The 142,961-nt window shown below is 44.3% G+C and overlaps 3 protein-coding genes across 6 annotated transcripts; 1 reads left to right on the top strand and 2 right to left on the bottom strand.

Moving 5' to 3' along the window:
* The first annotated feature begins 35,161 nt into the window (after nucleotides 1-35,161).
* Nucleotides 35,162-57,900, top strand: MRPS5 (mitochondrial ribosomal protein S5). Its single transcript, XM_063391656.1, has 11 exons — nucleotides 35,162-35,396; nucleotides 36,617-36,754; nucleotides 43,915-44,040; nucleotides 44,349-44,582; nucleotides 46,920-46,954; nucleotides 52,748-52,838; nucleotides 53,524-53,570; nucleotides 53,910-53,967; nucleotides 54,745-54,807; nucleotides 55,917-56,053; nucleotides 57,347-57,900. Exons 1-11 carry the CDS (start codon nucleotides 35,336-35,338, stop codon nucleotides 57,569-57,571), a joined length of 1,215 nt encoding a protein of 404 aa, XP_063247726.1. The 5' UTR covers nucleotides 35,162-35,335; the 3' UTR covers nucleotides 57,572-57,900.
* A 2,918-nt stretch (nucleotides 57,901-60,818) lies between these two features.
* MAL (mal, T cell differentiation protein) lies at nucleotides 60,819-68,769 on the bottom strand. The gene is made up of 4 exons (XM_063391657.1): nucleotides 66,069-68,769; nucleotides 62,520-62,687; nucleotides 61,831-61,956; nucleotides 60,819-61,620 (listed from the first exon to the last, which is right to left on the bottom strand). The coding sequence occupies exons 1-4, from the start codon at nucleotides 66,153-66,155 to the stop codon at nucleotides 61,546-61,548; spliced, it is 456 nt and encodes a 151-aa protein (XP_063247727.1). The 5' UTR covers nucleotides 66,156-68,769; the 3' UTR covers nucleotides 60,819-61,545.
* A 1,723-nt stretch (nucleotides 68,770-70,492) lies between these two features.
* Nucleotides 70,493-111,269, bottom strand: GPCPD1 (glycerophosphocholine phosphodiesterase 1). 4 transcript variants are annotated; one of them, XM_063391651.1, is made up of 21 exons: nucleotides 111,021-111,269; nucleotides 103,155-103,240; nucleotides 99,654-99,738; nucleotides 98,653-98,746; nucleotides 97,989-98,051; nucleotides 92,327-92,402; nucleotides 90,534-90,575; nucleotides 89,266-89,389; nucleotides 87,347-87,590; nucleotides 86,162-86,324; nucleotides 85,938-86,070; nucleotides 85,663-85,717; nucleotides 83,998-84,090; nucleotides 82,858-82,935; nucleotides 81,981-82,020; nucleotides 81,191-81,252; nucleotides 80,796-80,861; nucleotides 79,802-79,938; nucleotides 78,918-79,053; nucleotides 78,435-78,595; nucleotides 70,493-72,269 (listed from the first exon to the last, which is right to left on the bottom strand). In XM_063391651.1, the coding sequence occupies exons 2-21, from the start codon at nucleotides 103,201-103,203 to the stop codon at nucleotides 72,143-72,145; spliced, it is 2,028 nt and encodes a 675-aa protein (XP_063247721.1). In that variant the 5' UTR covers nucleotides 103,204-103,240; nucleotides 111,021-111,269; the 3' UTR covers nucleotides 70,493-72,142. The 4 variants fall into 4 exon arrangements, with proteins under 4 accessions (XP_063247721.1, XP_063247723.1, XP_063247724.1 ...); XM_063391653.1 differs by lacking the exon at nucleotides 111,021-111,269 and adding an exon at nucleotides 110,368-110,511; XM_063391654.1 differs by lacking the exon at nucleotides 111,021-111,269 and adding an exon at nucleotides 109,721-110,244.
* Between the last annotated feature and the right edge of the window lie 31,692 nt (nucleotides 111,270-142,961).

Raw genomic sequence — 142,961 nt, 5'->3', positions numbered from 1 at the left:
CCTGAGAGCAGAGCGGTTCTGAATGGCCAATCGATGGCAGTGAGTCTGCACTGAGGTGGGTGAGAGCACTGCTGTGCTGCCCCTCAGCAGAGACACAGGATTTCAGGCAGTGAGAAGAGAGGGGATTCAATCTTACAGAGCCCAGCCTCTAATGAACCCCATGAGCATGTGTCAGGTCCTGAGGGCTGGCCTGCAACTTCCCAGAAAAGGCTCAATAATATTTGCCAGGTGGCTCTTTAGGTGTGCTTTGTAAAGCAAAGGCTTTAATGAAAGAGAAAATAACAAACAATACAGAAACAAAACAAAAGATGTGCACAGGTGTCAGAGAAGCCCCTGATGCCTGGCTAAGGCACCCCAAAGAGCCCTGAGCACCTCTGAGCTCCTTCTAAAGTAATGTTTTAAGAGGGCTTTTGGCTTGCTGCCCAATAGAAACTAGCTGTACCTCAGAGGAGCAGCCAGAAGGTCCAGCAGGTGCTCCTGTCCTGGCACTGAGCCAATCACCCTGTGAATATCACAGAAGACATTTCCCTATTTCCTATTTATTTCCTATTTCCTTTTTCCTTTTAAGTTCAGAAGTAAAGTGAAACTCCTTAGACAGAATCATTTGCCTGGGTGTGGGAAATGCACTCCAACAGAGAGGCTCTGCAACAGTCAGGAGAGAGAGGCAGCATCTCCTCCCTCAGCAGCTCCAGATTGTCAGGACAGAGACCTGTCCCCATCTTCCACTCTGACTTTATCCCTGCCTATCCAATTGGCAGGTTTCTCTCTGACTGCAAGGCAGAACAACTCATCTAGCCAAACCCAGCATCTCTAAATTGTCCCCATGATTCATTTGCTGTCTCTGTGCTTCAATCCAAAAAGGATTTGCATGAAATCCCAGAGCGTGCGATGATGTATGGGCGTGCTATTATGGGAACAGTCTTCAGAGGACACCTAAACCTTTTAAACAATGTTTACCAGGACAGAATGGGCTCTGATGAAAAAGGGATCCACACCCAGAGGGTGGATTTGCCCTTGGCCTTGAAACAGAGATGGGATCAAACTCCACGACTGGAAAACCCCACCCCACTTGTCCCAGGAGTCCTGGGCAGGGGGACTGTGTGACAAGGGGTATTACAAGCATTATCTCCTGCTTTCCCTCTGGTTCCCAAGGCCATCATCCCCTGGAGTGTGTGGCTGGCCCGGAGCTCTCTCATGCCTTGCTCAGCCTCCATTCCCATGGGGCTCACACAGGCTGATGCTGCCCCAGCCCAGGTTACTCTGCTCCTTGCAGGAGATATTCCCTCCTGCAGCTCAGGGCTTGGCTCTCTGACCTTGGGCAGGGCTCAGTGGCTGGACCAAAGGGCAGCTTGGCTCAAGCCAAGGCTGTGCACATCAGTCATTGTGGTGAAGACAAAGGAGGCAGACACATGTCACTGCAGCTCTGGTGGAGAGCTGGGCATGCAGGAAGACAGCAGGGCTCAGGTCCAGCCATTGAAGAGTGGGGGGGAAAATAAATATGTTCCTGGGAGCTTTATGACAACCAGAAGATCTCCAAGAGCTGCTGAGATCAATCTTCCTGGTAAGTTTTGAATTTAAATGTTGAAAAACCTCTCATTTGTGTGCTTTATCTTTGTTTATTAAGAGAGCCAAGGTCATGCAGGGGAAGGTTTGCACAGAGCAACAGCCCACCCAATAAAAACCAAACCAAAAACACCCAAAAAACCCCAGCATAAAAGACATGCAGGGTGACTAGATGACTCTATCTTGAGCTTTTATTAACATTTCCAGTGACAGACCTTCAAGCACTCTCTATAAATAGCAATTAGTTAAACTTTATCGTTAACTGACATAACTCCAAACTGCATCAGACAATTAAGCCTTCAGGTAAGAGAGCAGCAGCCACAAGCATGCCATGGGTGCTTTTGAACAGAAATACTCAGCTTTCTGTAAATTATTGCCCCATTTCCTCCCAGCTGGCTGAGAGCGTTGCTGCAGTGATATCAGCTAAGCCTGGGCACATACATTTCACAAACACTGCACAGCAGAACAGGTAGAGTTCTCAAATGACACCATGGCTGGGTTTTGGCTCTGTGGCAAGGCTGTATAGTTCTGTGTCTCCTCAAATACCTGCTGAATAAACCAGGAAAAGAGCTGAAGCCATTCTGTTCCCTCTCCTTGCTTTTCCCTGTCAACCAGAGATCAGTGAACCACTGCTGTGTGGTGGTGGCTATGGGTGATACTTGTGAGCAGCCCTTGATGGCAGGCTGCACAGTGAGACCATGCACAAGGGCTGTGTGAGCTGTGCTGCCACAAAGCTGAGAGAGGAAAAGACCTGTGGGATTGGCATTCACAAGCTGGGAGAAGCTGAGCCTCAGAAGAGCCTGGGAAATGCTGCTCCACATGGCCATGAGCAGGGACCCTTGGTACCAGCACTGGTGGGATCTGCTCTGCTTTTTCCATCAGTGCTCGAGGTAAAACCTGCAGGCTGGAGCAGAGAAGTGGCTGCACAGGAGATCTCCTCAGTGGAACCTTTGATTGGAGGGCCTGTGCCTAGAGGAGCAGTCTGGGGCATCTGAAGACAATTAAGGCTCATTAATTGTGTCCCCAGAAGAGCTATTCAGGGCAAAGAGGACTACACCACACTAGACTGCTAACCAGTGGCTGGAAGTGTGCCTCAGTGGGGCAGTGAATCACCCTGAGTCACTCATGTCTGCTCAAAGCTGACCAAAACCACGGATTTATTTTTTACAGATGATTCTGAAAGCCCTAAACTGAGGTGGTTCTAAGTGAATGTCACCGACTTGGTGACAACAATGGCACTGGGGTGGGAAGGGAGGTGGGAAAGAAGGAAAGATTGTGGGTTCAGCAAGATAACGTAAACGCTTTTAATTTCTATCTGCAATACAGAGAAATTTTGAAGGAAAGCTCTGGCAGCACAGAAAATCTAGTGTTGAAAACATAAACATTTTTATTCTAGAGTTTGTACAGGACAGGATTTGTGAGGGTCTGTGGTCCAAACCCTCTCTCAAAGCAGAGTCAGCTTCAAAAGTAACTCAGGAAAGAAAGGCATCTTGTATCCCAGCACAACCAGGTTAAGAATATGCTGCTTTGAGTGGAGACAGCCTTCTCGATGAAACCAGTTCATATTCCCATGAAACACATTCCCACAAATTTCAGGAGATTGGCTAGCTGCTGTCAGGACAGAGCTGCCTGGCTGCTCTCTGGGTCTTTGCAGTGCAAATGACAGGGAACACGCTGGCTATAGAAGAATGTGGATTCTCACATCCAGGAGAGAGAAAAGTGATACTCTCCTCTCTCTTTTTTTCTTCTCCCCATCTGCTGAGCAGTTCTTGGTCAAGAATTGAACATATTTTGTCTGTTGAAAGCCTTGGTGTGTCCCACACATGATGGGAGGGAGGAGGGGGAGAGCTGTGCCTTTTCATTCAGTTGATTTTTTACCTCTGTAAAAAGGCCACTGGAAAACCAGGTGCCATTGGTTTGATCTGCAGTTGTTTTCCTTCAAGTTATCATCAGTGACAGAAAATGCACAGACCCTTTTTGGTGCTCAGAACAAGGTTGAGGGCAGACCTAAATTTAACCCGGCCCTTTGGCTTTTCTCTTTTGGGAGAGAAGCACTCCTGATCTCAAAGGCCAGGGTTTTAATCAATGCTATGCTGAGAAAAGCAGGAAAAGACCCTTCAGGCGGAGTTGTCACCCTTGTGGGAGGGATGACAGATTGTGTGCTGCATGCAGTGGGTGATGTGTCCCAACCCCGTGCTCAGTGGACAGCACAGGCCAGCCTGAGCTCCAGGTCCTACTCATTATCATTATTATTATTTATTTTTACTTTTTACAGGCAGGAGAGGGAAACAAATCCCACACTGCCCTCCCTGCCATCATGCAGCTCTGACCTGTCATGCTCTCAGCAAGGATGCCGAGGCTGAAGGAGCCCTCCTGCTCATTTCCTCTCCCCTGTGCCCGTGCTCCCGAGGCAGCAGCTGCTCAGAGTCACCAGTGCTGTGCTGGCAAACTCAGCATTGCAGCTGGCCATCAGAGCCTGCTCTGGAGGGCTGCACATTCAGCACCTGCAGGAATCCCACGCAGTTTGAAACAGCTTTGTGCAGCCTGCTTTGATTTGTTGTGCCCACAGAGGTGACCACAGGAGCCCCTGACCAAGGAGTGCTGCTGGTGGGCAGGTGGTTCTTACCAGATGTTGGAGGCAGCCTAGGAGACATTCAGATTTTTTTGTTCTGGAAGCATCTTACAGCTCAGAGCAGCCTCCTCTGCCACCCTTTTTTCACACTGCACAAGAGCAGTGAGGTTGGCAGGGCTGAAGGGGCTGTAGAAGAGCTCTGCTCTGCTCCTGCCTGCTCAGCAGTGGGGGGAGGAAGGAGTCATGGAGATTGCAGCATCCCTGGCCTGGATTAGGTGCTGCAAACTTCCCAGCCAGGCATTCCCAGCTGGGTATTCCCAGCTAGGGATAAGGGTCCCTCCACTCACCTGCTGCAACACACCAGCAGGCAGCTTCTTTCTGAAGAAAGGCAACCACCTGAGAGCAGCGTGGCTACAAACCAAGGTGTCACTGCTGGCTTATGAAAGCCTTCTGGGCTGGAGTGGGCAGCAGAACCAGGAGCAGACACAGAACCCCAAATGAAGAAAAGACAGAAAAAGTAACATACAATTGTTTTGTGTTATGCTAAAACTTTCCCTCTTCCCCCTCCATTTTTGTATTAAGGAGATTTTTTTTTTCCCCACAACATCCAAAACACCCTTTGGAAACCACATTTTCAGACAGAGCCCCACTGCTCTGGACCAGGCTGTCTCTTCCCCCTGAGATGTCACAAGGACAGCAGAGATGCTCCTGCCTCGCTGGTGTTGGGTGAACCTCTGCCCTTGGATACCTCTCACCACACGGGTGGCACGCAGGCCCTTTTTGGGTGTACAAACAGCCACATTTACTTGTCCATGCTTGTCCTTGTGCCCACAGTGACACACGGACAGGACGTTCTCCAGGCTCCCTGCCACACCTTCCCCTCCTGGGTGGAGCTGACCACCTCTAACCAAGCCACACATTTATAGCTGTGCTGTGGAACAGGGAACTCTGCTCCACTGACCCCAAGATCTGCACCTGAATGAGCTGCATGAAGGGGGCTGTCAGACACATCTGCTGGGGGGAGATCAAAATACATCAAATAAGCTGTTAAAGCAAAAACATCTTGTTCAACTCTAATATGACTCCTAAAATGCTGGTGTTTCTCCTGTCTTTCAAAGAGTTCATACCCTCTGGTTTTGCACAAAAGAAATCTGCAAGTGATTTCTACCACAGGCTACAGCCAGCTCTAGACTAACCTTAGTTTCTTTTCAAGCTTTAATTGGTGAAGAGTGGAACCAATCCATCTAATGCAGGCTTCTGGTAACATAATTGTTTAACTTTGTCTCCTTAAACTCAAAAATGTTGTATTTCCCAAACCTTTAAATGGATAAAAAATTAGGTTATCTTCTGGGCTTGTTCTGGTTTTGGCATGTCAGATTTTTCAGAGAGCCTATCTTCAGCACCAGCTCAACCTGCCACTTAAAATGAAACAGCAGGGATATTTTATTTTCTCGTGCTTGGTCTGAAAATCAGAGGTGTTCTTAATTAATTTTTTCAAATGCTCTTTTAAGAGGCTATAAAGTAATTAAAAGAATGACAGGAGATGTGTTATATTACCAGTGCCAAGTATGATTCAGACAAACTGTCACTAGAAAATGGCTCTGACAATTCAAAGTCCCCCAAAACCTATTATTAAAGCTGTTTGGGTTTTTCTTCCTTTTTTTCTTTTTTTTTTCCTTTTTCCCATCAGCCATAATTAAAAAAAAAAAAAAAAAAAAAAAAAAAAAAAAAAAAAAAAAAAAGGCAGAAACTGCATTTCTATTTTTTTATTGTTTAACAGTTTCTCATCAGCCAGATCTGGACTTGGTGCAACTCTTGCTCTGCTTGTGTGAGACTTTCCCACTCTACAGTAATTTCTTACCTTGATTATTTAATGTACCTGCTGCCACTCATTGCTTTGCTCCAGGGGTTTGCAGGTGGAGGGGCTGCTGGATGTGGGGAATGTGCAGGGACCACTGGAGGGGCTGGTGCCTCCACCAGGAGAGATCTCCCACTGGAACTACCTCTGCCCCTTCTTTGATGCCCTAACACAGAGAAGCAGCACTCATGGTAGTTCCTGTCAAAATGAACAAGATACTGGAACAAGCCACGGAAAAGGTTGAAAGCAGTTTGCCTTGGAAAACGATCTCACTGGAATTGTGAAATCTGAGCCTCTGTCAGGGCACAGTGACCTCTGTGACAGCTCCACAGGCTGGTACAGACAGACTTGTGTGTCACAAGAGCAGCTTGAACTGTGGCCACATCTAAACTGTGTTTACACCACCTCTGGTATAATCCCCAGCCTCTAAAATGAAACTTGATTGTTTGTTTTGCTTTTCTTTTTTCCAGTGTGCCACTGACAGGTCAGCTAACACAACCCACGAGAGACAGAGTCCTTTAATACACTCAAGCCATTCTGATTGCTGCCACGTCTCATTAATAACTCGTTGCCCTGCTATTGTGACTCCAATTTCACAGCTCCCATTTGCACTCCCTCTGGTTAATCACATCCATTTTTAGCTGGCTGATCTTAATTGGTCATTCATTATGGCTCTGTCTCTTTGATGGACACTGATTTTTGTCTCACCACCAATGCTTCCATCCCGCTGCCTCTCTGCCATCAACTGCCAAAACTAAAATCAATGAGAATTAGGTCTGAAGCTGGTTTGAAAGCACGGGCATTGCTCTAATTGATTCACTTTAATTGCTAATTGTCTCAGCCTCCTCAAGCCAGTGCTTCCACGCACTGGGAGCACCTTGAGGGATGCACAAGGCTGTGCTGCCCCAGCAGCTGCACCTGAGAGGTCAGAGTGGCCCAGAACTGCAGCCCCACGAATTCCAGCCCAGCAGCAGCAGAGCAGCTGCCTGGCACCCTTGCAGCAGAGCCTGCAGGAGGATGCCTGGAGAGGCTCAGAAAGCAGGGAGCTGTGCTGCTCCCCGTGACCAGAATCCAGGATTGTCCCTGACCACACAAATGCACCTACTGCCAGGAAATCTGCCATGGCCAGAGCCCAGAGGGCAGCAGGCTGTGCTGCACCTGTCAGCATGGAAAGAATTGTCGTGGCAGTGTGGGTACAGCTGCTGTGGTTTGATCCTGTGAGCAGGACGAGGCTTTGGGGGGCAGCCAGGAGTGACATTCTTCTCCTGGCCTGAGTGACATTGCTGGGGACAAGAGCACTGCTGAGCTCCTGGTGTGCTCCTGCAGCTGGCCCTGGAGGCCACTTGCTTGTCCCCAGCCAAGCTGCAGCAGAGAGCAGCAGGCCATGCGTTAGCAGAGGAGGTCACTGCCCCTGGGTGCAGTGACACTGGAGGGACAGGGCCAAGGCTGGCTGTCCCTGTGCCACACACAGGCAGCTGGGATGTGGCTTGTGCCACTGTGGATGTGCTGCTCCAACAGCCCCTCTGGGTTCAGAGGGGTGGTGGCACAGAGCTGGTGTATGTGGGGGCTGTACATCTCCTACAGGGCACCAGGAAATGAGGGGGAAAGCAAGATCCTGCTCTGGAAGAATGATAAACAAATTTTGAGTTCCATACCACTTCATAGGAGCTTTGCCCTCTGTCAAATATGTGATTGGTAAATTACTATAAAATGCAGGTGTGATTTACAAGGCTATTAGGTTTTGCTTGGTCTTCAATGCTGCAAGAGCCCAAATTAGTAATTAGTACCAGAATTATATCCATATATCAAAATAGCAAGGTCTAGGTGATGACATGAACTTGTTACTGGCAGATGACTGCTTGTGCCAAAAACAAAGGAACTGGGACCCACATTGACCATTGCAAAATCCAGGCTTGAATCATAAAGGAGAATGGATGTAGCAATAAAGGCTGTTGGATTGTCCAAATCAGAGATGGAGTTCAGTTAAATTACAGTTTCAGCTCCTTGCCCTTCCTGCACATGGTCCACTGGGAAAACAACAAATCACTACCTTCATCCCCATGCAGAGAAAAATAGTTCCAACTGCTGGTGAGCCTACAAGACAGAGTGAAAGTGTTGGGGAGCCAGGAGGAGGGGAACAAAGCAGACCCACAATGAGATGAGCTCCTAATATTTCTCTCACAATAACATTTCCAGGACAGAGAGTCTGAGCAGGCTGAGAATCTGACTTTTCTGATTCCCTGACCTCTGTCAGGGCATCAGAAATTCAATATCTTCCCCTCAGTACATCTTAAATTTTCATCTGAGCATTTCGCTGTTAGCATTTTTCCATGTTGACAGCTATATTTCTGGAACACTTCTAGCAGATACCTGAGCACTTTGGAAAAAACCCCCTGGCCACACAGCTCTTAAAATATGTCCACCTTTTCTAACCAGTGGAACGGTTTGCTAACGTGGACGGAGAATTTCTTTAAAGAGCAAAGAAGGCAGTAACAATAACAGGGGGAAAAAAATCTTGGAATGTGCCAAGGTCAGACCATAATGATCTGATGAAATCTGACCCTGGATAAGACATGGAAACATCAGGTATTCTACCTGGGGCTAATCACTCTTATTATACCTTTCCTGTAGTTCTTCCTAAGGATGGAAAAAATGGGTGAACCTAGGTTACCTGACACTTCATTTCAAAGCATGCAGGGGAAACTGTAACAGCCTTCTTAAATGGCCTGATATATTACTCCTGTCAAAGGAAAAATTACAATGCACAGGGGGCATCCATGCATGGGGAAGGCCGGGCTCAGGGCTCAGGGGCCTTCAGAGCAGATATTTTTCAAAAGCTCCTGGGAATGCACATTCTGTGGGAATGTATATTCTATGGAAAGTCAATTACATTTGCTTCCCACATCTTTAGGTCCCCCAGGAGCTGCCCTCAACTTCAGCAGTGTGGAACTTGATAGACCACAGCAGATTATCCCTTTTTCTGACTTAGAGGTGGGGCAACTGAGAGGCCTTTTAAAAACTTTTATTCCATTTTCAGTCTCGTGTGAAGGGTGAGACAGTACAGATGCTATAATTCACACCATCACAATCAGAAGGTAACTTTTAAATACAGTACATTATAAGCGTTTTTTGGCCCATCAGCTTTTGCCACACAATATTGTAAATGGCTTAAATCCAGTAATCTAAAATTACCCCTCGTGGATCCTCCTGCAATGCATCTTTCACAGTTCTATGTCTCCAAAGTATCTAGTCGTGTCAGGTCATGTTCTGACTCTGACAGGGTTTTTATTTTTGTTCGTTTGCTTTTATGTACTACTGCATTTTTAAATATTCCTAGTAAGGAACTGTTATTCCTATATCTTTGCCTGAAAGCCCCTTAATTTCAAAATGATAATAATTCAGAGGGAGGGGGTTTACATTCTCCATTCCAAGGGAAGCTCCAGCCTTCCCTGGCAGCCCCCTGTGTTTCCAAACCAGGACAGGTGTCCACAGCCTCGCTGCTGGAGCTGAGGAGGCAGGAACTGAGCTTCTCCCTTTGGGTGGGAGAAAGTGTTACAGATGACACGAAAAGAACTGTACGAGGACACACTGGTGAGCAAAGCAGGAAAAAGGGACGAGTTTATTTGCAAAACTCAATTTTATACATTTCCATGGATTGGAGGATGGAATTCCGCCTCTCAAACCACATTGGTCAAGCCAACTGTCAATCAACTTTCTCGTCGCACCTAAAATATGTAAACAGTGAAAGTTAGCAAAACGTGGCTATTCTTTATAGTACAAAGTTTGATAAAGTAAAATTTCTGACTCCAATATGAAGAACAATCCAGAAGGCTTTGAAAAGTCTTCAAAACCAGGGTGACAAGAAAGTGCTGCTCCCTTTGGCTGTGAGGAAGTGCTGGGCCCTCCGCAGCAGCCGGAGGAGCTGGGTGACCTATGGCTGCCTCGTAAACATCCCTGCACATCATAGCCTGTTTGCACACATTGGGCATGACTGTTTCCAATGAGATGCCATCTGGAATAAAGGCAGCTTCAAGCGTGTATCTGAGCATTCAGACACGTTTAGGAAGCAGACAGGAGAGTGGAAGTTAGCATTCAGATATCTCCCGAGCTCATATACCTAGGAGCCAAATGCTCCAGCTAAACAGATTGTGCCCTATTAAATCAAAAGAGTGCATTGACAAAAGCTTAGCCCACAAGTTGTCATCTAGGTCATGGTTACACAACCATGCGTGTACAGTGGCTATGGATATTCTCCCTGCATTCCCAATAAAAACATTGATGCCTTCCTACCTTCCTCACCTAACCCCAGCCACATTTCAAGGAAAGAGGGATTAGCCTGATAGGAGAACAAGCAGTGAAAGAACATGGCAGGCTCTCTGTCTGGAGAGGTCTTTTGCCCTGGGGTGCTTCTGTGCTCACACCAAATGCAGATGAGGTCCTTATCAACCTTTGAATAACCAATAAAACCCCAAAACCTATGATAATCTATCAGCTCCTTGAAAGTTGATCATGTGGATGTGCTGGTTTTGGCTGGGGTGGATTTGACCTTCTCCTCGGTGGCTGGTGTGGGGCTGTGCTTTGGATTTGTGCTGAACACAGGGCTGATGGCACAGAGATGTTTTTGTTACTGCTGAGCAGGGCTTGCACAGAGCCAAGGCCTTTTCTGCTTTTCATGCTGGCCTTGCTGGTATGGAGGGGCTGGATGTGCAGGGCAGGTTGAGAGAAAACACAGCCAGGACAGGTGAGCCCAACTGACCAAAAGGGAAATTCCAGGCCAAGGGACATCATGCCCAGTGTGCAAAGAGGGGGGAAGAAGGAGGAAGGGCAGCACATTTGGAGTGATGGTGCTTGTCATCCCAAGTTCCACTATGTGTGATGGAGCCTTGCTGAATTTCTGCCTGCCCTTTCCTTGTTTTGCCTGCCTTGTGTGCACAGCTTTCCCTATTAAACTGTCTTTATCTCACCCTAGGAGCTTTCCAGCTCTTCCTCTCCTCATTCTCCCCCAGTCCTGCTGGAGGAGTGAGAGAGAGGCTGAGTGGGGCTTGGCTGTTGGCTGGGGTTAAAGCACTACAGTGGATTAAAGTCAAAATCTATTCACCAAATTCTCAGGTAGGCTAAAGCCATTTAAAGTCACTATGGCAACACAAAGGGCTTCATAATTACAGCAAATTATATTTATAGTCGCTTCAGGGAAATGTCCTTAGAACTCTCTTCTCCAGTTAATTGATGGACATTTAACTTTAAATATTGAACATCATTGCAAAGACTGCAATTGATCTTCCTTCTTTGTATACTCATAGCTGCCAACTAAGCTGACATCTAGTTTTCTTATTTTCTGGACCCTTAGATATTTTCCTGTGCAGGTACATTTAATCTTCCTGGGAACAGATTTGTTCTTTTCAGCAGATCCTTCGGAGCTGCCTGCTGTTTACAGGCAGCAGAACATTATTGTGGTGCAAAAAAGGAAAAGGTGGCAGCCTTCAGAGAGAAAGGCTAAAGAACACAAGCTCTTCCAGGATACCTTGCTTAGCAGAGGAATGTGCTGTCAGTGTATTTATCCAAAGTTGTAATGTGCTTTCTGTCAAGGTATCTAAGCATTACATAATGGGTTTAAAAGAACAACAGAGCCTGGGACTGTCATTTAAAGCTACTTGGGCTTTGAAGGCTCAGCCTTACCCCATCCCACTTTGGGGGAGACAAGGCAGTGCAGTACACAGGGATGTGAGATCTAAAGTCAGCAGTGCATTTCAGCCCTGTTCTCCTCTGCCTGTGCAGCCCTGCTGCTGGCACAGTGTCCTGTCCTGGCATGAGCTGTGTGACCTGGGCCAGCCCAGGGCACCCTGGGGACAGAGTTTGCCACCCCCTCCCACTGCCTGTCCCCAGAGCCTTGTGCTGCTGGGACAGTTCCATGGGCCCTCTCTCTAGAGAAGGAAAAAGGTTTGGGGTGGCAATCATAAAATGCAGAACTAGCACAGAGGGAGGAATCAGAGCTCCACATCTGTTCTGCTGTGAACACTGATCGGTTTTAATACAAAGCATCAGCCACAGGCAAGCCCTGATATGTAAAACATCTCTGCACACAGCAACAATTCTTCAATGTGAATGAAGTCTTGCACAGGAAAGCTGTTCCCCTGCTGCCCAGCCAAGAGCAGGGAGCTGGAGATGAGCTTCAGATGGCAAGCCCCAATAAACTGGGCTATTTGTGTTGTCATCCTGCATCAGGCAGGTACGTGGCTGTAGCTAAGGGGCTTTCAGCAATCCCCACAGATTTAGAAAGCCTGGAGAAAATTCTATGGGTCCCAACAGATACCACTTCTCCCCCTGAATATCAATTCCCCTTTACCCTTCCAGGTCCTGTGTCCCTCACTAACACATGGACCTGGAAAAAAGGCAGTTTTTCTTCCCCTTCTGAAAATTCTTACTAATCAAAACCACATAGACCAAGACTGGAACCAGAGAAAACAGAACATTCCTGTGCAACTGAGAATTTAGGCAAGAAGCAGCTGCCTCTCACCCCAATTCCTCCACCTTTCTCCTTTCACCTAAATGAAGTTTATTTATTCTTATCTATTATCTATTCTTATCTATTCTTTCTTGAATGTTCCCACAGTTGTGCCAAAGATGCATAGTTGGGGGCTAAAATCCACTTTATGCTTGGTGCTACCCAGATACAGCAGAGATGGACCTTGCCTCAAAGAGACTGGGTCACGTTAGGTATTTGTAGCAGGATGCTGCCCAAGTAGAACAAGTTCAGAAGGGCTGTAATTAATGTTAAAAGAAAATGTTTGGGGGTTTCTAGAGGGCATTCATATTCTGGAGGACTCAGGCACGGAATCCATAAAAAGGAAGCCAATGTTTTCCTATTTCTCCACTGCTCTTGCTTGTGACAACTGCTGCAGCTCTGTCCCTGTGTCAGGGATCTTCCAGGAGCAGTGCTGGGGAGGGGCCCTGAAATTAGTGCAGTAGGGGGGAAACAAAAAGCTTTTTCCCAACACGATGAAAGAGGCTGATGGGTCTTTATCACAACAAAATGGTGTTTTCAGCCTTCTTTATCACAGATAGTGATTGCACAGGAAGGTTCTGTGAGAGGAAAGAACCTCTTTTGATCAGCCACCTGAACTTCTTGGAAGTGGCACACAGATAGAAGGACTTCTCTACAGAGCTGTGGGGTTTCTTTGAAAGGGCATCTCAGAATGGCACTGCTTTTATGGGGAACATTTTTTTCTCATTTCCAGTTGTAACTTCTCTTTTCATCAGCCCTGACGTACTGAAGCAGCTGGACAAAATGATCACTGAAGGTCCCTTCCAACTGAAATCTCTTTTCTTTTCTTTTCTTTTCTTTTCTTTTCTTTTCTTTTCTTTTCTTTTCTTTTCTTTTCTTTTCTTTTCTTTTCTTTTCTTTTCTTTTCTTTTCTTTTCTTTTCTTTTCTTTTCTTTTCTTTTCTTTTCTTTTCTTTTCTTTTCTTTTCTTTTCTTTTCTTTTCTTTTCTTTTCTTTTCTTTTCTTTTCTTTTCTTTTCTCTCTTTTCTTTTCTCTCTTCTCTTTTCTCTCTTCTCTTTTCTCTCTTCTCTTCTCTCTCTTCTCTTCTCTTTTCTCTTCTCTTCTCTTCTCTTTTCTCTTCTCTTCTCTTCTCTTCTCTTCTCTTCTCTTCTCTTCTCTTCTCTTCTCTTCTCTTCTCTTCTCTTCTCTTCTCTTCTCTTCTCTTCTCTTCTCTTCTCTTCTCTTCTCTTCTCTTCTCTTCTCTTCTCTTCTCTTCTCTTCTCTTCTCTTCTCTTCTCTTCTCTTCTCTTCTCTTCTCTTCTCTTCTCTTCTCTTCTCTTCTCTTCTCTTCTCGACAGAAGACATATCTCTGCTGCAAACACCCAGCCATGGCTCCTAGTTAGCACTTCACAGGCATCTGCAAGAATGGTTATTTTTCTTTTGTGGAGAAATTGGGCTAATATGACCGTTTATGAGGAAAAGGTGAGCATTAAATAATTGTGATGAGAAATGTTGGCAGCGTGGCCAGGCCTGAAATGAGCAGAGCAGTATGGGAGTCATGGCAAGTGGGTCTCTTCCATCAGCTTGAAACAGAGAAGAGAAGGAAGAGGGAACAGGCAGCCCTGGATTATCTCTGAGCTAAAGGAGTTATTGGTTCAGGTAGGATGATGGCCTAAATTAAAGAGATGATTCACCCCTCTTAGTTGTTTTAAGGTACCACTGGGCACTTTGATGCGTTTTTAGAAACCAGATTACCAGCATCACAGGGAGCTGGGTGAGCTGGAAGATGAATGCTGCTGAGAGATTCACTCACCAGCTGGAATGAACTCGGTGCAGAAAGGAGAAATAAAATCACCACTCATGAATACTGCACAGCAAAAAGCATCACATCCCCTCAGGCACTCTCACACCTTCAATGGGCACATTTTGTAAAGCTCACTCAGGTGGAAAAAAAATTTTTTTGTTGTTGTTGTTCTCCCCCCAAAGTCACAGTGACAAACTGAATTATCACTCCTGGGGGCAGCAGGTGAAAAATCACCTGGATTCCTTTTCTGTCTTTGCTTTTGAAACCACCTGTTTCAAAACAATTGAAATTCTGTTTGCACTGGCCTGTGAAGAGCTTTAATGCTCCATTTGCCCTGAAAGAATGTGGCCTCTCTTCCTGCCAGAAGGAGCTGAGTGCATCTTCCCAAACTTAGCCCTTAACCACCCTGCCATGCGGTAAAACAGGACTAAGAAATCTCTAGGGAAAAAAAAAATAAAAAAAGATTGCAGTTTGGATACTGGTGGGTCACTAAGGTTAATGATAATGCCTTTATAATGCAGTGTTTTGGAAGGTACCAGAAGAGGACAAGCTGTGGCACTGAGCTGTTTGCACAGCAACACCATGTAATTGTTCAAAAAAGACAGTGCCAGGCTGTTCCACGAGGAGCTGCTCATTTATTTAGCAATTGCTTTCAATAGCAGTATTTTCTCCACTACTAAGATCAACAGCTAACTTCTCCTGGCCCTCTTTGTCAGGACTGATGGGGTCAGGAGATATTTCTGCCCCTCTTCTTTCACCAAGTGTTTCAAAAAGTCACATCTCTCCAGTAGTGTTTTATTTGGAGGGTGATCAGTTACAACAAAACAAAAAATAGTAAAAACCAGCCACAACTTCACACATCACCACCTCCCCTCAAAAAAAAAAAAAAAAAAAAAAAAAAAAAATCAGGGAAATTGAAAGGTCACTGAAGTAGCCAGGAACTGGCAGTGCTGCATTGGAATTGCTCTAGCCTAAAGTTAAAGTGCTTAAAGCAAGTAAAAGCGGTGCCTTAGATAAGCAAAAATAAACACATTTTAAAAAAGATGCACTGTAGTAGAGCTCAGCAATGCACGATGGTTAAGAAGTGACAAAGTTTTTAAGAGGGTTTCTTTGTGGTTGTACCTCCAATTCCAGAGGGGGAATTGTGGGAAATAGAAAAAGCAGAAAACTCTCAGAGCAGTGCAAATGTAGGCCTAGAGTTGAATAGATACCAGAATGAGGGCACAGAACAATAAGACTGTGGTTTTGTGCTGTGCTTAGCAAGGAAAAATATATTAAGCAAGATAATAGATAAGTTTAATAACGAGTGCTTTGTTTATAGAAGAGTACAAAAAATTCCTGAAGAGCAAAAAAAAATGTAACAAGCACCTGTTGTTGTATACAAGGTATATATGTGGTTTTAGTGATTGGTTTATACAGATACCTGTAAGCTCTTAACAATTTGCTATGGACACCCTTATAACACAGAGAATTCTGGCTGCTGTGGCAAGATGGGAGCTGTTGCTATCTTTCAATTGTCTCACCCTGCAACGAGGCTGATGTTGCAATGAAAGTTCCAGGAACATCTCCCAGCAGTCCCATCCCATTATTTGGGAATTAGATCCAACAATACCTCACCCCCCAGCGAAGAAGAACAAGTTGGGAACAACATATTTCAATTAATTCGGGCAGCACTGAAGTTATTGAAGAAATTTCACAGCACTTGTGGCTTGTGTCAGCTGGGAAAGGGATTGGATTCATGCAACAAATTATTCAGAAGAAATTGTTTGCCAGAGTCTCCTTACGAGCTCTACAGAACAGAGGAGTTGATACATCAGATACAATTAACTTCACATTATAAAACCCTTTTGGGATGTAAACACTAGACCCTGCCAGCCCTACTGTACTGTAAGGGCCTGGTTGCTCATGATTTTACAGGAACCTGTAGAAAAGGAATTTTTTAAGATCTTTAATTTTTTTAAAATCTATTCCTCCTGTGTGCGTCTGTGGGGAGCAAAGCCCTTTAAAAGCTGGGAGATGTTGTCCCCTCTGAGGAACAGAGCAGCACCCCAGAGCAGTGTAGCAGAATCCAAGTGTTTGGGTATGACTAAGCACTCCTCCAAGCAGCCAGATATCAAGCTCACGAGCAGTAACACTGAAAAGCATTTTCGCTTGTGTCACAGCCAGCAGGATTTTGCTGAAGGCAAGGCTAGACCAACACCTGTCTGCTCTTTTGAATCAGATCCCCACTTACAGGGCCTTTGCTCAGTGCAGGGGATAAATCTCTTCAGGACAAGACACCTGCATCCTGCTCAAGGCACCACGGGCTCTGTGGCCAGAGCTGCAGCCCACAGCCTGTGGGGTGGAGACAAAAATGGGAAAGCAGCAAAGCAGATTCAGCTGGCACCAAAATGTCCCAGGGAGTCTATGCTGTTCCACCAGATTGCTCGCAGTAGCTCAGAAAAGTCTTACTCTTGCCTTTTTTAATGCACTCTGTTGGACTTTTTAATGCAAATTTATATTCTTGTCAGCTTCTATTTTTTTAGTCGTTTTCCAGCTAAACTTCATTGGCCAATGTGAAATGTATTTTTAACTTGTAGGGACCCCAGTTGAAAACAAAAACAGCAATGGAAATTGTTTCATTTTCTTAACAGCCAGGGAAATAAACATCAATTAGTTGCACCACTCTGCACAGAAGCAATGGGAGAATAAAGAGAGATGAGTCCTGCAGCTGAGTGGAAAGCATTTCTTGAAGCAATTTGGAAGGTGAAGTTCATCATAAGTGCTCAGAGGCCAACACTCTGTGTTCCTAACAAAAATATATGTTGGGCTTTTCCAGTACCTATTGCTATCATTTATTCAGAAGGAAGTTTTTAGTGCTTTTAAGGCAAATACTGGTTTTAGAGTAATTCCATTTAATTAACAGAACCTGAAATGATGTTTGCATTAGCAACTAGCAAAAGACAGACTCAAATCATTGCCATCATTCCCTGAACTCTCACAGAAAGGACACTTAAAAATATATCACTTCCTGAGGCAGGAAAGAAAAAGAGCATTAGAGGGAAGAAAACCGAGAGGCATCCTGCTGAGATAAGCATCATTCCTCTCAGACTTGCTTTCTTCTTTGTAGAGCAGCAGCTCTGATGGTGACCATTAGAATAACCCAGAGTGGTGGTTTGGTTGCCCAGCCTGCTAACAGCAGGGATCAGATTTGTTTCACATCTACACACATTGCAAAGAGGGGAAAATGCTCTTTAAAATACTACTTATAGCTACTGGTAATACACAGCCATCATTTTGTGCTGCCAGTGCAGGGCTGGTTCGAGGAAGAGCTGAGATTTTGGCTGAGATGTTCCTGCTCCAAACAGCCTTGGGAAAAGGAAGGTTCCAAAAGGTGTCACTGGGGTTCTCTCAGATGTCAGAAGCGCCCAACTTAAGCAAATTCATATTGAAACAAGTAGTAGAGGGCCAAGCTAACATAAGGAGGAGGTCAGGGTGCATCCCCAAGCTCTAATGTGACTTAGAAATACTCTCAGTGGTTAGGAAGCACCCATCTCAAGCAGCTTTTACAAATGCAAACTTGTAAATGATCACAGAAGCAAAAAGACCAAGCAGTTGTCGAACTTGAATGACTCACACCAAGTAAAAGCAAGGCAGGGAACAGTCTCCCTAATATTGGGCAGGCTGAATAAGCAACTGGGGTTTTAATTTTCCTTGGGTGTTAGAACCCCGGGCACTGAGAATTTCAGACTTTCTGTGCTCACAGGCACTGACCCCCAAGCAAACACTGCATTGGACCTGAGGCCGTGGAGAGGGCTCCCAAAATAGAGTGACAGCACTGGGATTGTGGGTGTGGAGTTTGAATAGAAGTGTGTGATATCACAGGGTGGAAAAAATGGGTCTGGGTGGTATTTTGTAACTGGATAGAAAAGCCCTCATTGCAGACCATGGGGGGTTGGTTATTGGGTTAAAAATAAAAATAATTCAGGTGTCATTTCTTAATTGGACAGTTTATTCTTAAAAGACCTTGTATAGAGACAGACACAACTCCATTTTTGCTTTGTTAGCTAGAAGTGCTGTAGCACTCACAGTTTGTTAAACTGTAATATAGATAAGAATTAATGAACATCTGAGTCCGAACAAGAAATACCATCTTGAGCATTTAATCCTGACTCTGGCAGAAAAAGAAGATAAAAAAGCAACACTTGGGGATCAAAGTTCTCTTGCAAAGCAGCTCCTGTGGTTGTGCACATGGGCTGGTGCGTGTTTGGGCAGACAGGGAAAAGAAAGCAGAAGTGGAAGCGCTGAAATCCCCACCAAGAGGTGGGAGTCATTTTGGAGCAGGGTTAACGTGAATGAAAAGGGAAAAGAGAAAGGATCTGTGATTGCTGGAGAAGTTGAGACTGGGGAACGTCAAGAATTAAGCTCTCCTCCTAAATTTCACTTTTCTCCCATGAAAAGTCACAGTGATACTTTTAAACAGAGATAAGAGGGCAGGGCCATGGAAACACACCAGGAGATGCCTGGTGGTGGCAGCTGCTTCCTGGCCTCCTCCTCTCAAGATGGCTCAGCTAAATTTAAATTGAGCACAAGGCTGTGCCAGGGTCGGGCAAATGAGCAAGGGAAGAGAACCCACCATCCTCTCAGAGGCACCTCGTGTGAGGCATACGTTAAAATGAGGAGGAGGGTTGCTTTAACATCTGCAGAAGTTTTAACTGGCACTGCTAATTCAATCTGAAGGTTTTATTAAAAAAAAAAATCAACTAAGTAGATTAGCACTGAGATTTGCAGAAGAAAGCTGTTGCTTGTCCTGAACAAGTGGGAGGTGCTGTAAGAACTGGAGTGCAGGTGAGACAGTGACTGGTGAGTTACTGGGTGTCCCAGGAACCTCACAGGGTCCCTTGCAGGATTTGAGGTCCAGCTTTGGCTCCTCAGAATTTGCAATTCACTGTGTGGAGCCTCTATCCACATCTGCTTCAATCTGCCCATCAGGTTTGTGCCCTGCTACGATTGAAGTGGAAGTTTTAAACCTTAGTTCAAGCAGGCTTTCCAGACATTCCTGACCTGTCCTAGGGGAAATAACCACGGGAGATGGGATCTGTAGGGATTTTTGCCCAGGATAAATTGTGGCTCAATAAAATACATAACAGAAAAAAGCATTAAAGGAAAATGTTTGCCAATGTAAAAATCAAGTACCCATGATTTAGCAGGTAACAGATTTAATGCTGCTTGTGTGAACTTTATTGTACTCTCCCCCACCCCACAAGAGTGGTTGATTGCAATGTCATAAACTGCTTTTTTTCCTACAGTGCTTATGTCTCTCTTATGGGAGAAATTCGATTTTCTAACTGCATAATATTTAACTATAATATACTGTTAATGTGAATTCCTTCTAAGCAGCCTGGATGGCAAATGCTGAGAATTTGAAAGTGGCTGTGTAATGTTATTTGGGATGCTTGAACTGCAGAGGTTTGTGTGCTGTTTAATTTTCACTGCATGTAGCAGAACGCAGTAAGAAGTATTTGCAGTATAGGGTACAGAGTGTTATTAAGAGAGAAAGAGAACTAATTCTAGACTGGGGTCTGTTTAAATCAGTGCCTTCAGGAAGGGAATCTGCAAGGTGTCTTGGTTTGGAAAGACAGGTGTCTGCCAGGGAAAAGCTGGAGCTTCCCTTGGAATGGAGACTGTAAACTCCCTCCCTCCAAATTATTATCATTTTGAAATTAAGGGGCTTTCAGGCAAAGATACGCGAATAGGAATAACAGTACTTTGCTAGGAATATTTTAAAATACAAATGCAGTAGTACAAAAACAAACAAATATCCTGGAAACCCTGCCAGAGTCAGAGCACAGCCTGACACCCTGTTGGTCAGGGTGTTGGGAACAGTCCAGTGCAGCCCTCCTGCAGTGACAGATGTGGCTCTGTTGGAGCAGAGATGATCCTGTAGCAGGGTCCAGTGGTGTGAGATGGGTCTGGTGTTCCTCTGGGAATGCAGTGCACACAGGCTGTGCTGGGCTCTGAATCCCAGGGTTTATCCATTGGGAATGCAGTGCACACAGGCTGTGCTGGGCTCTGAATGCCAGGGTTTATCCAGGTGGGAATGCAGAGCACACAGGCTGTGCTGGGCTCTGAATGCCAGGGTTTATCCAGGTGGGAATGCAGAGCACACAGGCTGTGCTGGGCTCTGAATGCCAGGGTTTATCCAGGTGGGAATGCAGAGCACACAGGCTGTGCTGGGCTCTGAATGCCAGGGTTTATCCAGGTGGGAATGCAGAGCACACAGGCTGTGCTGGGCTCTGAATGCCAGGGTTTATCCATTGGGAATGCAGTGCACACAGGCTGTGCTGGGCTCTGAATGCCAGGGTTTATCCATTGGGAATGCAGTGCACACAGGCTGTGCTGGGCTCTGAATGCCAGGGTTTATCCAGGTGGGAATGCAGTGCACACAGGCTGTGCTGGGCTCTGAATGCCAGGGTTTATCCAGGTGGGAATGCAGAGCACACAGGCTGTGCTGGGCTCTGAATGCCAGGGTTTATCCATTGGGAATGCAGAGCACACAGGCTGTGCTGGGCTCTGAATGCCAGGGTTTATCCAGGTGGGAATGCAGTGCACACAGGCTGTGCTGGGCTCTGAATGCCAGGGTTTATCCAGGTGGGAATGCCGGGCTCCTCCCCTGGGTGCAGCATCTCCCATGGATGATGGAATTGTATCAGCCCTGCAGTGAACCTGGATGGCCCATGGACAGCAGAGATCCCCTGGAGGGAGGCTGGGTCCTGGAAGGGATAAAGAGCCCTGCCCCAGCTGGTTTGAACAGCTGCCCAGTAACAGAAAGACAAAGCCCCCTCCTCTCTGGAGTTATGAGATAAAGGAAAACACCTCTTCAACCTGTTTCAACAGCGGGGAATGGAATACATCCTGCATTGCACCCCAAGACACAAGGGGTAGCCAAACCATGGCCCTGCATCAGGATATTCCGTGCTCATTTCATCCAGGGCCCACTGCAGGATGGGTGCCCAGCAGAGAGGAGGGTCTGGCAGCTGCCAGAGGGGCTGTGCCAGTGCAGGCAGCTGCTCCACCTCCTGCTCCAAGCCCTGGGAGCAGCTGTGCTCCCAAGGCACCAGCACCGGGGCCTTGAAGAGGTGGGGATGTCAAGGTCGATGTAGTGAAGCAATGAGGAAAGCGGAAAGGGAAATTTAAGGTAAAGAGGAAATAGAAACTGTTTTGAGGGTTACTAAATCTGAAGTTAAAGAATGGCAGCAGAGGCAGCCACAGTCACGAGTCTCTCTTTGGACTGGGCCAAAGCACTTAAATCCAAAGTAGTCCCTCCACATGGAGTGCACTATAAATATCCACTAATTGCCTTTAACCTGAAAGAACGGGAACTGGTGGTGATCCACTTGCAAAAGCAAAGAATCCTGTTTGGCTCTGTGGCAAAAAGCAGCTGGGAAACACAGAGGAAGGAAGCTGGTGCTGTTGTCAGTCCCTGCTGTGTGCCTTCCAGCCAGCGCTGTGAAGTTGCAGGCTGGATTGCCTCGTCACACCGCTGCAAGAGTAGGCCAGGTCCAAGGAGGGCAAATCCTTCAGGTCCCACTTCCAGCTGGAGCTGTTTGATGTTAAACTGAAAAGGAAAAGAAAAAATCGTGTTAAAAGGAAGATCAAATGACCCCACCACCCTTCTGCCAGAGGAGGCAGCGCTACGGAATATTTTTAGGTTTTTGAAATTTAATGGTTTGCACTTCATGATTTTCTGTGGAGAAGAGAGTCTGATGGGGAAAAAAAATCTTCCTTAGGCTTTAATTCCCCTGTGTCATAGCAAGCCTTTTCCCATCCTTTGCATCACAGAGTACAGAATAATGTAGGTTGGCTGGGAGAAGTTCCAGTCTGACTCCCTGCTCCGAGCAGGGCCAATTACACGGGTTTGCTCAGGGCCATGTTCAGCTGAGGTCTGAGTATCTGCAGGGATGGCAATCCCACAGTCACTCTGGTCCCTGTTCCAGCATTGTGAAGAATCCCTTGCCCTATTAAATGGAGAGTCACAGAAATAAAAATTTTTGACTGTGGCATTTTCCCATAAAAATATTGAATCCATATTTTCTCCCATGATGTCAGAATATTTTTTTTTAAAATCAAGGAATAATAGCAGACGCCATAAAATATTCCAAAATGAAGTGCAAAGATTTTCACTGTGTGTTTTTTGTCAGAACCACAGAGTTCTCACAAGGTTTTTTCCCAGCTTTGACAGAAAAGCATGTTCTTAGGGTTTGTTGCCTGGCCTCAGTCTTTCCAGTCAGCTCTGCCTAGAACTTTGGATAATATCACTTTGTGATGGGGTCCTGGCATGCAGCCCAGAGCCATCCTCCTCACTTGGGCTCTGCAGTGAGAGCTGGTGATGACATGTCTGATTCTTTAACCCCTGCACTGGCTCCTCTGCCATTGGAAAGTCTCTAACCCAAACACACTGCTCTGGGAATCCCAGAACTGGGGGATTGCTCAGTGCACTGTGGTTTTATTTGTGTTGGCACTTTTCTGTGCAGTGCTGCTGTTTGCAGCTCAGTATGTAGGCCTGGCATTGCTCTCTTCTTTCATTGTTACACACTTTGATTTTAGGGACTGGATGAAGTTTCCTGGTTTGCTTTCATTGTTCCCAGGTCTTTCAAAGGGTCTTGGTATTGAGTAAAAGATGGGTAAACTACTTGAAAGGCTTCTTCAAGACCTAAGTACAGTTTTTAAGCACTCATCTGGCATCAGCACTGGTGGAGTTCTGTGGGGAAACCACTGTGGCACGTCAGAGCCAATTTTGTGCAGAGAGCTCCTCAGAGGCTGAGGGGAAGGAAGGCAGATGCCTCACCTGGGGACTTTGCAGGCTGTCCCTGCATGGAAATGGGTTTTTTTTATCACAGGATGAGCAAATCACCCTGTCAAGGACTCTGACCTTCCTTTGGTCAAGGATGTAAGCCTGCCCAAAGGTTCTCTTCTGCAGGGCAGAAGTATCAATACCATATAAACACCACCACAAAAGCACCACCATATAAACTGGATATCTCATAATTTATCTCCCCCTAATTTGGCAAGATTTAACACAGCAAGATGTCAGCTGGGGGACCCCACAGGAAGGGCAGGCTGAGAACTACTTTCAGAGGCAGGGCCATCTACCAGCCCTCTGCATTCAGAACTTCTGAGCCTTGCCCCTGAAAGCTGGGTTATTTAAATCCTTCCACGGATAGAGAGTCCTTCTGTTCTGCCTCCTGGCACTCATTTCACAGTTTCAAGCCTTTTCACTCCATTTCATTAAAGAAGGAGGAGAAGGAGGGGAAGGAGAAAGTGAAGGAGAAGGAGAAGTGAGGAAAGCAGCACAAGCTGAGGTTCTGGTGCTGCACAGAATGGATTTATTTCTGCACGTGAATATGTGTACATGTATGTAAAGGTGCACATAGATAAACACAGACATATAATATCTCTACATAAATATAGGTACATAAATACATATTTATATCAGCAAATAAATATAGATAGGTATAAACAAAAATACATACCATACATACATACATATATATACATATTACTTATTTCTAAGAACAACAGCCTTTTTTTAAAGTTCCCCTGTTTCCACAGAGCAGCTCCTGTACAATCCTAGCACCTGACTTTCTGAGCACAGATGTCTGCTTTATAGATGAAGGAGCTGGCTCGGCCACAAGTTTTGTCCTGGAGCTGAGAATAAACCTACTTTTCCCAAGCTGCCTCCCAGGGCATTTTTTCTGCTACTCAGCTCTGCCTCCTGGTGTGCTCTTGCTCTGACTTGAATACCACCCAGACCCATGGAGAAGAAGGTGAAAAAGAAAGAATTAGTCTATGTCCTAAACCTTCCATCTTGCTTTATATCTATTACTATATTCTAAAACATTAAGCTCTAAGTTTTCCACCCTGTGATATCACACACTTCTATCCAAATTCCACACCCACAGTCCCAGTGCTGTCACTCAATTTTGGGAGCCTTCTCCACAGCCTCAGGTCAATGCAGTGTTTGCTTGGGGCTCAGTGTCTGTGAGCACAGAAAGCCTGAAATTCTCAGTGTTCCCTTTCCAACCCAACCCCGACCTCAGTTGGCTTCAGCAGCCGAGGGAGCAGTCACAGCCCTGGTGTTCCAGCACAGAGTGCACCCAGCAGTCCTCACATTCTACCTGCTGCCAGTTCCCAGGGATGCTCTGTGCTCCATCCTGGGTGGCACAGCTGCTCTCTTGGCTTGCTGCACGTCTGCCATTCCTTGACTTGTGCCCTGCTGCTTCTTCTGGCACTTCCACAGATGAGCTGGTAGCTGGAACTGCCAAGTTCCCTTTGCAAACCCCTTCAGGCCTGGAATGTTTTACTTACTCAGACAAGACAGCTCTCCTCTTATTAAAAATTAAAAAAAAACAAAGCCAGGAGAGTCAGAGACAGTTAAATTAATGCATGAACCCAGCTGGCCTGCAGAAACTTGCATGATGGTTCCACAGACTGTCACTGGCCAGCTCCTCTCTGCTTGTTGGTGTCTGTTGCATACCTGGAGGAAAATTTCTGTGAGCCACAGGCAGAGCAAAGGAAACAAGATTTCTGCAGTGGGCATGAGGGGTGAGAACAGCTTGTCCTTCCTTCGTGGAGCTGACGTGCTCTTGGTCACTTCAGGAGCGCCATGGAGATCCAGGTCCTGGGCTAGTACAGGTTGGTGTCTCAGGGGACAATCCAGACTTCTGGTTTTTCTCTGTGCTCTGGCCTGCTGGGTGAAAGAGGAAGATGAGGAGCTCCCAGATGAGACAAAGAGCTCCCAGCATCACTCCCAAGGTGTCTGGTGTGAGCTTTGGAGCCCTGCACTGTGCAGGTAGCTGCTGCTTGCATTGCAGCCCCTCTGCCTGACCTTGGCTCTTCTTCTCTCCACAGCACTGATTAGGGACACATTCTCTTGCTCAATCTCCTTTCAGGTCTTCACATTAGACCTGCCCTGACAAAGATTTGGGTGGCCTCAGGGGTTTTTTGCTGGTTTGGTTTTTTTTTCCAATCGATCTCTCTCTCTCTTTTTTTTTTTTTTTTTTTTTTTTTTTTTAGTAAGCAGAATCAGGTTATTATGAAGGAAAACTGTGCCCAGAAGGCAAAATGCTCCAATAAGAGAAAAAAGGAAAAAAGGGAGAGAAAAATACTGTTCTCTTTAGCCTGGCAGTAGCCAGGAAGAGCTGCAAGTCTACTGGGAGGTCTTGCTGCTAAAGATCAAAGGGGCTCTGAGAAGAATTGCCTGGTTTGGAAAAAATCTCCAGAAAGCTCTTAGCTCCATCCACAAACCACTTCCCATCCAGCAACTCAGCCAGTTAAACATCTCGTGAGCCTCCTTGAAAGCAGTAATCTAAAACCTGCAGAGTGTGAAGTGGGATTTCATGGCCCCATGGATATTCACAAATACATTTATGCCCTGAGCGGGTTGGAATTCCGAGGGCTCTTGCAAGGCAGGGACAAAAGCACCCAGGGAAACAGGGGAGCAGGCTGGGAGCATCCACAGCATTTCCTCACACGTGAGCTACAGCATGCTGAGCACGGAGCCATCAAGCAGAACCACCCCATAACAAGAATGTTCATCAAGGGAAGGAGGGAATAGACCTGGCCACTGCTGCTGAGTGAGTTAAGGCAAGGTTTTCCCCAGGACATAGGTGCTTATTTCTTTTGTAGCATAATTCTGCCTTAAAAGCTCTCTTTCCCCTAGGCATTAGTGGCAGATGACAAGCCATAATATCATAGCACAGCTAAGATATTTCTCTTGCTGCAGCTAATGGTTCCTTTCCTCAGTAAATGATACAGGCAAGAAGGTTTGCACTTGGTCCTTCAAGTACTCTGAAAATTGGAAAAGACTGAAGCATTTCCTGAGCTCAGGGCAGAGTACTGTATTCACAAATTATAATCAGAACGTTGGCATTTTATTCTGAATGAGGCAACAAATAGAAGGCAGACCAAGTACCCACCAGCCTGATCAAGTGCTCAGCAGAAAGTGCTTCTGCCTGTACTTGTAATGCACAGCAGCCACTACGTCGCTGCAGTCAAAATATTTGACTTTGTTTATAGATGTCAAAAGCATCCCTGAAATTTGTCTTTCCCAAGTGGCTGTGCTTCTGGCAAGCACAGTTGACAAATGCCTCTCGCAGTGCTCTCAGATCTCTGAGGGCTTCAGGTTGTCTCAGCTCACCACCTACCCGAAGTCACTGCCAGGCAGCAGGAGACTCCTGGGGCAGGTCCTCAGGAAAGCCCTGACAGGAGAACTGGGCTTGCAGCCCGCCCAGGTGGCTGCACACTGGTGATAAGCACAAAGATTTAACATTTCACGTTCATGAAACAGGCTCCCACGTGCCCTAAAGGTAAGAGTTGGCGAGCTGTCACTGGGAAGGTTTGAGGTGTGAAGAGCTACATTTTCCCTGCAGCAATCTTCCTCAGTGAGGACAGTGAGAGCATTGAAGCCCACCCAGAAACCCTTCCAGCAGCTCATAGACACCGCTGTGTGTTCTGTGTAGCAATCAAGCAATTCACTCAGTAATTAACTAAATGTATGATCAGACATTTGAACTAATACTGCATTCCTTGTGAGAGTGGTTTTCATCCAGCTCCATCCCAGCTGACAGCATGGCAGGGGGACATCCACTTCCAGACAGGATAGGGGCATGGTGCCTGTGAAGCCCCTGCATGGCCCTGGCAGGCTTTTCCAAAACTCTGAGCAGCTCAGGTCTCCCTGACCTGAGCAAATCAAGCATCTGCTCTGGACTTGCCACCCTTCTCTTTCCTGTCTTCTCCCAAACAGCAACCTTGGGATTTCTCCACATTTTGCTCTCCGCTTCTGGACTTCTGTGTTTCTCCTCCTGTGTCCAAGTGATTTCTCATTTTGTGCTGCTCCTTCTCTCTTCATCAAGGGCCCTTTGCAGCACTGTGGGTCGGCCCTCATCCCACAGTGGCTCTTCCAGGTGCCTTCATCTGCAGAGCATCAAAGCCATAATTCCTCTTCTCTTGTTCGTAAATGGTGGCATGATTTTGTTTTTCCTAGCAATTAATGTAACATATGGCAGACACTGAAAAAACAAAGTGCTTTATTACACCAAAATGTCCAACATTCCTAAGGACATATGGGACACTCCCTAAATTTAAAATGGACACACACACCCCAGCCTCAAGACAGAGCTGAGTGCAATAACATGAATATAGTTTCTAGCAGCTTCCCTCTATGTGGCTTTGTAACCAGAGAATGGAAGTTAATTGGCATAAATCCTTTTTTTTTTTTTTTTAATACTTTGGAATACTTGTCCTAGAGTAATTCAGAAAGTTTTGCTTTGTTAACTTCCACCAGTGTCTGATGTTTGAAAGGGAGATGGAAAACTCCTGAACCAATCCACCTTCCCTTACAGATAGTTTGCCACAGACTGGAGCCTCTTTGCCTTGTTAGAGCAATGCAGCCTGCAAAGCTCCGTGTAAGACAGAAAGCAGGGCAGGACGAGAAACCTGCCTGGAATGCCTCTGAGCATTTACTGGAAAGGAAAAGGGAAAGGGAAAGGGAAAGGGAAAGGGAAAGGGAAAGGGAAAGGGAAAGGGAAAGGGAAAGGGAAAGGGAAAGGGAAAGGGAAAGGGAAAGGGAAAGGGAAAGGGAAAGGGAAAGGGAAAGGGAAAGGGAAAGGGAAAGGGAAAGGGAAAGGGAAAGGATTGTTCTTAGCTTCCCAAAAGCAAAAGACCCTCAGTTCATTTCCCTTGAGAGGGCATTGTTATTTTCTGAAGTCAGGTGTTCAGCTTCACACTCTTGCAAGGATATATAAAAACAACATTTGCTGCCAGGCTTCCCTCGCTGGACTGGGGAACGGTGCTGGTGATGGGATCCCACAGGAGGTCCCCAGTGTCCCTCCTGAATGTGCTGCTGAGCAGTACCTGGACAGTGCTGGCCATGACCTGCTCAGGCCCTGGCAGCCCCAGGCTGGCAGAGACACCACACTGAGCCAAAGTCTGACACCACAAACAAACGGGGCACTCACAGGACTCTAACCAGCAGCCTTCTGCTGCTACACACTTTATTTAATTGTGAAGTTGTCAGCAGGGAGCAGTTAAAGTGGATGTATTAATAAACATATTTTTCTTTTTTTTTCATGATTCCCAAGGTATTCTTTTTCCCTCTTGCTTAATGGTACTGTGTAACTATGGAAACCTCCAAACCCTCTTCACTCAAGTTTGCAGGGGGCAGGGGGAAGCAGGGGCAGAGAAAATAGAGATGTTATTTCTTTGGCAGATTTCTTACAGCTCCTAGGCCCCACAAAAACAAGACACTCATTCTCTTGGGGGAAGGTATTTCTCTTGTTCTGTGAAATCTAATGACAATTTGAACAGAGACAAATTTTCCATCTCGGTCTTTATGTCCTGGATTTTTCCACTCATCTGGCTGAGCTCGGGGTTCAATTGCCTGGATGCTGCCCAAGTCATCATCCACACAGGAAGGAAACAGAGGGAAGAGAATCAGGAAAGTCATGGAGAAATGTAGAGGGTCTTACAGCTTTACTGGTCGGCTCAAAGCAGAGAAACAGGAATCAGAGGAAAGGAAAGGGAAAGGGAAAGGGAAAGGGAAAGGGAAAGGGAAAGGGAAAGGGAAAGGGAAAGGGAAAGGGAAAGGGAAAGGGAAAGGGAAAGGGAAAGGGAAAGGGAAAGGGAAAGGGAAAGGGAAAGGGAAAGCTATAAACACTGGCAAAACCCAGTAACTGAAGTTGGAGTTCCATGAAATTCCTCAGTATGGAAATTAAACTTCCTTCTTAGGGGACCTTTTTTCTTTGGGCTTCCAGAAATTCTTGGTTTGTTTTTTTCCCCAAAGCCCAGTACAAATAAAAGGTTTCTGCCTTGTTCTTTGCCCCTTTTATGGGCAAGAGAACCTTGGCCTCAGCCATGAAGTGCTGCTGTGGGGATCCCTCCAGGCGTGTGCCCTGGGGAGCTGCTGCTGTTGCTCGTGCAGCTGCCTGGACATTCATTGCCCACTGCAGGGTCAGAGACCAGCCTGACCCTCGGGCTCTCCTCACTGGGGTGGGCTGCTCATGGCTCAGGATCTGCCACAGGAATGCTGAGGAACAGCACAGCACCTGACTCCAGGAAATTCTAGTGTCTCGTGTTGCTTTGGATCCCTTTCCTCCAGCATGTTTTCTCAGGCTTCTGCTGAGATCTTCATTTGTTGATGAAATATTTCAACAGCTTCTTTTAGAAGGATGCCAAGCAAGCAGGAAATCAAAGCATGCATTATGCATGGGAAGATACTAGTTCTCGATTTTTGTACAATTGCTTAGATCAAATCTTGACAGGATGTGGCTGTGAAGTTGTTCCACTGATTTCCAGTCAGTCTGTAATTGCCTGGAGATCTCAGCCTGTGAAAACACATCTCAGCACCAGCCAGGGCCTCTCCAGGGGTAGCCCCGTGCTGTGGGTAAACCAGCATTGGAGATAAAAAGTGGAAAACACAGATAAGTAGGGAGCAATAAGAAGGAGGAGGAACATCTCAACGGGCTGGGTTAGAAATGATGCAGCTTTCTGTTCCTGCTGGGAATCTTCCCCAGCCTGTTCCATGTGCCTGGTGGAAGCCTGTTCTCACCAGGCTCCCCTCCCAGAGCCACCTGCCAGGCTTTTTGACAGCCCTCACAGAATCACTGGAGTTGATAAGCACCTTTTAAAGGTCATCTACTCCAATGTTCCTGCAAGTAGCTGAGACATCTTCAACTAGACCAGTTTGCTGAGAGCTCCATCCAACCTTGAATGCTTTCAGGGCTGGGGCACCTCTCTGAGCAACCTGTTCCAGCATTTTATCATTCTCATTATAAAAAACTATAAATTATACTCGGCCTAAAACTACCCTCTTTTGGCTTTAAACCATTATCCCCCATTCTATTGCAAGAAGCTCTACTAAAAAGTTGAAAGGTTTGTCCCTGTCTTTCTTCTAAGTATTGAAAGGCCACAATAAGGTCTCCCTGGAGCCCCTTCCCTGCTCCAGGCTGAACAACCCCAGCTCTCCCAGCCTTTCCTCATAGGCAGAGGAGCTTTTCACACCCTCTTTGACAGTGTGCTCATGCTTATCCAGCACAGCCAAGAGACCAGGGGCTGAGATTCCCCCTCAGTATGCTGGGATGGCTGAGGCAGACACTTCAGACCTGTCTGAGAGCTCTTTTGCCTTTGTTTCTTCTGTGTTTCTGACCCTGACATAACCCAGCTCAGCTGTCCTGGCCCAGGTCACCTCCACCAGCTCGTAGGATTGGAAGACAGGGAGTTTCTTTCCATTTTTTAATTTTTTTTTTTTGAGTGTTGCATTAATTTTAAATTTCTTTAATCTCTGATTTGTCAGGAAGGGAGAAAAGAAAAATCTCCTCACCTCTTTTCTAGAGATGTAGTTTAAAGAGGAGATGACAGTATGCTTTAATTTTTTTAAAGTCCTCTCAAGCAAAATGAAAATTCATTTTGTGCCTGAAAGCATCTATTTTCTGAGCCATAATTTCTCATCCCTGTTATTCACAATGTACCCTTTGGCTTCCTGACATTCTCTAGAGATGTCCCAGTCCCTGACAAAATGTCACTCTCATCAGGACTCATTCCTACGGACCTTGAGTGACTTCTGGGAGGACACTGGGCTCCTCCTCAGGAAGGCAAGGTTCTCATTGCTGCTGGGAGAGAAGCAGTCCCCCAGTACCAGCTCTGAGCACTCCAGCCCCTTAATTTTGTGCTGCTACTGTGGGCAACCAGCATGAGGCTTGACTTTTTGCTTGGTGTTTCGCTGTATTTGCCACCTCATGGAAAAGCCTTTGGTGCAAAGCCTTTGATGAGCAAAGGTTTGTGTTGTCTGTGCCACTCTCCTTGGCACCTGAGATCCCTCTGTAGCAGCAGGACACAGGCAGGGAGTGCAGGGATAGCATCTGCAAAGGGAATTTGGATTTTGCTGCCACAAAACAAAGGAGTGACCACCTGGGAGGTGGTGTGGCAGTCACTGCTGCCTGGCTGAGGAGAAACAGGCTTTGGGCAGAAACCTTAAAAGCACTTTGGTACTAAAGTCATCTGCACTCTGGCAAGTGGATCCTTGGTCTGGCATCTTTCATGACACCTCGTTGGAGCAGGATTCATCCACCAGCCCCCAAGATGTACAAAAGCAAAGTCCAGGTTTCCATGGAGAATCTATTCTGCTTTCTCTCTGCATCTCTGGAGTTCCTGCCAAGGAGGAGCCAAAGCAGTGTGATGCATTTGTTTGATATTGCTTCTACAAGGGGAAAATGTGCACTGGGGAGTGACTTTAAAACCTCAGAGATTTACAAGCAATGAGCCAGGCAGAAAATCCCCCAGTGTTTTATGTTATCAGTTGTTTAAAATTATCAGTCTTGTAGATACAAATTAACTAGATTGAGACTTGGCTATTATTCAAGGACGGGAAAACCCTAATCAAAATCGCATCTCCTCTGGAATTTTTCTCTGCTGGCATTAGAGTGTACAATTGTTCCTTTATTGGAGCAGGAAGCCTGCCCTTGTATGGCCCATTACCAGCCCCTCCCAGTGGCAGCAGCACCCTTCACAAATCCGTGGCTAATCCTGATACAAATCAGTCACCAGATATGATGGCATTTTTTTCTGTGCTCTGAAACAGCAAAGAAATAGCTGTTAACATCACTTTGCTGAAAATATTCCAGTGCAGGACACTGAAACAGCAAAGAAATAGCTGTTAACATCACTTTGCTGAAAGTATTCCACTGCAGGACAGACCTGCTGTGTGTCTCACCGGAGTGCAGTGGGATACTAAATGCAGGTTTTGCTCCAAATCAGTTTAGACCCTTTTAGAAAGACTTTCCTTAAAATGTAGCTCCATTTTTTAGAGGGGGTGGAAAGAAAATAAGTGCAGTAACTCTCAAGAAGGAGGAAATTCACCCTCTTTGAGTTTAATCTTTAAAATGAGCTTCAGGAACCAGTTTTCAGGACTGTAAGTTACTTTTTCTCCATCCTTATTAATCTGTGCAGCATTCTGAGAGGCTGGTTAGTGCATAGAGCAGTTCCCAGTGGCACAAGACAAGGAAACTCGGCCCTGCTCACTCTGCTGGCGCTGAGCTGCTGTCCCAGCGTAACAAGGTGCAGCCATTTCACTGCCTGGCTAACAAATTGGTACAAGGCAAATTCCCTCTCTTTGCTAAACGATGCGCAGAAAGTGGCATTTCCATTACATCACCCAGTGCATAAACATAAAAGAGGGCTTAATTCTCTACATGACACAATTACTTCCAAAAGGAAGAGCTGGAAATAAATACCTCAGTGAACACATCTACAGGAATTTATGAGGGGCTAATTGGTTTTCCCTCGGTGACACCATCAGGGTCATGTCCTGACAGATGTGATATCTCAGCACTGTGAAAATGGGCACACTTAAAGTGCCAGGAGATAAGATAAAAATCCCGTTGAAAAGATTATGTCTTGCATCAATTTTCTGCCAGCAGCTAGGCTGCCAGAGCACTACAGGAAATTCTTCTTTACAGCTTCTGGGTGTGTTTCTGCCCCGTAAGGCACCAAGCAGTCACTGTGCTGCACGCTGAAGGCACCGTGCTTGTGCTCACTGATGCCAACAACGTCATTTGTTATTAGTGATAATACTTCAATACTTCAATACTGAGACCTGTGCAAGAGGAAGGTAATGCAGCACACAAACACGCCCGGATTGTGTTCACACCAACAACCCCACTGCCTGTGCTGCACACACAGGAGAAAGCGTGGGAGGACAGATGGGGATGATGCTGAGGACAATCCTGCCCTTGATACATTGGAGTTGTGTTAATTATCCAAGAGTGGGAACAGCCCTGCCCTCCCAGCTCTGGGTGTGATAAAGATGAGTTTGCTGGGAGAGAATCTGCTGGCCGTGCTGTGAGGAGGAAGGGACAGGAGGGTCTCAGTGTGAGAGAGAGACAGGGTTAGGTGTTCATCAGGGAGGGTGAAAACATCAGGATGGAACCACGAGGAGAAATAAAACATATTGACTTAACCTGCAGGATATGGCATGAAGATAAGTCAAAGGTTAAAACCAAGCAAAAGAACATCTAAACTCAAAGGAATGTTTAAATTTTGGATGATAGTCTATGAATATGCAACGGGCTAATGCAATAGAAAAACATTTAAAGAGTATTTCCAAGATTGTAAGGGTGCTCTTGGCTGAATGCAAAGCACCCGGCTGTCATTACTCTTCGCTTTATTTCTATCTCCTATTGTCTTTTTATTAAACTCTTCAAATTTTACCAAAAAACAACAAGGCTTGTTTTTCACAGGTGGAAGGGCCTTGCTCAGGTTTAGGGCTGGACATATTTCAAAGATCTCAGACCCAGGGGAGGTTAACTCGGCTTGGGAAGGAGGGTGCACCACTGATATCGGACACAAAGAAAACAGAATTTATGGGCCCCTAGGACATTCAGCAGAAGTCCCAAGGTAAGGAAGAAACCAATAAAGACAGCTCAGCGACTGTGCTGGATCAGCTGTGCCCGGGTGAGATGCAATTCCAGCAGGGACGATCACAGCCGCCAGCTGAGAGCACACCTCAGACCGAGAGGAAGCCGCAGGCTGATCAGCATGAGAGGCGAGAGAGTCATTAAACATCAGCGGAACGCCAATTAACGAGAGAACCGCGGGCCAGCGAGCATCGACGCCTCGACTTCGGGGTATCACCGAGCAGCTGGGTTTGCGCAGCTCTGAAATAAATATAAAGGAATAAATAATCGACGTGTGCGCCTCTCGGCTGGAGCACCGGTTTGTGCGGACAGCAGGAGCGCTGTAACGAGAGCAGAACCCTAAATAAAGACCGCCCTAATGCCAGTGTTCATTCCAAGTATCGCTGTGAAAAACCCTAAAAAACAAACAAACAAACAAAGACCACCGTGAAAAATGTAAACTTTTTCGGTAAAATTTAAAAAGTTTACTAAAAAGACAATAGGAGATAAAGGGTTAAAACACCTGGGTGTTTGGCATTTAGCTAAGACTACTCTTACTATCTTTGGCCACATTCTTTAAGTACTTTTCCTATTCCACCAGCTTATTGTATATTTATTATGACTATTATGTATATTCATATTTTTGTGCAAACTAATTTTTATATTCTAGGACTTGTTTGGCGTGGTTACTCTTCGGGTTTGCTTTTTCAGAGCACCTGTGTTTCTTAGCTATGGTTTTAGTCTGTTTTTTATTTTTATTTTTTATTTTATATATATCTATATATAATTCTATAGTATATATGTTTATATTTATAATAAAATATTTTATTTAATAGAAATTTAATTTATAATAAATAAAATGAAACTATTTTAACATAAATTTTGTATTTATATAGATATTATATAAATATATTATATAGATCATATAAATATGGATTTTATATTTACAATATAAAATATTTTATTATTACTTCTAGTTTGGGCTTTGGTTTATACTTTCTTTAGACGGCAGGTGCTGATACTTGGCATATTAGCAGCAGGGTCTTTATCTTCTGTTTATTGAATGTTATTTTGATTAAATAGACAGTTTATGCATAACTATATTAGCTACTACTATGTTTAAGTTTTGTTAATAGTAGAAATAGAAGCAAGGCCATTTTTACGTTATATATATAGCATTTATTTTGATATTTGCGAAAAGCCAACTTTACAGTGGGTATTTTTAACACCGGGAAATGGAGCGTTGACACCTTTAAAGGCGTAGTTCGAGCTATGAGGCACCAGCGGTGCTGGAGAAGAAGAGGAACGTAAAAAGAGTTTATTGTGAGACTCCAGCTCCCAGAAGGCGGGCTCGGCCCGGGCCCCGCCCACACGGCCGGGCCCGCCATGGCGGCCGCTGGGGCCTGAGGGGCCTTTCCCGTTGCGGCTGCTCCGCGCCTGCCCGCGGGGCTGGGCGGGGGCAGAGCGCCGGCGAGGCTGCGCTGGGGCGGCAGCACAGCTGCAGCCGAGCGGCGGCCGCTGCCCTTCGCCTCCCGCCTCGCTGCGGCCGCCGCCGCTGCCCCGTTCCCGCCTTCGCCGTCAGGCAGCGCGCGCGGCGCCTCACGGCGGCGGCCGGGCGGGGCGGGCCCGGCATGGCGGCGGCGGCGGCGGCGGCTGCGGGCCGGGCGTGGGCGCTGCGAGCGGCCTGGCGAGGTGACGGGACAGTCCGGGGAGCCGGGGCGGCCTCCGCGGGGAGGGCAGCGCCCGCCGGACCGGGCAGGGGCCGAGGGAGGTGGGGGGATCCCCTCAGGGCGAGGGGAGCGCGCTGAGGGGGCGCAGCCGGACATGCACCCGTGTGGGCGTCCATGTACACAGCCGTGTGGGCATCCGTGTGGGCATCCATTTACACACCCCTGTGCACATCCAGACATCCCTGTGCACATCCGGACATCCCCATGTGTGTGCACAGTGGGTTTGCAGTGTCCCCGCTGCCTTCCCGTGGATGTGAGCTGTGAGCTGGGCAGAGCAGCCCCCGGTGCCTCCCCCGCTCCGGGGTTTCACCGAGGGATCGCTGCGGGGTCAGGGAAGTTGAGGTGGTGCAGCTCTTTCATCCTCATCCTCGCAGGGTGGCCGTGCCTCTGGAAAACTGGATCAGGCACCCAGCAGAGCAGCTCGGGCAGTGACATCTGCCTTGAGGTGATGGAGTGACGTGGTTTGCTTTGTAATTAAATTACTATGTTCTTCCCATTCTTTCTATCTTTTGCCTCATCGTGAACATTTTTAGTCAATAGGAATCCATCTTTTTTTCTCTCATTTTTCTCTAATTTTCCTTTCTGGTTTTTAATCCTTTTCAGTCACTTTTCAAAACTCAAAAGTTGGGGTTTCTTTCCCAGTAAGAATCAAAATACACTTAGAAGGAAGGGAAAACATCTTTACAGTCCTCTAAAAACATTCTTGCCTTTCTTTTCTTAAACAAAATCTAAGTAGTTAATGAATTTCAGGTCACTTTTCATGCTCAGGGCAGTCCATAATGAAGCGGTGCCAAACTGTGATTAAAGCCTGAACATTAAGAGGGGCTTGAAAACAGGAGCTTCTGTAGTGGAGGGAAGCATTTCCACAGTCTAGTCACAAGAATATCCTTAAAAAACCCAAACCATTTCTTGCAGGTAAACCAGGAAAATCAAAAGGCTGCAGCTACTTCGTAATAATTTATTAAAATCACTCCATCAGCAATGTGCTCACGGCCTTCTTGCCTCCTTCTCTTTGTGAGTTTTTCTGCTGCAACGTTTTCCCTCCCACATCCTGCTTTTTTCTTCAAGACAGAGGGCTGGGGTGTGGCCCCCTTTGGAAAGCACTGTTTTTTCTCCCCAGGAAACACAGTTCTGGGGAAGGACATGTGCTGTCTCTAAACTCCTGTGTGTCTTTGCTCCCAGGGTTTGCTCCTGTGGCAGTGAGAGGGAGCTGCAGCTCCTACTCCAGCCTGGCATGGGCTTTCCAGACACGGTGCTCCCTCAATGCCCCCTGGACTGGCACAGTCGAGCAGTGCAGGAAGAGCAGTTTCTTCAATACCTGTAAGTCTCGAGCTGGGTAGAAATTATTAACTGTGACAAACTATAGCTGTGTGTGCTGACTTTTTTGTGTCTCCTGAGAGTCCAGTGGCAACTGCAGGCGTTGACAGAAGCTGGTGCACAGCATCAGTTTGTCATCTTTTAGTGGCAAACAAGGGTTTGCTTTATGTCACAGTGAATCTGTGTCATTGGCTGGGAGGAGGAGGCAGCTTCCCCTCTGTTTCCCAGGCTTTCATTGAGAGTATAAATTGTGTGTTTATCCTCTAAATTATTTTTGAGCCCCAGGCAGGACGTGCTGTTCAGGCTGGTGCTGCCTCAGAAGTGAAATCACTGAAATGCCAGCGTGGTGCACAAAAGCTGCTGTAACAATCCTGCAGGTTGTCTGGTCTGGTGCGGTGCTTTCCTCCAGTCCTGGAAGGAGTCTCAGCCCTGCCTGCCATAACTGAGGAGGGAGGGCTGTTCAAACTCACACTCAGGACTGTGAACTGAGGTAACTGAGGGCCTTTTTCACCTGCTTTGTGGTTCCTTATCCTGCCCTGTAGGGGAAGGGGGGAATGGTAAGGACACAATCTCTGGCAGAGATACCTGCAGCAATCAGAGAGTCAAATTTTGATTGTTTGTAATCCGTAGAATTTCAGAGCTCTGCAGAATCAGGCTTTCAGAACTTCTTATGGTCACTTCTTATTCTCAGTATCTATATGGGTGACAGAATTCTGCATTTGTTTCCTTTACACGTGCTAAAGAAAAGGGCTTGAACAGTCAGGCTGGGCTTGCTGCTCCTCTTACCCAGTACATTTTGACCACTGGCTCATTCCAAGTGAGGGTAGAGAGGTCTCCAAAGCCTTGGGAGAGGCTGCAGTGTGACCTGCAGGCTCTGCGTGGAAAAGGCTTTCTAAGGATGCCACCTGCAGGAAAAACTCCTTCAGACAAGCAGCAGCAAGAGAAAAATATGTAAGGAGCCACCCTCTGTTGTTATTTTGTTTATCCTAAATTAAACGTGTAGCACCACAAGTGATTGCAGTGTGATTAGAATTTGTAGGTTGGATTATTTCCTTAATTAGGCTTGTATTCATACTCACAAGCTCTGGATGAGCTGTTTTACCAGGAGCTTTTCCAGATGCCTGCAAATGTTAAATGACTGGATTGAAAATATTTGCTGGGATGGCATCCATGTTGTTTAATAAAATTTTGTATGTTTAGGTAAACTATCTAAAACTGTTTGCTTTATTTAATGAGATGTAACAACCTGGAGAAATGAAAGTGTAACTCCTTTACATATTCACCAGAGACAGTAGGGTTTTGTATTTCAAAGTACAATTATTCTGAGAGCAATTTCTCTTACAGAAGTAAAAAGCAAAACCTTCAGAATTCAAATGAAGTGGATACAAACAGTATAAATCACTCGACTCCTTAGCAGAGCAGTTGCTTCAGAGGTGGCAACATTTGAAATGCAGATATGACCATTTTATGTGAGATAATTGTCAAGTGAAATGTCAGCCGAATGACAAGGCTTTGTGACTGAGAAAGGTGACTGGGCTTTTCTCTCCTCTTAGTGAATGCCTAATTATCTTCCATCATTCCTTGGGCAGTATTACTGTGCTCTTGTTAGCAGGGTCACCTGTACCTTCAACATAACTGTTATTTTTAATAGTTTGACTGGTTTGAATAGAAGGAATTCATTTAAATAGGAGTAATTGCAATTATCTCTGATCTTTACCCAGATAATTCTCTCCTGCACCTCTGACACAAAAACATACACAGGGGTTTGTTCTTGTCCTGTAACATAGTTCTGTGAGTTTTTAATGAAATTAGTTATTTTCTTATTCCAGGCTTATTCTGTCCCCTTTCCACCCTCCTGACCATGGGGTTTGTGTGAGTTTTGTTTGGGCTAAATTGTTCATTTTGACAGCCATGTCTATCTCAATGATCAGAATTTAAAAATACTTACTTTTTCAATTTACAAAGAATTTTTCTTGAAGTATGAACATTGTAGATAAATAATTACAGAGCTGTCTCTTGTCGTTATCAGTAGAACCATAAGAAGAGTTTTGATGTTTCAGCATTAAGGATGTAAAGAGTTGCTTCTGTACAGCTGCTTTTTAAGTTTATTTTTCTTTTCCTTTTACAAGGGAGTTACCTGTATGTTGAAAAATATTTGGTTAATTGTTTTTAGTCAAAAGAAAGGGAGCTGAATGCCTTACAGTTAATTGTACCTGGAGAGGCATTCTGGTGGGTTTTAATTTGATTGGGGTATTTTTACAATATTTATTTTGATGGTTTTACTGCATTACTTTTCAGAGGCACTTAGCCTCTGTTTTTCATTTTGTTCTGAGGAACTGAACCAAGCCAGAGGTGTTTGGTTTGCAGTTCTCCATGTCCATCTGGTGACACTGAGGCATGATAGTTACTAAAAATAAAAAATGAAAGCTTTAATAATCAAAGCAACCTTCAAAAGATAGTAGCATTTACAACAACATATGCTAGCTACATTTAAGGTCCTTGGTTTTTCATGAAATGCTATAAAGAAAAAAAAACCCATTTCTCAGATGCTGGGATTGTATCAGGGTTTATTCAGGGTTTGAATTGAGACTGACAATCAACTCGACAATGCCACGTGTGCAGCTTCTGCTGACATGGTGACAAATTGCCAGTTCTAGAACATGTGAAATTCTGCTCTGGGTGCACTGTGCAAGGCTGCTCAGGGTGTGCAGTTAAGTGCAGTTATTCCCTGTAGCAGTGTGGATGCATCTTCTGCAATATTTTCCAGGTCTGGGGTTTTGTTGTACTACCAGGATGCAAGTTTTGTTTCTGGATTGTGAGGAAAATGCCCCAAACTTTCCCATTCAGTCTTGGAGGAAAAAATAATTAGACTACAGGTGTCTTTTTCTGCCAACAAATTCTGCAGACCCACCTAGACAAAATTTTTATGCAATTCATAATTGGAGCTTTTGCATTTTTTAAGCATGTTAATAATATTGAAATGAACACACTGGTTTCAATGAGTGTGCTGAGGAATCTCACATGTTAAAAGTAATCCCTGTGGTGTTAGTATGCCATTGTTCCATTTTTCTCTCATTACCAAATCTCTTTGTATTATCATCTGCAAAATATTCCCTTTTGAATCGTGAAGGAGAGGATTCAACCTAGAGGAGTTAAACATTTTCCATAAGTAACTTTACAAAGCCTGAGTAGGTCTTGGAATTCAAGACTTCCACTTTCAAAAGTAAGAGGAAAATTTGTTAGAAACAACTTCTCCGGGGTAACAGATGGCATGAGCTGAGCTGACAGGTTTTGAGCAGTGTGTGAGTTCAGCTGAAGATGATTAAGGTGTATAAAAGTCAAACTCCATCTTTGTTTTGGATGGTTCACTGCTGTTGTTTTGGAAGCAGGTTTTTAATGTCATTGTGACAATGACTGCAGCCACTCATACGAGCTGAGCTTGGAGTTGAATGTTAATCCATGCAGTTGGAAATGACATCTGAGTGATCCACATCGTGTTCAGCCACTGCAGGGAGTTGTAGGTTTTGCTCTTAAGGCAGCTGCTCTGTGTTTGTGTTTTCCTGGCACCTTTACCCTAAGTGCTCTGCAGTTAAGGATGCTGTTGTGAGGCACATTTTGTAAAACGGTGGAGAGAGAATATGGCATCATAAGGCCTAGATTTAAAAATTTAAAAGGAATGGAGCACTCCTTTTCCTAACCTAAGCTACCTAAATTGCAGTTCTTTGCCAGGTCCTGGTTGGAGTAGTTCATGTAGCCTGCTTTGTGCCAGCGTCTGGCCTAGGAATCTTTGAAGGACACGTGGAAGGGAGCTGGAAGCAGAAAGTTATTTTTTGGAATGGTGTCTGTGAGATGACAGAGAAGTGTGCATTCCTGCAGAAAACAGGAGACCAGGGTTGAAGTCCTTCAAATCAGGAAGTGTGTGTGTCTCCAGGTTCCAGATAAGTGTGTTAAACTTCTGGATTAAGTAAAAGGGGTGAGTTAATGAAGTTAAAGGCCACAGTGTCTCATTGTGGTCATTAAGCAGCTGTGTGCAGACTGTAATTTATCATTAAATTTGCAGTAGAATACGTAGGAGCACATTCTCTGCTCGTTCTTATTTCAGATGCATGAAGCTTTTTTTTTTTTTAATCCTGGTTTTGTCTGGGGAAGGTGGCAGGTCCAGTGGTGTCTGGAGAAGGAGTGGGGTTGAGATATCATACCTTGTCAGGTGTCATCTGTTAATAAGAGAGTGTATTCCAGGCTGAAACTTGGAGGAGAATGTAAGGGATGGAAAAGACCTCACTGAGTTCCTTAAAGTAATCCAGCTGCACAGATGTAACAAAAACTAACACCACTGTTAGTGGACAGCAGTGCATTGAAAGAGGCATGTTTATTGTAACAAGTTCTTTCGTCCTTTTATTATGTCAATATTAATGTCTGTATCTCTGCTGCTGTGCTGCCACAGGCTGAGTTTCACCAAAAACCATAGGAAAAGATTACTTGTATTTGAAAGAAGTGAGCCTACTTAGCTTTTACAAAATTGATTCATTTTTCTCCTTTTACTCCTTTCAGTTTTCCAACTTAGTGCTCTTTGTCTTTCTTTGTATGCTCAGCAAGCTGTGAGACAAAGAAATCTGATTTTAATCTCAGTTAATGAGTATCTAGGGTACTGGTTCCTGATGGGGCTCACAGCAAGTCTTTTAATACTTGTGGTTTGAGGTGTGGCCTAATATTCATGTCATAAATACCTGTCTCATTCCTGATATTCAGGGATAATATAAAAAGACACAACCCCAAACCCTTTCCAGAATATTGCAAATATCTTTTTGTATGGATTAAGGGAAATGGAGGGATGTCACACACACAAGAGAGTGATGTCTGTTGGTGGTTGTTAGTGACCAGCTTACATGAAGCATGCTTCCAGCTCAGCTCAGAAGTGGATCTTTTTCTAGTCAATAAAATAAAATAAAATCTGATAGATGACACTTCTCCCCCCCACTCAGTAGCTCTGTGCTTTTGGGGAACTGACTAAAAATGTGTAGTGGCTTTTATTGGCTGGTTCTATTTTAGCTCCTGAGGAATGCATGCAACACCCTGTTTCACAAAGGCAAAATAAAATAAGCTCATAAATCTCAAAGATGCTGCATATCTGCTGTGGTGTCTTCATTCCAGAGCATCTCTCCAAGTGTGGAAGCAGTGAGTGCTCCTCCTTTCCCTCTGGAGTTACTTCCTCCATCCCAGGACATTTCTCCTGCCTGTGTTTGTGCTCACTAATCACCTTGGTGCTTTGCTGCCGAGTCACACTGACCTTTCTTATGCACAGACCTTTATTTTCTCCAGTGGTGTGTTGTGTGTCTGTCACAAGCAATGTCCCCATCATTGTCATCTTCCTGATGACAGCCTATCCCTTTCATATCCCATTCTTGTCACTTCATCTTAAAATCAGCGTGGTACCTCCATCCTATAAAGAACTCTGCAGCCTGCAGGCTTCTGATGTGTTTCATTAGAGGCAGCTGCTTTCCAGACACATGATGGGATTGTTATAGACTGATGAGATGAGCTCCACTTTGGGCCCAAATGTGATGTTTTCATCTGGCTCTAATTTTGTCAGAATTTGTGCAGTGCTTGAGGCCAAAGCTTGACTCGGCCTGACCTGTTCTTCATGGATCTCTTGGCATTGGATGTCCTCCTTTGGTGCAAGACAGTGTCCTTATTCTGTGACCTTTGCTGCTTCCCTCCACTGGAATTAAAGTGAGCCGGCTGTGTGTGTGTTTGGAGTGCAGCTCAAAGTGCAGATTTATTTTTGGTGTGTATTACCAGCTCCAGAGCTGCTCTTTCCTCTGAACTGCTTGTTGCTGCCCCTCTGTAGTTATGGCCCAAACTGCAGATTGAGGGGCTGTTCCAGCTTAAAAACAGCCTTGCAAGGAAAACTCTAAGTACCTTTATTGTGATCCCATGTTTCCAAGCTAGCAGGATTATAATTTTTTTTAAAGAATTGCTAGTTACACAGGGTTTTCTGAATAAGCTGAGAAGTTTAACAGGATTGATGATCAGCCTTCCACCTAATGGAACAGCCCCTTAGTTGACTTAGCATGAGTTTACTGAAAAACTCGTTACCTACTCACTTTGCTTTTTTTTTGTTCCCTGAAAACAAATTGAAGTAAGGAGGTAATGCATTTTAATGTAAGGTTTTGTTGGTTTTGGTGGGGGTTTTGTTGTTCTTTTTTCCCCCCACACATTTAGCTCCCAGCTACATGCATTGGTGTGTGACAAATGATGGAGGTTGGCCCAGGTGGGCCCTTGCAGCCTGACCCATCCTCTGTGATCCTGTGAAATATTATCTGTGGTGTCTTTTCATATGATCCATTTCTTTTCGGTGTAGTTCATTTTTTTTGGGGTCTGTCTGTTTGTTTTGTGGGGTTTTCTTGGTTATTTTTTTTGTCTAAGCTGCCATGGTGTCCTGTATTGCCATCAGTTGGGTGAGTGGGAGTTTGCAGGTAATGACTGAATGTTTCCTAAGCCTTGCTCTCCTGTGCTGGGTGAAGCCCTGAGGCAGTGCGTGGTCCTGGACAGAGCCAGAGCTCTGTGGTGAGTGCTAAACTAAGTTAAATTAGTGTTAATGGTAAAGGTATTTTGCATTCCTTCCTCCCTGCATTCCTTCCCACCTACCCAGGCAATAAGGGTACATTGTATTTTCAGAACTTGGGAACAGCAGCAGGTTTATGTTTTGCTGAGCTTTCTGTGTTTTGTGGCTTTATTTTCAGGGGTGATTCAAGTTGACTGTCATTGATTGATGTCCTTGGATAAGTACTTCAGGGTATTGCTGCTGTGAATTACTAATGAATGATTTTCTTTCCATGACCTGGAAATTAATACCATACTGGTGACTTGTCAGGAATATTTGTCTTTAAATCCATTTTGAAAAACCTTGTAAAAACATGCACTTGGCTGTGTGCCTCTCTCAGTGCAGGAATCAGGAGTGGAGGCACATCCTTGCACCAAATACATATGCACAGAGTTGGAAATTATTTTCATGGCAGAGCAGTGATGCTACAGTTTAAATTCCAGCAAAGCAAAGATCAAGCAGGTTTCAAATTTGGGGTTATTTTTTGTTCAGCTTCAGCTTCTGTTGTAAGCTGTACTTGAATATAACTCAAGGAAGTTTTTTTTTATTATTATTTCAGTGACAGCTGATCAGCTGTGGAAAGGAGCTTTGGCAGAGACTGGCGTGGGAGTCAAGAAAGGAAGAGGAAAGAAAAGGAAGAAGAAGTTAAGGAAGAATCTCAATAGAGGCCAGGAGATTGGTGAAGGTAGATTCACAAATACAAAGCCGAAGACATGTCTTGATGTTTTTGTGTGTAGGGTTTCTTCATTTCATAAGTGGACAAACTTCTTTTACTTTCTGTGATGTCAGAACTGCTTGAGATGTTTTTGTCTTTAAACAAAAAAAAATCTTGGTATGATTATTTAATGTTGGATTTGCGTTTTTAGATATAAATTCTGCATCATAGAATGCATTTGAAATGGTGGGAATTTTCCATCTGGCTGCAATTTGCCTGGGTGCAGCGTTGCAGTCCTGATTTGGAGCACAGCATAATTCCTCTCTGTTCTTTTTAAGGGCGCTCTGGTTTCCTCTGGCCTGGCCTTAATGCTCCTGTGCTGCAAACTGGGAAAGTGCAGGAAGTGTCCCAGCGAAAGAAAGAAGAGCGAGACAGAATCCAGAGTGAAATTATTCAGCAGAGGGATACATGGGAGAAGAGAAGGAAAATAAAAATCAAGAGAGAGGGAGGATGGAGTGGGAAGTGTTGGGGAGGTATCCTTCTGGATCCTCCTGACCCTGGTCCTAATGGAGGTAAGGAAAGCAATGATCTGCTTCCTCCCCCTTAGCCTTTCTGAGGGCACTGGGAGAAGGTGAGATCCAGGCTTGTTCTGTGCCTCAAAATTGGTTTTGTACTTTGTTCCACACCCACAGCAGCCAGCTGAAGCGAGGAGCAGGTACTGCCAGCACCAGTGAAGTTTGCTGAAACACTGCTGAATTTCCTGGAGCTGTTAGTCTGCTCTGTTACCCCACAGACTGTGGGATTTTGTGTGGTGTTACAGAGCACTGTGCTCCGTCACAGGAGTCCTGAAGGATGGAAATGTTTTCCTGTGCCCAGCATCAATTGTCTAGAAAATGTAAAAAAAAATTGTCATTTTTTTTTTTTTACATTTTCTTAAGGGATCCTGTGGGATAAATCAATCTTTTTAAAATTCTAGTTCAAATAATTAAATAGGGTTAAAGATTATGGAGTTTGAATGTAGCTTTTGGAAGAAGCTGCAATAAATAACTATCATAATAACTGTAAAAGTTATTTTTTTATTATTTCCTAAGTAGTTCAATACAGTGAAACTAGAGCTCTTGTGTGTACAGCAGAGAGGTGACTTTTTTAAAGTGCTGTTATTTAGTCTACTAGAGATGCTAGAGTAGCTTTAACATTTAGAAGCCTAATCTCTTTCAACTAATTCAACATGAAAAAGACTTGTCAGCTCCTGTTGGGCTGAGTTTTTGTGGTGAAACTTTGCTTATTGACATCTTTCTGCACGTGTTTATAGTAAAAGGAGCTAAGAAGGACAGGTGGTATTTCCTAGCACTGTTTGCATTTCATTTTGTTACCCCAAGAGCAAATACTCCCAGGGGGGCAGTGAGGTGACAGTGGAGCTGGCTGTCACTGAACCCGTCAGTGTGAAAACAGGAGATTTGAGAGATGAACTGCTGCAAACTCCCCACAAGTCAGTGGTGGAACATGCAGCAATGGTTCTAGTTCCACACAAGGCTGTGTTGAGTTTATCCCACTGAAGGAAGTGGCAGCTGTTGTAAACAGTGTTTGTGCATTTGTGAACTTCACCTTCTGGTGCTTTCCTTGGCTTTGCTTTCGGCTGGTGCTGCTGATGTGGATTACTTGCACTGAAGTTGGCTGTGTGGAGCCTGTTCTAGTCAGATCAAGTTCTGCCAAAAAGAGGAAAGGGCACTGCAATCAGCATAGGAGAATGAAGCTGTCAGCTTGTATGAGAAATGTGTTTGAGAAAAAGCACTTGCTGGTTAGCATGCACTGATTTCCTCTTAATCTGCTCAAAATGTCAGGGATCTTGAGGCCCCCACAGTTCTTTCAGCATCTTTTTGTGCTGAGGATTAATGAGTTTGCAGGGGAATTGGGACATGCACTGTATGCAAAGCAATGTCAAGGTGATAGGAAGAGCAGACCTGAAGCTGCCAAGCCCAGTGAATCCTTTTGGCCTGAGACTGTGGCATGACTGGATTCCCTGGTGACACTTCCTGTGTTAGCTAGGAGCAGAGAAAGGACAGCATTTTCCACTTAGAAACCAAATTACCTTTTTCCCAAGTTCAGTGTTTCTTTAGCAGCTGGAGGCCTTCAGAGGGAGAAGAGAGTACCTGCTGGGATTCATATCCTTAGTGTGAGCTAGGAATGTGCTTGGTGTAGACTGACAGCTCTCTAAGCTGTGCCCAGGTGATGATGTGTAAATGTTAAACCAGTGTTGGGTGAAGGACTGAGGCCCCAGTTCTGCACCATTACACACTTTTCTCCAGAAATCTCCAGACTCTCACTGTAACTCCACCAAATGAAGGTTTTCTGTGTTATACTGAAATGGGTAAGCTGGAAAAGCAAGAGGTTGTAAGGACTGTGGTTATTTGAAGTGGTTATGTGTTTTGTTTCATGCCCCCCCCTCCCCTTTCTGGAATTTCACAGAAGTCTGGATAAGGAAGTTCTTGCAGTTTCATAGAATCAAAGGGTAGGTTGAGTTGGAAGAGAATTTTAACTCATCTAGTCCAAACCCCAAATTTCTTTGAATCCCTATTAATTGTATGGTAAAAGCTTCAGAATGTTCTGAAAAATACCAGATAATACTTTGGTCATAATGGAGGTGACCCAGCTGCTGCTTTTAAGGATTTACAGCTTTTACTCTGTGTATATGAAGTTTGAGGTTTATTTGCAGCCTTAGAGCAGTATTTAGGGAAGAAGGCAGTTTGCACTGCTGGTTCAGATTATTCTTGTCTTACCTTTTCTACTTCTTGCTGAGCCTGTGCTATAAATTACAGCTCCATAGAAGCTGTGTCCTTCTCAGTCTGTGGGGGGTGTGCTGGCAGACAGGTACCACAGGGAAATCTAACACCCTGTTTTTCTCCCAACAGAAACCTACGAAGATTTTGAAGCAAGAGTCATCGAGGTAAGCATTGCAAGTCTTTCCAGGGACTTTGAAGAATTATCACTTGAAGAACTGACCTTGCAATTATTTAACAAGTCTTTGCTAAGTCGGTATTGGAGCAGTGGGAGTTAGTCTGGTTTTCTGTTTCAGCTGCATGACGTGTACAAGCACAACCTGTGAGAAAGTGAGTTACTTTGTCTCTCCAATCGACAGAGAAGGGCTGTGAGAAACAATTTCTTAACAAAGGAGCCTGATTCACAGCAGCTCCTTGTCTGAAAGTTAAAAGAATAATCAGGCACGTCAGAAGCTGAGCTACCTGACAGCTCTACTCCAGAAAAGCGTCTGAGGCTTCTCTCCTGTCCTGACAAATGTGCAAATGGCTTTCTTTGGCCTTGATTATCTTTGTGCATTTTGCAGAGATGACCATCAGTTGGAATTCCATCCAGTGGCTCGAGTGTTTTCTAGATTAATCCAAATCTTTGCTCGTGGCAGTGGGTTTTAGTATCTCCTGAGACTTGGAGAAACAATGATGCTGTATTGTGATCTCAGTCTGGGTAATTAAAAGTCATGAGTTGGTTTCTATATTTTTTTTAATCCTGCAGAGGGGAAAGATGTAAACTGTTTTAGATGTGTACTGTGAAAAGGATAAAAAGCAATGGATACAAATAAAAAGCAAGGTAAATTTAGACATAAAGAATGGCTTGCAAATAGGAATTTGAATACTGGAATGGATTTGGGAGTATATGGAATGTCTGTCTTTGGAGCTTTTTAAAAACAGGTTAGATAATCTGTCAGAAAAGCTGGGGAGACAAAATCTGCCCATTTTCTTCCCTCAGTGGGTTTGTGGAGTGGTCTGGGCCACACCACGGGCTTGGACTGGTACAGCCAAGACCATTGGGAGCACTTGGCCTTCAGCTGAGGCTATGTGTGAAGGGCTTGTAAAAACAGAGCTGCACAGGCACTGTTCATAAAGGAAGTGATTTTTGTCCCCAGCCCTGCAGCTGGCAGTGCCTTCTGCTGCCTCACATGGCAGAGCAGGGAGTGCTGGGCTCTCCCTTTGGATGCTGCAGCAGGGGAGTTTGCCCCTCTGTGCTGGCAGAATTGTTTACACACAGCAAAGCCGAGCTGCTCTGCAGTGGTTCCATGTGCTACAGAAATCTGTCTCGATGCTTTATTGTGTTTGAGTCATAAAAAAGCTTTTTAGAAGCAGGCTGGGGCTCTGCTGTTACACGAGACTGCCACAGATGAGAACTGAGAAAGTGGAGTGCTTTTGCAGAAAAATAGCAGCAGCAAAAATTCTCTGTTCAAAATCAGCAGTGAGCTCGAGATAATTGAGTCTTACAGTTTTCTGATAACAAGTACGTGTTTTGAAATAAATAGATAATTTTAGCATTCCTGCCTTAAATAGGTGAGAGACATGCTGCTATTTCTGGATGTGTTTTCCATTATCTTTACCTTCACAACAGCAGAGGAGATTAAAATGATGTTTGCTGGGAATTTGTGCTTCACAGCAGGAAACTCAGAGCCATTTTTAAAAGGACTGCCTTATGAACAAAGATACAACAGACCCTTCCTGTTGTGATTGTGCTACTGAAAAAGCTGTGCTGTTTTGCTGAAAAAAGAGAGAAATTGCCTATTAAAGTGTTTTCTTATAATGTAGAGGCAGAAAAGCTGTAATTTGATTTCTCCTGACTGAGTATAATAGAGTATAAACAAGCTCAGATTTTCACGTCAGCTAGAACTGAAGTTGTCCTAGAGAACTTGGGTTAACTGTTTCTTACTTTCCCTGCTAGCCTAAGGCACATTTCCTGTTCTGCTCATATATTAGAGATAAGAACAACCTCTTTAAATAGAACTGATGGCAGTGCTTCACTGGTGTCTAATGTAATCACAGTGGTAATTAAAATCTACAGGTGTAGCTGACGTGCCGTTATTATTTTCACTGGAAGGCTTCATTTCATGTGTCACCATCCCTCAGATGAGTTTTTCCTTTGTTTTTCTCCAAAATGAACATGGTAACGTGGCAAAAACAAAGTAGCCTACATGACATACAGTGGTGTAATAGTAATTGCCTTGTGCAGTTAAAATTGGAAGGTGAGACCTTGTGCTCAGCAGGGCCTGAAGGCACAGGACATGAGGTTAGTGGCCCTTGGAGTCTCTCCCTAAGGGGATCTTTCTCAAGGAGAAGAGAAAGTTAGAAATAATGCCCTTAGCAGAAGACAGATCTTGAAAAGGGGGTTTTGTGCAACACTGGAATTGCCTCCTGCCAGTTGTGAAAACTCTGCTTGGTGATCACTTACTGATCTGTTCAGACTTTTTTTGTCTCCACTGCCTGTTTCTGGTGAAGGCAACTTGAAGGATTTTGTGCAAGCGCAGCTCCATTTTAGCAGGGTCAGTGCTGTGATAGTTTTGGGGTTTTTTTTCTGCTAAGGTTAGGATGAATAACATGGGAAACACCAAGTTCGAGTTCAGACTTGGAATGTTTATTATCTCTTATTTATTTACACTATTTATAGACTCAAAAGTTGTGAGCCCAATTTAGCAAGGTAGAAAACAAAGGTAAAATGGAGTGCTTCTAACTTTTTCTAAGCTTATTTAAACACCAAATACTTAATAACAAGATGACACATTATTTATGTTTTTGACTCAATAATGACTACTCAAGGCCTGTAACGTGGGCCTTTTTCACCCAATTTCAGAAAACTAGCTAAACTTAGGAAGAAGAAGGACTTAGGCAACACCTCAAGCCTTTTTATCTTGACTCACATGTATTACTGTACACTAAAATCCAACTTCTAGAATTCCAACAAGTGCAGCCTTTCCACTGTCAGAACAGCTCTGGGTTTGAGCCGGATGGTTTGGGCATGGTGCTACCATTGTTAAATAAACAAACAAAAACACTCAGAGATTTGTGTTTGAGTGTTGAACTCTCACACTGTTGGAAGTGCTTTGCTCTCAGCACTGCACCCTGCTCTCATTTTATCTCACAAAGAGATAAAATTTGGAAGAGTGTTGGACCAGAGGCTCTCACCTCATGAAGGCTCAGCCTGTGCAAACACCTCTGTGCATGACAGCAGCAGAGGAGTGGCTGTGCCAGGAGTGTGCCTGGAGGTGGCAGGTTCCTAGAAATCATCACTAGAGCAGGATTTCTGGAAAGGAGGGATTCCCAAGGGCAATCAACCTGGCCAGTAATTCATGTGGCTTTTACAGAAACTCCAAGGAAGTGTGGGATTTTGACCCTTTTCCTAACCAAGGCCAACAGCTGAGGGCATCACAACGTTTAGCAGCCTGTCTTTGAGTGTAACTTACTTCCACACTGTCATTTCTTCTCTTACTAAATGTTTGAGGTGCTTTCATTTTGGTTTGGAGGTGCTGCTCTTCCCTCAGTTCTAGAAAGAAAGCTGAGTTTGCAGTGTTTCAGCCCTGGATGGTGGTGAAACAGTTAATTTGAGGAACATTGGGATTTAGGTTGAGCATGTGTTGCATCTGCTTTCAAAATTTAAAAATCAGTCTAATTTGAGTGGCAAGCTGATAACAGGGCTGGTTGTGTCTTGGTTTCAGTGACTTTCCAGAGGCTGTGCTGGTTTAAGAGTGGCACAGAAGCTCCTTGTGTGTGGCTTTATTGCCACATTCTGGAAAGGGAGAGGAATAATCCCTGAGTAGTTTTCTACAAACATCACATCTTTTATTTTTGACGTGCTGGCTCTATTTTTGTCTCAGGTACCCACTGAGATTGGCAACAGAAGATAAAAGTGTGTGCAAAGCAAAAATAGTATTCTCTTGATGCTCCTGGGGAGATGACTCTGCTTCACTCTATTCTTCCATTATTATTTTGCATTTTCTTTAAATAGCTCCTTTACACTGGCACTTTCATCTTATGGGGCGTGGTTTTTTAGCTTGCTCTTGTCAGCAGTGAGCTTGAAGAAAGAAAAATAGCTTGGAACAAGCAATTGGCAAGGCTGATACTTCTTCAAAGTGCTCCCTAGAATGTGTGGGCACCTTGAATTAAACAGCATCTTTATTTTAAGGAAAGCAAGGTGACGTTTTTGAAACCCTAACCATAATCTGTACCTAGTGAAGGCACTGGAATTCTGGAGGGGTTGTTGGGTTTGGGTTGCTTTTTTTGTTTGGATTTCTTATGGTGAATTTTAGTAAGAATGTTTAAACCATGACCAAGTATTTTCTAATAATCTGCTTTCAGATGTATAAAACTACAACTAGGGTGCCTTATGAAGAATTACATGTAGGGACAAGGATTTTTATATATGCTATGCATTATCTTTTTATACTTTATATATAATGAATGTGTTACATACAGCATATACACTATATGTCTATATTTAAATAAACATTTAGTTCAATATATAAACAAAACCAAGAGAACTAGAACAGATGGACAAAGGATCTCAGATTGTTGTCCCAAAATTGGGTTCTCTCACCCAGTGTGCAAGAAGCCAATCCACACATGGTTGAGCTATGTGATTTATTATAGGTCAATATTTTTATTTATAGTTCTGCTCCAACAGGGGTGCTGTGGGTAAAGCTAGCACACTGAAAGCCAAAAATACAAGCATATTTATACAGTTTGATTATTTACAGTTCTGCATAATGAATCTACATCCCTGCTTGGCTGAGCTGCTCCTTGCTTGGCTGTCTCTCACCTGGATTTAAGGGTACAGCACATTCTAAATTCATGTTTGGTTTTAGGGGTCTCCCCTCACAGGCAGATAGCCGCAGCCTCAGAGGTGTGGTTTTCACATCAAAATGAGCCAAGTTCCCCAAAGAACAAAATCTGAACTATTTCTAAACCCCAGCAGTGCAAAGCTGGTTTAGGCTGACACATAACCAGTCTCTTCCCCTTATCTCATCATTTTAGTGACCTGTTGGCACATTCTGCATTCTCTAGGTCACGTTGTCCCTCCCTGTTCCCAGAAGATGCTCTCCCTCCCACCTGTACATCTGTCTCTTGTCCACTTGGGATATATCAGACCCTGTAAATCAGTGACTCATGGAATATTCTGACTTGGGAGGGACCCATCAGGGTCACTGAGTGCAGCTCCTGGTCCTGCACAGGACACCCCAAGGGTCACCCCAGGTGCCTGAGAGCATTGTCCAAGCACTTCTGGAGCTCTGCCAGGCTTGGTGCTGTGACCACTGCCCTGTTCCAGCACCCAACCACCCCTGGGTGAAGAACCTTTTCCTAATCTCCAACCTAACCCTCCCCTGACACAGCTTCAGGCTGTTCCCTTCTTCTTCCCCTCTCTTAAATGGAATCTCTTTTTCAGCAGCTGTCATCACTGTAATGAGACTGCTTTCTGCAGCATGCAAGCAGGTTTCAATCCTAGATTCTAATTCATGTAAAGCAGCAACAGACCTTGAGCAGTTTCTGAGAGTGCTTCTAAAATAGTTTAAAATATGAGAGGGGCACTTCAGTATTGGTGTCACTCTCTCAATATTAGTATTACTTTCCATTTTTTCCCCATGCTTGCAATCACACATAAAGCTGGCAGCATTAGAGCTTTATCTGTTGTGCAGCTGAACACAACAGGGGTTACTTTCATGGAAGCGCACTGAGGTAACTTTTTTTCTTAGTGTGGATTTTTAACAAACTTTCTGTATTTAATGCCTTGAAGGCTGTGTCCCACTGGAGATGGCAAAGAAAGTACAGACATTTCAAATGTATGCTATAGACCTCTAATGCCTTTTTTGGCAAGCCTGCCTATCTTTAAAGAAAAAAAAGGAAAAAACTAACAAAGGCCAACCCATTTGGACCATGGGCAATAACAAGAAGCTTTGTGTTGTGTTTTTCTTCAGGTGAGAAATGTGTTTTGCATGAAGGCAAAGGAAGGCAGGAAGAAATCAGTGCGTGCCTTAGTGGCTGTTGGGAATGGCAAAGGGGCTGCAGGTATGTGCATTTATTGTCTCTACAGGGTAACATCTGATGGTGGCATGCTTTGTGGGAGCTTTAATAAGGCAGCTGTGTGCATGGTCAGCCTGAGTTTTGCAGAACTTAGGAGAAAGATTCAAGGCCTCGTGTGTTCCTCCAGCTGAATTCTGCTTGCACCTGGGAGTGGAGGAAAATTTATAAAGAGAGGAAGGTGTGGTTCTCCTGCAGAAAGAAGTGTTACTCTGAAAAAAACCTCTTCCTGCCTCTTCTTTGGCAAGGTTCTTCATGGAATGTGTTATCACTGTAATCCAGATGTCCTCAGTGATGGAACTGAGTTTGCCCCAGGCTTTTTTTCTTCATTCCCTTCTAAGTTTTAAACAGAGTGGACTGTTTCTTTTGTGTGAAGCAGTCACCACTACTCAGTTGTTTGAAACAAAGTTTGGTCAAACACACAAAAACAGCTCAAGCCTTCATTTTTTTCCCTCTGACAACAAGCAGTTGACATCCAGATGTTAGGTGTTCAGAACTCCTAAACTGTTTGTCTGTGATTTTCTCTGAACCACTTTCTGAGTATGATCTGTGCAGTGGAAATGTAAATGCTGAACGTGGCTGTGAAGTCCTTTGGTTTTTTCCACGTCTCTTTGTGAAGATCATCTGCATCATCTGTTTCTCAGCAATAAAAATGCCTCTTTCTGTCTTGCAGGTTTTGCAATAGGGAAGGCAGTTGACAGGACAAATGCTTTAAGGAAGGTATGTTAATTGAAGTTTCTTTGCCTGATGACAATTACAGATAATTCATACCTACCTTTATTATTTCCTAATAAGCAGTATAATTTGTAGGCTTTGTAAAGGAGTAAGTGCATGTGTTTGTGTGTCTTGATACAGATAATCACAGAATGATTTAGGTTAGAAAGGCCCTTTAAGATGATCCTTTGAGATGATTTCCATGGAGTTTAGATGTGGCAAATCTGTTTTCCTAAGTTGTTTTTCTCTTTTTTTTTCTATATCTAATTAACTGAATAATGGTAGATAGCAAATGCTCAGCAGAAGAATTCAAGGAGAAAAATGTTTTCTGCTCTTATTCCCTAGGCAAAGAACAAAGCAATAAGCTGCTTACAGTTTATAGACATGTATCAGAACCACACAAGTAAGTATTATTCTTTCAATGTAAGCACTGAATATGCCAGCAAGAACTGGTTGCAACTACTTGCAAAGCATAAAAAAGTGTTAAATAAAGTTTTTCTGATCTGGTGCATTGTATTACAATTCTTGACAGCTGGGTCTAGTTGAAGGTTTCCCTGCTCCTTGTGGAGGGGTTGGACCAGCAGACCTTTAAAAGGTCCCTTCCAACCCAAACAATTCAATGGTTCTGTGCTTAAAATATGGATAATGCACAGTATTTCAGGCTCTTAATAGCAAGGTTAGATCTGTTGTGGCACAGTTTGAGTTAAGGGAGCCAGACACTGTCAGGGCAGTGCTCTTTACAGTGAGCTCCTGTGCTCTTCCCCTTTCTGTGCCAGAGACAATTCCCTGGGACTAATTCCATGGCAGGGAGGGCCTGGAGGCTCAGCCTGGTGTTTCCTGGGAGTTTGCTGTTAGTGCTCTGTAGGGAAAATCCAAGAATGCTGATGGGAATCTTAGGTTAAAAACTGGATTATTAAAAAAAATGAGTTAAATTGTATCATGGGAGCTCAGCTCAAAAGTTAATGAGGCTCACTGGAGGCACACCTACCCATTTTTCAATAGTACCATAACATTCACAGGTATTTCAACATTCATAATCTATTCCCGAAATTTTCCTAGACTAATCCTCCTCTTTAAAGAAGAGGAAAACCAACTTCACAGTTCAGAAAAAGAAAGATACTAGCTAAAGCTTTTCTTGGAGGAAAACTTACCTGTAATGCCTTTTTTCCCCCCTCTCCAGTTTACCATGACATTTCTGTGAAATTTAAAAGGACAAAAATCCGCATGAAGAAACAAAACAAAGGTAATTCAAGAAGTTTAAATTTTGAAGTTTTAATAATTACTGACTGGTATTTATCTGATGAACTTAGACTTATGTAGTGTCCACTCTACCATGTTTTGAACATTGAAAATGATCAGTCATTTTTCTTTAGAAATATCTGCTGTTGCTGACGTGATTTTGCTCTTGCAAATTGGGATTTGTGCCTTTTACACTGGTGGGAGCGCTCTCACTCCTGCTGAGTGTAATTCCTTCAGTTGTGAATTACCTAGGTGTGGACCCTGCTCCAGCCCCTGCTGGGTTTGTGTAACCCATACAGAGCTATAAATTCTCACCCCCTCCCACTCCAGGTCTCCCTTTCTTTACAGCCTGGGAGGTTGTGAAGCCAGTTTGATCTTCCTGGAAGTGGCACCTGAAGTTTCCTGACAGCTCATCACTTAGGGGGGTGTTTTTTTCTTGTCTCTTTGGGGCTTTTTTTTTGTCTGTATATTTTGTTTCTGGTTTCCCCATTTTCCCTCAGTTTCCTAACTGGCAAGGTCTCCAATCAATAACCTCACCAGAATAAACATTCTAGCCCTTTTCTGCAGCTTCCCAGCCGTTTGGTCCCCAGGATGAATTTCTTTTCTGTGTCCTTTACTCAGCAGCAACAAGACTGTCCTGGAGGTTTTAAAGATCACTATAGCTAAGTGGAACAAACCTCTGTGGAGCAGAAGTAGACTCTTCAAAAAAACAACTCCTCCATTAAAACCTGGCAAATCTAAGAAACCACTTGCAGTTAATGCCAGTGTAGTACAGTTATGCCTTGGAGCTGATACAATCTCCATCTCTGTGATGGAGATGGATGCAGATGGCACACAAACCTCTGTTGTGTGTGTGGATTTTGAAATATGTTTGTATCTCCTTCACACCGTGCCACTAAAATTATGACAAAATATAACTCATTCCAATTGCTGGGCCAGGAGAAGGGAAGTGATGCCTCTGCACAGCCCCTGGAGCCATTTTTAACATCTGATGTGTTCCAACATGCTGGGTAACAAAAATAACAAAGAAGAGATCTCAGTGCTCTCTTCTGGGTAAGCTGTGTGCTTACAAATAACCACACAATGCTCATTTATGGTGCTTTTTTCCCCCAGGGTATGGGCTGCACTGCCACCGAGCCATTATCACCATCTGCAGGCTAATTGGCATTAAGGACATGTATGCCAAGGTCACTGGGTCTAAAAACTTGATTAACATCACCAGAGCCCTCTTCAGAGGCTTGACCATGCAGGTGGGTGCACTCCCAGGGCCCACTGGGCATGGGGGCAGAAGGGGATGGATGTTGTCATAGTTTGTGGGCAAGCAGTTTATATTCCAGGCTTAAAACGAAGTAAAGTTGCCAAGAGCAAACAAAATCAGCAAATTCCTCAGCAGTTTGATGGAGCTGTGCAGTCAGGAGCAGCTGTGTGGGAGCCCGTTCCACAGCCAGGGGACATTGCAGCCCTGGACTTTCACTTGGTGTGGGTTTGGTGACTGTGGAAAAATCCTGGGCAGGGGGAATTGCAGGCCAGGTTTGGTTGCTGCTGCTGTGACTGAGATGTCTGAAGTCAGTCAGGGAGGTGCTGAAGTGCTCACACTGGAGATGTCTCTGTGAGCCAGCTGCCTGAATCGATGGAAAAGCTCCAACACACAGCATTTCATCCTACTTCCTTTGAACACCGGCCTCAGGATGAGCCAGACCTTTGGAAGTTCCTGGTGGTCTCATTTATTGGTAGTTTTGGTGGCTGCCAAGGTTTGGCTGCGTCCATTCCCAGGACAGCCCTGCAGAGCTGCAGCTGTCAGCTCTGTCCCCCTGTCCTGGCCAAAGTCACCAGCTCAGCCTGGGAGGTGAGGGGGCTGTGATCCTCTCTGCCTGATGGGAGTCACAGATCTCACAGCAATACCTCAGGGCAGTCAGACTTGAGGAGCTCTGCACTGAATTTTCAGTCATTGTCTCTGAGAATCTCCCACAGAAGGAACAGAAGAAACGCCTGCTGTATAAATTATTGCTTTTGGAGTAATGCACTTGATGTGTTTTCTTCACTGCCCTGAAGAGGAAAAATTTCCTGTCACCTGTAAACATTTACTCTGTAAAATCTGAGTGTTACCAAAACACCTTGTAGGCAAGGGAGAGGTGTAGTTGAAAATAATGTTACATTTGTATCTTTATGTTAGCTGATGCCACCTGTCTGGGCAGTTAGAGGCACTTTGCTGTTGTCAAAGCAAAATTTATGTCCACATAAAGACATCAAACTGTTCCTGCACGGTACTAACATGCCAGCAGGCGTGTTGAGGAGCAGGATATGTCTTTCCAGAAGCAAGTTCCTCTGGGATGACACTGGAGGGCTAGTGAGTGTCTCTGAGGTCTGGCTATCTGAATTTTTGCCCAGTAAGATGAGCCTGACGAGTCATTTCATTTAGAGTGTTTGTTAGGAAGTTACTTTTTGGGGTCTGTTCCCCCTTCCCCACGTCCCATGCGGATTTTGACGTGAAGCAAAGCCACGCTGTGCATCATTTGGGTTTCTTTTCCCTGTGCTGCTCCCAGGAGACTCACCAGCAGCTGGCCAACCAGAAGAGCCTCTACGTGGTGGAGTTCCGGGAGGAGCAGGGCCCCCTGCCCATCGTGGTGGCCCTGCCCCAGGGGACAGTCCGTGAGGAGCCGGAGCCCGAGGATGAGGTTCCAAACACGCCGCTGGAGTGGAGGGAGGTGAAGGAGGCCCAGGGCATGCTGAAATCCCCCTGGGCCGGTGTCAGGCGGGCGGCGTGCTGACGGCCTCGGGCGCGCTGCGGCTGCGGCTGGGAAACCTGCCTCAGGACAGGGGTCCAGGACAGGGCAGCAGGAGCTCTGCCCTGCCACCCAGGGCACTGCTGCCGTCCAGGAGCACTGTTTGCTTTCCCACAACTCCCCTGAGCGCTGTCCCAGTGGGAATGTTCAGGTGGGAACACCCAGTGAAGGTGTCTTTGGCTTCAAGCATGCATTTAGTCCATTCCAGAAGATGGTTTGGAATCAGGAGCTCCCATGTTTCTTTCACAAGCTCTTGGGAAACTGTTGAAAACATGAGATTGTAACAGCAATAAAGAATCACCAGAGTGGGTTTAGTTTGGGTTTGAGTCCTTTTTTATTTTTTTTTTTTATTTTTTTTTTTTTTTTTTCCAAAATGCTGGTGTCTGGGAGATGCTGGAGCAAGCGGCAGCAGTGGGAGTTGATGTGTGCACCCTCTGTCTCACTGCTGAGGCTCAGGGGTTGAATTCTGTGCCTCCCAGTCTGGGAGTGCCTGTCATGGCATTTCCCCTGGTGCCAAAAGGTGCTTGGGCCACCTCTTCTGTTGGTGTGGGAGAAAACACCTTGGAAATCCTTCAGGACCAGCCTGGGAATTTACATTTGGAGTTCTGATGTTAAAGACATTCAGGAGCAATGTGTTACACTGATTTCAATGCAAGTTTCTAAAGACACCAGTTGTGTATCTATAGACAGGCAGGGTGAATTTAATTGAGTTTTGTCTCACTCTTGCAATGAAAATTCTAATTCCAATGCCATGCCTGCTGAGCAGTGGGATGAAGGGTTTTTTTTGTTTATCAGCTCAGTCAAATTATACCTTCAATAGGGGTTGCCAGATGTTCAGGTTGTAAAGTTTCTTGTCACCAGCACATCAAGCTGCTGTTGGGAAATGTGTGCTGACATTCAGCTGGCACCTCTGCTGCTGAGCCTAGGTCCCTACATAAAATTAATCTTTTGTGGCTTTACTGTTCCTTCAGGTTTGTTCATATTAGCACAGGGGTTTGTGTGGATGTTTTACCCAGCACACAGGTTGCTTGTCGCTCACAGACAGAGCTGGCTTTAAAATGAGAGACTCCTGCATTTTCCATGGAGCTGGCCATAATTTCCCATTAAAAATCAAATTCTCCTCCTGCGGTTCAGGAGAAGATGGAAGTTCTCCTCACTGATTGCATTGCTGGAGGCAAGGTATCCAACATGCAAATATTTGGAGAACAGTTAACAGTGGTGGTTAAACCATGTAGTTAAGCAAGAGCAGCCCAGATTACAATCTGGGCATAGTTAATGAATATGTCTGCAATCTTGTTTTTAATAGGACCTGAGGCTTTGCCTGCCTTCAAGTGCCCAGATTGGTTTAACTGGCATGTAATTGCCTGCTCTCTAGAGCAGATGCCTGCAGAGCTCCTTGTCCTGCTGAGGAAGCTGGAGAAGAGCAGAGGTGAGAATTCCACTGACACAACCAGCTGAACCCTGCTGGTGGCTGTGGGGCACAGTAGGCTCAGCGTTTCAACAGTATGAATGGGACTTGCTAATGCTCTGGAAAAAAAAGAAAAGCCTCATTTGTGGCTTTTTAAATGGGCTGCTCGATCCAGTTCCATCTGCAAGGGAATCCCAGCAATGGAGGGATACCAGTCTGGGGGGATCTGGGAATTCCTGAGCAAAGAGGGAGCGGCTCTGCAGGCAGGGAGTGCAGTGTGTTCAACAAACTGCAAGGGCCAGCCTTCCCACATCCTGGGGACCCCATGGAAGTGTCCCCAAGGGAAAAGGCTTGCCAGCCTGCAGTGTTCCCAGCAGAACAAATTCTCAGGTCAGTGCTGCCTCAGGGCTCCCTGAGGGAAGAGATGTGCTGCACACGTGGTCTGTAGGTCCTGGGAGATTCTCTGGGCAGCATCTTTCCCTTCAGGAAGCGTTGGGGGTGTGCCATTTCCCACACACAGCACCTGCCCTCGGCTGCCCTGCTTCCAGGGAATGTCAGGCTTCAGGGCTTTGCTGAGATGACAGGAAAGCTGGCACGATGAACCTGTTTGGGGTCATTTTCTTTCCAGCGTGCAGGGCAGGTGCACATTGCTGCAATTCAGCAGCCACCCCTCCCTGTGTCACTGCCAGGCAGGGACAGCCCTTCACCCTGCTCAGCTGCACGGGGTTGAACTTGGGCTCACAGCAGGACAGGATCAGAGTTCCAGCCCCATTCCCGAGGAGTTCATTCCTTCCTTCCATGTGCCCAGCCCTCCCCTGGGCGGGTGCTGTGGGGGAGGCACTCGGCAAACAGCCTGGGGACAGAAGGACGTGGAGGGGGACTGGTACAGACTGGTGTGAACTGGGTGGGCAAGGGGAAAGCAAAGGGCAAAGCAAGGCAGGAGGAATGAGACTGGGGCCGTGCCAAGACGTGGGCTGTAAATGTGATGGCCACAAGGCACAGGGACAGGGATGTGAGGGGACAGGCAGCAATGGAGGGTGCAGGAGGAACAGAGACAGCTCATCCCAAGGCCCAGGGTAGGGCTGCAGATCTCTTTGTAAACACATCCCAGCAGAAAGGCATCTTTGTGTTCCAATGTCACATTCAGGGGCGTTAATAGAACCTGGGCAGCAACACCCCCACACACACCCCTTGATGATGGCATGATGAAATTCATCTCAGCTAGTTTCAGCGGGTGGATGTTGGACTGCAGAGCCATGTGCCATTGTCCAAAGTGGCTTTGAGTTCCCTCCCTGCTCAGAAAAGGGATTTCTCTTCCCACCTCTCTAGTAACCAGTTCCCTGTTGTCACAATAACACAAGCAAAACAAGTCAGGCTGGTTTTCAGCGAGGAAAAAAACCCACAAATGTTTTCCTTAGTTTGCAATTAAAAATCTTCAAACCAAACCCATGGTGACAGGTCAAAAGTTTGCCTGGATATGAAGCAACAGAGGAGCCTCCAAGTCAAGTTTTATTTCCCTCTTCCTCTAGTCCTTGTTATCCAGAAACTTCAGGCTTAAAATGGAAGCATTTTTTGCTCCACAAACTAGAAGAGAGAATTTGACACCGCTGTTTTTTAGGCACCTCTAACTTGTTGAAAACATCCCTCTCTGGGTCTGAACCCCATGTCAGTTAATTCATTGTCATGGTTTAAGCCCAGCTGGCAACAGAGCTCCACAAAGGCACTCACCCAAACCCCGTGGTGGCACTGTCCTGTCAGGGTGCAGAGCTCCTGGGGCTGTGCCTGCATGCAGCAAAGGGAAAAGGAGCAGCAAGGACTCGCCCGTTCTCAAAATCACAGCAAACCCATCTTTATTAGTGACACCGTGGCAGTGTGTGAGAGAGCAGCCATTCACCAAAAGCAGCAGTTGAGTCTGACCACCCAGAGAATTCTCCTACAGCCTGCTGGGCCCCTTCCAGCTTTGTAGGGGGATCAAAGGCAGTGGTAATTCCTGGCGTGCTCAGAATTGAGCAGCACCCTTCAGGAGCTGTAGCCATCCACCTTGCTCCTGAGCCAAGTTAAATATTGTCCCCATTGCTCAGCACAAGTCTGAGAGGGCATTTTCAGGAACTGCATGAAAATATGAATTTGTGCAGCAGTTTTAGGAGGGGAAACAGACTTAAATGGGCACACAGCAATTAAAATGACACAGTTCCACACTTGTGCTCCTCGGTGCTTGTTCACATTTCCCCTGATACCAGTAACAACCCTGGACACATAAAACTGCAGTCCAGGGGTATTTTAGCCCTTTGAACCCAACTATACTATGTTCTTTAAAGCTGGATGGCTTTTTTATTATTATTATTTTGGCCCCAGCATCAAACTGGACCCAGCCTGAAAGATACTGAAGGGAAACAGAGTGTGTGAGGATATTCCTTTCTCTGGCAGGCTCCCTGTCTTCATCACCAAAACCCCACATAAAAAGCTGCTTGTTTATAGGCTATACATTAAAAAAGGAAACCCAAAGCCAGCCTGGAGATGGCAGCCGTTGTTCCTGGGGCTGCTCAGGCTCTCAGGACGATTTCCACCGCAGGAGCGAGAACACCTTGTGGATCACATAAAGCAGGGTGGCCACGAATGCGAACACCTGTGAGGGGAAAACACACCAGCCTGTCAGTTTGCTGTCACACGGCACTGCTCCAGCACCGAGCACACGCCTGGGGCCATGCCACGCGTCTGGGGACGTCCCTGCACGGGTGAGACTGCGACTGCTTTCTCCCCCCCTCGCCAGATTTGCACTTGAGGCCACTCCAGAGGCAAGTGCTGTTGTTTCCTTGCCCTCGTGGCAGGCACTCACCACGGCAGCAATGTTCTCCCTGTACAGCTGGTCCGGGGTCAGCTTGCCAAGACGGTAGGTCGCGTAGGCTTCCAGCACCGCGGCGCTGAGGTAGAACAGCGCTGCTGTCTCCTGGCAGATGACGTCCTAAGGAACAAGGATCACACAGTCACCTCCTGTTGGAGCTCTAGAAACAGAATTTGGGGGTTTAGTATATAGTAATGTGTGTGGGGCAGGATGGAGGAGGATCCTAAGTCCTTCTTTTTCACCTTCTTCTTCCTTCTTCTTCATTGGTTTGGGCTGTTTTCTGTAATTGGCTGATGGAGTCCGCATTGCAGACTTCAAGCAGTCAGTTATTGGGTTTAAAGTGAAAATAACTCAGGTGGCATTTCATAATTGGACAGATTGTCTTTGAAAAGACCTTGTAGAGAGAGAGAGGTAAGCCATTTTACCTCATTTCTCCAACTTGCTAGTTAGTGAGTCTGTAAATAGACAAATAATGAACATCCAAATCCGAACATGAAACCTGCATTTCCCGTGTATTAATCCCAGCCTTGGCAGAGAAAAAGAAGCCAGAACTGTCAGAACCTCCGAGAGGGTCACGCTGCCCCTGCAGCCACCCCCAGGCTGCAGCTAGGAGTGCAGCAGCAGCACCCTGCTCTGCAGGGCACAGCCAGGCAGGGAGGCCCTGGGCTGTCACAGGCACGTACCAAGGTGACCCAGCTGCCGCCGCCGCCGTGAGCCCCGCAGAAGTAGAGGCACAGCAGGGAGATGGACATGACGAAGCAGAACACGGAGACAAACATCACCCAGCCCTGCAGCATGGGGTTTGGGACCTTCGAGGATGCCACCAGGATCCACACAAGGCCCCCAAAGATCTGCAAGTCAAAGTGGGGGACAGGGTGAGCATGGGATAAAACGGCTTGTCCGGAGCAGAGCCAAAGCCATGCGCGCCTCTGGCACCGCACATGGCAACAGCCCCTGAGTTCTTCTCAGCCTCCACTTGAAACTGGGCATTTAGCTGGGAGCATCTGCCACTGAGCATGACCCACAAAAATTCCTCCCTGTTGCCCTGGCTCCTGGTGCCAGTGCCACTCACACCCTGCCTACAGCAGTGTGCTCAGGAGGCTGGCCCAGGCCCTCCTGAGGGCTGGTTTAATGAGCAGGGAGACTGACTCAGGACTGGGGTGTTTGCCTCACACCCAGCGTGTCAGATCCCTGCCAGGAGCAGTGTCAAACCCAGCCCACCTCCACACAGAGCACAGACAGCTGCCCTCACCAAGGCCACATGCAAATATCACTCTGAAAGGAGAGAACAGGCTGAGGAGAGGTTTCACTCTCTGGCTAGGGGAAAGGAGCCCGAGGCTCCTGCTTGGGAAAGGAAGCTTGTATTGCTGCTCCAGCTCTTTGGGTCATCCTTCCCTGGCTACACCACAGCTGTGCCTGGTCTTAGCTGCTGGTGTGGGAGCAGGTGGGACATTCTCAGCCAGCCTTGGGAGTTTGCCATGGGTTTTCGGGTGGTGCACAGGGACAGCTGTGTCTAGGCTCCATCCCTTCACCAGCAGACTCCTGTACAAGAGGATGGGAGCATGATGCTCAGTGCTGTGGAATGTCTGGAGTGCAGGTGGTGCCTTGGCACTGAAATGTCCCAAGTGCCAACTCATACTCATTTCCATTTCCATGGCATCTCCATTTCCTTCTAGGCATTTTGCAGGTGGAAAGGAAGTTTTATGATTTATGATTACTCAGAAAATGTTACATTTGTGTCACCCCACAGTTGTTGGCAAGTTCCTTGATGCCATGCACATTACATCAATTATATGGCTGAGATGTGGCAAAGACCTGAGTGAAAATGGGTCTTCCAAAATGCTGCTGTTCTGGTCCCTCTTGTAACAACCAAAGGCTGACACTTGAACACTAATGCAGTCCTTTTAATCACTCATGTGCTGACAAAACGAGTGAGTTGCAGCTGAAAATCCTGGGAAAAAGCGTTATGGCTGCTCCATTAAAATCAAGCACGAATCATGATGAGATATGAGGTGGGGCAAGAAGCACCACAGCTCAATTCCTATCTCTCACCATCTCTCCTTCCTGCAGGCCATGATTACTCACTCAGAAAAGTCTGTTTGACCTGGTTTGATTATTGACTTTGGTTTTATGGAGAAGACTCATAAAAAGCAAGGAAGGATTGAGAGGCTTTCAATAACTGACAGCAGGATGTGGACAGCAGTCTAAGAAAAAATTTGTCTTTAAATAGCTTTTACAAAGCAAACATGCCTGCTTTCAGCTTGTTTCAGCTTTCCCACATAGGTCTGGGTATCCATATGTGCAGAAAGTTCTTCAAATTAAATAGATTAGAAGAATTAAACTCAGCCTCACAAATTAAAAATAGTAGCTCTTAATCAGCCCATGCAAATGTAGCAACTATCTGATCTGTAGGTAGGATCTTCTGAAAGTTTCACAACTGTCTTAGTATTTAAAATCCCAATTTTATATTGTTTTGTTTTGTTAGCATCTTGGTAGGCAACCTGAGATTCCACTAAGGAATGAGAAACTCTTTATCCCTCAGAATGCTGTGATTCAAGGCAGCCACCTCCTTTGTACACAGCAGAGGTCACACAGCTGCACAGCCCAGAGTCTTCCGGGAGATGGAGAAATCCAGTCATGCTGCATTCCTCCTTCCTGGGTGGTTCCTGGGCCTTCAGGATGCACATTTCCAGACCTTACCCAAACCAAAAGATAGGGTGCTCATTCCAGCAAGCTGCCCTGCCAAATCCCCTGGAGACAGGGATTACAAACAAACAGTTCAAGGGGAACAAGCTGGCTGAGGCCAAAGGCAGGCTCAGCACCAGGACTAGCACAGCTCAGTGGCAGGGGTGGCTGGCAAGTGTCTGCCCAGCCACAACCTCCAGAGGCACTTAGCATCCTCTGTGGGAACTAGGAAAAGCAGAAAACTCTCAGAGCAGTGCAGGGGTAGGCCTAAAGTTAAAGAGATACCAGAATGAGAACATGGAACAATGAGGCTGTGGTTTTGTGCTGTGTAGAGTTGGGCCTTAGCAAAAGAAAAATATGTTAAGCAAGATAATAGAAAAGTTTAATAATATGCCTGTAAACTCTTAACAATTTGCTATGGGCAGCCTTATAACACAGAGAATTCTGGCTGCTGTGGCAAGATGGGGGCTGTTGCCATCTTTCAATTGTCTCACCCTGCAATGAGGGTGATGTTGCAATGAAAGCTCGAGGAACATCTCCCAGCAGTCCCATCCCATTACTTGGAAATATTAATATCCAACAATCCTCCCTCCCATAGCTGCAGGAAAGCTGGAGCTGGCTCTCAGGCAGAGGCCAGCTCTGCAGGGCACCTCTGAAGCAAAGCCTCTCTCTACATCCTTCTTGCTGCATTGTTCTCACCGGGAGAACCAAGGAAGTGCTGTAAATACCAGGAGTGTGGACCAAGCCGGGTGACAGGAAAGGATTTGGTACCAGATGACAAAGATGAGGTTTTTACCATTAAATAATCTGAATGCCGTCCTATAACACTCAGCCAAAACTTTCAGTGCTGGACCAAAGCACTCAGAATCTGGAAAAAAGCCTCCCAAGCTCTCGTGAGGAGAGCACGTTTCGTGAGTGGGGCAGAGGACATCGGGAAAAGGTTCAAGTGGAGACTTTGTATCTTATAACCAACGCTCCCAGCAAATGCTTTTAACCACACGTCCCAAACCCATTAAGATTACGATCTGGCTCTGCTCAATGAAGTCACAATGTGGAAAGAAGTTACCGGGTGTTTGCTCACCCTTTGCTCGGCCGCACGCCCCAGCAGCCGCGCACCTGCGGCTCGGGAGCGCCGATGGAGCGGCACAGCCTCGGCTGGCGGGGCTCTGCTCGGCTCTGCCAGCGAATCCCTCAGCTCCACGGCAGCAGCTCATCCTCTGCCTGTGCGAGCCGCTAAAATCACCCTCCCGGTAATTAACCAGCTCCATTGGGAGAGCTACTTTAAACCCACCGGCAACCCTGCCGCGTGTTTGTGGCAGAAAGTTACGGGGTTTTTCAAAGGCACCCGAAAAATCCCACTGCAGACTAAAGGAGAACTTCAGAGCCTCAGGCCCTGTGGTTTTCCCCAAGAATGACCTGCCCCCAGCTGCTGGCAGCTCAGGGAGCTGGCGTGTCTGGGGACAAGTGTCACCCCTCAGGCACCCGCAGCATAGCCCATAACGAGTGCCCGACCCGCGGCCCTCCCCAGGGGAAAAGGCAGCACTCACGATTTCAGGAATGAAGAGCACATCTGGGAAGGTGGTCAGGACGGCCAGGCCGCTGGGCAAAGTGCTGGTGGAAGTTGAGGAGGACATTGGAAGCCTCTGGCACGGAGATCGTGGGCCACTCTGCTCCTCACTGCTGAATGCAGGCTCCTTACCTCTCCCTCTCTCGCTTCCTCTTTTCCTCCCCTTGCTGCTCTCTTTTCTTCCTCTTTTCCTGCCCTTCCTGCTCTGGTTTCTTTCCTCCCTGCTTCCTGCTGACAGATGAAGACAGCTGTGAGTGGCACAGGTGTGGCCAAGCCCTGTGACCTGCAGTCACATGGGAGGGGTTCGGAGATGCAGGGGCAGCCCCGGGGCGTTGGCAGCAGAGCCCGCCTGTCCCCTCAGCGTGCCGGGCAGGTCCCTGGGCAGAGCAGGGCAGGGTGGCACCGGGGTGACAGCTGAGGGCAGCAGGGGACACCTGTGCCCATCCACCTGGACAGCCTGGCATCCCCTTTTCTGAGGTGGCCACGGCAGAGGACACCGGGGTGGCTGGTGGCCAAGGTAGGCCAGGATGGGACACAGGGCCCACACAGCCAGGTGTGAGGGCAATCACCTCCATCATCTCAGGAGATTGGAAATGCCAAGGGAACACAAATGACCCAAAATGATGAGACTTCTCAAGCAGTTTCACTTTTTTCCTTTTTGTCTGTAGTCCACGGGAGCAAGTCACTCCCCTTCCTCTTCCTATGGAATATTTACTCCTTGGGCACACAGCTAAAACTACAGGACTCCAGAAGCTGAGGCCAAAAAGTGCAAAGAAAGGACCTTCTTTGAGAAAGGAAGACTGTGGAAAGTGTCCCTTGGAGAAAGGAGTGAGGCAGATGAGTGGAGGAGGCTGCAACATCAGAAAAATTGGGTAAATGCTTTTAATAAGCAGATTAAGTGAGGGGCGGGGTTACATGGCAGAGCAGGCACAGAACCACAGAGCTGGTGGAGCAGTGAAGGGATGGGATGGATGCCTCTTACCCAGACCTTGAACTCTCTTATTTCCAGTCTATTGAAGCAAAAACATGTAAGTAGATAATGCTGCCTTTTTTTTTTCTGGGGGCCTTTTCTCACTTAAATGCAGAGTCCATGCTGACCTTCACGGCTTCCTCAAAGGTGGGAGAGTTTCTGCTGCATCCACCTGATTTCCCACTTCTCTAGTGAGATTCCATTTCCCCTAAAGTGACACAACTACACACAAAGGATGAAAACTCGGGTATGAGGGAGACCTAGAAACCAGTCAGCAAAGAGTGAGAGCTGGAAGCAGTGGGAATGCAGGCACTGGAGCTGGGGACACAGACACAGCTCCAGAGGGGTCTCACTATCCCTATAAGGACAGGGACGAAGCTCTCCTGTTCCTGGAACCATGCCACTGGTGTGGGGAACAAGCAACTGCAAGGGGAGGGGCAGGGGCACTGGTGCTGCTCCATTTGGAAGGGCTGGGACAGCTTTAAAGAGCCCCTTGTCTTATTTACACTTTTTTGGTGACAGGTTAAAAAGCAGGGGGTTTAGCAGAACACTGGGTTCAGTGGTGAAGAATGCTGAGACCAGCTTGACCAAACTCTCTTAAATCAGGCCCCTCAGGAGGGTGCTCTCCTGACTGAGGTGGGCATCAACAGGGATGTGAGAGGCTGCTAGGGAAGTGAGAAACCAAAATTTTGAGCAGAAACCAAAGCGCTGGTAACTTCTGCCTCAAACCTGTTCTGCTGAGGGCAACACAGAATCGAAGAGTTGCAGGACAATCAACCTCTTCATACTACAAAAGATCAGTCCCAGTTTTCCCAGCACATCTCCTTTGGATGCATGAAGATCGTTCCCTTGGGGGGAACATCCATCAGGGACACCTCTGGAGGCTGAATGAGAGGCTTGCCCACGGTCATGGGTGAGTAACACCAATCTCTATTTGATAGTTACTAAGCTAGCTATATTATTGGTGCCATATACAGAGCACTGTATTAGCAGCTTTACTGTGTAGTAAATAATTCTGATCAGATTGTCGTTTTGCCATTTTGCATTTTTATCTGTTTACATGTTCATCTAATCATTATCATTTAAATAAAGCAGTCATTTATTCTTCCTTGTCCTTGTCAGGTGCTGGCCACCTGGAAGAAAAGGATGACAGGGTTCCCTAGGGAGGTAGAAACCACTAAGAGCTTTCTGTTCTGGAAAGGTTTCTCTGAAAGAGATCCCTGCACATACACAGTTTTGGAGCTGGTATCCAAATACATTATCCAAAATCCATAAAGAGGATGAGGATGTCTTTGCTAAAGAAAGCACCTCACCCCATCAGTGGTGGTGCAGGAGATGCTGCCCCAGGGAGGTACAAAGCAGCAACAGCTCTTTGGAGAGAACTTCTGTGCTAGAGCAGTCCCTGGTGGATATATTCAACACTGGAGGCAGCATCCACATTTTGGTGCAGGGCTCCTGGGAGCGGATTGCCCCCACACAGGAAGTGCCACAAAAGAAAGCAGGTGCTGGCATTTACCTCCCCTGGGGAGCCTCTTATCTGCACCAGGAACACTGGGGAGAGCTGCTTGCTTTCCAAAATAAATGAATTTCTTTTTGTCCTGGCACATTTTGCCAGTAGGGTCTAGACACTTTTGACTTCCAGTCTGCACTTTGGGTTTCTCAGGCAGTGTGACAGTACATTGAATTGTCTAGGAAGTACACAGGGGTATATTTGGATGCTGAGAAGGGAATCACCTCAGTGCAGTTCACAGGTTATAAAAGAAAGGTACAGTCCAGCAGTGGCTCTTTCTTCCAGGACCTTCTCAGTGGGAGCAGCTGCTGGAGGTTCTTAATTTTGGACATAGATTCTGTGAGAGAATCTGAGGGCACACAGTGAAAAGCAAGAGCAGAGAGCTGCATGTGCTGCAGTTTACAGGCTGTGAGAGGAAGGGGAAGGCCAGGGCTGGCTTTCTTTTCTAAGAACTGTATGGAAGCAGATGCTGGCTGTTAAAAGCTTTGAAGCTGGGCTCAGGGAGTTTGATATGATGGATGGAGCGGAGAAGGAAATTACCAAACTTCAGAATGTAGGGTGTAATTCCAGGGGTGTGACACAAATGTGGAGCAAGCAAGGGTTTCCCCAGCTGGCAGCTGTTGTGACCAAGACTTTTGCTGCATGTTTACAGTTCAGGTACAAGATCCATGTGACTGAAAATACACAAAGGCCCAGTTATTTGGAGAAATTCTAGAGGTAGCATCCAAACTTCCTGGGTGGAAAGTGCCACTGCATATTGTAACACACCAGCTCTGCCATGCCCAGCTCCATACACACACAGAGATATAAATACACACAAGGACAGACATCATTTCCATGGTCAATGGCTGTCCCTCCAAGGTGTCTGCAGAGTTCATTTAGCACGTGATGGAGTTCTGTCCATCCCAGCTGTCTTCCAGGGCAGCAGAGCTGGTGGAACTGGAGCAGTCCATACTCACTGTCCCTGGTAGTCGTGACACACAGTGGGAGTGCCATGCAGCAACCAATACTATAGATGTAGAGCCAAGTCTTTGGGTGGGCCAAAAGGGAATGCTCCAAAATCAAGAGAGAAATTCTGTCTCCCCTACTACAGCTCACACAGCTCTGGATTAAAATTCTCTAGTGGTCCCTCGACTGGAGCAAAGCCATGCCCTGGAGCAGGCTGGTCTCCAACAAGCACTCCAAAGCAGCAGGTGGCAGTTTCCCCTGCCACATCCCAAATTCCTGCTCTGCCAGATGGCAAATTCCTGCTCTGCCAGATCCCTCTACCCCATCTGCAATGCCAGGGGCTGTGGCAGAACAGCTGCTCAGCCAGGCCACGCTGTGAGCTCAGCTCCAAGACCTGGCACAGCAGGAGAGCTGTTGAAGCTCCTCAGGGTTGCAGGAAGTGGCTGACACAACTCACTCAGTAAAAAGGCAGTCAGCAAGGAAACCCTGACACTAATGCTGCTCCAAACTGTCCTGTAAAATCAGCACAGTGGGTGTGGATTTATTTGCACCCCTTGCCCCTCAAACAGAACAGGCAAAAATGCTATTCCCTGAGCACTGAAGGCTGGGAAATAAGATTTTAAGGGAGCCTAAGGCCTCCTGAGCATCTCAGTGGGATTATTCTGAGAGAGTGCTTCCCACAGCACAGCTTTAAACCCCCTTTGAACAGAACAGAGCAGAATTCAACATCCCTGTGGGTGTGCTGCCCAGCTCCCACAAGCAGTGACACAAACTCTGCTAGGAGCTGGGTATCCGTTGGCAAAGCCCTCAAGACCTGTCAAGAGGATCCCACAGGGTACATAAATGAGGAAAAAAAAATTTAAGAATTAATCACACAGGTGAGGAATGTATCAAGTAACAGCCACAGGTTCCTGATGCCAAGATTCTGGTTCAGTGCCCCCTCCCCTTCTCAAAAACACAGCTCACACACTTGCAGTTTTGTTTAGGGTTGTTTTGCGGTTTTGTTTGGGTATTTTTTTTAATAAAAGAAGGCTTCCAGATACCTCATCACGATTGTGCTGTTTGTGCAGGACAAACAAACTTTAAATACTAAAATGCACAAGTCAAAACAAGCTGTTTCAAACTGCTCAGCAGTGCAGGCTCAAGCACTTATTTGCAATGGCTTTACTCTTTGTACAATCGGTTCTATATGTAGCAATGACTGAATATAAAGAATATAGTACATACTATTGTTTTCATTGTCAATTTACAAGAGAAAAAAAATAAATATTTTCCATTCTTATTATACATTAACACTTCAGTAGAAAGTTACAGCTGTTGTGTTGGCATGACCTGCAAAGTCAGGAGGAGAAGGGACATGCATACTTATCTATTAAGAACTCTAACCTATGACTTTGTAATAAATTACAGAGGATAGATACCAGCCAACAGAATACTGATTATCTGAATTCAGTACATTTGTGATTCCTGCCCCATGGGAAAAGCCAAAAAATCTTGCAAAATACAAAAGCCAGTAGCTTGTGTTATGTAAGTAAGACAAACCACGTGTGGTAGAGCCTCTTCTCCAAATGTTTGTGAGCAACAGGCTTGTGGTTTTCAGGCAAAGGAGATTAAGTTGTTGAGTTGGTCCTTGCACCCTTCACACATAACTAGCACCATAAAGATGCAAGGACCTCAGCAAACACCTAGATTTCATGCTTAATAGATAAAGCATGCATTTTGTAAAGTCTGTGCAGGGTACATAGTCTGGTCATTAAGGTTACTGTGTAAAAAGATTCCGACCACTGAAGATGTTACTGTAATTCTGTTAAGATGATTAGCAACATTTTAAAAGTTTAGCAGGCCTGTGTGGGATTAATGAAAAACCTGTACTTCCCTACGACTGCTGTGCACGGGCACTGTACCACTGAACTGAGAGCTGAGGAAACAAAGGCAGCAGCCTGAATGTTCAATTGAGTGGGGAAAAATGAGCTGCAGTTTGCTAAAAATAATAATAATAAATATTTGAAAATGGCACGAAGCTTTGTACAGGAGGATCTACCAGTGCAAATACATATACATGAGGTACCAATTCGTTCAGATCTTTTTATAGGCCAGGACTATTTATATGTATCTTAAAATCACTTTCTTAATTTCCTGCTGTCAGATAAATGCTACAGCTTGTCAGCCTGTATGTAAAATAAAAATCAAAACAAATTCTCAGCATATTCAATATCAGATAATTGGAATTTCTCTACTATTTAGTTTCAGAGCTTTCACTACTGAGACTGTTTAAATAATTTTTGTTTTCTTTTAAAAAGCCCAAGCAATAATTTTCTTTTTCAAGATTTGAGATTATTTTGAGGAAAAAAGTTAAAAGTGTATATGTAAATTGGAACAATATCACTGGCTGAATATTTTAACATTGTTTGAAATTTTACTAAGAACTGTTAGGAATGAGGAACACAGTTATTGCTATTTGAAGACTTAAAATTAAAACAAACCAACCTGAAAGCATAGACAGAACTATTCCAATGGTGAAAATTCTATAGATACAAAACAGCATTCTGCCTAAAATTAGTCCTTTTGCATCTCAACACTCTTCAAGTTATCTACAGCTTTCTCTTCCAAGTAACTAGGATGGCATTTACATGGATTTGAAGTGGCTAACTGAGGGACACACACAGCTTTTCAACTCTGGCAGTTCTTTCTTGAGACGTTCCAGCTGCTCCACCTGGAATATATTTGGCTGTTCAGGATTTGAGTCGTATATCCTGAATAAAAGAGAAAAGAAAAAACACTGATCAGTATAAACAAGCAGTCCAAAGAAATGTACACCAGATGAAGCACCTGGGATTTCTTCCTTAACAGCAAAATTAGGTCCCAAGGACAATTTGTTTGGGTTTAGTACTCTGAGTGTTGCTGCTCATCTCCCAATATAAAATGGCATTCCCTTTACACAGACTAGTTAGTGTTGCATTGGATATACTAAAAACCTGTGATTTTACAGGTGGCACAAAGCAGTGCAACAAGAGCAGTGTTCCAGGCTTCAAAGCACAAGCAATTTCAGAGTCCTGGGATTATCTGAGCAGACTGTGATACACTGCTTGCACAGAATACTGCACAGAGTGTATACTTCCTGTTTCAAGAAGTATTTCGCCTCCCTCCAGTTCAGAACTTTTTAAAATTACCATAATTACCACAATATTAAGTGAGGAGTGAAAAACCAGAAAATCTGACCTCTCTCCACACCTAATGCAAATTAACCCTCCACACTAATTCAACAGTCTATCCCCTTTTCATTTTCTTGTTTTCACACATGTAAACAAAGCTGCAGATTTGAAATGTCAGCATCATACCAGATTGTCCAAATCCAAACCACATTTTGAGTGACAGTGTGAGCACTGAGCACAACTCAAACACTGTTCTGGTGTAATTCATTACACAGATAAAGCATTGGTGCTCCTGTAACCTAACAGTGGTACAGCACCTCTTGTGACAAGGGTATACCTTGATTTCCCAACATTAATTTGTAATGCCAGCATGTTGATATCCAAACTTTTAATCCTGGCACCTACTTGCTCTCACTTTTAGATGTTGCACATACACAGTTCCAGGTATGGCAGGTCTCCAGGGTTATCTCCTTCAAATGAAAACTTTTGCAAGAAATTACCATGGCCTCTGCCTTAGTCTTTAACACTGTTCATACTTCACTTGAGATTCCTTCAAGAAAGTAGTTTGGTTTTATTTCACCATCCTTTGCCTCTCACACATTTTCAAGTTCTGCCCAAAAGGAACCAATGCCACTAACAACACAATGCAGTGCTGATGTGAGAGAGTGCAAGGGGCCCTTTTAACCTGACAGGACATCTTGTGAACTGCTGGCAACTCTGAGACACCAAGAAAAACATGCAGCTCCAAGATGGGTACAAAAATGGGATTCCAAACTCTTCCAGGGGAAATATTGACATGGATCACAGTAAGGTCAGGGACGATTTCTGTGAAGAGACTCCTAGAAGTGAGGGTAGATGCTGTCCAGTTTGATGAAATTCAAACAGAAGGCACAGCATTTAAATTATTTGCACAGCACTTATACTCCAATACGAAGATATGACCCAAATTTGCCCAAAGGAAGCTTTCTGCAAAATAACAGGTCTACCTTCCTTCCTTCCTTCCTGTGCTTTCTTCAGTTGAGTCAGCTGACACCTTATGAACTTCCCTGTGAATTCCAGAGAAAACATTGAAACTTGAGTATAGTTTTCTATATAAAAAACATACTAGGAACTAAGAATCTGAAGTCCTTCCCATCAGTTAGCTACTAGAAAATGAAACCATGGTTCTAAGCCCTTTGTTCCTAGGACATGGCTAAACCTGTTTCTAAGCAGCTTCTGGCAAGTATTTTACTACTAGTTTTTTTACTAGAACAAGTATAGACTCTTTAATTCATGCTCCATTCTAAATTCTTTTCAATTGAGATTCTGGGTGAATTCAACCCTCCAAGCTCCTTTCAAGCTGCCCACTAGAGCCAGTCCACTCCAGTGTGTGCATACAGTTTCTTTTAAACCAAAAGCAGAGAAGACAACTCAAAGCAGATCTTCAGAATTTCTTGACTCTGGCTTTTTGTTTGGGTCCACAAAAGTACATCCCCAGTTTGCAGCAACAGGGTTCCAGTACTTCTCTAATTATTTCCAACATCACTGCAAAGATAAGGAATAAACTCTCACCTCCCTATCCCTCCATTCTTCATTTCAAGGACACTTACTTGGAAGCAATTATGCAATAAAGTTTCTCCATCTGAGCTCCTATTAATAAGTAAGCCCTGCAGAAGACTGATAATTCCTTCAAACATTACTTTTTAAAGTAAGCATCTTCTACAAAAGGCTTGCAGGACATTGCAGGGCTCTGCAGCGGGTGTAAAACTGATGTGTTTGGCTCCTGAAAGGAGTTTTGCAACCTCTGAAAACACATACAAGACAAGAGGCAGCAGCACTGAAATAGTTTTCATGCTCAGAACTGAAGCTTTTGATTAAAGCTTTTCACTTTTATTTAGATCTCAAGGAAAACTTGAGTTTACCTTGCAATTCTGAAACAGGGAAGACTTAGACTGTCATTACACAGAATCTTAATTCAGTCAGAGTAGATTATAAACGAACTCATACTACGCTTCCTCCACACATCCATGCTGTTATTTAAGGCACATGCAGTTTCAGGCAAACAGGGCAGCCCAGATTCCAGCAGTCTTCTGCTTCTGAGAAGTGTTTAAAATGCTTTGGATTTGATGGCCAGCTAAACTTGTGAAAATGTTGGGAAGTTACTAATACCAATCAAGCACAGCTTTTGCCTGCAAATGCAACATGCAGCTTAAGGAACTGCAGTGTTTGGACAAAGCTCTCAGCATCCACGTCTGGGAAATACTGATTTAGTATTTTTATGCAGTTCTGTGTATTGTTCAACAAACAAAATTCAAAGTAAAGTGAATGAGAAAAGATGATGCAAGTGTAAGCTAGCACCCATCCCTCTCCACATTGGTATTGAATTCAACAGCCAGCAGGTGTAAAAACACAAGGCTGCATTGATCTTAGTGAGTTAAGTATATTCAAATACAGAAATATTTTCTGGACTGTTTAAAAAGCCTATCCGGGAGAAAAGCACCAGATCAATCACCCCAGAAATTCTGCTTTTAAAATCGGCATTTTAACCAAGCCAGAGAATTTCACAATAGGTTGGAATTTCTTCTAATTAAAATCTAAACATCAGACTAATAAAGCATTTTAAGGGTGTGGGTGTGCAGACAGAAGACACTCAGTCATGCACATCCAGCACTTTCCTGTGTAAGAGCCCAAATAAAAGTTTGAATGCAGATGTGGCACCTTTCTGTAGAGGCTGCCCTTTTAACTCAAATAATTTGGTTACAAACTGAGACGAATGGTAGTCAAACACAGGAAAATAGGAAAATACCATCCCAGAACTTCTGTTTGGATTAATGACTTTGGGTGTATATGTAATAATCTGCAGCCCAAGTGGAGAAAGGCCTGGATGGGGGGAGGGAGTGCATTTGTGCTCTTCCCTCTGCCCCACAGAGATCAGCCTTTTCATATTTTTGGCATTTGTAAGCTTCCCAGATTTAGTCTTGCAGTTTTTCTCCATGCAAAGCCAAGCCAGACCCCCTACCTGCATTTTTATTTGCCCAGTGCTTGTTATCACCAACTTTTGGTATTCAGGACACAGTTTTTCTGCCATCTTCACAACTGGCTACAGTGTTTTGGCCAATTCTACATGGATGATTAAAGTTTGGAAAAACACAGCTTACAGAGATAATCTCTATGCACGCAGTTCAAAATCTCAGAAATAACTATGGCACACTCAGTGCCACATAGAAAGCAACCTAAAATTCACTGGAATTTCTCTATTCACTTCCTGGATTATTCAGGTAATTAGCACTTAACAAGGTGTAAGTAAAGGTCTAGTGAACAGCAACACAATTTGATATACCATATTTGCTAGGTATCTGACTTGGCCATAAATCCAGAGAACAAAAATTTTCCAGAGAAGAAGCACCATCTCAGTTCAGCCCTAGGAATATTCTGGAATTTGAAGACAACAATAGCATGAACTGGCTTTACACTAAAACAGATTACTGCAGCCCCTGCTTATTTCTAGACCTTGGAACAGCCATGTAGATCTCTCTCTCTTGAGCTCTGCTTTTTAAATTTAGTTTTAAGTTTATTTATTTCTAAACTCCAAACAGCACAGAATATGGATGCTGACACCATACGTATTTCAACTCCTAATATTAATTTCAAGTCTCAAATGATCTGCAAGACTCACTCTTTACCCAGCAGCTCCAGCTGTGAGTGGAAATGTTGGCTGCCAAATTCTACATTCCTACATTGCAGGACTTGCAGGTACCACCTGCATTTCAAAATGTCCACCTTGAGACCTCTGATGCAACTTTCAGAAAGTGTCGTATCCCTAACCTGTATAAAGATTGAATTTCATTTTATTCACACAATCAGTAAAACCTGAAAAGTAATAAAGAATTGCAAAGGGACATTCCACTGTTTGTTTTGGCCTACAAAAAAAAAAAAAAAAAAAAAAAAAAAAAAAAAAAAAAAAAAAAAAAAAAAAAAGAAGGAAATGACATTTAGAAATTACACTTAACAACCCTGCAATAACAGCTTCGGAGTTAATACTAATTTTGGGGTTCCTCTCCAAAAAATGGGAAGAAGTTGAAGTGGAAGTGACAGAGGAGGCAGGCAGCGAGAGGAGAGATGAACAATGTTAAGAATCCAGATGATCTAAATAGGAAGGAAGGTAGGGAAATTTTTGTTCAGTTAAATCCACAAGGAAATTCAGCCTTCCAATGAATTGGCTGGTTATCAAAAAGTGAGATAAAAAGTGTTCTCCTCTCCTACTGCAACTTAAAACACACCAAACAGTACAATAAAGTGACATGTGGCTGACTTGCAGCCTCGACGTAAATGCCACAACGTTTAAGTAGGGTGGAGTATCTAAAGCAATGAGGCTGTCACCCACTTTACTGTTTTACCACAATAGTGAGTATCTCCTGCACAAGAAGTAATTAACAGCTCTGGATTAGCAGACATGAGATGAAGAGACATTTTACACTTTATGCAGCAGTGTTTGATTAAAACACCCCACCAATAACAGAGCACTTGAACTTCTGTAGAGCACAGAATAAAATCTCATTACCCTGGGACTGCACACCACACAGCTAGAGGATTGTTCCAGCTGCACTCTAGTGTAGGGCAGTTTTTCACTGACTACAGGGCTCCCACTCCAGTGAGAGTTTTCCTGTGGTGAAACAGGGCTTGGTGTCCGTGTCTCCCATCTGAGGCTGATCCCCAGTGTAAAAACCCAGTTATTCCTCTTTTTCCTGCCAATGAACAGGAGACATTCTCCTTGTACAGCACAATTAGTGACAGCTACACCCACCACCTCAAAAGGACTCTCAGCAGATTGAAGAGACTTAACTATTTTTTTTTACACTGAGAGCCTAGAGCAAACACATTTGATTTCTTGCCCCTAGATATGATTAAACTGACTCTCAGTTTTCACTTTGTAAAACAGTGCCTTTAACAATTATTGATACCCCTTCCTTTGTTTTTTTGGGTTTGGTTTGGTTTTTTTTCCCCAGGTAAAACAATATACAAAGCAATACTCTTGCTAAAGCAGAAGCTTTGAAAGCCTTCTGTAATTTGAACTTCAGTTACACTTAATGCTTTCCCAATTAATTTCTTATCTATCAGAAATTTTAGTTTAATAAAACTTCAAATTAAACTTCATCCCACAATGACTAATTTCTCATCCTCAAAGACAAAAGAGCTAAAACTTTGGGGTTTTGTAAGCAACCATAAAACAACACTTTTGTTCAAATATTTAACACAGTATTCTGATGTCTCCACCTAAGTTTTTGGATATAACAGCTACTTTCTGAAATTACTAATATGGCAGTTTGCCCTGGAGTCACTCCAAGCTAATTTTAATAGGAAAAATGTGAATGCACAGCTTTGAAGCACAACAGAATGTTGCGTTAACTTCATGTAGAATGCTGAAACTTCCAGTCAAACAACTAAGTAACATTTTCCTCACCATATCATGTACATAACTTAAAAATGACTGCCATGAATACTAACAGCACCTTGAACGTATGCCATGCACTAGTTCTTTAAAGAATCAAATTACATTTACATTAAACTCAGGAAAAACAAAAGTTATTTTGCTACATATACACAGCTGAAAGAGAGGGAACTGGTGTTAGACTCGCTCTTGATCTGGGTTTATGGAGTCCTTGTGCTTTCTGTACCCAGTCAACCAAGAAGCAACATGAAATTTCACCAGAACCAATTTACAACAGTTTCTAAGATTGATGATGGTGGTGACCAAGATTATTATTTTAAAAAGCCACGACTAAGTACCTGTCGTATATTAACCCATGAACACCATATTCTTTCAACCTCCTCCTGTTATCCGGGTCATTTGCATCGTCACCCCATGAAAAAATAACCAGGCCTTTGGATATGGCTCGTGTGATAAACATTGGATTCCTCAGCAGGTCTTCAGAATGCACATTAATTCCCTGAAATACAAAAGGCTTCAATTAAAATCCATGTTTCTCAAACACTTACATCAGCTTTTTTAATCTTTTGACATTGCTAGCTCCTAACCATTTCATCCATAATAATAAAAAATTGTTCAGTACAATTAGGGAGTTTATTTACAGTGCTATTTTTAAAACACTGTCTTAAAAAACACTTGAAACAATGGACTTATTTTGGCAGTTACCCAGTATTAGTGTGTGTCTTTTGTGAAGTTAGTCATAATTTAAAGCATTAGTGTCAAAAATGAGAGGTTTAAAATCAACAGTAATAAATCAGTTTGATTTTAACTTGTCAGCTTACCAGCAAGTTTTCAAACTGTGCAAAGTTAATGGCAATGGGAGTTGTGCGAGATCTGAGATCCATAAGCTCTGGATAGAGTTTAGATTCCCCTTGGGTGAGAAATAACACGGGATACTTGTTTTGCTTATGCCGGATCCTGTCAGGAAAAGAAGTCCACAAATAGCAAATTAAAAAACAAAAGCAAAAAAGTAAAAATTAGATCTCACTGTTTCGAGGGGAATTCCTCTCTTTCCTGCATGCTCTTCTAGTTCCTAGCTGGTGCAAGGAGAAGGTGCCACAATTTAGCATCAACCTGTGCAAACCGCTCCAATGAGTTCTTTTGCCATTACAGGAAATTAACACACAGGTTGAGGACTCAGCCCCACATCCTCCAAATGTTTATATATAGTCCCCAAAGGCCATTTAGTTCTGTGATTTTCTTCTCAAATGCACAGATTCACGATAATCATGAAGATCCATGAAGGGAATTTCTAAACATGGTTAGTGGAGAGCCCCCAACCTTACCTAATGCATTTTTCAAGCTGGATACTGTAACAAAATGATTTGTTCCTAAGTTAGGCTTGCACATCCTTCAAATATAACTGCAAAAAAACTTTGGGATACCAGGAGAAACCCTAAGCTTTTTTGTTGTGCTAAAAAAGAGAGAAGCATCCAGAAAGGCACTTGACAAAAATATCCACTATGACTTTGTTCTCCTCTTTTATTTTTGGCTCATTTCAGATGGCAAAGCGGTCTCATTTCAGTTCCCAACTATTCTGGCACCCAAATTTTATGTCTAAGCAAAACTCCTGTTAGTTATTTCCTGGTGTGTGTTTTTAAACACAAAGTAAATTTTACCAAAAAGAAATTCAAAATGAAAGTACATTATTTCTCTCTCAACTTACATTGTACAAATATCAGCATGAAAAGAAGAAAACACAATTCTTCTTTTTCCAGCATTCATCAAAACAGTTTTCAGGATAATATCTAGAAAAAGGTTCATATCAAAGTACGTTGACAAGTTGCCGTCCCATTGTCCATCCTAGAAAAAGAAAGCACAAGTCTGAGTCACTTAAATTAATGGCTACTAAAATTATTTTAACCAGCAATGGTCTCCCAGTCAACCTGAGCAATGTGAGAGCTCAGCTGGCCAGTTTGAACACGGAATCAATCCCCCACTCTGTTAAGTGCTGGGTGCAGCCCTCCAGCCTGACTGACAGCCTGAGAGGTGCAGCTGAACTCTCACAGCAAGAGACTTCACTGAAAAATTCTGTCTCCCCATCCAAGGAATGCATTCCTGGGAAGCCAATTACAGCTTCAAAAGCACAAAGGAATCCCCTGAAGCCCAGTAATCACAGCAGCTACTCTCTGTTGTGATTTCTAGCATACTGACTTCCACCTACCACCCTCCTTAGCTTCCTTCCTGTGCTCCAGGCTTCCGATCCCAGCCTTTGCAACCATTTCCCTCTGCACTGAGTGCTGCACAATCCAGCTGAGGCTGCAGCCCTGCTGACAGGAAGGAAGCAGCTGCTTGCATTCCTGCACCACGCTGGAGCTGCTCCTGCTCTGGGCCAGGACAGGTTGAACTTCTCAGCACTTTCTTGCCTCCCCTGTTGTGATCTGGTGACTTTAAAAGAGTCTCCTAGCAAAAGCAGTCTGAGCTGCATTATGAACTCAATCCTATAAATACCTTTCATCGTCTTAAGAATAAGATTGTTCATTTGTTGGATGGTGCTACTATACCCCCAGTTTAAGAATAATGTATTATTAAAAAAAAAAAAGGGCACAAAAGCCCACAAAAATTATGCCTCTGCAGCTCATAAACTGTCACATCAAATTACAAGCTTTAGCCATGAGAATATCAAAGAATCAAAGTAAATCACATGTATGCTTACTTACCCTTTGTTGGGAGATCCATTTTATTTCTATGTTGAACCCAACATCTTTAGAAATAGACTCCAGGACCTGAAAAAAATTTTACTATGAAGAAATCCCAAAGCAAAAGAGGACAACAAAGCACTATGAAGGTTAACTGTTGTGAGAATACATTGGAATTTAATGCTAATGGTGTCCAACAGTAGACTTAAAACCCCTGGGTTTTTAACATTTTATACAACACACATATACAGTCTTTTCTACCCCAATTTAAACTAATGAATACATAAAAGCGGATAAAATTCTAAGAACAAGACTTTGACACAGCACAAATGTGAGTCAATTCACCTTAATACATGTCAGAAATGCCCCATTTGTACTCCTAAAGAAAAAAATAATTTTGCTCCATATTCACTTACTCTTTGCAGAGAAGGAAATGGCTGTGTCTCAAAAGCAGAGTTCTCCTCCTCTTTAAAAGATGCTGGAAAGAAATAGGAAATATTGAATTAAACCAAACAGAAGCATAATCCCAGTAATGCCAGCAAGAAATCGTAAGGCCTTTAGGAGTGAACAATGGGATCAGGACTCCCTTTTGAATGCCTACACCTTTTCCTCTAACACTGACATACTCCCACGATGGTGTTGGCAATTCCTGGTTTGGAATTTTAAACCTTGCCACAATAGATATCAGAATGGCTTCTCCCATCCCTCACCACTTCACTCAGTGAATTACATTCACAATAAGCCTTGGCTATCCAGCCTTGTTCTTTTTTTTAATTTTATTTTATCTTTTCTTATACAGGTGGGATGTGTGAGATAATTTGCTGTCCCTACAAAGGGCATAATTAAGGCCAAAAATTTACTGCACTGATAAGACATCCTACAGCAGTTACCAGAGTTCTTGTCAGCAATTCTGAAGGTACAGCTGGAGAAGCATAAGATGGAAACATTAGTGGCTATTTTGTTATGATTATTCATTGATCTATATATTTGCCTCCTACCCTTCTGTCCCTGCTTTCCAAAGCAGAGTAACTGCTGTTCAGATATTTCCTGCCCAGTAAAGAACTCTACAGCATGCACAAAATTAACTGCATAAGCATTTAGAAATGTCCAGGACACATGTGATTACAACAAGCAACTGCAACCACAGAATTTATAAAATTACATGGTAATAAACCAATCCCAACACTCTTCCAAACTAGTACATACCATTGTGATCTTTTACTTTCAGGGCCGTCACGTGAGCCAGCTGAAGAGCATAAGAGCAACATTAACACTCTGCCCACATCTTCCTACACGTAAAATGTAACTAATTTTGCTTGTGAATAGCTTTAAAGTTTAAAAGTCTATTACAGACACAGTTTCAGTAATTTGTAAAAGAATAAAAGATATACTAGTACACATCACAGTTTTCTTTCAAACTTTGTTTTTAAGGATTTCAAGAAAAGCTCAAAACCAAACTGAAAATTTGCTCACGGAAAATTCAGAAATCATGTTAAGGGTAAACCCATAAAATTATAATTCAACATCAAGATGTGAGGAAGTCTGAACATTGATCCCTCCTCTGTGTTTCAATGCAGAGGGCTGACCCGTTTTATGTTACAGTCACACACACTGAGCTAGAATCAGGCCAGCCAACTCCCTTGCTCCTTTCAAGTGCTCTCTCCACAAAAAGGAGCAGACCAAGTCATTTTAAGCAAAAAGAACCATATGGTTCTTGGACCAGCCAGATGATTTCCTTGACTGAGGGCAGCTATCTCAGCAGGGTCTTCAGTAGCCCACTCTACTGACTTTATCTCAACAGAGCACTTCTGTTTGGAAGGTAGAGCAGTTCAACATAGTCCACTTAACGTTTGAAAATTAAACACTATACTTCTAGAGGATAAAAGTAATGACTTTTACTTGATTTACCCAAGTTGTGAAAACGGCAAAAGGATTTTTCTTGGAATTACCTAATTGTTCTGCTTGTACAGTTTTTAAAACCGTGCTGTCCCGAACTATCTACAGTTACTCCCCAAACCTCCAAGCTTCACACACAATTTGAAATTCTGCACACAGCATATTGTATTAGCCAGGGTAACAATACCTTTAATAACTGCAGCTGATCAAATGTGAGTTCTTTGACTGCAATCTCAAACAGTTCCAAAGGCTCTGTATCCAGTTTCTTTGAAGAGAACCAACACATAATTAAGCATCACTGAAAATACCAAAAAAGCCTACACACTTTTTATATTGTAGCATTAAAGGCAATTAATGTTTCCCATTTTATTGATAAAGATACAAGTGGTATCTTATTAAGATTATCAGTTTTCACAAGACAACACAGGCACTTAAAAGCATCAAACAGGTGTCACTTTGAAATAAACCCCGGTGTTTAGTCTTTCATGCAAGTCAGAGGCTCTGAAGTTCTTCTCAAAATGTTAGCATAATTAATCTGTAAAAATTTGATTGGTTAATGTATTCAGGAAAGATGTGTGCAAGTAAAGAAATGCAGTAAGAAGTACTCCAAGGCAGTTCAGTTTACTGCTGTTTATCCAATGGCTCAGAAACTAAAAAAAGATAATGTCTTGGGGTAAAACTGACACAAAGACAATACCCAAACTAAAGATCTGCTATCAAAAAAATTCTGTCCATTTCTCACTTTCCCTCTTCCCTAAGAATTTCTTACTGAGCAAGATAATACTGAGTGAAAATACATGGAATATTCATTCCCCTCCAGCTAACTTCCCATTTCCACAGCTGTTCAAAACCAAGCTTCTTATGAAGTGCAACACTGCAATGGGTGTGGGAGTCTGAAGACACAAGACTCAGTGCCAGGACAGAGCAGTGTGCTCTGCAATCTCTCCCTGGATTCACTGCCAGAACTAGGGGGGAAGATAACCAGGACAGAATGCAAACATTCAGGCCTGAGCATAAGAGAGCTCCACAGGCACCACTGAATATAGCAGAGTTGTTTGCTTGTTTTCTTCCAAATCTTAAGTCAGAAAGAAGCTAAACAGTAACTACAACGTGGCCTTGAAGAGTGCCAAACCATGCATCTGAAATGCTGCTGCTACAACATCAAAAGGAAAAACCTCAACCTCCCTGCTCTCTGCACAAAGTAAGGCTGCATATTTATTCCCACTCCATCCCTTGACTCCCCAGAATTATTTCTGTGAGAGCTTGACATTTCACATTTCTAGAAGGGGTGTATTCATACATAAAATACAGACATCATCTGCTTTACCTTTTTCATGGCCATGCAACACGTGAGATCATGGTATACTATAGGCACGTGATCTTTAGAAAGATGAACATCAAATTCCACAAATGCTGCTCCCTACAGAAAATTGAAAAACACACAGAACAAAACAAAAGCCCATTAACTACTTATGCACAAGGACTACAGAACTGCATGCGAGTATTCTCGAGTATTCACAGGTCCTGGACATCAGGCAGAAGTTGAATACAACTGGCTAGTTACCAGTTAAAGAATGCTTAGCCATGGATTATTAATGATGAAAAAATTATATGGCAAATTATCTTAATTACCATAATACAGACATATATACAGATGTATCTATCTTGCTTAATGTTGTAAACTCTCTAGTAAGATTCAAGGTTTGTGAACCTTTCAAGTGTTGTGAACCTTTCTCTATAAAAGACTAAGATGATATTTTTAGATACATAAGTTTTAAACACAGATGACTTTGAGGCATCTCCCTCCCTCCTCCCAAGCACCACACTGAGTGACAAGGGATGGCTCCATATTGCCAAGGCTTTAGGGGGATATTCCATACAGGAACAAATTTCTGGAGTCACTGGTGAGTAACTCAACAGCAGTGTGTTCTAAACCCTGCAAGTGCAGAAAGAGCTGCATCCAGCATTCTCCTGCCCTTTTCAGCTGTCATTTTCTGTTAGGCTTTAAAAAACAAACAAAGATGCAAAAGCTCTAAATACAGTCTTTTGGAAAAGAGGGAGGGCCAGAAAGAGAGAAAAACAGCGACAGGTTTGGGGTTTTTTTACTTATATTGACCGTCTGCAAATCATTTCTTTGAAAGCCTCCATTCATCACATTATCACTCTGACATCCACTTTTTCAATCAGCACAGAGAGGAAAGAGGACATGGGGGGGTTTTTTCAGCCCTTTCCTCAGCAGAAATATTTTCAGAGTGGTGGCTTTCGGCCTTTTCAATCTGCAAAGGGATGAAAACACCTCTCCGGTGATGCTGCTGATGACTTCACAGCAAATTTCTGCCTCAATGCATATTTCTTGTGAGTGCTTTAAAAGCTGTCTATAAACCCGTGGTGTCCACTCAGGGATTAAGAACTGCTGTTCAAAACAGGAATTCAGTAGCTACAGTTTTATTCAGTGATCAAGACTAGTGGAAGGAATAAAAGTGACCACCTCCATCACAGAATTTAGGCACATGGAACTATTATCTCCCAAAGTGGAAGTCTTAGGATTTCAAGTCTTCACTGCAGCAAGCACCAAAACAAGGATTGGTTTATTCCACCAGCTCAGCTCCCAAGTCACCTTTTCACACAGCAGGTTTCAGTTCACAGCAGCCCCAGAGCAAGACCTCTGCCACCTGAGAGGATGCTGACAGACTCCAGCAGTGCCAGAATTTTATTCATTTGTTCAAGTTGTCTGTACAGGGTTGAGATTAAAATCCTCCCTGTATTAGAATACCACTAAATGGAAGTTTTGATTTTTGATTTTCAAGGGACTTGAGAATGAGAATCTAATCTACTATTAACGTCCCATAACTCAGGCAATTTCCACAGAGATGTTATCCAATTTACATCAGTGCAATTACCATTTACTGTATTGAATCATGCAAATTTAGCATACAAGCCAACCTAGTTTGCACCAGGCAGGTGCTGTGTGTGTGAAAATCTGTGTACATACATGACTAGCTGCGCTCCTCAGGGATGCAATGGTGTTCTCCTGAACTTTAGCAAGCCTGAAACAACAGCCAAGAAAAAGGGTTTGTCAGATGCAGTACAGCACAGGATTGCAACAACAGAAATACAAATCAGTAGTTTTTCTTTTAGAGAATATCCACAACTGATACTCAAGTGAATGTCTATGGGCTGCAGCTTTTTAAACTGTCCACTTCCTCAACTGATGCCAGTGACACAAAACAATTTCCCCAGTTTAAAATGCAAAAAAAAAAAACTTACTTAGCTGTTGTTGTAGAATTCCCTGATCCCCTGTGCCCAACATCCAGAGTTGTTCTTGGTTTCCAGTATCTTGCATATGAAGCCTGCATATCACACGTGTATCCCTGGATGGGTTTGATAATGATGTAGTCCACTGCAAGAAAAACAGCAATGCCTCACATGTGAGCCAACAGCAGGGGGCTTTGAGGAAGGTGATCTGCATCTGTGGCTGGCATCAACTGTACCTCTAACTTTTCCAATTGTCTTCCTTGGATTTCTGCTCATAATAGCAAGGGTGAGAACTCCAGCACTCTTCCCAAGTTCTGCAATTGTGGATGACAGGAGGCAGGCAGAGCCCACGTGGCCTGGGAGCACATCATCTTGGACTACCTTCTCACCTAAATCTTCCTAGAAACAGAACAAACAAAAACCCCAAACCCCAATGTTAGATGGGAGTGAGAATTCTGAACAAACCCTTCTGGCTTGCTCCTCAGGCCATAAGGCTTCTTGTGTGTTACACAAAATACCACTTTCAGCTAAAATTGTTTAATGTAACAGTCAGTTATGAATTACTATCAGCAAGATGAAAAATTTGACAGAAATCTACAAAACTCACATTTTTCTTTGACACCATTACATTTGATAAGCTTTTCAGATCAAAATAGCATGCAGGGAATAGTCTGTCTTCTAAAATGCCCAAGTCCTGTTTAGAACAAAAACTAACTGGAATAATATTTATGTTTAAAATGCTAAAAACCTTGGTATGCATTTGCAGGGAAGAACTAATATACAGAATGTGCACTTGACCATAGTCAAGTTCAGGAACTATGTAGAGACTTTACAACGATGACTCTAAGTGATCCTAAAGGCATTTTCAGACCAAAAAGAGAATGCTTAAAAACTTTATTCTGTCTAAGTTGCTTTCTTTTAAAAAAACTTCAAATATTAAGATCTTTCAAGAGAAAAAAACAGTGCAAAATAACAGACACAGTAGTGAGAAACCAGTTTTAATCTGCATAAGTTAGTTCAGAGAAATCTCTTTTGCTTATAATATAAAAATTTAGATTCAGTAATTGTGATATAACCAGTTCATGTACACATTGTCCAGGTTGAAGCAGGAGAAGCATAACTTAGCTCTGGCAAAGGATTACTATCGAGCCATCCTAACAGCACCCAACACTCCACACACAGAGATTCAAGTCTAATTTGTACTGACTCCTAAACGAGCAGAACTGAAAAACTTCCTGTGTTTTTCACAAAAACCCTTCTACAAATGGGCTGGCAGTCAGTAGTGTCATACTTGTGTGAACAGCTCCAAAAGGTCAAGAGCATCAGGCAGCAGCTCTGTTTCAACAGTGAGATCTTCACAATGACTGACTCGAGCTCCAAAAGGCAGACTGCAGTTGCCTCTCAGGAGTACAGTGACATACCTCAAAGAAATCAAATATTAACTCCAGGTTATCGGGCTCCATGGTTTGTATCGTGTACTCGATCCATCGGTCCGGCTGCAGGGCGTAGCCGCAGTCCGGCTGAGAGTGCCGGCACTTGTAGTCGCTGTCGCTGATGATGGAGAACTCCACCGTGTTTGCCATCTTCTGAGGGACAGTGGGGGAGGTCTTCTCTTGGCCATCCTCATCATCGTCCTTCTCGAGGCCTTCTAGGGTCAGCTTCACTCTGCTCAACCAGAAACAAAACAAATGGTTAAGTCACTGCAGTGCTTTTGTAATGATAAAGATTTGGGAAGAAGCTCCAGCAGAAGTTCATACAATACAAGAATTCTTCTCAACCACCACTCACAGGACAGCACAGGGTCAAGAGTTTGCAGGCACTGTCTGAATCCTGTTTCAGTCACATTTCAGTGCTCAAGCCACTGCTGAAAGTTGACCCTGGGTAAATATGAAAACTCTACAAGTGGTCTGAGAAGCAGCACCCCACCAGACTGTGGGGCTGCCAGACAGACAGCCCTCCTGTACAGATAGACACCATAATGCCAACAGGCTAATGAAATGCACTGGAAACAGCAGTCATCACCAAGATCAAGACTTGAACATCGGGGGCTGCTGATGTGTCTCTCTGATAAGGCAGATAAGTTACCTCTAATAAATATAAGTAATATAGGCTGAAGTAATTAAGTCCCTTGAAAAATCCTAAATGAACATTTGAACTGAATGTATTTCTGAAAAATCCTGGACTGAGAAGCACAAGTCTCTCTGTAAGACTCAGAATCCTTGATCATACAGAGCAAACTTTCCAGACAAAACGAGTTATGTCAGTGATGCAAATACCCATGAGTAAACCAAATCCCTTCCTGCATCACAGACACAGCAGATGGGATACCGGATTACCATTTAGAGATGCCAAGTAACCAGTAAAACTGAAGTCATATCTCCAAGAAATAATTACAATCATAGAAATCTATTACACCAAGTCCACATTAAAATATATCCTCATAAAAAAAAAAAAAAAAAAAAAGAAAGAAAAGAAGTCACCACACAGGTACTCCAGAAACTTGAAAAATGACACTGCCATAGGGAGTGAGTCACAGAAACTACTGGACAGAGCCAACATTTTAGGACAGAGTATTTAGTGAATGTGTTTATCTTATCAAGTTTTATTTCAGCCATTTAATTTAGACAAGAACCTGGCTTCAGAAACTACTACAGTACCACCAACACTCCCAAGTCCTTCTCAGGGTTGCTCTCAATCCATTCTTCACCCAGCTTGTCCTTGGGAGTGCTCCAACTCAAGTGCAAGACCTTGCACTTGGCCTCGCTGCACTTGGTGAGATTTGAAGCTCCTAAGCCTGCGGAGCTCCCTCTGGATGGCTCCCCTTCCCTCCAGTGTGACTGCACCTCTCAGGATGGTGTCTTCAGCAAACTTCCAAAGGGACACTCCATCCTGTTCTCCATGTCACCAAGCCCTGAGGGACACCCCTCATCCCTGGTTTGCACTTGGACATCAAGCTGTTGACCACAACACCCAGAGCAGCCACCCAGCCAAATCCTTATCCACTGTGTGCAACAGTGCAGTCCTCTCAACACCAGGGCCAAGATACCCATTTCTGACAATTAACTGTGCAGTTACAACAACGCCTGCTTTTGGAGGCACCTCTGCAGAGAAAGGCACCAAACTGATTCAAGTAAGAACCTAAGAACACTACATCTCCAGCCAAAAAGCAAGAAACGCCAAGGCAAGCATGGAGTCAGTATCTGTGCTTTAACACTTGGAAATTGGGCTATTAGCAACCCAAAATGAATTTAAAGGCTACATTAATTCAGTAAAAAGACATATTAGTAGTATTGACAATTAACATGAGGTAAATCGCACACTGAGATGAGCAGGCTCTTACCTAAACCTTGATGTTTTAAATTTCTTCTTAGATATCAATACAGGGGGTTTCTCAGAATAATGCAGACGCAGCCTTATTTCTGTCTGACATGTCAGCCACCCAGCATCCACTGTTTTAACACCATCTACCAAAAGCCAAACAGAAAGGAGAAGACATCTCAGTCACTTATTTCAGGCAGATCTAGACAGTTCCTCTTGCCATCATCTTCCAGATAATCCTCCTTATCACCAGCCTGTATCTATAGCAGTGTAGGAAGTTGGGTGCAGCCTTTCCCCAGTCTGTGAACTGCCCAGAACAGCCAAGAGACACTGCAGCTGTCTGCTGGCTTTAGGGGGATTAAACAGGAACAATGATCATGTGTGAACCACCTGCAGGACTGCACTGAGGAACATTCCCCTGTCCTGGGATCTCTCAACACAGGGAGTAATTCTGACAGCAACTCTGGAGGTTCATGAGCAAATAGAGGCTCCCTGGTTCTGATGAGATACAAGAGTGTGCACCAGCTCACACAATCAGTGCCAGTAAAGCAGTGCGAGTCTGCAGGACAGGCTACAGCAACAGTTTTGATGGAAAGCAGGGAAAATCCTCACCATAAACACCAAAACAAGGAAAGCCTACAAGCTGGAGAAACACAGGTTGTAAACTCCACAGTTTTGAGGAGTTCCTGAAGAGCCAAACCCATCCTCTGATGAAAATATGAGGGGAAAATGGAGAAGCCTGAAGACAAGATTATGAGGTATGATAAAGAGTTACTCTCAGTGTCAGAGGGTTGAACATTAAGTGAGAGGTGGGTCAGAACTGAGACATTTGTGCACACACAAGAACATGAGGTGTGGGCTTACAAGCAGCTTTAGGCAGCTGCATCTCTAGCTGAAGAGGCAGAGTGGGCACATTCAGTGTGAGTGATTATGTTTTTCCAGGAGTTCCTAGAAGAACGAGGAGTTCTTCTAGGGCAAGGTATTAAGAGAAAGCTACATCTATTCTGTATTTTCAAAAAAAAAATGCATGCTCATGATCTGAAGTTCCCAAATTTCAAACTTTAACACCATCAGAGTGACAACACTTCCACTCTTCCTAGCAGTCTTTTATTAACATTAGAAGGGGTAACAGCCTGAGTGAGAATTCACAGATGCTGGATACAAAAACACCTGTAAAAGCAGAAAAAAACACCACAGGCCATTCTTCTCAAAACCTATAATCTCAAACAATAATAATCTTGTTTAAATTAAATTCATGGTAAAGAATAAAGGTTAATCTATCTCACTTACTACAGATTCCAAAGTCTCCATCGTCGACAGTAATTTCATTTTCTAGAATTAAAAGGAATGGAAAAGAATGGAAAAAAAGTAGTTAGTATTTATATTTAAAAGTCATCACCAAGTTAAATTAATTCTACTTTTCCACTTGAGTTCTAAAAAGTGTATCTAAAAAATGGTTGAAAAACTGAAACAGACAAAGCAGCATGTTTTCTGCAACCTTCTATAAAAATTGATCTCAATTAATGATTTTTCTCAGTTTCTGCATGAAAAAAACAACCAACACACATTTCACTTCAAGTAACCTGAACTGAGAGTAAAACGTTGCACAAGTTTCTGGCTTGCTGCAGCATTTTGCTGATAACTACATCCCACTAGTATCTAAAATGCTTTATTTGTCGAAGTAGTGTCAAGGACGTTAAATTTTCTTGCAAACATACAAGAAAGTTGCCCTGATGCACATTTAAAGCTTTTAAATTGAGTTGGTCACAATTAAAATGCTTATTCTACCCACATGACAGAAACCAACCTAGCATGAAATATCGAGAAACTCAGTTTGCACTTCCTTTTATCCTTACTCTTTCCAATGTTTAAGAACTGAAATCTTAAGGCACTAAGTAAATTCACAGCATTAACAGAACTGCGATAGTCTAAACAAACCATGCATTTCCCAAAACATGAAACTTCACAGAATTTGGCCTCTACAGTGGTTAAACCCTTTATTTCCCTAATTTAGCTCCTAACCTAATTTCTTAATAACCACAGGCAACAATTTAGGATCAAAATGACCCACTGCTAACATACTGTGTTTGCTGCATTTTCTTAAAAGCTGCTTATGAAGAATTGAGTATTACTTGGGGGAAAAAAACCCCTCCAATTGTTTGGGATGAGGTAATCTAAATTTAAAGATAAAGTCTAGGCCCTAGCAGAGGACAGGCTGTTTCTCTTATCAGTTACTGACAAATAACCTTCCTACAGGAATAGAAACACTACTAATTCAACTGAAATTAAAAACAAAAAACGAGCAAAGGGAGAAGGGAACGTGATCATGGCACTATCAATGGCTAACAGTTTCTTTGATACCACCTTCTCTCTGAAAGCCATTTTCTCAAATGATCAGAAACTTTCTTAACAGGTGTGAACTTCTAAGTGTGGAGAAAGTAATATTTTTCATGTGCTAGAAAAGACAGTGCATAAAACATGCCATAGCAGCATAAGAGATCTAAACTACAAGCTACATTCAAAGGTTATTTCAGTCACCCTTAAACCCCAAACTTTTCCCCCTGCTTCCAGAAAAGCATTAGTAACTGATATGCAAGTCTGCATGCCACCCTTTCTTTCAGCAAAACTGCTGGGTAAATAAGTCCATTCATGTTTCTATTTTTATTAATCCATTTACTTAAAGAAGCCTAATTAAACATTTTTGGTTTAAAATTTTACTAGTTAAATAAAAACAGCAGTTGACTTCACACCCTCCCCCACATTTTCTTTAAAAAATATGGATCCTTAGTCTCAAAGAATTAAACTTACAGAAAATTATTACAATTCCAAATTAATAAAAAACCAACCCACATAATCTTAACAGCAAAGAATTTCACATCCACTCCGTTTTGAAGCCACTTAAGTATATATACATACATATTTTGAGAGTAAGGCCCATGTTGTGCAAAGAAAAAGTCTACACCTCCCACACATTAACAAATTTAAGTATTTTAAAGCTATAGCTATCAATCCCTCTAAACCAGTGTGCAGCATATCAGCAATCTTATGCATATGCCTCAAACAGATGCAGTTGATGCCCATACCTAAAGGGGTAATTGATCGTGGTTGTAGATGAGTCTCCCACGTGTGAACTATGACTTCGCAGGGACCATCGATAGTCTGTAATTTAAAAGTTAAATGTCTGCAATAATTTCTTTTGTTAGATCTGACTTTGTACCCATGAAGCTGGTCGGGATGGCTGTGAACTAAACTTAGAGATTTAAGGAAGCAACAGAAGAAGGAGAAGAAGAAAGGGGAAAAGAGAGAGAAAGACTGAAAGAGAAAAAGAAAACAGGTGAGGCTTCTTACCCCTGCAACTGCTGATGGCTCTGTTTGATGTGTTGTGAATACATATGACAAAACTTGTGACAGTCTGACAAGGCAGAGAAGTTACATGGAGTCATGAAACCTTTACTGCTACTGCTGGACTACTTTAGTTTCCTTCTGATACAAAAAAAAATCCCTGAACTCATTAGGAGTGCTCACTTTGTTCTCAAGGCACAGCGACAGTTTATGGAAAACATACCCCACATCTAATTCCAAACAGCACTCAGCATCTACTCATGCACACAGCAGTCACAGGGGTGGGTTCTCCTTCAAAATTTGCCTTACTAAATCCAAAAACTTTTATAAAACACAGTTATTTTACTTGTGGTACTGGAAAGCAAGTTCTTTACCATCTAATTGAAACATAAATAATTGATCCAATCAGCCAGCAGTGAAGGGCGTGCAGTCTATTCCAGCCAGAACAGGATAAATTAGATTCTTTCATTAAAAAGAAATATTGTCCACCAAAAGAATACATTTGTTGACAAAAATAGTCAAAACTCAGATAACCAGAACAGTAACACAATCTCTTCTTTCAGAACAATTTAATTTTGAAATAGCTTTCCAGGTAAAAGCTTTTAGGTAACCACAACTTAACAACAGAGAGAACATGCCTGATTCCCAGTTCAGTCACCCTGAGACGTTTCCCCTAGCATGGCTCAGTTGTTACTATCAGATGTAAAAGCCACTGTCGAAGAGCTGCAATTTGCCATTTTGATGGTTTGGGGCCTAAGTAACTCTTACTAAAAAAAAAAAAAATTGCCACTATTGCCAAAGACATGGAAACTTCAAGGCCAGCTCGTCCCAGTACTTCAGGCTCTCATTTAAACAGATTTCAGACCACAGGGACACCCAGACAAGCCTTGAACTCAGCAGTGTCATTACTCAGGACCGTAATGCTTTGTGCCATTACAGCTCACCCAATGAATTCTTCACATGCAGGTGGGATTTCCTGACATACACGGACCACATTTAATCCCCCATGGCTCTGGGTGAGCTAACAGCAAACACCAAACATTCTGCAAGTGCTCAGCACGACGGGTTTGCTCTGGGAGTCTCAGATAAAGCAATGTTCCTAACGAGTTCAGAGGCATCCACACTTAAAGGTCATGTGAGAATAAAACACATAGGCTTAATTATGTTTTAGAGACAGAACACAAGTAAAATATAAGTAAAGTTCTATTATTGCTTTCAGTTTATTGCTGTTACGGGGCAGTTTTAGTTCCCAAATTCTCACTGCTGCCACAATGACCACACTTAGGATTTCCAGAAGAGTAAATAACGAGAAGTTTCTTTCCCTTTCTTTCACAGCACAGTGGCATTTGCCTGTCACAATGACAGCTTCTAAAGCTGCAAACCACGGCTGTCAGCAGGGAGGCTCCATTCACTGCCCCCATGCAGGCATGCAAGATCCCTGACAGCAGCTCCACCACCACTGCACGGCTTCAGTTTGTGAACCTGGGCAATGCAAATCTTCCTAACGTGGGTTCAGCTGCTTTCTTCAGAAGGTAAGCAAAGGTTTTTCCTTGTAAAACCCCTCCCAACAAACTGTATGAAAATACCAATTTATTTCTTACACTACAGTAACTGTCTGTTCTAAATTTACGTTCTAAAATGATGAATGAATTTGAATAACATTATCCCAACAATAAGGACACCATGCTGGATACACTCAGCACCATTTCCTCTCCTGAGGGGAATACAATGGACTGATTGTGCATTTAATCCCAGGAACCCTCAACACTTTCCATACTAAGAAGGGCCAAGCAAAGCTACCTGGAAAAAAAGGGCAATTGATTAGAGAACAGGCACAGACAGCACTAAGAACCCTCTCCATCCCTGCTCAGACCATCTCTGAGCTTACAAGCATTTAAAAAACGTTTTAATTACATGTAACAGAAGCCATTGTTACACTGAGGTCAAAACAGTAATGTCATTTCCGTGGCATATACTGACCACATCTGAGAAGCAGCCCAGCTGAGCAGCAGAACTAAATGATGTCATCAATATTAACAATATGGTAATGTTGCCTAAAAGGAGACTCTCTAGAGGACACTCTTAAAAGAGCATCTATTCACATGTCCCATCAAGGATCTCGTGGGCTGTACACTGAGGTAAGTGGCACTGTGGATCCTTTTCTACTAATACAGACACTTTTGCTTGTTTTAAAAACCAACACAAACATTATGTTGCTTGATCTTGATTAGCTGCACACCTAATCCAATTTTAGAGCTTTTAAAGGACATTCAAGAAGTAACTTTAACAATCAAGTCCTCCTCCATTATGAGAAGCTGGGGCCTCCCTCCCCAGCATTTTGAAATGAAGGGTCAAATGTCTATCCAGCATAATGGTCACAGGGTCACAGCAGATGCACCTTCTGCATCAACTGCCTGGGTACTCAGCACAATTAAATAATGAAAATGTTTCTGTGGATGTTTAAATGGTAATTTAGAAGACCAGTTACAAGGTTCCTGCTTTAAGGCAACACAATAGAGTGGAGGGGGGAAAGAACCCAACCCAGATCTTAAAAATACCACACAAACACATTTATCCAAGTGCACTTCACTAATTAAAACTGTGTTTCAAGAACAATAATCTACTTCAGTAATATGAAACAGCTAAATTAGACTTAATTGCTAAAGCTGCATTTCTGACCAAAATCTCTCTGGATTTCTGTATCACGTAGAAGACAATAATTGAGCACTAAACTGAATAATTAAAGCCATTCAGCCATCACATCTGACTTGCAAGGCAGCAGCACACAGAAGTCACCTGGCAGGAAATGCTGAGCTCAGTAGAGATTTTATAGCTCTAGGATTTCCAGTAACAGTTTCACACACAGTCTGCCATCTCAGCAGATAATAATGGCTTGGTTCTTAATGGGTTCTTAATCTACAAAAAGCTTTCTAAGGCATTAATTACTGAGTCTAGGTCTAAGTTTCACCTTTATTACTATAGTCCAGGCACGAAATGGATTCATGAACTTGCATTTTAAAAAAGTAAATTTGACTCTCATTTGAAACCTCTGTAATTAAGCAGAAAGTGTGAAAAATGTCCTCCAACCGAATTTTTAAAGTCCTGCTACATGCACACACAGCTTAGTTATTTCACACTTGCCTTGAAGAAATCCTGAACTTGCATGCTTATTTACAATTTTAAAAGTAAATACAGAACAGCTGACGAGAATAAGGTGTGTGTGTTCTTTACTAAGGTTTTCAAAAATGCCTCATGCAAACAATGGGTGTAAAGTGATTCTCTAAATTATAAGATATACAGAAGACAAATTCCAGCCAAGGGAGTTTTGGTGTGCCTCACACAAACCTCCTCATAACCCACCACCTCTGCCCCTGCCACAAGCAGAAAGTGAGTGCAGAGTGAAAGCCAGGAAGATCCTCACTGGTACCAGACTGTTCAAGCAAAGAACAACCTTGAGCAAAATAGTTTAAAGTCACTGTCTTATTTCATCCAACTGTGTGCATTTATTTTTCTTTTTAAATGTTTAAGATCAACATGTTTGCAACACAGTAAAATCTCTTGATATGCAGGAACCAATTTTATAGTAAAATGTTCTTTGTATATATATTTGCATTCATGCAAAAATTCTACGAATTTCAATATATTCAGTATTTTTAAAAAACCCTCTCTATTTACATAACCACAATTATGTTAACACCAATATGCTTCACTACAAACAAGACTTTCCATTTCATCATACTTTCCCTTCAAATAAAAAAAAATTAAGATCAAATTATGATCTTCTTAAAGAGAGGTGAGAAAAAGACTTCACTTTTTTTTTAAATTAAGGGTCAATTATTCTGTTTATTTTCACATCCAGCCTGTAGCACTACTATGGGTAATGTAGGAAGCACCCCTTCTCTTACATGTATGAAGATGTATCACCCCATCTTTGCCAGCGTGCCCAATTCAAGCATCTTCACAGATGCAGCTGCTGTTGGAGGGAACACTGACTTCAGGTGGATCTGTCCTCAGCAGGATTTATTAATTATGTGAGGTCAAATTCATACACTCAGACCTGAACATACAGCCAGGATTACACTGTTATTTTACTACACATAAAATTGATAGCAAAAATTAAGTGTCAGAGATCATATACTGCCAGCTTGTCAAGTTTAGGAGATTAACTACATGCAATGCCTAATGAAAAAAATCTGAAATAAAAATATGCAGAACAATTTAACTTAAAAATACCTTTTCCTTAATGCTAAAGTTCTCCATGTACTGTCTCACTTGCACTATACTGTTTATGATATTCCTGTTACTTTTTCATTGTTCTTCAAGAGGTTTACAAAAAGAGGAAGAAAAGATTGTACCTGGATTTCTTTTCTTCGAAAGACTTTATAAGAAGTAAAGTCCTGTGCATTTAACAGGTACAAACCTGGTACAAACCAGCCACCACTAAGCTGATAACCCTGTACCCCAGGAATTCAGAGTTTGTTTTGTAGGGTGGTTTTACTTTTTTCCTGCTCTTTCTGCTGGTATTGCATAAAATTCATACTTACCTTGGCAGACTCTGCATCACACGGTGCATAAAGCGTGCACGATACAGAGCACCTACTCAAAGAAACACACTCACCAACACAGAGGGTAAACTTTTGCAAATGGCAAAACAGAAATTGTATTGTCTATTGTCTATAGCTCAGCCTCTGCTCCCTAACTCTGCTTTTTCAAGCGTGTTATTGCTTACATTTAAACTTAGGGGCGTTGGCAAAAAGAAATGTACGAGTCCCGTCAGAGCTGCTGAGCTGTCAGAATTAATCTACTTTTGGCCTCAGTTCGACCTCAGCAAAAGAAATCTGTTATTGGCCTTCCCTTCTTTTGCCTCCAAGTACCAATTTAAATACCAGTTTCTGACTAGACTATTTTCACATGCTGTAATGAGAAAATCAGAACTGTGTTTCATTTGAAATTAGTGTTCTTCACTGAAATGATACAGCCATCAAATGTGGTTTTTTCCTAGTGAAAAAGGATGACAAAAAACTTACATGCTCTTGGACAGTAATTTGAAATTTTTAAAAGATATTGATGAGATGATTCTGTAACTCCTTTGCACATTTAGCTACAGCCTTCACAATCCCAGTTTCAATGAGGAACTAAAGCCCAGGGTGAATAGCTACAGGATATTAATAGAATAAGAAAGACAGCAAAGGCAGCATTAAATTCCTTAAGGTTATTACAAAAAACAGTTCAAGAGGAGCTGCTTCTTTTCCCAACCTAGCCCAGCTTTCTCCTGGATGCAGCCTCATCCCATCTGAGGAACTTCCCCTGCCCTAGCACAACGTGTACAAACCAGTACACTGCCACATACATCAAATTCTGATTTATGTAACTTCAGGTCATATGCAACTTTGACATCAATACCTGTAAAAACACATCTGGCTCTGACTCTTGGGTGGTTTTTTTCCCTCCAAGTCGTCCAAACACCTATATACAAACATACAGAAAACAATGGGATGCCTCATCCCTTGTTTCACCTTTTCACTTCCAGAGATTAACTTACATTAATTATGCACCCACAAAATCTGGTTGATACTTCTCATGCTTCACAAAAACCAATTGGCAGCGATTTTAGAAACTTTCAGAATTTTAATGCACCTCCTTCCTACACTAACCAGTTTTCTCCTATCATTTGTTTCCATCCTATCACATACTATTGCATTCTTTCCATGGATCACTTGAGATCCATGCCCTGAATATGAAGTCCATATTCAATTCTAGCTGTGAGAACTTCATCATATTATTTAAGCTTTATAATAATGTCAGGGATTTCTTTACCACTCAAATTTTTAGAATACTAACACTGGTAAAAAAAAAGAGAAGAGGATATAATTAAATAGCATATTATCATGTATTTCCAGAGGTGAACTGTGAGTATTTCCACAAGTGTTTCAATGTTTCACACACTGCAATTCAAGACTTACTTCTAAAAAACCTCATGTTTAACTCAGGAAATCCTTTATTATTTCAAGTATGAGAATTTTTACCAGGGATGAGCCAACGTAAGAGTAGAAAAGGTTGTACATACCTTAGGTTCTAGAAAGTATCCTTTAAAATACCGATACTTAACAGGAACTCCTCTAGGAAGCTCTACAGTAGCGTGCCATGTTTTCTCAAACGCACTGTGGAGAAAAAAAACAACCAACCAAAAAAAATAAAATAGTTTCAAAATACAGCCTAACAGCCACCTCAGACACATGTCCAAGTAATATTCTAAAATAAAGTCTGGTGTGTCATTGCAAGGAAAGTTATGACAAAGTGCCTTAGGCAAACCTGCACAGAACACCCATGTACAGAACTGAAATTGAACTTTTGATCGTGAAGTGCTCCAAGAGAGCAAGAATTCTCCTCCCATTGAACAGATGGGGAAAACACAGTGAAGGGATTCAGAGACTCATCCAGGATCACACAGCAAGTCACTGACAGAACTACAAACACAGCCTGCAAGCCCTGTTTGCCTGCAGCACAGAGCTGCCGTAAGCTGGCACCATTTTAAGAAAATAATGAATTCTCCTACTGCATTTAAACTTTCCTTATGTACTCTCATGCTAATATACACATCCCCTCCCCTTAGGAATTTTAGTGCAACTCTCAGTTTAAATCATCTCCTCCCCATCACTTTCTGGCACAATATTAACTTGTTCAGAGTCTTTCTTTTTATCCTGTACATCTCCTATAACCTGCTGCACAGCCATGGGACTGAGAATTGCCCCAAAGCAGTTTCTTACTCCAAGTATCTACAGCTAAGCTACTGAAATGTCAGCCACAACAGCAGGAGCATCATCTGTAACTAGGAAAGCACACCTAAGTTTCATATTTTCTTTAACATATTCCTAAGCATTCAAAGTGCTCTAGGGCAACACGAGAAATTCTGGAGTTCTACTAACAGTACACGCAGCTCAAGAGTTACTCAAAGTCAGAATAAATTTGTTGCTCCGGAACTCCAGCTACTTCAAATGGAATAATTTTTTAAAAATTCAAAAAAGAAAAAATCCCCCAAAGAAAAACCAAAAATCCCAACCAACTTACATATCCTCAGCCTGGAGGACCACCGCAACTTGGGGATTCCAATTTCCCAAAGCACTGCAGCTCCCGCATATTGCAAAAACCTCCCCTAAAAAATCCAAACAGGAAAAAACCCACAATCATCACTACTCCAGGCTAGTTGGCATCCAAAAGTACAGCCACAGTCAAACTTGCAAGTATTTCAAACATATACACCAGAATCACTCATCTAAAATCCCTCCTGTCCAGAAAGGAATCTTACCCCACCCAAAACTACAAGCAGATTTTCTTTACCATCCCAAGGACCTGAGAGAGGCACTACTGACAACCCCAGCCCTTAAAAGGGTTGGCTTCCAAATCATTCCGAAGGAATGGTGTTCAAAACATCTCTGGGAATGTAGCAGGCAAATATTCACAGCAAAATGTTTAATCTCAAGATAACGCGGTTATTTTCCTAGACACTCTGCATTTTTTAATGTATGTCCATATTCCCTCAAATTCATACCAACAGTTTAGAAAGCACAGACAAACAGGAGGTTGCTAGCATCATTCCCAAGGCAACATACCCAATTAATTTGATTCCCAAGAGAAATAAGGTTGATTTTGCTGCTATGCTTTCAGTTTTTACTGGACATCAAAACATAATATTGTTACACACAAGAAATTGTCGCACTTATCTTAATGCATACACACATGCAGAAACCCAAAGGTCACAATAGTGTATTTAATCTTGGGATACCCCAAAGTGACCATTGCAACTTACCCTTGTTTTTAATATAAAAGCTATATATATCTGTAAGAACAACAATGATAAATACTAATGGAATGAACAAATTAGTATTTTGCTCTTACAGGGTTTCAAACAAGATTTTTAGACATAAAAAAAGCTGTTGCAGATTGAGAAAATGTGGAGTCTTAGAGAACAGTTAGGCACCACAGAAGAATGACACAAGCATCTCTGACTCATATGCTGCTCTCAAAATGAGTAGTGTGGGGGACACAGTGATCCTAAGACACCAGCAGACAAGTGTACTCCACCTTTTCCTAAGCCACATCTCACAGATGACACTTCAAAGCACAGTTACAGTTTTGGGGATGTCCTTATGTCTCTAAGACTGTGTCCTTTTTCTCCAGTTAAACTAATAAGGGATATCACCAGGCCTGTTCATGACAGAAACCTCTACACACCCAGGGGGTGGAAAAAGTCTACAGAAGACAGGAAGTAAGACAATTCTTCTCTGAAAGCAATTTACTGAAATAATTTCAGATAACACCTTGAACTTCAGTCTTTAAAAAAAAAAACCTTTTGCTGCAATTCATTAAAAAAAGAAGCCCCAGCTTTCTGGATGCTCACTGTAAGCATACAAATGCAGACAAAAATCTAAAAATCTGCATTGTGAGTATATCTAGTATGCAATTGTCCATGTCAGATGCTTTCCCTTTTCCACCCTGTCCTGAGGCATGTGATGATTTGTTTTTGTAGGGAGGGAAGACCGCCTGAACAGCACACAGGTAGAAGTTCTGAGTGGAGATATTAAAAAAAACACTAAAATTCTTTGAACATCCCTCTAAAATAACAGTACTTAATACACCTTCATGTACACACAGGCAACCTTTGAAGTGCCATCTAATTATATTCCTGTTAACAGGTGCCAGATGGAATAGTTCTCTGGGCTCCTATTTTAAAGAAAAGTGTGAACACCCAGTGACCACCCTTCCCTCAGAAAGGCACCACACACAAAAGGCAAGGCTTGAACAGGATGTGCAGCTACCCCTGAACTCCCTGTAACAACTGCACTGAGGCTGGATCAGGATTTGTAAAACACTGCCTCAGTTATCCCAGCAAAGCCACGGTGAAATCCATGACAAACTGCCTTCCCATGGGCAACTCTGAACACAGCGGGGTTTGGGCTGGGTTTGTGTTTCAAGCTCGGGGTCCTCAGCTTCTCCCCTCTCCTTGTCACGGAATTCAAGGCTGCTCCTGGCACAGCTCCTTCAGCTACAGCAAAAAAAGGTTAATCTAAGCCTCCTGCCCAACTCAAAGCTTGCAACAGCCTCACGGATCCAACAATAACACCACAAAACCCAACAGTATCAATATTGTCATAAGGAGAAGCACCCTTTTGTGTCATCTGTTTATGCTGCAAGTACTTCCAGATCATTCTTTGTGAACAGGCACTGAGGCAGGAGCTAGCTCTCAAGCTAATCCCACTTTCCATTGCAGATATTGTTAGTACAAGAAGAAGTTACACATCCAAAGCCAGCTTGGCTAGTGACAGTGCCCTCACAGCTGTGGAAACAACAGTGTAAGCAGGACAAAGAGAGCACAGCTTGCTACACTCCATGGTACAGCTACACCAGCCTTGAGCCAAGGTAAATTTACTGTAAAACTGTAAACTTTTCTCCAGAATGCCACAAAAACCTCTACTCCTTACTAACAGCTTTATGTCGACCTGTGTTTTCAGTTCCCAAATGCCAAATCATGGGGGAGAAACACAGGAGAGGTCTAACACAGGGCAGATGTCAAAACCTGTCAAATGTTTTTATCATTTTCTTCCTCACCAACTACAGGAAACACTTCTGCCATCTGGTATTGGCTTGGGACAGAAATCTTGCCAATCTGCTCCCACATTCATCTGCTTCTGTTAGGCAACCATCAATTACTTTCTTGGTGCGACTTCTGTGCTGGTTTTTGGCTGGGGTAGAGTTCATTTTCCTCACAACAGCTAGTAGGGGCTGTGTTTTGAATTTGTCCTGATAACAAAGGGAGATTTCAGTTCCTTCTGGCAGTGCTCACAGCATCAAGGCCTTTTCTGTTCTCTCCCCCCCAGAGAGGGGGCTGGGGGCACACGAGAAGCTGGGAAGGAACACGGCTGGGAGCAGTTTTGTGTACCTCAGTTACCAGCTGGGGTTAAACCACAACTCCTTCATTCCAAGCTCCTGAAGATGAAGGCCAGTGAAATATGCACTATTTATCAATATCAGATCTTCATGTTCTGCCTGAGGTGATGCCTTGCCTCATTTGGATTACAGAAGTTATTTTACACTTTTTTTTTTTTTTGCATAGACAGAATATTGAATCAAGCTGCATATTCTTTCTGTCTGTAGCTTCTGACAGAGATCCCATGTTGTGAGAATAGGGATGCAGAGAGAATAAAAAACAGAACAAACACACCAATGTGTGCCTAAATATCACAGTTCAGAATACAAATGCTTGCCTCCAGGGAATAAAAAGATACTGCAGAGAGAAGATTTTAAGCCAATCATAACCATTTCTGTCAGCATCAAAATCTCTAACACGTCATGAAATTTTTGTTTGGAGAAAGAGGTAAAATTTATTTCCCAACTCCCATTTTCAAATTCATCGGTGAAATATCTTAATTTATTTTACAATGATTTATCATTTTTATACTTGAACTGACATGTTCTTTTATCTCTGAGAAAAACAAACAAGACAGCCTTTGAACACTATGACGTTTTCTCCTACAACAACCACACAAAAAGGAGAAAGAATGACTTGAGTACCTGGTGCTGATGATCCTCTTACTTTAAAAGTGACTTGACAAGAGGTCATTTCTGCAGAACTTTCGTCTTGGGACAGTCGAAATCTCCTATAATGGGTGGAAAAAGATATTAATTTGAGGAACAATCACTACATTTGTTGCTGTTCCAAGTACGAGAAAACAGAAACCCGAGCACTTAGAGGGAAGCAAGCACTTGTGGCATTACTGTTTGAGTGAGCATTAGAAGCAGAAAGCTCTTTAAAAGCCTCAATTTTCTCCTCCAATACACAACACCTTGACTGAAAACAAACTGGCAGAACTCCACTTTCACCATTACAGCAGAAACACTATTGATCTATCACATCCTTTTATATTATTTACAAAAGCAGCAGTCACAGCAAAGTCCACGTATGGATGTTGCTAGATGTCATCACCCAAGTATATCCATCTGGACATGGGCTACAAAATAATTATACTAATTATAAATTTTGCAATGGTTTCAATTAATCCAGTTCTTTACACCACTGTGGGGAGCTTTTTGTTCTGTGTGCGTTTTGTGTGGTTTTTATTTTAACCAAGGAAGTACAATGTTACTATTGCTATTTTTGAACAGGACAAATAGCACTTCATTTCAGTACAATCTTGGTCAGCAATCCTTTAACTACGACATCGGGAAGAACTAACAACACTGAGGAAAATCTGCCTTTCATTAACTCTACTGCTACAAGGGGAAGCCCTTGCCTTCAAAGGGCACAGGACAGTAAAACAAGCCTTGAGAGCAAAAGATAGTCAGATACCAAACAGGAGGGGGAAAAGCAGCTCATCATCACACCTCATTCCTTGTGGGCATTTAGAATGTTATTGCAGGTATTGAACCTTCAGAACTGTTTCTTCTCGATCTTCTCCTCCATTCCTATTGTAACTACAGCTGCCTTTACTTTACATTCCTTTTTCTCCTCCCTTATTTTCCCTATGTCCAGGAAGATGACTTTTCAGTAGTAAAATGAGAAAAAAAACCAGTAGAAATATAAACATTTCTGGTCACATACTCCAATTCTGCATTTTATCAACAAATTTTATCATTCTGCAAGTGATAAAATCCCAGGCTACTGAAGGCAGAAGTAAGCACAGCTGATAAACAGGAATTCCATGAAGGGCACGCCCTTTAGGAACTTTCTCATGTGCGTGTCACTGATCACTGTGTATGTTGAGTGACACATTCTAGCACTTGTTTTTAGCAGTTATTTATAGACAGGGAAGCACAGCACCTTTCAGTGCTGAAACTAGCACTGGACTCACAAAACTGATCTAATATGACAAAAAAAATAGTGTAATGCAGAGAATATAAATTACCAGTGTGTATTTACGATGACAACAAGTAGTCAGGGGCTTGGCTGCATTCACCAAATGCTCTTGCTTGGGCTGCCTTTAACTGAAAGGGCAGGGGAGCCAGAGGGGAAATGAAGTGGGCAAAAAACGCCTTGCAAAAGTCTACAAAGCAGGAAGGTGACGTGTGCACCCTGTTCTCCAAAGCAAGAACATGCTTGTGGCTAGCAAAATGAAAAAAAAAAACCAAAAGCTGTTTCCAAAGCCAATGCAACAACTCAAATTTCAACTTCACCAAAACCAGCACATGTCCTACTGCCAATCAGCTAACTACCCCACTGTTCCTAGAGAATCATCCAAAATCCTCCTAAGTCTATAAAGCTTTTAGCCAACCTTGTAAAAATCCTATGTACCTACTCGCAAGACAGGTCTGGGCTTTTCTAAACTGCCCAGTAAATAATTTTACTTTTCCAAATAGCAGTAGCCAGTTGTAAGGAGATTTTGATAAACTATGTAAAATTGCCAAAATTCTACCCAAAATGCATTTTATATCAAAAACTTACTCAACCTACCCAAGGGATGTATATGAAGAAAAATTCCACTTCACCAAGCAAAGGCATGATTTCTTCTAGCAGAACTGCAGGTACAGGTATTGCACTTATGTTTAGGGTCAAAGTACCACCCCTCATTCTGAAAAAATGTCTTTTCTAGCAGAGCACTGAATGCAAACACACAGCAAGGAAAAAACAGGTCTGCTTTTTGTTAAGGCATCAAGCCTATGTAGTATATTATAATGCACTTATAAAAGCAACCTGTGCTTTCAAGACATGATACAAAAGCATTTTATATTGGGGAGAGGAAAAAAACAACCAAAGTTCAGCTGGCTAGTTACTGATGGTTCCTGAAAAGAGATAATTTTAATCCCCAAAGGGGAATGGAAAGCTTTAACAATCAAATTCTCTAAGTGTCAGGCATTTTTGAAATGTGATGTTCCTTCCTTCAGATTTTCAGCACTGCTTAACCAAAGAAGCTGGCAAAGAATTAGCAAAATCCTCTTTTGCTCCCTACTCCTGTACTGAAGGATTTTTAGGAGAATGCAAAGAATCCTCAGCTCAGAGGGGTCATATCATAACTGCTTAGGGGAATAGAAGTAAATTAGAGGAGTTACATTAAAAATGATGAACACTTCCTGATCAGCAAACATTAATGAAATCCACTCAGCAGAATTACAAACTAGAAATCCTTGTGCAACAATCCTTTTTAAACAACCTCTGATTCCAAAAATAACAAATCTGAATTCACACCTGCTGCAGCAACAGGCATCCAGAGGCTAACCTGGGTGCAAACAATTGCTCCTCTTCCTACATTTCCTCCCTCTCTTTGGTCAGTTTTTACAGACTACAACCACATGTAAAAAAACCAGTGAACACTTGAATCAGTTTTCCTCATGGGAAAGACAGATCACACAGGTAGAGGCTTATCAGCACTTCACTAAAAAAAAAACACCACGAAAAACAACCCAACACAGAACATGAATAGGAAGAGAAGAATAGGAAATCGAAACTCTCCCCTCCCTGATTCTAAAAGAGAACTTCTAGAAAATGCAGGTTAGAAAGAAAAGATGACCCAACACAATCAAAATGTCACAAAGTAGCATAGATTTCCTCTAAAATGAGGTAATAAAGATCATCGTGGATGGAGAAGACCAAAATATTTTTTGGTTGTAGTTAAAAATATACCGTGACAGAGATTTAATTTATTAATTCAAATCTTGAAGCTCATTTGAACCTTCTGGCTTACAGATCTGGTGATATATCTAAACCCTTCAGCCTTAGTGGATTATTCTGCCCCACCCTTAACTTCCCCAAGCTTTCCAATATGATTTAAGAGGTGCTGGCTGTTTGCTGTACCATATCTTATATGTTTTTTCAGGATTAGCTAAATACACACCAGGTAATCTGGGGCAATCCTGGAATATAACAGCCTATTTGACAAACACTGAACAAATTCCAGAGTCATAAAAATTCCTAGCAGCCATAAAGCCAGGTTACCTGCTCCCTACTGAGTACAACTGATACTTTTAATAGCAACTTCAATAGGTTTTGAGGCTCTGATTCTAGTGATCCAAGGGCAGGCTTGAACTGCAAGGGGATTTTTTCTTAATTGTGCAGACTTACAAGCCTGAAGGCCTGGAATTTTATTGCATGGACAGAGAGCTTTCAAAATTAGGCAGGGAACACTTCAAGCAACTATCTTGACAGATGTGAATGAAAAGCTGAGTTTATCAACTCTAAATTGACTGTAAAGGCTGCAGAATGGCTGGTTACACTCAGCATATCCATTAAGGATAATCAGAACTTGGCAACATGCTGGTAGGAAAGCTAAAAAGTATCAGGCCGACACCAAAGTGTCACATTTCTCCCCTTCACTTCCCACAAAAAGCTACCAATCTCTATCTAATAAACTAATAATAAGAAACTCTGATGCAAAGCTATCAACACAAAACTCTCTTGGGTAACATTATATTTAAAAATGACAAGATAATACACAGCACAGATTTTTCCAATGAGATGAAAAAATACAGCTTACAAAGTATCTTTTTAATGCAAAGATACAGAGTATCTTTTTGTCTTTTAGATAATAAATTTTATAGGTATTTAATGGGTTTTTTCCAAGGTAATTAGACAACTGAAATGAGACAACTAAGTACACAGGTGCCATGAAATTCCTGAAACACATTTTAGTACTTCCAAACATCTGACTCTTAGTGTAGGATTACTCCTGCCTGCTCTGTTACTGAATTTGCTTAGTTAGCTGCAGAAAAATGAAGCCCATTGTAGTGGGTCTGGCTGAGACAGAGTTAATTTTCCCTCACAGGGCTGTGCTTTGCACTGGCAGCCAGAAAGGTGTGGATAGCCCAGCAGAGCTTCCCTGCTGGCTCTCCAACATTCCCCACTGTCACCAGGAGGCTGAGCAACATCCTGGGAGGAGGCACAGCCAGGACAGGTGACCCAAACCCGCCAAAGGGACATTCCTCATCAGATGACATCTGCTCAGAGATGGACAGATAAAAAAAAAGAAACATATATATATATATATATAAAGCTAAAAGAAAGAAGGGCATTTGTTATTTAAGACATTTGCCTTCCACAGCAACTGAAGCTCTGCTTCCCTAAAGGGAAAGTAGAGAACAAAATCTTCTGTTTCCCCTTACTTCTGCATAATTTTTTTTTTTTTTTTTTTGCTTTAATAAAATGCCTCTGCCTTGACCCCTGAGGCTTTTTCCACGTTTCTCCTCCTGAGGAGAGGAGTGACAGAGCTGCTTGGTGGGCAGCTGGCACACAGGCAAGGCCAACCCAGCAGCACCAGGCTCTTTCATAATGCTAGCACACATTTCATCACAGACTGTGGGGCACAGTCCTGAAAGCGCACAATCCAAAAAGTAAACATGCTCCACTATTTCAAAATATTTCTCCATTTTTTGCATATAAAGATAAAACTGGCAAGGACTGGAAGGCTGGAGTATTTCAGCTTTTACTTTTGCCAGTTTGAGCTGACATTTTCCCCCTTCAGAGAAGAGACTCATGAGATGTATCAACACCAGCAGAGTCCAAGTGCACGCTGAAGCAGGGGAAAGGTGCCACAGCCCCAGCCAAGTCATCTGACAGCTGGGAGGACACAGTGGCAGCCCTGGGGCTGACACAGAGCACCCCTTGCAGCCTCACTCATGAGCCATGAATGTGAACACAGCCCAGCACTGCTGGAGAAGGCACTGTGCTCAGATTTTACCTGCTTCAAAGCTGTGCCACACACAGCAACAGAAAATCCACCATGCATCAGATCTGCTGCTGTGCTGAACAAAGAGGTGTGAGCTAAGACACAGACTGCGATATTCCAGAGATAACAAGTCACATCTGGTTCATCTTGCAGTATAATGAACAGATTTTGTTGCTTGTGGTTGGTCCTAACGAGCTATCAGATATTACAGTATACATCTAAGGCAACAAATTAGACATGCAAGAAAATTATGTAACAGCAGTTGACGACACCTGGAGTTTAGAACAGCGTCAGAGGATATATCTGTAAGGGCATTCCCTCTAACAACAGGGAGAGAATTAATTTTAGAAACAGCATTACAGCATCAACTCCTTCATATTCAACCAAGCAACGAGAGGGTTCTTGCTGCCCCCTCCTCTCCCCACCCCTGCACCTTGACTGCAGGAGCAAGGACGACCAGAAAGTCAGGAGTCTCTCCTTCTGCATTGCAGTGCTAATGCTGGACAGCAAACAAACTTGCACAGAAGATCTGGACACGCTGTTCTGAGCCAAAGGCTGAAATTTTACCAACAGGCTCATGGTGACATTTAGAAAGCAGCAAAGCCCGAGTGACGCCTCTGAAATTACATCACGTTAATACATAGCGAGTGAGGAAAATATCTTGAGGATTGCATTTTCAGTATCCATTTAGCTCCTCATGTGCGGGGCCAAGTCAGCCGTGGTAATCAAACACAAGACCCCTCTCTGCTCACCCACAGTCTGTCTGCTTGAAGTAGAAGTTAATTGTTTTCAGCATTTAGCAAATACCTGTCCCTGTGACAGACTCTTCCGCCTCAGCCACGCCACAGCGGTTTTGCAAAGTTCTTGAAACAGACAGGAAACAGCTGGGGCACGTTTGTAAGAGAAAAAGAGAGAGCAGCACAGATCTGATTCCTCTTTTCTGAAACGTTGTTTATTATTAACGGATGGCTGACAAGATCTTAGGCAGGGAGCAATTTAGCTCTCTGTGATCACACTAACATTGCTCACTTAGGAATGACTTGGACAAATAACAGGTATAATGTTCCCCACAGCTCTCAACAAACCACTTTTTAAACGGGTTTTCAAAGCCTGGCTGCATTCTGTTGAGGCGCTACGTGCTTAGCTGAAAGATTAATTACGTGGCAGCTTAGGCTACTAGCGTCTATTCAAAACCAACGGCATTGTCCTATTTTTTTAACATCTTATACAGTTATTTTACAGGAAGCAGTGCTAGAACAGAAATATTTATGATAAAAATAATTCTACTTATCAACTATTTCACTCTACCATTAACATTTGGAATATGTTGAAGGCTAACCTCCATCTAACATTACACATGCTCTGATAAATTAAAACACTAATGCTAACAAGACAAGCTATTAGCTTAAAAGGAGAAGAGAAAAATGGAGCAACGAATCTGTGCCTGGCTAGGGTACAGGTAACAGATTAACTTTTAAAGTTCACCTTAAACTAGAGCTGTCTCACTAGCGCCTATGCGATCAATAACATCAAACCACAAGCCGGCAGCATCATCGCTGTGTTCCTTTAGCGCGGAGCCAAGACAAAGAACACCGCAGCGCACACTCCCCACGCCCGGCCGAGCCCGGCGCCGCCGCAGCGCGTCCCGCCCGCCGCCCCTCGCTGCCCGCACCGGGGGCTCCCCGCCGCCCCGCACGGCACCGCCCGCGGCGGGGGCCCGGCACGCCACGTCCCCGGGCCCGCCCCGGCCGCTTGCATAATGCGGCAGCCGCGGGACGGCCCCGGGCCAGGGCTTTAGGCGGCGACGTAAACAAACAGAGCCGGCGGCCCCGCGCTCCCCGGCCCGCAGCCCGCCAAGGCACCGCGCCGTGCGCCCGCAGCCTCGCAGCGCGGCACCCCCGCGCCGGGTCGGGCAGCACCGCGGCTCCTCCTGCCTCTCACGGAACCCGAGGGTGACGTGCCGGTCCCCGGGCGTCGCTCTCCTCCCCCGCGTCCTCTCAGAGAACGCACCGGTCCTACGGCCCCGCTCCCTCTCCACACAGGGCTCGAACAGACCCTGCCCAGCCGCGCCGACCGCCCCCTCCGCCACCCCGCAGCCCCACCGCGACACGCGGCCGGCGGCGCCGACTGACCTGGCGGTGAGGAGCGGCGCTCCGGGCTCCCGCTGGCTTTGTGCGGGGCTGCGGCCGGGGCTCCCCGCCGCTCCCTGCCGGTGCCGCCGCCTGGGGCCGTCTCACGGGGGCGGGAAGGGGGCGGCGCGGCCATAACCGGTTTTAGCCGCCCCCGGCAGCCACGTGACCTCGCAGCTGCCGCGCCGGGGCCAATGGGAGCGCGGGAAGGGGCGGGGGGCGGGCCCGTTCCTCGACTGCGGCGGGGCGGGCCCGGGGCGGGCCCGGGGCCGGAGGGCGGAGCGGGACGGCGGGACCGGGGCGAGCCCAGGGAGCCGCGGGGAGTGCGGGGAGCGGGAGCAGGCGGCCTCCGAGGGGCACGGGGGGTTCGGGGGCGGCTTGCGGCCGCCTGCTGCGCACGGCGGGGGAGCTCTGCCCTACCCACCTCTCCCGAGGGCCAAGCAGGAGCGCTTCCCCGCGCCATCCCCGCGGTATCTTCCTCAGAGAGCGCGGCGCTGCTCCCCCAGCGCTCTCCCGACACCGCAGCGCGACCCGACCGCCTCCAAGACCTCCTCGGAAGCGCGCATCGACCGGCCCTTGCCGCCGCCGCCGCCACCACGCACCCCTGCCGCGCTCCCGCTACCCCCGCGCCCCCTCGGCCCGCATCGTGCACTGACCTGGCCGAGCGCTGCAGCCGGCTGCCCACCCCTTGGTGCGGGGCTGCGAGCGGCGCTGCCCGGGCTCCTCTTCGCCTGCCCGGGGCCGCTGACAGCGCGGGGGAGGCCGGGGAGAGGGCGGCGTTGCCGGGGATAGCGCGGCGTGGCGGCAACCGGATCCAGCTGCCCCCGAGCGCACCGGGGAGGCGGTGGCCACGTGACCCGCCCCGCTGACGCGTCACCCCCGGCCCCGCCCCTCCCGCCGCAGCCAATCAGGGCCGGGCCGGAGGGGCGCGCGCCGTTCCCTTTAAAAGCCTCGGCGCTGAGGGAGCGGTGTCCCACGGGAACTGGAGGTGTTGGGGTGCGTGTTTGCGGGGGCTGGATAATGGCGTTGCTGAGGCGCGTTAGGCTTCTGCTGCCATCCGCATCCTCTCTGGGGACACCCCACCGCCTTTCGTGCCCTCCATCCCCAACCTGAAAGTGTAAAGGCTACACTAAGGGTAGGGAGCTCTGCTTCCTTAAGGTTTACTGTGGCTTGAGCTGGCTGTAGGCCTATGGTACCAAGGACACGATGGACTTTTTTGTGGTATAAGGGGGCAGGAGGTATACCTTTCTTCAAGGGCTTTGATTTCAGTTCTTTGGATGGTGGCCATTTGTCCCTGGGTGCTTTCCTGAGGCTCTGCCCGTGTAGGTGCCCCAGCCCTGCCCTCAGGTTCAGCCTCTGTCACCCGCTGAAACGTGGGGTGGCAGGAGCCAGCGTGCCCTGCTCCTGACACATCCCTCTGGGGGTTCCCAGGGACACCCCCGGCTCTGGTGTGGGCTCTGTCTCTTTCTCTGTCCATGTCTGGGTGCCCCCATGCTTGGCCACACGAACCACAGGGCTGTCGTTCACGGTACAGCTAAAAACACATTTTCATTGCAATGGTGCCTGGTGCCGAGGCAAACCGAAGTGGGAATGCCCACACCGGAGTTTTGAAGCTGCAGGCAGAATGTAAGTGTGATATTTACATTTGTTTCAGGATATATGTTGTGTGAAGACCCCGGGGAGACTAAAAGGTGTTGCTGCCTTTGGGCCCACAACCCCTCAGGCCTGCCTGAGGCCTGATTTTATGACAGTGAGGGTGGCCCCCTGGAACTCACCCAACAACATGTGAGCGATAAAGGGAAGCTGGTTTTCTCTGTGTTTTTGCTGTGCTCTGTTTTGTGGCTGAGCTATGTGATAACTTCACCACTTCCTCATGCTGTGCAGAGAAACAATTTATCCTGTCTTGTGTTGGGAGTTACAGGAATGCTGTCACACGTTGTTGTCCCTCAGCCTGCCATTTAAATAGAGGCCTGTTTTCCATTTATTCATGCCCTGCAGATCTAGCTGTGTTTATAAGCAATTTGTGGCATTTCGCTGGGTGTTGTTGGGGAAATGAATGTTAATATCTGATGCTGTATATCAAAAAAAGGGTGTAATGCACCAAAACTGCTGGGGTCTCTGTGTTGGTGTTGCAAGCTTCATGGAACAAAGGTGGGGGAAGCATGCACTAAAAGGAAATTATAGCTGAAAGCAGCTCATTTTTAAGTGAAAAAGAGGAATTCCTCTGAGTAAGGAGGAGGGAGGGTTGGTGGAAAGTGCGTGGTGGAAAGTGATTCCCTTGTTAAACACAGGTGTGAACTACTCTAGTTACAAACCCTTGGTATCTAGGAGAACATTAGGAGCCATCACTTTTCCAGGTGTATTCACCACTGAGTGAAGAAAGGGGATAAAGAAACTTTAGAGAAAACAGTATATAGAAAAGCAATTGTCTGCTTATTTTCTCTTCTGTGTTTTTAAGATTTATCAGTTCAAGGAATTTGTTGTAAAGCAGGGATAGAATTGAACACTTTCAAACATTGTTTGGTGTGTTAAACTTCTCAAAAATCTGGTGTTGTGGCAGGCATATTACAAAATTGTACTGTTAACTTTTTAATAAAAACTAGAATTGTAATACTTAGTCTCATTCAGCCCTGGTGTTAATAAAAAAAAAGGGGGGGCTTTATTTTCTCAAACTAATATTGCTTTTCCTTCCATAATTCACTGTAGCTTAAAATTATAATTTAGGCCCTAAATGGATTCAAGAAATATTCATGTGTTCATTTTATTAAAGATATGTATCAGTGTGGAGAAAGTAGGAAAAGGGTGGGCTGGAAAATACAGTTTTATGTTGACTGACTTAATCTGAAGAAAAGTCTACCTTTACTTCAGCTTGCCAGCACACTTTCTTTTTTCCTCCCTGAGGAGTTTTTTCTATATGGTTGGGTCAGATAAGCTCAGACTTTGCCACGATGCAGCAGACAAGCCTCAGCTGCTCTTTAAGAACACATAAAACTGTGCAGTAATTAGAGCACATGGATCAGTTTAGAGAACCCTTCTTAAATGTCTGTCCAAAAAGTTAAGGTTGATGATGTGCTTTCCTAAAAATAAATAAATAAAGGAAATGGTGGTTTATATTATAAAACCTGCATTGAATTGAGGTGTTGTTTGCAAAAGTCCCAAAGAGATCCAGAAAGACAAGATCACAAGATCTGTTTCCAATGGGCAAGCACAAACTCTTATTTAAACCATCTGTTGGAAAACGTGTTTTCTTATGCAGTAAAAATTAACAAGCTGACTGAGAACTGCTAATACTTAAGCAGAGGGTAAAATGCCCTGTCTCTGTTCAGGCAGTGACACTGCGTGAGGAAGTCCCAGAGCAGGAGTGAAAGGGCCAAAGGAACCTGCTACAGGTTCCTGGACAATCTGCCCGCTGTTCCCTTGCTCCCTGCCATGACAGCATGGAATGAAGTTGCTTGGAGGCGTTGTGTGCTGCAGGTGAAATATCTGAAGGGATGTGAGGCCCAATGGGACTGCAATCATTTTGATAAATAATGACACAAACCCTTGCCCAAGTGTAGGAAAGAAGTGGTTGAGGCCGATGTTTACAATACACTGGCAAACCTATGCTAAAAAGGCACTAGGAAATGCCTTCAAGGCTTCTGTAGCCAATGGAATATTTTCTTCAGCTGCCAGAATTACAGATTCAACCAATAATCAAACTGCATTGATGCTGCAAGTAGCTGCAGAGGTTGTGAACACCCAGTGACAGCTGTGCTTCCTCTTTCACAGCGTGCATCGAGCTCTGGTGATCTGCTTTTACTGACACCAGTGCTGATGGCAGCTGAACACTCAGAGGAACTTCACTCCTCATTTTACTGCACTTGATTTCTCTGCAGTTGCTCTGGGTCTGGTGGGTAATTGTGAATAAAAATAGCCGGTAAAACTGTGCAAATGGAGGCATGCAGTGTCAAATTAATGTTCTTGGATCTTTTGTAGAATCACTTATAATTGCAAATACACTTCTGACCTTTTCTCTGGCACTGAGAATATTGCTGTACCCAAAGTGAAATCTGAACAGTTTATGGGCACTAAAGGAAAGTGATGCTAAGGGATGTGAAAAATATCAAGAAAGAACAATGCTGTCATCGTGGCAAAAGCCTCCTGGTCTCATGGAGAGTGATGAGAAGGGATTATTAGAAAACCTGCCCATTGTGCAATGGTATTTTTTCTGTAGTGTTTTCTGTGGTACAGAATAATGTCTTTTTCCCTGTGGACGAGTCAGCAGTTTGTCATGGACAGCGGGGTGGCCAGCAGGCCCAGGGAGGTGACGCTGCCCCTCTGCTGTGGTGAGACCCCACCTGCAGTGCTGTGTCCAGCTCTGGGGGCCCCGAGGGGAAAAGGGAGAGGTTCCTGCTGGAACAAGTCCAAAGGGCCATGAAATGCTCAGAGGGCTGGAGCACCTCTGCCAAGGAGGCAAGGTGAGAGAGCTGGAGTCACTCAGCCTGGAGAACAGAGGGTTTCAAGGAGACTCTGGAGTCCCTTTCAGTCCTTGGGGCTTTCAGAGCCTCAGAAGAGGCTGCAAGGGCAGCTGGAGAGGAAGCTTTTTCCAAGGGCATGTTGTGATGGTGGAATGGCTGGAAACTGAAGGAGGGGAGATTTAGGCAAGGTGTTAGGAGCGGTTTCTTTATCCAGCAAGGCACTGGGTGCTGGGGGAAGCTGTGGATGCCCTGTCCCTGGAAGGGCTCACGGCCAAACCATTCTGTGGCTGGGACATCAATTTATGGATTGTTCAGGGTTGTTTTCCCCAATTTTGATTCTTCTTCTCTGCCCTCCCTCTCATCCTCCCAGTCCCAGTTTTTATATGGAACTGAAAGTTAAGAGATTCTTCAGTGAGAATTAATGCTCTTGTCATATTCTCTAGAGCTTTGCATGGTGGGCCATGACAGCATTCAGCATCACTAAATGTAAAGTGACAAAGTAACAAGTATAAAATATCATAAATGTAAAATGAAGCTCTCTTATGGCTACTATTGACAATAATCAAATTTATAACAGGAAAAAGAAGAGTTTCACTTCCTTCTGTCAAAAATTCAGTCACTTTAAAACACTGTGAATTATTATGTATTATTTGGCATGGGTGATAGACGTTACAACAAAGTTTTCAAAAAACCAATAACAAAACAAAGCCACACCCAAGTGCCAATAGAATATTGCAGGCACTAAAATTTGATTTGAAATGAGACATGCCATGATTTAGTCTTGAAGGTGTCAGCATTTGCTTCTTGCTCTGAGCTGGTTTATAGTTTCTGAAATGAAACATACATAATTGGGGGGGGTGGTTTTGTGAATTTTTTTGTTTGATTTTGGGGCTTTTTTGTTTGATTGGTTGTGGTGGTGAGTTTGTTTGTTTGTGAAACACTCGAAGGTCTCAAGTACCACATAGTCACAGCAGCACATTTAAACTAGCCAAGGTCAGTTGCAAATGGGAAACTGTTTAGGTTTTAATACAACTGGAATAAGTTCTATACTCGGGTTTTTTCTCTCTATATATATAACACTGAGATTATATACATAGCTTTGTTTTATTTTTGTAAATACGAATGTGTATCTGGTGTTCTGTGAACTCCTAGCTCTGTTTACTTGCTGATTGTAAGCTGTTCTCTTGTGCTCTTGCACAAATCTTCTTTTGTTACTGTCTCCATCTTGTTATCTCTGAACTGTACTCCTATGCCAGTTTTCCCAGCAATACCCATTCAACTGGGTAAGAGACAGTGAAACGAAGAAAATGAAAATGAAGAGCAATCGTGGAATATGACAGCTCATGTTTTTGTTTATTTCTTTTTTTTATCTCAAGATACAGGGAGGCACACCTCAAGATAAGGAGAGATCTTCCTATGCCAGCAGGAAGGTTTAACTCTGCCGTCATTTAGAAGCCCATCTCAAAGGTCATGTTTGTGTTTTAAATGAAATGTGAGGCTGAACTTTATGCTCTGCCAGATAACACCAGCGGTGATGCAAGGGCTGACTTTGAATTCTGCAGGTAAGGAGTTGCTGCAACGTGGGGCTGTGCTCTGGTGCTGCCCAGCATTTTGCAGGGGAGAAAGAAAATGATGTTCTCAGTGACCTGTGTGAACATCAAAGGGTGCAACAGCACCTGAAATTTGCTCCCTGTTGTCGGTTGGGTCTCTGTCCTTCCAGACTCAGCATTCCTTGAAGTGTGCCTCTACTGAATAACCAATATGGAGAAAAAAAATAGGACGAATCTAATGGGGGGAAAATGTTAGCTTTTCCTGTCCTGCACCCCTTGCATTTCTCCTCCATCTGCCACACATACACCTAATGACAGAGAAATGTGTTTTAAGTCTCAGTTATTGACATCAAAGTCTTCAAAGATAGACTGAAATATCTTCCTTTTTATGGCTGTTAAGTAAGTATCAATTCCCATGTTTACTGCAACACCCAGAGTTTACTGCACTGTTGTTCCTGGAAATGCAGCCATGCCACAGAGACAGTTTCTTTCTTAGAAGCAAAGGTCAGTTGAGGAGAAGCTGAGGATGTGCCTGCTTGAAGCCAGCCTAACACTGGCTGCAGCCTTTTGGCTCTGCTGCACCTGCTCCAGCACTCCTGGCTGCCCTTTGCACTCTCTGGCCCTTGTCTAACAGCTCACTGAAGCAGGACAGCTCTGTCACAAAGTGGGGAGGGTTTGCTCTGGGTTCGTGTTGTTGCTGGTGAGTTGGTTGGTTTTCAGTGAGGTCAGTTCTGTGCTGAGTCAGTGGAGTGAAACAATTCAAGTTCTGTTTGGATGAGTGTTGGAGCTGTCTTGGTTTAAGTGGGGACAGCAGGCAGAAGCTGAGCTGTCCTTAGCTTTTAGGGAGCTGCTTTCTGTGACAAAGAGCAGCTCAAGCAGATTTATCAATTCATGTTTAAAACAGAGGGTGAGCCACCTCAAAGTGAGCTTCTGAGGGGAAATGTGTGAACATGCCACTTACTTACACTTACTCTGTGTTCTTAGCTCTCTCTTTTGTGCTCAGCCAGTAACTCTTGTAAACAAAACATTCCCATTCTGCCCACAGCATTGGAAATAGAAAAAAATATATATATTAAAAAAATTTTAGTAAGGTTAACAATATACAACCAAGAAATCTTTTTGAGTAATTCTGGCTCTTATTCTCCTTGCTGGGAAGAAGAAAGAACTCTCATTTTCAAACTTGTGGGGATAGATACAGGTATATGCAAGTTTGAAGATGATAACATCCTTTGCTGAGTCTGACAGTGCTCCACGTGAAGCTGTTCACAAGTTTGCCATTTACCTTTTAGTCAAAGCTTTCAAAGCTAAGAGCAACCAGTGCAAAAATGCAAGATCAGTGATAAAAGACACATTGTACAGCTGAACAATGGGCAGCATTTGTCTGACAGCCAAAACTGGTTTATCAGGTTTACTGCAGACAGGTATAGGTAAGCTCTGGAACACTGCAAAATCTGTTGGACTGTTGCATGGATAGTGTCCCAGCAGGACCAAAGGCAGCAAAATAAGACCTGCAAAGTCTAGGCTGTAACTGGTGTGAGAACTCAAAGCCAGCCTGTTGGTTGATGTGAACACTCTTTTATGTGGGGAAAAATCCCACAGAAAAGCACTGAAAATCCTGCCCAGCTGCTCTCAGCCACGGGAGCAAAAGACATTCAAGTGTGCTGGAGCACTGGCCTGATCCCAAGCCTGTGTAAAGCACAGACAGGCCTCAGACAGATAAATGACTGATTAACTAAATTGTGTGAGCCTCTGTCCTGGTGCTGCTGGCAGCTCTGCCAGTGAGACTGCAGCTGCAGAGCTCAGCTGCTGCTCACAACCCAGGGAAATTGCTTTTTGCTGGAAAAATGCAGAAGGGCAAAACCTCCGTGCTGTATTGCAGCTCTTCCTCCAGGGACCTGACCCTGCTGAGGAGCTGGGTGAAATGATGATTAAGAGAGTCCGTGGAGAAGGCTCCCAGGGAGGAGCAGCAGTGCTGCTGTCCCAGGCTGAATGGTCACCCTGAACCCAGACCAGCACCCCACAGAACACAGCAGGTTCCCCTGCAGCTGCTCCTGGCAGGAGAGGGGACACAGAGGTGGCAGAAAGTATCTTTTTCTTGTACCTTGCCGTTCTCTGGGCTGCCAAAAAGCTTCTCTGATTTGCAGGGAGGTGATCTGAGGCACCCACCAATTTTGTTAGTAATTGCCTTGGGCTCAGGCTGTGTTGCAGAGAGGCTGCTCCAGAAATGGCACCCACCTGCTCCCAAGGTGAAATAGTATTTGCCTTTGAATTCTGATAGTATTGAATTATGGCCAATTAGGCACTATACAAAACTTTCATATTTCTAAAGCAGAGATGAATGTGTGGCATTGAGAAGTAAAATGAGAGCACAGAAATTATCTCAGTGTTAATGGCATGCCTGTGGTGTTTTCCTGCTCTCTTCTAGAACAACATGCAGCTATAATTTATTTCTGCTGTTTTCATTCAAAGTATTGCTCCACAAATAGTTTTGGCCCTCAAGAACTAAACCAGTTTTTAACATTATTAAACCAGAGTTCCAGTATCCTGCAGGCTCGGAACACAAGTTGTGTTAAAAGGATAATAAGAAACTCAAAAGACTGTTTTTGGGGAGTAAACATTCACCCTTGTTCACTGGCACTGGAATCACAGAAAAACCTTCCCTCCTTGAGTTTAAAACCACCATCCTGTGCCCTGTTGTGACAGGCCCTGGTAAAAGGTCTCTCTCCATGTTTCTCACAAGCCTCCTTTAAGTACTGAAAGGCCACAATAAGATCTGTCAGATTAATGAATACTGAGAATCACAGAGCAGAGACCTCTTTTTCAGCAGAGCTCAGGACCGTGTGCCTGCAGTCAAAATCTGTGGGGATTCTTAGATGCTGACTGAAATGAGGACTCCTAGGGAATGGTGTATGAGGTGCCTGCAAAATCCCAGGGACAGGATTACTGGAGGATTTTGAATGGAGCAGGCTGGTTCTGAGACAGGAGACTGCCTTGCCTCAGCAAGCTGTCAGGTGAGCATACCCATTCCTTTATCCAGTGGATCCTCTGCAAAGGATCCTGACCCACGCCACAGATCAGGCTGAATCAAAGCAACTGGAAAGAAAGTAAATGGACCGGGGTTTTACGTGTTCTGATCCGCAGTTTGTGACTTGTGCACAGGAATTATCACACCCAGGGTGAAGTAGAAATAAAGTTTATTTGTTTTCAAACCCTCTAGGAGGAACAAAGGGAATAATTCAATTAAAGAACGAAAGGAAAAGGAGTCACCAAAAAACACACACACACACACACAAAAAAAAAAAAAAAAAAAACAAAAAAAAAAAAAACCAAAAAAAAACAACACCACACTAACCAAAGATAGACAAAGAGACAGAGAAAATTCCTTGAAAAAAAAAAACACATTGGGAAAGACTACAACATAAATCCAAAGCAAGGGGAACTGACCTTAAAATGTTGTGACTACTTGGTCACTTATTTCCTGTTTATTTCTCTTTGCTTTGTTTTGCAACATGCTCCAGACTTGGAGAATTTTCTGATATAAATAAAGAGGTATGTTTTTTTGATTGAATAACTTCCCACACAGCAGATGTTTCTACAAAAAAAAGTATTCAGAAGATCCTTTTTGTTTCAACAAGGAATGTATTTTTCAAACTACTGTAGAAACCAAACAAAGATATCTTGGTTTTCCAACTGATGCGCTCTGAGATGGTTTTATATTTATTAGCTGAGTTGCAACACCTCTCACAAAATGTTTTAAAGTTAAGTATTAGAGGTTCTGTAGTAGAAAAGTTGTTGTCTTTCCCACTTGTGTGTTTTAAAGACTGATTTTGTGCAGCAGGTTTTCCCTGAGCTCTGCCTCTGCTGTCCTGCCTGTGCACCTTGGGCCCTGCGTGACTGAGACCCTGCTCTGCACCCCGGGAGGGTAAGTGGGCAAGATGGGGCATGGCTTTTCAGATCTCAATAGGAAAACCCCAGGAGCAAGTGGCATGATAAAACAGGTATTGCAATGCAATGGAAGGAAAATAGGAATGAAGATAGCCAGCAGACCCTGAGCCCCCTCAGGTGCTGGGAATCTGGCTTGCAAATGACATGGGACAGCCTCGTGATGAATTTTCCCTTTGTCAATATAGTCCAAAACCAGTGTACTGATTCAGAATGTACTGGAAAGTAGGAAAATATAAACACACTGCCTAGATAAGTAAACCTTGAGTTTTCTCAGGGTACTGGGCAAAAGAAATTAGGCATGTTGAAAAAAATAAAACAAAATTATGACTGAGAGGGTAGCAGGGAGAGTGACTTGACCAGAAGACACAGAGCTCCTGTTGAAACTTTACACCCTGGGTGACCTTGTCACTTGTAGGTGCCCAGTCACAGATAGGTGACAGCCTCAGCTTCTGGACAGCAGCTATATTTAAAAATGGCACTCTGGCTTTGCATTGAGGACACTTTTGCTGATAAGCTCAGGAATCAGTGAAGCTCTGTGACTCATGGCCGTCCTGACTGCATTATCTGCCTATTAGTACACATGAATTAATAACTGCAATATCACATTTGTTTATTCTGCATCTTATCTCAGGGTTTCATCCTCCTGCCCTTAACTGTTTTGTAATCCCTGTGTTGAGTGGGACTGTTTGCACAATGGAGGATTATTCATGGGAATAAACTGTTATCAGGAGAGCACATCCATACATCCTCTACACTCCACTCAGCTGTCCCCAGCTCAAGAAGTGATTTTTTTTTATTTGCATTTATCAGATGTTGCTGATCCAACATCTGTATCCATCAGTGATTTAGTGACTTCTCCACTGAATGCCTCTTTAAAGGAGGCAAGGGTTGGGAACAGTGTAGAGACTGGTGTGAGGGAAAGGAAAGTCCTCATCGCAGGTCAGCAAAGCCTTCAGGGCCAATATAAGTGTGTAACCCTTCAAATTCAGAATATTGGAGACCTTGGCTCTATTTTTTAATGTTTGGCTGCTTTTCATCTCAGTGTGCAAAGTTTCTTTATGACCAGTAAACTGCTACACACTACTTTATGAGCAGTGGAAAACCTCTTTTACAGTCATTGCCAGAATTGAAAAGGCAGGAGGAAGTAATTGTCATTGCTTACATCAGACATTGCCTTTCAGCCATTGTGTTAAGAGAACAAATTCTAGGATAAATCAGTATTTTTAGAATGAACATAGGAATAAATCAGTATTTTTTCCTTCTGAAGTATGTAATCATCGTGTCTTCTTTATCTCACGGTGTGATAGCATCTTGCACAAACTGCAGATAAACTTTAGATAGGTACAGGTAAAATCCGGAAGACAAAATCTTAAAATTGGAAGACAGGTGAAGAGTTCATGAGAGCTGGGGCTTTGGAAGGAGCCTCATTTGTCTTTAATCATACTCAGATTGCAAAGAATAGACCTGTTATTTTTCCCAGACAAAATACTGCACTGTATTTGGCACTTCTGACAACAGCAGCATCTTGGATAGAGATAGCAAAGGAACCATGGGGTATCAAGACTGGCTTGAGAAAAGCTGCCAACAATTTTCCCTACAGAGGAGGAAGAGAGAATGTTGGCATTTGGGATTCAGTTATCAGTGGGAAAGGTTTTACAGAGACAAAAATGTGGGATTTGCTTGCAAGTTTGTGGCACTCAGTCTCAGAGGTGCTGCACAAAGGCAGATCCCTATGGATGCTGCTGGTGGGATGTGAATAACTGAGAAAATGGTGCTTGGTTTTAGGACTAAGTGTACTGTCAGCACAAAATGCACAGCTTCAAACACCAGGAGTTTTCTGCTGCAGCACAGGCAAGTTCCTTCAGCTGCAAGGAAACTGTGCTGGTGGGGAGTCACTGCAAATCAATGAATCATTAGGGGAGAAAGTGTCCTCTTAATCCCTAGTTCAGCCCATCTGCATGGTCTCTCTGATTTTACTACCTTGGCAGCTATCTTGTTTGATCTCTTCAGCTCTTCCTCATACATCCAAAGTGTGAAATTGCCTTTTCATAGTATAAATTCACCAGTCAGGATATAAGTGACATTTTATTGGTGTTGGATTCTCTTTTAAAGAACCAGGGAGCATCAGCACTTCTTTGCCAGCTGAGTGGCACAGAGCTATCCCAAAACAGGGATCAGATTCGTACCTGAATCTTGCTGCACAGAAGTTTCCAGCCCCTTGCTGGGAGGCGTGTTGGGTGTTCCCTCGGTGTGATAACACCCATGAGCCACAGGCAGCTGGGGCACACCTGGGCAGGAGCTCAAGAGAAACCCTGCCTGCCTTTCTGGAGGCTGCTCCAGGAAGGAAAGCACAGCTCAGTGCCAGCAGGGAGTCAAACTTTTCCAAGGTCCCTGTAAGGTGCTCAGGGAGCTGATTTCCAACAAGAAGGCAGGAAGAAGCAGCCTCTATTTTAAGGAGATTATCTTCAACAAAGATTTGTCAAGAGGAAATGCAGAGAAAGCTGAAGCCAAGGCACATGTTCCTGTGACCCAGTTACCTTCCAGAAACCCAGGCAGGACAGAAAGAACTCTGGCTTCCAGCTACAAGAGAGCTGCTGAGCATTAACACATAGTAACCTAATTAATCTATTCCCCCAGTGGATAATTACTAGCTTTTCCTTTTTCTTGCTGCAAAGTAGCAGCCAAATAATGGTGCTGATTTTAATTAACTAGCCAATGGGAGGCTGGATGGGCTGAGGAGAGATTTCATACAAGAATTAATTAATGCTCTGACCTAGTTTAGAGTGTTGCTGAAGTGGAAATTGGGGGGAAGCTGATATCAATCAATTATGGATCTTTTCACATCCTTTTTACCGGTCAAGTAATGAGTCTTCCCATGTGATCCACAGCACTTCAATTGGCAACCTGAAAGAATTTACTGAACACACCAGAAATAAGTAATTCCCAAGGCAAACATAATTTTTTCTTTATGAACACACCTGAGTTAGAAAAGGAAAAACCTTTCTCAAACCAAGCCCCTGGTTTATTGCTGAGCTCAGGTCAGGGCATGTGATGAGTAATACGAGCTCTGCTGTTTTAACCAAGCTATAACTATCTCTGTGTTTCTTCCTTTTGTCTTCCCAAATCTGTTTAAATCCTACATGTCTCAGATTAATAACTCTTGCTTTGATTTATTTTCCCAGTACTGAAAATAAGGCACTTCAGGATTTTATTTAATCTTTGTTTCTTTGGGAAGTAAAAGATGATTTCCCTTAGTGATCATCTGTAAATTCTTCCTATAACAGCAGATCTTGCCTCATTTCAGAAAACCAGGGTTCTCTGCAGTTCTTGCCCTGGGCCCACAGCAGTTTATAACCACCAAACCTCTTGTGCAAACTGCTGCCAAAAAATGCATGACATCAATTATTACTTTAGTATTCTTGATGGGTTGTGCTTGGCTTTGCTTTGTCCTGTCATCAAAAGTTATCACAGGCAGCATAACCACACTGGGGAAGAAATGAGGTTTTAGTTCCCTCCACTTGCACAAGCAGGAATGCAAGGCACAAATATGTGAAATTAATTTACCAAGATCACAGCAGTGCAGTCAAACCGTCCCATCCTTTGCCCATTCATCAGCATTGTAACATCTTCCTCTCAGCTGGCAAAGTGCAGTTAGGATTATTGCAGTTGGAAGGTCACAGAAAGAAACCATTTTAAAATTAGTGTATCAGGTGAACTCCAGTCTTGTAAGAATCTCTTCCTTTCATAACATAAAACATAAACATAACATAAACAACTTTGTCAGGGTGGTTGGGAGTCAGGTCCTGCACCCAAATATTGTGAAATGTTGACTCACAAAGCAAGCAGCTCTGTTTAAGTCACTGCAAATCAATGAATCATTGAAGCAAACTCTTATCTGGCAGCTGAGCATCACATGCCTGTGTAGGTATCCAGAGATAAGTGGAGTCTCACAACCTTTTCTAGGTCACTTCACTAAAACCCCATAAAATTCATCCTCTGCAAATCACAACAGAATGTTCTGTTGGAAGCCTGAGACAAGTGCTTTCTGGGAGGCAGGAATTACACACCCTTGGGATCTGACTTCTCCATAAAATGCAGCCCAATCCTGCGTGGGGAATATGTTTAAGTCTTTCTGAATCCTATTAAAACCTCTTTGTGTCAAGGACACACCAAATACCTCTTTCCTCCCCTTTTTCTGCAGGAACAAGTAAATAAGGCACTCAAGGAAAGGATTCATGAACTGTGGCCCTGCCTGCAGCGCCTGCTTTGTGTTGGGAGGCAGTTTGTACATGCAAGAGAAGGGAGAGCCAGGTACAGCTGTCATTAGGAATTGATCAGTGCTCGTGTGTAGCTTTGGGCGTGGGGGAAGCTTCAGCTTCTTGCTGCTCTGATTTTGTCCAAATAAGGGACCAATGGCTTCCAAAGAAGAGCCTAAAGGACTTAGGTGCTGGCTTGTAGGGAAGCTAGGCTGCCCAGCTTCAGGGATCTATTTTGTTTTAGTTTTAAAAATTGCTGAGGTTCCCTCTCCCCCTCTGTGCTGAATATAGAATGTGTTGGAATTGAGCTCTGTCACTGAAATTGGGAGCACTGAGTGATGGTGATTATATCCACATGGACACTTCCTGAACGCTGGACTGTGATGCTTGTTTGGACTTAGCTCCACAGCAGTCTCCTTTGCCATGTCCTTGCACAAGATTTTTATGAATATGGCTGAGCCTTGTCCTGGAAATAAACATCCTTCAGCGTTTCTTCTTGTCTTTTTTACAGGTTTTGTATTTTTTGTTTACATGGTGGTGCCTGATGAACCCCTGAGCTCCAGGCAATACGATCTCCTGTCCCTCCCCTCCACGAGGGAAGCAGGGGGACTGAAGGAGCAGCTGCTTAGAGATTCCTGGCAGGGAATCTTGCCCTTGGCACTCTGACTCAAGGCACATGATTGTGCAACACACCCACTGGCGTGGATGTTACGTGGCTTGTTTGCAAATACTGGCAGCTTCAGCTGAGAGGTGCTGAGTGCTCACAACCCTCCAGCAGGATCCTCTTAGGGACCTCCTTTGGGAAGAGTGTCACACCTTTAGTGCCAGCAACAAAGGCTTGAGCAGGAGGTAAATGTAGCAGTAGCCACCAGTGCCCTGAAGGACAGCTGAAAGGATGAGAGAGCCAAACTCTCCTCGGTGGTGGGAGGTGCTGTAATTACAGGCAAAGATCACAAATTGTGGCTTGGGATGTTGGGAACGATTTAGTCACGGGGAAAATGTGCAGCCCTTGGGCAGATCACCAGAGGGACTGGGGGAACCTCCGTCCTTGGAGGGGGGTCAGGTTTCTGCTGGGCAAAGTCACAGCAGACCTGACTTAGCACTGGCAATCATGCAGGAGGATGGGATAGATGGTGACTTTGAAAAGGTTCCTCCCTGCCAAATACTCACGACATGACAATCTCCCTGTTGGCATTTCCTGTGGGAAGACTTAGGGCAGAGCCTGTGGATTTGTAACTGCGGGCCTGTGATACAGTCTTACACGTGGCCAGGGGTAATAAGCTGTGTCAAGATGTATCAAGTCTGAGGGTTGACCTCCAGCTTCCCAGAGTGGCTTAATAATAGAGAGACAACTTCTCTGGACGTGCTTTGTAAAACAAAAGGTTTTAATAATGACAAAAATAACAAACATTTTCAAACAAAGGAAATATAAGTAGCACACAGTGCAGAGAACACTCTTACACCGCTAAGGCAGTCCAAAAAAGCAATTGAGCAGTTCTGTGCAGTTTTTTAAGTACTGAATGGTCCAGGTGGGATTTTTGGCACTTTGCCCAATGAAATTGGCGACAGGTTTTGAGGAACAGGTCCAGACATCTAACTGGTATCTCTGCTTGGCAGCTGGCCAATTACTGGGAAAAGAGCATTGACGTTTCTGGGTCCTTTACCTGACATGAACGGCAAGGGGTGAGTCTGGAACCTTTCCCTTTATGGAAACACCTGCTCAGGTGTGAGGTGCATTCCTCCAGGTCTGCCCATGCGGTGGGAGGAAGGAAAACCCCAATGGCAGCAGATGGCCGGCTGGCTCCCGGGCAGCTCTCAGGCTGTTCCACCAGCAAGTGACCCCTCCAGCCTTTCTCCAGACACGGGGCAGCTGCAAGGACAGTTCTGAGGTGTGAAAATACTCCTAACAGCAGAGGATCCACTAAAGGTACGAGCAGACAGACATTTGCCCACTTCTAACATTGTCAGGGGGGCAGGGGGAGGAAAGAGCTGAAGAGCCTTGGGGCCAGTGAGCCTGACTTTCTGTGCTAGTTAAAAATCAGTGTGATAGCCCAAGTGTTGATTAAAACCCATATGCTCCTGGTTCATATCTTAGCTGAGTCTGTCCAGAACACATGCAGATGTGCTTGCCTAAAGTTTGTGCAGAATTGTGACATTTACTTCTCCAGCTGCTCAAGGCAGCTGGAGAAGTAACTGAGAAGCTGCATTACCTGCAGAAATGGAATGCCATGCCTAGAGGCATGGAGCATGGTATTTAAGGACATAATTTTTCATCAAAAAATATAGTTAAATGCAGATAATCTAATATACCAGATTGCTAGTCTCTGGCATTCATTGTGATGAATCAGTGGTCAGTTATTTCTTGACAGGGAAGTAAAAATTACTGTCTTGAGAAATATTGAAAGAAAACAGCATATACAACCTAAAAGCCAAACAAGAAAGAGACTATGTAAACAATATCTTAATTATTTTTTGGGGTGGTGGGGAGCAGGGGAGGTAGAATAATTTAATTTAAAGCATGCTAGGCCTTTGAAGAAGAAATTTGACCACTACAAAGGCTGCATGTGTTACAAGGAGGCAGCTATATTCTAGTCCCTGGTTTGGGCAGATTGAACCTTATCTGTAATTTTAAAGGCTTACACAACACAAAAAATGTGTTTTCAAGGAGGAAATTCAGATTAACCCTGCATCTTGGCAGTTGGATGGGTAATTGTTATTAGTGCTAATGCAAAAATCCACTGCACTTGACATGGTTCAAGGGGCACCTAAATGTACCATTAGCACTAAAAAGTGTCAAGTGGATGAATCAATATCCATGCTTATCCTGAATGAGGTAATGCTTTTCCTGCCCAGAGACAGTGACAGTGACAGACAGCAGGAACAAGGGGCAATCTTTGCATGGTAAATTTCTGTCCCTCTGATTGTACCCCCGGTGAGAAGGGCAAATTTGGGCTGCTGGGGGTATCCATTGACAGCCTGCAGTGCAAGGAGGTTGCTGGCAGAGGCTTTTGGGCTGTGGAAGTGCATCCTGTGCCCCCTTGTTGGCACAGGGCAGCTGCCTGCATGGCCTCTGGAGCAGACATCACTGCCAGCCAGCAGGGGCAGCTTGCCCTTTTTTGCCCTTATCTGTGCTGTTCCATCCCAAGCCATTTTGAGGCAGATTTGGCTGGGACGTGTTCCCTGCCCTACCTGTGACAGATCAGTTTTGGACATCAGACCCAGTCTGGCATTTTTAGCTCAGTGTCTCATAGGCTCTGGATGCTCTACTCAGGACAGGATTTCTAAAGGGAAGATTTTTCCACTATCTCTCAGGAAGTTCCCAGTAGGGGTATTCCAAGGATATTTTGCATTTTTGTGCTGCTTCATGTGTGGCTTGGTTGACTTTCAGTCCTTGGCAGTTCCTCGAGATTGTGATTACAGTCTCATTTAACATCCTTTGCTATGGAAACTGGTACTAGTGCCAGGGAATTGCTAAGCAAACACCAGTGCAGAGTATATGAGGGCGAGGGAAGCATCAATAGACATGATGTTTATGAGGGAATGTGGAATTCTTTTCATGTAAACCCAAAGGAGGAGGGAGGATATGTCTGTTGCCAGAACAATGATCTCACAAGGATCACGTAGCTGTTTTAATTTCTGTGACACGGAACACGCTGTACTTGAAAAAGACAAGATTTCATTCCAGTCTATGGGAACTTACTATTATTTAGTAATTCCACTTTACCCCGATGCTGAGGGAGCAGCAGATTAGATTCAGTAAGAGATCCCACTGAAATATTAAATATACCTTTGCTCCAATTTCTGATTTTAAAGGTCAAAGGGAGGTAAAAATATTTGTATGGTACTTCTGAGCTACAGACACGCAGTTTGGCAGTTTTGTCGCAGCAGGTACAACCACTTAATGCAGCAGGGTGAGGAGCTGACTTGCTTTCTAAAGAACCTGGTGACACTGGAAAGGAAGGCACAGACTTCCATGTGGCCACAGTAGGAAAGGATCAACCTCTCCTGGCTGCAAGGGACTTGAGCCGGGAAGGAAGGAAGGAAAAGAGGTGCACGACCTCTAGGAAGAAGAAATGATGGTATGAAAGTAAAAATAGATACTGTATAGAAACCATTTCAATCCTCCTTTCAGTATTAAAAATAAAAAACACCCCTTTGTGCTGTTTTACAGACAAGCTTCAGGAGTGATTTGGAGGCCTAAGTGCAGCTGCTGGTTAGCTCCTCACTGGTCTTCAAAACTACACTACAAATGTCTTGGCTCGCTTCTCTGTGCTGCTGCTGCTGTTTGGAATGCACTCCTGGCTTGAGCCTTTCAGAGCTGTAGCAAAAATTGCTATGGGCAGCATCTGCTCTGAGTAACCCGAGTCAGAGGAATAGGAGCAGCTGGAGCTTCTGGGGTATAATCAAGCCTTTCCAGTTTTCTCTTTGGTGTAGTTGGGGAATAGGGATTTTCTTTTACAGAGACTCTTAGTGATGCTGTGGTCGTGCATCAGAAGCCCTCCTTGTGCACTGTTTTTCCTAGAGATGACTAGCCAAAAGCTGCTAAGCTTACCTTGGTCAGGCTGAATATGTATGACTTGTACAGAGAAGTTCACCTGCTCTAATAGCCACTGAAAAGTGATACATTTCCCTCCAAAATGCCTGCATTCCAGAAATTCAATACTTCTTATCTGCTCAGTCATCATGTGACTTGGAAACATTTGCCTTTGATCTTCTGGCTTTGGAGCTGAAAGCTTTGCAGTGCCAAGCCACAGTGACCGAAAGTGTGGTTTGCTCTCTGTGTAACTTCCAGACAGGAGTGTGGTGCAGAACAGGCAGAAGGCTGCTGCTTTCTCCACCCAAAAGCAGATTTGAGTGGATCCGAGCACTTGGGATCCAAGCACAGTTGTCTCCATCAGGAGGAAAAATTAGTAGTAACAGCCTGAAGGGGTTTTGTGGCTTGTAAGAAGCCAAGAGAGTATTACATGGGCACACAGGGATTTCTTTTGCTCAGGTAGCTGAGTAGCAGACAGATGTATCCTACTTCTCAGCTGTTTCTGATGCCTCTACACACAGATACCCTCAAACCTCTATTTATTGTTGGAAAGGAGTTGTGGTTTGACAGGTCCTGGACCTGCCATCCCTTGATTTTGAAGGCCTGATCAAAATCAGACACAGGCAGCTCAGGTTCCTCAGATTTCAAGTTATGTTCATGTGTGCTGATAATTTTTCCTCTATAATTAGGGTTTTAAAAAGTTAGTAACAGGTTAACAAACATTGTGCCTGTTGCTGTCTTGGGATCAGGGACTTGGTGACAGCTCATAGAAACCTTCAGCAAAACACAAGTCTGCATTACAGAGCATTTGGAATGCCCTCCTGGGACAAAAAGGGTGACAAACTTCTCATTCCCAATCAGGTGGTCCCTTACTAAAACCACTGTGGTACCCATACCTAGGCACACTGATCTTTCCACTTTTTTTTTTTTTGTATAAAGGGGAATGTGGTGGTGGTTTTGACATCAGGGGAACAGAAATTCCCCAGGCTCAGGAGCCCCCCACTACAGTTAGCCACGCTCCAGCCAAGTCTTTGCTGCATGACTTTGACCAGGATGCAGAGGAGGTGTCCATGCAGAGGCAGGGCTGTGTGGAGCCAGAGAGCTCCTTCAAGATCTTGCAGGGCCATGCAGCTGAGCTGAGAGCATTGGGAATGGCAGTGGTGACAGGAGGGAAAATCATGCAAGTGTCTTGTGTGACGCTGAGAAGGGGTGGCTGGCACTGGGAGCTGAGGATGCTGCTCCAGTAGGTCACTGCAGCTGGTACACGTCCATCAGCAAAATTGGAATTTTTTTTTCCTGAGGGAATCAGGGTTCCCTCTGCTGCCCCTCCCCTCCTTTTTAGGGGGAAAAGTTGAAAGTTTGAAGCTACAATTGAAAATTCAGGAGGAGTATCTGTCAGCGTAACAGCCCTGAAGTACATTGACAAATTCTGTGTATTGCAGCCTGGTTTTAAAAGTGCTGAGAGGTCAGGACTTGGAGATTGCATCACCCTTGGAAAAGAGGTCTCCGCCCTGAGAATCTGCTGTATTCTCACTGTAATGTGAACCAGTGACTGAGTCATTGCAGCTCTGAGGTTTTTTTCTTTTCTTTTAGTAACTTGGTTTTTTTTAATTAGAGGTCTCTGTTCCCATGCCTGCCAAGGTCAATTCTGTAGATAAATAATTGGTGTGATGTAACTCCAAATAAAACAGCGTTCACTACTGAGAAATGTGAGCATCAAAAACCTCTAAGTAGGCAGCAAGCAACCTCTTAAAAATAGCTAATCTAAAAATAAAAGAATTGGGAGGGCGCACTCCAGGAGAGCAGTTAAGGAGCTTACATTGGAGACTAAGAACAGCTCTTTATCTGCAAAGTGTCTTTACCTTTAGGCAATAAATAAGCCTTAGGCCAGAGGCAGGGTCTCTTCTGCATCTGCTCACTTCCAGGCCTTAAGGCAGTCTCAGTCTGATGCTTTCATCCAAGGAAGTCAAGGCTGACTTGGGCTGACTCAGGAACAGAGTGTGTGAAATCCTGCTCCAGCAGGGCACAGGTCCTGTGGGGTTCTCCTGCCTCAGTGCCAGCCCTGGGAGCTGCATGGCTCTTCCTACTCCTAAAGGATGGACTCTCCATTCTTGTGGGAGGTCAGGGATAAACTCAACTAGAATGACACCAGCAACGGCAGCCTAAAGCCAGCAGCAAGGCTACAATCTCTTTAAACAGAAAACACTGTTGGTTTAAACCTTCCAGTAGCAGGGGGGGTTTGGGAACTGTGAAGGGTGAAGTGGGAGGCCAGAAGGACAGTTTGCTGTTCCTTCTGAGGTGCTCACATAGATCCACTGCACAGCAGCATGTTCTCAGTGCTGGTGACACTGGACCAGGGCAGCTCATGTGGACACTCAAAGTCCAGCTGAAGGCTGATCAGGCTGAGGGGAAGATCAGTTTATGCAATAAGACTTCCCTTTGCCAGGTTTAGCTTTGCCCCCCTCTTGATCTAAAGCCTTGATTTCCATTGTGCTTCTACTCTGCTGACAGCTCAGAAAAGGAAAGCCCAAACCCACTCTCTCTCTGCTGATAGCCCCAAGCAGTAAAGAGAAACTTTCTTTTATTGTCTGGTATTACTGACACGTCTTCCAAGGAAACCAGCAGGGCTCTGTTAGCATTTCACAGCTCAGGAAAAAGCCCTGTCTTGCCCTGCCCTGCTGTGCTCTGCCCTGCCCAGGTAGATTCCTGGAGAATAGCTGGAAGCAAACATCTCTCTGAGCAGCTTCTTGCTGCTTTCCCTGAGCAGCGTGTCTCTGCAGAGAGCTACAGCTCAGCAGTGTCGCTCCCATGTGGCAGCACTGACACAAGCCTGACGTTCTGCGGGCTTTAGTCCTTTAGCTGGGACTCACACAGAATGCTGGGGTTAGAGGTAGATGTGCCTTGAACAAGCCTCACAGAGGGCTAGACTTTATCCAGAAATTATAGGAAAATGTGTAACTACTCCAAAAAAAAAAAAAAAAAACAACCAAAAAACAAACCCAAAGCCCCAATATACCCCAGCAAAATCAATACATGGGGCAGGTAATAAGATTTGTCATCTCAAATCAAGAAACTCTGAATGGGATCAGAATGGAGCCTCCCTTTTAAGTTATAAAGATGCTGTCCTAGAACTGGTGGGCAAAATTAATACCAAAGCCATTGTCAGGTCTATGTCCTATGAGTGGAAATTCAATTAAAGTAAAATTATGTGCTCACAACTGCAAAAACTACTCAGAGGTTCCCTGAAACAACACAGCTGCTGAGGGAAGAGATAACACTGTGTGAGAGCGGAGGGTGATTTCCTTGGGCACTCTGCAATCTCTGCCCTTCAGTTTCACTGTTCATCATCACCCATCTGCAGAACACCAGCCTTTAGACTACATACCTGACTCTACTTTGATCTGGCTTCTAGGAAAAACAGGGTCAGTGTGGACGTGCTTATCTCAGGTTACTTTTGAACTCTTCGATCCAATCTAACAGGCTGAGAGGTAATGAGCTCAGAGCTGGCGTGCTGGTGGTAACAAAAGCCTGCTCATGGACGGGGAGACACCCAGCAGCAGAGAAAGCCAAGGAAATGAGCTCAGCTCCTAAACACAGGAAATCTTCCAGAAGAGAGAAGTGCATAATGACTGCAATTGACACTTCTTGTCTACCTCCGTGCTGTATCAGGCATTGGAATATCCAGGCAAGAAGCCAGACTGTGACTGTTCTCCTGTGACTGTTTACTGCAAGTGAGGCTGGAGGCATCTTCTGGAAATTCCCTGAAGGCTCAACAGCATGAGAACATGACATATCCCTGGTGGGTATTTGTGTGTGTATAGACAGATGAAGGTCCAGCTGTAACAATTTCCACCCAGATCCCAGGAATACAAGAACTGGAAACTCAGACACATGCTCCCTTCCAGAATTAAAGGAGTCCTGGTGTGTACAGTGACTAAGAAGCTGAAGACACTGTTGATCATTGCTTCAAGAGTGCAAAGGGATAAACAGCAGAGGATAAAGCAACGGTTAAAGGGTGGTTCTGCCCCAAAGGGAGCCTAAGACATGAGCTTAGGAACTCCACAATCTTTGCTTTACTTGCATCGCCCTGGGCAGCAGCTGTGTCACAGGCAGGCAGAGCAAAGGGATGAACCAAACTCCTGGGCAGCAGGAATGCAAGGGTGTGGCTGTGGAGACTTAAACAGGAATGCAGCACAAGAGGAGAAGTCTGGCAGAAGGAAACAGGATGCTATTTAAGGGAGACCCAAGTTGTGCTGAGGTGCATCATGAGAGTTAATTAACAGTGTGCTTCGATCCTGCTCCTGAGTCACATAATGCTTTTGGTTTATTTTAGTGAATTGTGATGCAGAAGAGAGGAAATGAGGCCCCACAGAGCCCTATATCAGCATCCACAGTGCTAAAATCTTGTACAGAGCAAGAATCATGGTGTTAAGTCCTAAAAAGCTTTCATTCAAAGTGGGTTCAAGAAGCAGCAGATGCCAAGGAGGTAGCCCAAAAAAGAGGGGAGGTAATATCGCTCAGAGCACTGGAAGGCATGCCTCTGCACCCATTCTAGCCTCTCAAATGAGAGAGGTGAGATTTGGTACAGAATTGTAAGGAAAAAAAATCCTGCTCATGCTTGTACTGAAATATCCTCAACATTCACATTGTCAAAGCTTTGCCACAGGAAGCTACTTTTTGAAGAGGAAACCAGTTTATCCTGGAATCACAAAATTCTAAGACATGGTATTAATACATGAACTGACTACCATGATTTCAGGTTTAGTTTAGGAGTGACACCTTAAAAGTCAGATAACAGAAAAGCAGGTCACAGCCACTACAAGAAATTCATTAAAGAAGGAAAAAAAAAATAGAAGTCAATTTACTTGCATGTGGTTCACCAGAAAATAACATTTGCTCTTTGAAACTTCCTGTACCTCAGGGTGTTGACTGCAGCAAGCAAAAGGCTTAAACCTCTTGTTACTGAAGGAGGAAGCAAAAAGCATTACTTGTCTTATGGCCGGGGAAGAGAAGGCCAAGAATGTTTTTGATTGCCTGGCTGACCCACTTTTTGTAATGCAGATGATTGCTCATAAACTTCACCTCTCTTGCAGAGAACTGCTGTTACCAGAATGGATCTTACGAGGCTGGAGGAACTTGAGAGCTGCCTGCTTGACCGTGGGTGAGAAAGGCAGGTAGATGAACTTATTAGTTAGAAAGACAGGCAAAATAGCTTACATGTTAACCCTGGAGTCAACCAGGAACCTGAGTCAGCAATCAGCTCTCTGTCACAGCAGGTCCAAACTCTGAAAGGCATTATCCCTGCAGTTATCACTGCTTGGAGACGGTAATGACCAGGAGGGGCATTTCAGTTTAAGTGAAAGTGACCCTGTAGAGGGAGGTTTGCTGCTTTGAGTGATTGCCTTTGATGTGGCAGAACGTGGAACACACAGTGGTTTTTTACGTGTGCCTGAAAACTTAACTTTGGCAAATTTGGAGGGACTAGAACACTCTTTACCTGATCAGCTAACACAGATGGATAAATCAATGAGTTTTAGGGTAATCAACCTCTTTTCTTCTCCCTTTTTTTTAAAACTCTGTTCCGGCCTTTGTAGGAATCAGCTTTTAATGTGTTTTGCCTCTGCAGCTGAGCACAGCTCTAGGTGAAGGAATGATGATCATGCAAAAAGTTACCTGAGAATGCCAGGTGTCCTACATTTTATGGGATAATGGAGTGGTGGAAAAGAGCTTTTCTTACAGCCTTCCTCTGCTTTTTGCTACTTGCAGTGTTGTCAGCAAACCTCGCTGGTTTGGAAGGAGTGGAGATGAGTTGCCAGTTGCTGTTTCTCATCTGGTGGGTTTGGAGAGCTGTCTCTCACTCACACTGGCCTGGAGCCTATAAAAACTCATTCCTGGGATAACCACAGGAGGATTTTCCAGAGCAAAGGCCACTAAAACTGTCTGCAGTGCTTGGGGAAATCTTCAGAATGGAAACTAGGATGGAGCCTGATATTCCAGCTCTTTTAGTAACAGTGTCTCGAGCTGAAAGGTAAAATGCAATTAATAACTTTAAGTATACTGATATTTTTCTTGCTTTTAGTTCTAATAACAAAGGACTAATTCATGGTGAGGAGCGAACTGAAAACACTGAAGTATAGACTACAAACTTTGGTATAATCATTTCTGTTAATCAACAGAACAATCTTTGTAAATTCAACAGTGTAAAAATCAACCTTGTTCACATCTCCTTAGCATCCCTTCAGCCCACTTCGTGGATTAGCTTCTATTCATTCAGCTATTACTCTGCTTTGAGGTACTAAATTAACCTTGAGCTCTCGTGTAAGAAAGAAGGAAGTTGGCTCTCCTGTGGTGTGACAGAGGGAAAGGACTGAAAAGACATGAACATGCAAGTTCTGCTGGTTTTGAAACCAGACTCTTTCTCTTCATGCTATGTATGAAGTATTTAGGATGGTTAGTTGGCAGGTACACTTTATCTTCAACGGCACGGAAACGTACAGCTTGTACAGTCTGGCCCTGAGACTGTCAGCACTGAGAAATCTCATTGTGACAGAGCTGCAGTAGTCAGAATGGATTTCCTTTTCCCCAGTTGAGTCTGATCTTTGTTAAATGTCAAGCGTGGGGTTTAATTCTGAGTTTCCTGGCTCTCACGTACCTTCTGTTTTAACCAGCTTCAGCAATGACTGCTGCTATAGTTTTATCATGTGCTAACAATAAGATGCTGATAAAAGGGAGCGTAGTACACACTTTGAGACTTGCCCCAAATACTACAGGCAAACTTTATCTTTTTGCTGATAACACTGTTTATAAAGAATAAAGATTACAATGTGTAGACTACAATGGTGGGGGTGCCAGCTCTGCATGACCTCCTCATTCTGGCAAGGGAGAGGAGGGAAATGAAGTTCAAAGATTTGGCTGTCCACCTAGTATGACAAATAGAAACTGCTAAGCTGTGTATGTTTGTTAATAAGTACTACAGCTTCCTTGGCAGTTCTGTTTGCTGGAGCTCCTTGCTTTTCCAGGAGCCAGTGGTGTTCCCACTGACAGAGCTTTTCTCTGGCACATTTGGCATGATCCAGTGGGGTGAAATCACAGAGATTTCTGGATGCTGTACTATTGCATCTATTATTATATATTATCCCACTGCTAAATAAAGCAGATCTGCTGATGTTTTGCATTCCCCAGCTCAGCTCCAGCTCCAGTCCCTGCAAGGAAATGAAGTGCTGCCTTCCAGGTCACAGGATGCCCCGGAGAGCGGTGGGTAGTTCTTGGGGACAGATGTGGCTGGCAAGAGGGAGCCTAGCGTTACAGTAGGGGTCAGGTTAGTTACAGCTCAGGGTGTAGCTGGGTTTGCATCTCCACTTGGGAGTCTTTCATTTTATCTGGAAACAGATGCATTCTTTGTAAACCATTTCCTACCCAAGACAGATATTTGCAACCATATATCTCAGAGTCCCTTCACACACCTGCCCTGAAAAATTCTATTCACACTTTAAAATTCTTTGAAATTATTTGAAAACTCATTATGGAAAACAAAATCAATTATAGAAAATATTTATAGAAGCTTCTGTTTCCAAAGCAACTTTTTATGTCAAATAAAATCCATCCATCAGATCTGCCAATTTTGCTGCATAGATGATAAGATGCATTCAGTTCTATTTTGACAGCCTTCAGTGGGCTGTTAAAATAGCCTTTTCCAGAAAAGGAAGTCTAACCACCACACCAAGCTAAGCCTTTGGGAGTTGGTTAAATTTCTCATTAAACTGACGTTTAAGTATAGTAAGGATTTTTCTTAGTGTGGCAATTTGCCAATTTAACATTGGGGAAATTTAGATGCAGATAAATGACATTAATAAGTGTTGGAGTCCAGGGGATCCCTCTGACAGCCCTGGAGAGTCAGGGGGCTGTACAGGGGGGTCTGGGATCTGTACAAGGGGGTCAGCCAGCCTCCCACAGAGCCCAGAAGGACTCTGATTCTGGCTTCTATCCATGGAAGTGAATGCTCACATGAAGGAGGAATCACAGATCCTAAGAATTTAGAAGTAGATAGTAGTTTGTCATAGAGTATAAATATAGAGATTAGGATTCATAGTATACGGGGCTGAGAGGACAAGATGGAGGAATTGGGGAGTGGCCCCTAGTTTCCTTGTTCTTGTTCTCATCCCCCATCTTTTGCTGATTTGGACTTTAGAGATTGGTTTAGAATAGAACTGACATGTTAGCGTAGCTAGTTAGTATTGGTAATGTTCTGTAAACAATAAATACGTCTTGGACTGTGGTTGGGTCGGGGGTACGGTACATAAGGTACGGGGCTCTCTGATCCGCCCAGTTCAGGGCAGCCCAGCGCCAGTCCAACGGCGTGTCTTGCTTTGCTGGGGACGCCTTGCAAAGCCCAACAAGAACTGTTAGATAATATGAAATAAACAACCTTGATAACTTGAGCTGCTGGACTCACAGTGTCGTCTCTGCCTTTGGTGTGAAACGCTTAGGGCAAAGAGGAGACAGAAAACCTTATTATCCTGGGGAACAGCAACCCCAGGGAAATACCCAGGGAACAGCAACCCTGGGGGAAGATTTCACCACCTCGGGGAACGGCCGCCCCGAGGGGAATCTCGGGGAACATCAACCCGGAGAACTGGTCCTTCGAGCCGTCTCGACAGCCAGAGACTCTCAGGAGAAGACAAAACTCCGTCATCAGAAGATAACAACAGAGTCAGCAGTTCGCTGTCCTCTGAATCTTCAATCGGACCGACGTGACCCAGGGGCCCGGGGAGCATCATCTCACAGCTGCAGGACAGCGGGGACAACTCCGATTCCAGTTCCAGAGGGAGGAGAAGATTGCATCTAGGTGAGACCAGTCAGAAACCCAGAACATGGGGGGGAACATATCCCAAGAGCAATTACATATTCTAACATCTCTGCAAAATATTGTTGCTGCACAGCCTGCAGCTTTATCTAACAAGGAGCTGAGAGCTCTTCTAAAATGGATTTGCCTTGAGATTCCACGTTGTAAGACGGAACTATTGTTCCATGTGGACTTCTGGGAAGAGGTAAACAAAAAGCTATATCAAAAAGCCACAAAGAGAGATAAGACAGCTCTAAAATTGCTGGCACCAGCTCGGTCATTGCTGGAAATAATAGCACAGCACACCGGGCAGAAATCAGATCTCCCACGGCAGCTGAGAGGCAAGGAGGAGCCAACTGCTCAAGCCTCGACTCAGCAGCCACCCCAAATTTTGCTTGTAAACCCCGAGGATGGGACAAATGCTCAGAATCAGTCTGCAGCATCTTCCCAGACCCCACCGCAAAGCGCCAGTTTGCCACTGACTTCTTCACCAGTCCCGGGAAAATTACACTGTGTTATTAATCCTGCCTCTCAAGAGCTTGACATGATACTTTACGAGCTCGAGCCTTCTCCACATAAATCTAAACCCAGAGAAAGGCATGCTAGTGCTCCACAGCTGAGACTTCACCGTCCATTTCGGGCTCTTCCCCGCCCCCCTGCCAGGAAACCACGGCGACCAGCCCGAGGTCCTGCGACCTTGCCTTCCCCAACCCCCGCAGGGAAACAAGGTCGGGAGGGGGTAGGGCGAGGAAAGCGCCACCGGGGGCGGGGGGAGGATTCCTGCCATGGGCAGAAACAGTTTGCACAGGAAGGGTTTGAAACGGAGGAGGAGGAAATTGAAATCGGGGAAGGTGAACTTTTACACTTTGGGGAAATGATACTCACTCCAAAGAACACAGGGCAGGCTCCGCGACCGCCCGTGCTCGCACAGCCTAAGCTGGAGGCAAAAGCGGACGGGGGTTCTGCCGCCGCGGTGGGGGAAGCTGCCATGGGGCGCAGACAGGAGGGGTCTCCTCCACGCGCCGTGAGGTCGGGGGAGGAGGAGACGGATCGCATCACACAGAAGGCTGCAGGGCCCGCTGCTCCGGCCGTGCAGCTGGAGGCAGGAGCCATTGTTACAATAAACCAGGAAGCGGAAACTGGACCGCACCGTGCCAGTGCGCGTGGGGGGATGGGAACGGTGTCAGGCTCCTTCACTGCACTTGAGCAAAGGGAGGCAGGGACGGGGCGGGAGCAGGGTGGGGATTACCCCCCGGGAGCCGCCCCCTCGCAGCAGGCGCAGGCAGCGCCATGCCCGCCTCCCTCCATCAAACATCACACGGGGTCCGTGTCCCACCCTGGCGCACGGCCAAAAATAAAAACAATTATACAGCCTAGTAGTGAGCCTGAGATTCAATCTACACAATACACTGATTCACTGCACCCAGCCGGTGCAGCACCGACGCCACCTTGTGGCAAAACCATAAAACTACACCCAACAAGTGTGGCAACAGCGCCACCTTGTGGCAAAACTGTAAAACTGCACCCAGATGGTGCGGCAGCAGCGCCACCTGGTGGCGGAATCCGAAAATTGCATCATTTTTTTCCGATTTCATATAAAAGAAAGACTTCTGCAAGAAAACTGATTCCTAAACAGAAACAACAACTTCCAAAGCAACAAGAAGAATTTCTATCACAATTTAAAGAAGACATAAAATATTATATCCCACAAGAAGAAGAAGAAGAAGAGGAAGAAGAAGAAGAAATAGAAATAGAAGAAGAAGAAGAAGAAGAAGAAATAGATAGTGATGATGATGATGATGACATCGTCAGAATTATAGCCTCACAAGGAATTCCACTCACTTCTCAAGCAAATCTGCTTTCAAAAGATTTTGTGAAGCAACTTTTCCTTCAACTTAGAGATTGTGCTCAGGAGTTCTCTCAAGATTCTCCTGCGGATCTTTTTCAGTCTTCCACTCCAGCAAAAGGCAGCTACACAGCGAAGCCAAAGCAACTCAGTCAACCAAGAACAGCCTTTTCCAAGCGTGTTGCACAAGGACAGCAACTTTTCTATCCTCATCAAGAAGAGGGGAAGGAAGATATTGCATCATGGCAACAAGCACAGCAACTGACTCCAATTCACAAATACATTTATACAGATCCACAAGCATCCGAAGCAACAGATTGGAATGAAATAAAAAAGAAAGCCTTAAAGGAAAAAGACTTTGATATGACAGATACCAGAAGTATAGCAATGCCAGTGACTTTTGATGCACGGGGACAAAATCCAAGATGGGAACGACTGAATCATGATGTAGTAAGAGACCTAATGAAAGCAATGCGTGAGAATGGCATTAGATCACCCTACTTCAAACAGCTTTTAAAAGGCACATTCAACACATACGACTTAACACCGTATGATCTCAGATCCCTTGCTTCAATGATTCTCACAGATTCACAAATCCTGATATGGGATGCAAAATGGAGAAGAGCCCTTGAAAATCTCAGAAACAGATATCAAGGAGGACAAAACGCAGCTCTCACTGTGGCAGAAATGGCAGGAGACCCGCCACACGACAACCCACAGCGGCAAGCCAGAAATTTACCGCGAGAGGTGTTGGCAGACATCAAAGATGCGGCACGGAAAGCAATCGTGCAAATTCCACCGGCAGGAGTTCCAGAAAGCATCTACACTGAGATCAAGCAAGGTCCTTCAGAGCCCTTCACCTCATTCATCGACCGCCTCACTCAGGCAGTAGACAAGCAAGTGAATGATGAAGGAGCAAAGCCTTGCTTGCTCCGAAGTCTTGCTTTTGCAAACGCTAATGCAGAATGCAAGCGGATCGTCAGTGCCATGCCAGATCAACCCTCTCTGGCAGACATGGTGGAAGCATGCAGCAAGGTGAGCACACCTCAGCATGTTGCATCGATTCAAGCAAGCCTCTTGGGAGAGCAGATCGAAAAGATCATGAAAGTCCAGAGTGAGAACTTCAAAGAAGTTTTGGCAGCGCTCCATCAATCCAATTCCTCAGAGACGATGGCGACAAAATTCTCAAAAGCCACATGCTACAATTGTGGCAAACAAGGACACCTAAAAGTAAATTGCCCAGAGCTTGCAAAAGCCAGAAAACAGATAGGCATTTGTCCGAGATGTCGAAGAGGAAGACATCTTGCGAAGAAATGCCGTTCCAAGACAGACATAGATGGGACACCCTTGCCAGCGCCGGGAAACTCGAAGAAGAGCGCGAACCACCAATGCGCGATGACACAAGTAATAGCGATAACTCCAAACCAGGTCCTCCCAAACACGCAATTCTTGGGGAATGTCAATCCGATGCCCTCCGTAGGGCAATCTGCAGGATCCCCAGCGACTCAGAATTGTTGCCGCCAGGGGCACAATGTGACCTGGCAGCTTCCAAACTGACATGTTTTTTTAATTAGAATCATGCAGTGATCTCCACGGGAGTCACTGGAACGTCTTATAGAAGACAAGAATTTTTAATTATAGGCAAAGATAAGAGCAGTATCCTAGGACTTATCGTCTATCCTTCCATCATTTCAGCAAATCGCAATGAGGAACTGACAGTTTTGGCCACACCTCTCCGAACGCCATTGATCATTCCAGAAAATACTTCAATAGCCAAGGCCATCGCTTTGCCATTTCATGACGAAAGACAAGTCATGCCAGTACTCCGCCAGCAAAACTTTCCATCTGCAGAGCATGTAGAAATTCACGCCATGTGGGTGAAACACATAGGTCGGGATCAACCCATCATCACCTGCAAATTGTTCTATGGTGGAAAGACAGTCACAGTCAGTGGAATGATTGATACAGGCGCGGACGTTTCTGTAATTTCTTACATCTTTTAGCCCAAAGAATAGAACTTGATTGCACCCTTGAGCACTCTCTCAGGCATAGGGAGAAGTTCCTTGTGTCTGCAGAGTGAGAATGCGATCACTGTCTCTGGACCTAGTAGAAGAACTGCAATCACCCGCCCATTCATTGTGCAAAAACCCATCACGTTATGTGGAAGAGACATTTTGGCGCAATGGGGCATGATTTCCAGTAGAGGTCACTGTGGCACTCGCCACTTTAAAACTGACCTGGAAAACAGACAACCCTGTCTGGGCGGATCAGTGGCCCCTTGAACGGGAAACTCAAAAATATCCATGTTTCGGTTGACACATTTTCAGGCGCAATTTTTGCATCTCTGCACGCAGGTGAAACAGCGCAACACGCGTGCAGACATTTTTTGCAAGCTTTTGCATCGTTAGGCGTTCCGCAAGAGATAAAAACAGATAATGGTCCAACATACATAGGAAAAGCGCTTGACAAATTTTTGAAAAGATGGGGTGTCCGGCACACCTTTGGCATCCCACATTCTCCAACACGTCAAGCAATCATTGAAAGAGCACATCATACACTGAAGTCCCTTTTGGACAAACAAAAAAGGGGGGAGGCAGACGCAACACCTCACATGCGTCTGAACAAAGCTCTATATGTGTTGAATTTCCTGAACGGCTCTTTCACAGAGCCCACTCCACCGATTGTGAGACATTTTTCGAATAGTTCTCAGGCAAAACTGAAAGAGAATCCCTTGGTCTTGGTCAAAAACCCAGAGTCAGGAAAGTCGAAGGTCCATTCAAATTAATAACTTGGGGCAAGGGTTATGCTTGTGTCTCCACAGGAGCTGGACCAAAGTGGGTGTCGCCGAGACGCGTGAAACCGTACCGAGTCCAGGAACAAGCAGACGCAAGCCCCGGAAACGCAGAAGCAAGCACGCAGACGTGAGCCAGTGCCAAAGCCGTGAACATCTCCTCGTCTGGCGTGCAAAAGACTTTGGGACTTGGGGTTTTTTTCTCTGTGACTTGGGTGTTGTTTGAGTTCAGAAATTCCCAGGAGGAATGAGGTCTCTAAATATGGAGGTTGATCAGATGTTACTCCTGTGCCTCATCCTTTCACCAATTGCCTTAGGCAGTGTGGCAGATCTGCCAATGATGCAACCAAGAGAAAATGTCTGGGAAACTCTGGCC

The sequence above is a fragment of the Prinia subflava genome, chromosome 2 (genome assembly GCF_021018805.1).
Source record: "Prinia subflava isolate CZ2003 ecotype Zambia chromosome 2, Cam_Psub_1.2, whole genome shotgun sequence".
NCBI lineage: Eukaryota > Metazoa > Chordata > Aves > Passeriformes > Cisticolidae > Prinia > Prinia subflava.
The sequence above is the reverse complement of the archived record's forward strand: the minus strand, read 5'-3'. Positions and strand labels throughout refer to the sequence as shown.

Excerpts from the sequence above, each read along its gene's own strand:
- MRPS5 (XM_063391656.1), top strand. The coding sequence starts at position 35,336 with ATGGCGGCGGCGGCGGCGGCGGCTGCGGGCCGGGCGTGGGCGCTGCGA. Across the intron at positions 44,583-46,919 it reads TGACCCTGGTCCTAATGGAG|AAACCTACGAAGATTTTGAA; the intron begins GTAAGGAAAGCA and ends TTCTCCCAACAG. Across the intron at positions 53,968-54,744 it reads CATGTATCAGAACCACACAA|TTTACCATGACATTTCTGTG; the intron begins GTAAGTATTATT and ends CCCCCTCTCCAG.
- GPCPD1 (XM_063391651.1), bottom strand. The coding sequence starts at position 103,203 with ATGACCTCTTGTCAAGTCACTTTTAAAGTAAGAGGATCATCAGCACCA. Across the intron at positions 87,591-89,265 it reads TTTAAAACATCAAGGTTTAG|AGTGAAGCTGACCCTAGAAG; the intron begins GTAAGAGCCTGC and ends CTGGTTGAGCAG. Across the intron at positions 86,071-86,161 it reads GACAATTGGAAAAGTTAGAG|TGGACTACATCATTATCAAA; the intron begins GTACAGTTGATG and ends TTTTTCTTGCAG.
- MAL (XM_063391657.1), bottom strand. The coding sequence starts at position 66,155 with ATGTCCTCCTCAACTTCCACCAGCACTTTGCCCAGCGGCCTGGCCGTC. Across the intron at positions 62,688-66,068 it reads TGCTCTTCATTCCTGAAATC|ATCTTTGGGGGCCTTGTGTG; the intron begins GTGAGTGCTGCC and ends TTTGACTTGCAG. Across the intron at positions 61,957-62,519 it reads GCGGCAGCTGGGTCACCTTG|GACGTCATCTGCCAGGAGAC; the intron begins GTACGTGCCTGT and ends CTTGTTCCTTAG.